General features: G+C 39.4%; 1 protein-coding gene across 5 annotated transcripts; it reads left to right on the forward strand.

The window, feature by feature from the left end:
* Positions 1–3,710: 3,710 nt before the first annotated feature.
* LOC136871621 (RNA-binding protein 1) lies at positions 3,711–101,785 on the forward strand. Of its 5 annotated transcripts, none has more exons than XR_010859774.2 (7): positions 3,711–3,863; positions 8,740–8,812; positions 23,237–23,453; positions 41,191–41,310; positions 65,773–66,231; positions 66,996–67,085; positions 101,267–101,785. XR_010859774.2 is itself a non-coding variant. In XM_067145088.2 (6 exons), the coding sequence occupies exons 3-6, from the start codon at positions 23,245–23,247 to the stop codon at positions 77,745–77,747; spliced, it is 423 nt and encodes a 140-aa protein (XP_067001189.1). In that variant the 5' UTR covers positions 3,711–3,863; positions 8,740–8,812; positions 23,237–23,244; the 3' UTR covers positions 77,748–78,008. The 5 variants fall into 5 exon arrangements, 3 of the variants coding, with proteins under 3 accessions (XP_067001189.1, XP_067001187.1, XP_067001188.1); XR_010859773.2 differs by lacking the exon at positions 101,267–101,785 and adding an exon at positions 77,744–78,008; XM_067145088.2 differs by lacking the exons at positions 65,773–66,231; positions 101,267–101,785 and adding an exon at positions 77,744–78,008.
* The last annotated feature ends 42,394 nt before the right edge of the window (positions 101,786–144,179 follow it).

Below are 144,179 nucleotides of genomic sequence, written 5' to 3' on the forward strand. Positions count from 1 at the left end.
ATTTCTACGAGTGTGTGTGCTAGGACATTGCATGTACTCATTGCTAACAGTGCAGAGACTATGTCCAAAGAACTTAATTGATGATGATGATGATGCTTGTTGTTTAAAGGGGCCTAACATCGAAGGTCATCGGCCCCAAGAGCTTAATTCATTTTCTTTTGAGATTGAGTGAGGTGCTAAACTATCGCATCTCAGAAAGTTCCAGATTATTTTCATTGCTTATTATTTCAAGTTCGATAGTGCCTATTGCATTATTCTCACAGAACTGTGACTTTGAATTCACCTTTTTTAAAAAGTGCGTCCAACACCATTTACAGTGGAACCTATCGACTAGTTAGCAGTGTCTCGTCTTAATTCGCAGTGCAGTGCGGTAGAGAAGCGTCGTATCAGATTTCATTGACATTCTGTGCGAGTTCTACATTTCTCTGCTCCTTTCATAGGACTTTGTGGAATACAAAACTTAACAACTATTCCACGTTGCACTATCATCAGACGACCGCCCCAGGTTCGAGTCTCCGTCAACGTCAAGTGCTGACATCAGCCGTGGGTCAACTCCGACAACGTGGGACGACGGCGGCGCCGACGACGTGAGACGACGCCGACGCCGCAGGATGACGTCTCCTTCACATCTTCAAGGGCATTCTAACTATTCGTCTGTAAAAGGTGATATAATTTTTATGCATTCCTTTTGAATAACCTGCAAGTTCCACTTTACATATGAACTTATTTCACTACCCTTCTCTCATACTCTCTAAAGCATGAACCGTACACGCCTTGGCGTTATCCATGCTCCCCGCAAAAGTGAAGTACAGGCGTTCCTGTTTCAGTATGAATGCTATAACTTGGAGAGTAGTGAGAAGAGGATTAGTTAAGAAAGCATTGGCTTGCACTGCATATGAAAATTCAATCTGAAGACGATTACGTCCTTTGCGAGTAATGGTTTTGGCACTGAAATAATTTTCATGAAATTTGCACCCCAAAGCCATATGGTGCAAATGACTGATATTTTGTGGACTGTTAGATTCCACGTATACAATATATGGTCCATAGTGATTATGAGGATACGTTTCAGTTACAAGAGGCGGAGTAGAATCAGATTGGGGTGGATCATTAGACCCTACATATTTTGAGAAGAAGAATTGTGTAATTGAGCGGAATTAAGTAGTGAGTTATCATCTTCCATACGGAGTTCTGTTTCCCGTTCAATTTGTAGCTGTGACGGTTCAGGTGATTCGTAACCCCCACTATGCTCTGCCATATCACACACACTACACGAAGAGTAAAAGATGGTAATACGCTATGTAGCACACACTGCACTACACTACACTCGACCGTATACTATACTATACAAGGCAACCGTTCAGGAAAAGCCCGGATATGAACTAGGACAAGTAATAACGCAATTTACTGTTCACTGATTTCCTATTCCAGACACAACTTCGATTCAAACCACCAAATCCGAATAGCTTTAATAGCACGTTGGAGTTTCTTATGACAACTGAAATGGCCCTCGCTAATCACCGCTCACCGGAAACCGCGAGGCCTTATGTCTAGGAGGTGTGGGCTCAAGCCCATTCCTACTTCTTTATTTATTTACGATATGGCTTTACAGACACAACACACAATGATTTTGAAGAACAAACTATATATTTATATCCAGGTTATTTATATAGCTAACCGTCTCTGGAAGCGCATGAGCAAAGTCACTGATATCGCCGCTGTACTTTCTTTTTTGACATTCGCTGATAATGTGCAGGATGGTCTGCTTGGAGGCACCAGAGTCGCAGTTAGGCGTAGGAATTCTGGTCCACTTGTAGTGGAAATCTGCGCAGTTTCCATGGCCCAATCGTATCCTGTTAGGAGTAGACCGGGTTTTACGAGGAAGCTCAAATCCAGGTGGCAGTGACTGTCCTATGTGTGGCAAAGTTGACTCAGACCTTGTATCTTGTCTTCCCTGCCATTCCTTAGTAATAATGAAGTTGGTATTCTTCAGTTCTATTGCAGTTCTTATTGGTGGATTTCGGGACCTTAGACGATTCAGATGAACATCGGCGATGTTGTCATGTATTGGTAACTGGGGATTATTTATTAATTTCTTAAATTCCCTGAGGAGAGAGTTTTTACGTGACTATCTGGTGGGGAGATATGGCTGAGAATAGGTAGACTGTATGTGGGTGTAGACCTTATTGTGCCAGTTACTACTATCAAATACAGTAGATACAACACGCGACACTTACGGATTTTGCCTTGTTAAAATAGAAGACAATTCGATGGTGGCGCTCCTAGTGACTTGACCTGAAATGTCGCGCTAAATTGAAATATCAATGGAAATGCATGTACGAAAATGGATAAATAAATTACGTCTAGAAAGGAAGTATTATTGAGATATTAACTTCGAAGTTGCTAAAGCAATTCTGGATAAATGAATGAAGAATTATTTAAAAGGTTATTGTTTAAAGACTGAAATACATATAAACAAGATGTGAAATGGACTGCTGTGAAATGGCTTGATCTTTCATTTATGCATTTCTTTTCTTGCTTTAGCATTCCTGCCTGAACGTTTACGGTCAGATTTGTCTTTTTCTCATTTAAAAAACATTGTATCATCTCATTATGTCACTTGTCAATAAACATATCCGCACATTCCTTACCACTTGATCCAATGAATTAACATTTAAAAGCTGGTCAATTTTCCTCTTAACATGAAGCCTACTAACAGAAAGAAAATCTATAAAATCCCGGCTTTATTCTGAGAAGAGGGATAAAAGAAAGAAAAGTATGAAAATGTTGTCGACAGTGATGCTTTGAGGAATATTTACGTACAATTAGAGTAAAAATGTAACATACCCTTGGCTGTATAGTCGAGGATTTCTAAAGTCGCTGGGCTGGAAATGATCTGAACAGATCTCATAATTCTTATATAAGCGTAACGTCCCTCCTTTCTTGTACACCTTATCCAAATCACTTCTGTGACATTTCCAAACCCACAGATCACACCTGCAACAACACATCGGTATTGAAGGTTAACTGCTGCACTATACTATACAATAAAATGTGCGTATTATATTTTAAACCAGTTAAATATGGGTTGAGCAGTTCAGAAGATTATGAAGTACTATAATAATCTCTTTGTCCCTGGAAGACTATATATGCCAACACAATATTACTTACATTTTCTTGTCACGAGAGAGGCGAAAGAAAGACCGCGCATTCTTCTCTACTTCATAGTTACTGAGAGGAGATATCAAGGAATGACGCACGCTACTATTGAAAACACATAAATAACACCAAAAACTTCACATACAAATACACGTACTCTTATTACAGAATCAGTAGTTCTCAGGTCTACCCGCTGGGAGAGCTCTAATAGCTGTCCCTCGATAGTTCGCTGAGTGTCGCGTATTGTCTCTACGATATTTGCTACTATACTACTTCGGCGTTGTCAACTAATCAAGTATAACTACTTTCTCTTTGCTTCTGATTTTATCTTGTATGTTTACCAGTTTGATAATACAATCATATTTTAAATATTTACTTAAATTCAGTAGTTTTTCATCCTCCCTAATGTTCATATTAACATTTTATTTTTGGACTCGCGGGATTTTTAGCGCTTGAGATGATATCGATCTTACGCTTAACTGTTATGTCCGTTATCCAATCATATTATATCTTACAAAGATAGTAGGAAAGGGTACGTCCACACCAATCGCCTTGGAATTTCTGTATGTTGACCAATAGGAGTGGCGCTACTTTACAACAGCTTAACGCCGTGCCGAGCCGAACCAGAACCAAGCGTACTTGTTAGCCGGTGACCTGTGAGGTGTTAGAATATCGGTATAACAGTATTTTGGAACTCTTACAAGGTAAACAAAGTATTTAGAATACATTTTCCTGCTCAGTTATCGTTAGTGATAATCTTTCGTTAATTTCCATTGTGTATGGTTTTCTTTGGACGCGTTCTATGTTGGTAAAAGCTTGCTACTTTTTCAAGGACGCTGTGGTTTGAGAATTTGTGCGATCGGTCGCAGAGTTTATTGTATGCAAGTGAAAGCTTTTTGAAAATGTATATTGTGAGATATGCATTGGGTGGAGGTCAGAAAGAATTACTTGAGGGGAGAAGCCACATTCCTTGTATTCGCCATTTTGCTTTATAGGTATCCAATGTAGGAATGTGGCAGTGTTACTATTGACGTACTTGTGTTAAATCGCCATTTTGCTGTATAGGAATGTGGCAGTGTTTCTGTTGACATCAGACAGGATTCTTTTTTCGGGCCAAGACCGTGTATGTTAATGTAATTTTTGCAAGTTTTACTGTAAAGAGTTCTTCTGTTCTGTAGACATTTTGTTCTTGTGTTCTTGCCATTAAGGGGACTGAATTTTAAAACTTCTACAATTTACATGCTACTACCAGTTTACCGCTGGCTCCGTCCGCATGGTACAACGTATGGTGATGTATTTGCAAAATTTCGAGTTAATGAAATAAAGCTCACGATCTGCTATGGTAATAGAATGTAATATTATGTCAACAAAACACTTGAAAATACATCACACAAAGAAATTGAAGTAAACGTTCCTTGGAACAACACTACGCGCCGAACTGTTAAAAAGTCCTTCCAAGATCTTCGTCATGGAGACAAATGTACTCATAACTTTTCTCAGAATCTACCAATCTAAGAAGTTATTACCTCAAAAGAAAGCACTTGAACAACTGAGTGATTTTTGACCAAAACGAACTGCACACCTCAATTAGAATTCAATGCAGGACGATGAAATATCCTATTTTGAAGAGCTTCAAATTAGACCCTTCGAAGAAAGTTTCCTTGCACTCACAAACCATCCACACCTCACACCCCCTTCCAATCGAGGACATGAAAAAGTATACGAATGCCGTTCACACTCAGTCAATTTAACTTCATGACCTGACTTTTCACACACTCGGTGATTAGAATGTAAGCCGTGACTTATATGCAACTGCACTATATCATACACCTTCGCCTCATAATCACGTACAAAACCTCATATTAATTACACATACACCGCAGGCAAGACATTTTCCAACATTTTCCCTACAGAATACCTCAGGGCTTCCTCTCCTAACCAGTCCAGACCAATTGTGCTTCCACATGAAACTAGGGGCCTAGGGCGGCTTCACGGCTTTTAACTGTCTACACCAATAGTCTTGTGCAGATCCTATTCCAACTGTCCGCGTGGCAAGAACCAGTCTAGACCAGTGGTCTTGTCCAGGTTCTATCCTAACCGTCCGCACAGCAAGAACCAGTCCAGACCAGTCTTGTTTCCACATAAAACTGGAGGTCTAGGGCCGTTTCGCGGCTTCTAACCGTCCAGATCCTATCCTAACCATCCGCACGGCAAGAACTAGTCCAGATCCCATCCTAACATAATCACCACCACCAGCTACTCATTAGTTCCTAAGTACGGACGTTGGCAGCACTAGCGCCGCTTGACAACATTCTTCCCGAGCGTTTAAAGAAACGACGGTCGTTCCACACGTAGCTTAATGTAGCGAGTACTGGGCTGTGGAAGGTAAAATTATAATAAATTCGCTGAAATATAGCTCTTGCATACAGAAACAAAAGTTGTCCATGGTTTTGTTATCAGAGTTATAGTATTCCTTCCAGAATTTCTGAAATCTTCATTTTAATATTTTTTTTTTTTACGTTCACATCATGACCCAAATTCTACATCATGAAACCAATAGAAAAAAACCAGTCCATGTCAAAACCTATGATAACTTCATATTCTATGACCTGGTTACGTGAACGATGTTGATCCACGAAATATCATTGAGAAAAAACAAATGTGAGAATAATGCATACGAAAATCAACTCACTTCAGAGCTGCCCTGCAGCATACGTTGCACCTTCAGACCTTAATCTTTCTTCTGTTGATATATTTACCAGTTTGTGATGTTTTCTCTCCTCTTTGTGTTGTGCACTGCTCTTCTTGCCCCGAGTCACATGACGATTGTCTTGTGATTTACACAATGACAGGGTGGTTGAAGAAAGAAATGAACTCCTGATGGAATGAAGGGTCTCAATTGTCTTGTAGTGTCCCACGTTGAACTCTGAAACTGCCCTGAGTACACCTAATTCAAGCTTTTACTTGGAAATGAATACTTCCTTCGGACACTTACAAACAATACGAAGTGACTCGTTGGCATTCTGGGTCTTGCCAGCACAACGACGTCGCAGCATTTAATCCGAAGCCAGTCGCTGATATACTGGTGCAATCTTGGTTACAACAGAAGGCCTAAGCTTAAAAGTCATTCGACACTGACTGTCAACTGGTTTCCCCTTTGCCTGCTGTCTATTATAAAAGCACCAAGAATAGACACCTGTTGATCTGTTGACATGCAATGTCTTAAGGGTAGAATAAATTGCCCTTTTCATTTTAGCAACATCTGGGATGTTGTTGACTATGGCATGTCTGAAATAATGGCTAAGCTTGGTCATGGTGGTTTCCGTCAAGGTGCCCTCTTTCCACCCACCTAGCGTTTCACCCTTTGCGTTCCAATCTCTAACAATATTGCGAAGAGCAGTGCCAAGGCGTTTTGACACATGATTAATGCACTCTTCCTTTACTATAGTGATACCTGGTCCATGTACCCCAGTCGGATTTAAATGAGCACGAGTCTTAGCATCCCCATCTGACAACACGGTAGTTTAGCGGAACCCCTTGCCAAGTGATTCCACAGAATCTCTCCAATGTCTTCCATAGCATTGGAGGACACACAGTAATTTTTTTGCAAACTCACTAGAATTACCTTCATAACATATAAAATTCTGAACTATGTTTCATCGTCGCCATAAGACCTATCTGTGTCGGTGCGACGTAAAGCCCCTAGCAAAAAAAAAAAAAAAAACTATGTTTCCCCAAGTCCCTTTCAGCTACCACACACTTCTGACAGTACTCTGACACTACATGGTAATCTAGCACAATACCAGTCTGAATGTCAATAGCAAACCCAACTTCATAGTTGGATGTTTGACCACGTTTATGCCAGCTGGCATCATATGATACACAAATATCTAATGTTTCATTGTCAATAGCTCCATGAGCAGTGCATACAACTTGTGCAGCATTATCAAGTACTTTTTTCCTCATTAATTTTCCCTCATCAATCAACAGTTTCAGATGGGCTGGAAAAGGCCTAGGTCCTAAAGTGTTCGTACCCATACCAACTGAGAATTTTTCCAACCCTCGTTGACCCTTACCTAGTGCTAAATGTCTCAACCATAGCATTGTTCACATGGAAAGCAGGCCTCTGTGAATTATTTTTCACTCTTGGAGAACTATATACATTTGCAGAAACATAATCGCATGTTCTGCATTTAACAATAATTTTAGAGGAAAAACCATGGTATTCTCTAAATTGAATGAAAATTGATTTGGTTCGACACTCACCACATAGTAGTTCTTTCACAAGTTCACTCCACTCTTCACTATGTACTAAGGTGTAATTTCCAGGCTCAATATTAGAACATTTAGAGGTAGGGTAAGAATCAGAAAATGAGTTGATTTTTCTTTCTGAAACAGTAATAATTGGAGGTGGTAAGACACTAGAATCGGGAACCTCCTCACTAGGCCTAATTCGAGCTATACCTGGCTTTACCTCCTGACATTTCCTTGCTGAATAATTTTGCAGCAAGACTTCTCCTAGGAGGGCGTTTTTTTCCTGACCTATAAGAATATCTGGGCCCCCTTAGCCATCGTAACGCAGAATGTATGCCTAACCTAACAATGTAACTACCAATATACTGGAAACAAAGCACTATCCCATTATATACACTGAATGTAAAATATTCACTCTATATACGCACAGTAAAATGAACTTAGGTTACTGCTTTTCAGTGGATAAATAATTTTCAAACTCGTGCAAAAGATTTCTTGTGTAAAATGTATACAAATTCAAACAGGAGCATGCTTCCACAACACGACGTAAATAAATACCAAGTAATAAATGTAAACAGGCAAAAGATTTCTCGTGTAAAATGTATACAAATTCAAACAGGAACATGCTTCCACAACGCGGCGGAAATAAACACTAAGTACTAAATATAAACAAAGATAGAAGAGAAAATATGCAACCTTGAAAATATACTTGTGTGGATAAAATCAATTTACTCTTGTTTTGCAAAATATTTTTAGTTCCCTCTGTTGCACTAGTAGATTATTTGTCTTATTTTAGTATTTATTTTGACTACATAGTAAACAAGTGAAAGGAGACTGCATAGCCGAGCGTCTGTCGTCCTCGCAGGAAAACGTTTCACGCAATATTCAAAACTCCGAACAAACAACTCAACAACATTGAAGACTGTGCCGTCTCATTAGAAAGAGGGTGAGAACCCGACATTAAATCCCATTCGCTCTCCCTTTAAATAGCTGCTGGGAGCTTTAAAAATGGTGCTGGAAGGAAATTTATAACATTTTCTGATAGAGAAAACGTGGAGCTATTTTTTAAATACAAAACTCAAAAAGTGATTTTTTGGCCCAAATTCCACAAATTTGTCATAACCCTCTTAACGATGCACTTCATTATTTACTGTCGTAGTGGCTGTTAATGTGTGTTAAAATGTTCATGTACTTTATTGGCGAAGATTCGTTTGTTATATATTTTTGGTATCAACTCACATTCTGGTCATATCTATAAAGTTTATCCTATCTGAACTACAGTAATCAAAGTGTGCAATCAATGGTTTTTGCTTTGTGTCATTGCAGATAATTTGCATGTAGAATACGTAGTTACAGCCCTGACACTTTGGTAATTTCTACAGCATTTAGGACAAACCAGGTAAGTCTATAAAGTAATTTTTTACAGGAAAGCTATGTTCACTGCTAGCCCTAAATTCAGCATATTGAAGCACAGAAATACAATTTATAAAATATGGTTATCTTGATGCATTCTCTGAATGGGATACTATGAAAATAAATATATGTATACCATCGGGGCACAAACTGACTTACACGTTTTTTTTCCTGACTAATGACTGGCAAAAAAAACTTACTCTGTTTTGAACTTCCACTTTTAAGACTACCAAAAATTAATTTATTCAAACACATTTATTACGAAACGTGAAAATAGTATATTTACAATAAACAGCTTGTACTGATGGAAACATCCAAGTCATTGTACTTCTGAAAGTTCCGTTCATGCATCAGCATCAACTTCTTCGAGATCTGGATAGGAATGGCAGCAACTTACAGATTCTTATAAAAATCATGAAATACGCTCTCAGTGAGAGGAAGGATGCCCGGAAGATCTTTCTTCTCTCTGCTTATTGGTACTGGGCCTGCTTGGATCAGTGGTAGAGAAGTTGGTAAAGATATTCTTCCTCGTCTTCGAAGGGACACTTCTCAGAAATTTAAGTCCTCGTTTCTGAAGAAAATGGTACTTACTGGTTTCTTAACATACTTCAGCCAATGTGTTGAGTGCCAGATAAATTTATTTCCCTCAGTATCAACCTTCTTCATTTGAAATGAGCCCGTTGTCTTGAGGAGGGTTGAGAAATCCAGAAAATGTCTTCGTTCCATAAGAAACACATCAAGGGGATTTTTGCGTCTGCATGGCCTCACTAACTGGTACCAGTCATTCGGGTGGTTGATCTTCATCCCACTGTTCTTTTCCTTCTCAATTATTGCACGATCTGCATCACTTTCCATGTGGGTATGTCCACTTACCAGGAATTTGTGGTGTATTTCTTGTATGCGGTCATTAGTCGGCATAACATATGCAAACATTGCAGCTACAAATCAGTTTCTATTTTGTCCACCACAGCAGTTTGAATAAAATACTACAGATTGAATATTGTCAGGAAATTGGGAAATGAACTGATATATACAGGAAGCAATTTGATTTCAGCCCCTGCCAGAAACACTTTCATCCCACATGAAACACGTTGCTTTGTTTTTTTAAAGTCGTGTACGGTCAGGTTAAATGTCCATAATTGCCGTTTGTAGAATGATACTGAAGTAGTTACAAACGGCGTGGGAAGACATTACTGAAAGTCAAAGGCAAAAAGTCCTTTCCTTTCATCCAATAGGGCTGCCTCTTTGTCCTGGCGTTTTGCATTATAAGCCGTAGGGGGCATCACATCCTTTGATACTCTCGTTTGGCGTCCCCAGACAATGTGTTCATTTTCATGTTAATTAAATCACACTTGTCATGTGTGTCTTGTTTAGGCTTCTTAAGTCAGATCCAACTCATGGAAGCATTTAGTATAGATACTCAAGGACATTCAATTATCTGTACAATCTTTATACAAATCGTACATCTCACTAATGCTCATGTCTGGGAATAGAAACTTTTTTGTTGTCCTCTGTCAACAATAATGACTTTCATATCTTGGAAAAGACATAATGTGATTTTTCCCAATTTCTATTTCACTGTCTGATCTTTTATTAGGAGAAGCTGTCTTTTCTCTTCCATCTCCAGGCACCATTCCCGTCGATGAGGTCCTTCTTTTCTTTGTGACCCCATTCTATGAAACCTGTAGTCTCCTAATGTTCGCCGAAAGCATTCTCTACACATTTGATAACTTTTGCCTTCCAAGATGATATTGTACGTACAAGCACACTCTAGATTTCCCTTGACTCTCTTGCCAAACTCAGCGTGTTTTGGGTGTCTGAATTGTGATGAGAGAAGATAGGTACCGGACTCTGTTATCATGATCACCAATAGCCCAATAGTTTTTAAAACAGTCTTGCCGGTCTAACTCTGAGATTCGTTCATTGCATTTCATACAACATGGTTTTAAAGGCAACATCTTTCTTTAACTATTTTCCATCCATTTGTTTTATAAGCTAATCGCTTATTTCAGAGTTCTTTGTTGAGTCTCCTTTGATATCTTAATGTATTAGTCTTTCGTGGAACAAGTTTAACCAGATGATTTTCTGCTTTATGTAGGCTTAAACTGCTGTTACTTACGGTCAGGGTTACTGGAAACATCTTCAGTGGTACTCTCAGGGACAAAATCTGGATCCTTCGCACTCTCATCAAAATTAAAGGCAGTATCTCTGCCCTCAGTTTCAAAACTTTCAAGTTCTAATAGCACTGTTGACCCCAAAACTGGCAAATCTGTAAAAGAATATCACGGCAGTCACAAATATGTTTGGCATTTTGTTTCTTTTCTAAAAATAACTTTCTATTTATAAAATCCTAGCAAAAAACTTGTGAGGAATTATGATAGATCGGTAGAGCAGGAATTCGGTATTACAATACCTTAACTTGGCTATCAATGATATTAACATTTTATTAACAATTTAATGCTAAGTTGAGTTGGTGGATGTGAGCAATTTCTAGAATATTGCATTAATAATAACAATAATCATACCTTGGTCAATCAGCACATCATTTTTTTGATGCTCTTCACTCATTCTTGCATTGGTATTATTGGGTTCAGTCTGTGGTACTGAGGCTAGTGTAGAAGAATCTAAAATTAAATGTAAAATAAATATTAATAATGTGATTTGAAATATGATTAATACATTAACACCGATCGAGTTGGCAGTGCGGTTAGGAGCGTGCTGCTGTGAGCTCGCATCTGGGAGATAGTGGGTTCGAACCCGACTGTCGGCAGCGCTGAAGATGGTTTTCCATGGTTTCCATGGGGCTGTACCTTAATTAAGGCCATGGCTGCTTCCTTCCTATCCCTAGGCCTTCTCTGTCCCATCGTCGCCATAGACCTATCTGTGTCGGTGCGACGTACAGCAACTAGCAAAAATTACATTAACAATAGTTATACTATAATAGTATAGTACCGTTTTGGTTTCCACCACCAATTTCTTCTGGGTTCTCAATCCGTACTTCCATATTCACTCCATCAGAACATGAATTTAATGTTCTTTTAGCCAAATAAACTAATTGTTCACGACTAAGCATTTTTACACACCCTGTTAACAAGGGAATTACAAATACCTACACATAAGCCATTGTCATCATTAAAATGAGAGGGAAATTGACAATGCATGTTATTAAAGCGAGTATTATAATGGAATTCTTTTAAGAACTAGCGTGCATATATATATATATATATATATATAAAATGAGTTATGTCTGTACATTGCATAGAATTTGAAAACAATGGTATTTCTGTATCGGTGATGTCCGTAGTAACAAGGAAATGAACTTTTTATTTTTCCGAAATTTCTGTCTTTCTGTCTGTATGTATGTACACGCATCACAAGAAAACGGCTGAAGAGAATTTAATGAAAATCAGTATGTGAAGTCGAGGGATGGGCCACTACAATCTAGGCTATAAATCGTTTTACTCATGCTGAGTGAATGGTAGTTTACGGAAAGGTCTAAAATTAAATTCTCAAATATTTATATTATTAGTGGTCCTATTAATACTACATAACTAGTTGTATAGAATTAAATATCCGATCATTTATGTCATACATTGTTACCGTACCTACTTTGATAACACATATATACATGAATTTGTATTTTTGTTGCCAGGTCCATATCAACGCCGAGCCATGAGAAAATGGGTTAACAGAATTTAATGAAAGTCGGTATATAGAGTCTGGAATTATGAAACTACTAAGTTATCAACAATTGTATTTGCCCTGTATGAATTTGTAGTTTAGGGGAAGGCACCTACAATTTCATTTTTAAATACCTATGTTATTGGTCCTATTGAAAAGTACTACATAATAAAAGTTATAGAGAATACAATTTCTGGCCGTTTGTTTTATTCAGTTTTACCGTATTGACTGTGATAAGTGATATTTCAGAGTCGGAAGAAAACGAAATGTGAAGGCCTACAACATTAACCCTTCAGCATCGCAGCCATTTTAGGACACTTCCTACCCCACAGCCGGATGAGATTTCGACTACACGCGACTGAAATACATTGATTCACTTAGAGCGTTACTACAAGTATAAGAGTAGCCCGATATTCACAAAATTTTCAATTCCTTATGATAGAACTATGTACATGCAGATAATGACATAATTGTTTCACATTACTTCAGTAATTTAGTTTCATGTGATAGAGTTCGAAGCACTCTTCGAGATAGAGATCCACGTCACACTCTTGGCAGCAGTACACCGACATCGTCTTTTTGCCGTGTTTTGAACACACGGTACAACGTCTGAGGTTTGTTTTTCTCACCCTTGGGTGATAATTTCATGATAAAATGTCTTTCCTGCAACCTTGGAACTGTATTATCTGATGCGCGCTGGCCTTGAATATTTCGTTCCCCAGCCGAGCGAGCTTATTTTGTAAACAAACCTTCCTCTGGTTGAACCCGATAAGTTAGATCTAACTGCTCAGTGTTTGTCCCTGTACTTGTCTGGATATTATTAGAGAATTGAGGAATCCGAATTCACTGTTGAAAACTTCCCTTTGACCTGTATAAGTATCAATATTCTCCTACACTAAATTTCCAAGTACTGGTTCCTCCTCATCATCACTCTCATCATTTACCACTGCATCCGCCACAGCTGCATCATTTATTTCATTATCACTGCTGCTAATACTGTTACTACTAGTTCCGACTAAACTTTCATCTGCATTATACAATATTTCAAGCACATTACTGTCAGTCAAGCCACGGCTGAGTGCGGTGTGTCACACGGACTGATGAAGCTGCAGCGAGACCGTAAGCAGCAGGACGAAACTGAATGAGGGGAATAACATGCATGACGAAACAAATCAACTCTATACATATTTCAGATAAAAGGTCGAGACATCGTCTTTCCAGTGAGATATATATGATGAACAACTGGTTCTCGTATCGTATGACAGAAAGCAGCACTAACTGATGCCTACACACAGCGCTCGTGGAGAGTTACGAAAATACTACAAGCTGAGAAATAAAGACAATATCATAAATAATTCGCACTTTCAATGTATAGAGCAAAGAACATCACGCGAAAAGACAAACTTCTCAGCTCATCATTTCTTTATTTTATTACTTTGGAAAGAATGAAGCAAATAGGATTTTAATAAGCAGAGATTACCAGTGCTCAGACTTACTTGACAAATAATTACCCTTGCAAAAACAACTGCATTTTAACGATCTTCATTCTTACTTTACAACACTGATAAACCCCAACATTTCTTCTTGGAAACAAAGCAATTTGCAAATCCATAACTCCAAAACACTTCGTGCTATAGCCGTAAATGCAAAACCATGTATGGGTCTATACCACGTATAGAGGTCGGCGGCTACGGAAGAAAAGAGGGTCTAATACGACGTATAGAGGTCGGCGCTGAGGGTTAAAAGCGCATAACATTGATCAACAATAACATTACATTGACAATTGTTTGTGATGATGTTTCTTGTCTCTTCTGTTGCTGCTCAACTCCGATAGATGGGATTACTGATGCGTGCCGAGTATAACAGCCAGACTGATTATTGGTGGGAAATAGCTGGGGAGTTAGAAAACTTTCTTCTTTAGCATGTCATCCCTCTGGTTCATACATTTTCTGATTCTGTAATGCTGGTACGTAACTCACTGGCTCATAGTATTCCAGCTATTCGATCCCTTCCCTGATGCGCTGTTTTGAATTTGCAGTGTACACTCTTCAGGCAGAGGCTCACTTCGTAGTAGTAGTAGTAGTAGTAGTATGACCTGGTCTAGAATTACAATTTAGCCATATTCCAAATTATAGCGCCACAATTCACTAAATAACTCAAAATTCAACCCTGAAAAGAGCTTGTTCCTCTTCACTTTTATTAAATTCTACATTCCTTTTCAAAATTAGCAGTGAAGAGGGGGGTTTCTCCTCTGGCTTGGAGGAAAAAATTGCCTCCAAGTCAGATTTATCCGCCCCCAGTGTAGTGAATTGAGATTTTCCGACTCATTGGGTACTACTAGGAAACAGATTAGTAAAGGGGCATAGTTTTCGCCCTGGACTCTCCACTATTCGATCCCCCCCTCACCGAGAAAACTAAGTGTTCACGGATCATGGCTGTCTGCAGCCTGGTCATTCCAGCTCTGGAACTTTGGACTGAGATCGGCAGCGTAGTACTGTTCGTTAAAAATGAGAAAATGTGTGGTTTTACATTTGTTCAAGTATTTCATGTGAAATCATTGCTTTTACTCGTGCCATTCCTACTGATGTTGTAATGACCTATGTTCATTTCAGTTGGAAAAACCACTTAGTCTTTCTGAAGATGTAAAAAGGCAGGTGGAGAGTGGAGTGTTGGTCATTATAATGCAATTCCCCAACCTGATTGTGACTGATAGTAGGCAAGCGGGCCTACCATTACAATAAAAATTCCTTAACACAGTCTTCATATGAGAAAAGACGTTCGGTGATTTCTCCGTTGCATTTCTAGGGTAATATTAAGAGCTGTGCAATTTAATGTAGTGTTGCTCACAACGTGTACTCTACCTAACCTACAATTCTGAATACAATGTAGAATTCCGTAGCGAAGCACGGGTACATCAGCTAGTAGTTCTGTAAAGTCCGTGAATGGATTTAATATGAACATTTATCTGTCTATTCCCTGTACTATTCAGTTATAATATTAATATATTTTGATTTCTGTTTGTTATTAGTCATTCTCATTACTTAATGCTTTGTAGCTTAACAAACCATACGAGCAGACTTGCCCGCTTTTAACAACCACTACAATGATGATTCACAAGGGTGAAAATAATGTAACTAGACTTACCCATTTTTTCCTTCTTTGCAACTTCCTCTGATCAAAATCAAGTAAGTTGACTTGCCCTTACAAATGTGAGTTACAACATACTGACTGACTTACCTCGAAAATTAATAATGGCGCCATTTTTTACAAGATCGCTTACCCGTTTTTACACGATGTGAGAATCATCATAAGTGATCGCTTGGTGCACTTAACTCATTTTCGACCAAAAGTGGACTTATCCGATTTTTCCCAAATGCGGTAGATTTATCCTAGTCTTGTGTATTTTGGAGTTTATTATGTTCATCCTATTTGGGTGACACTTCCGTAAGCGGGCCGGCATTTTTAATCATTAGGGGCTGTAGTAAGGATGTAAAGGAGAGGTTATATAAGTCTGGTAAGGCCCCAACTAGAGTATGGTTCCAGTGTATAGGACCTTCACCAAGATTACATGATTCAAGAAGTGCTACAGATTGAGACATTACCCGACCTGGGCCATGTTGTTTGTGTAACTTCTGTTACATCATCTGAGGCGCGCCATGTCTGGCCCGCTTACAGAAGTTTTACCCCTTTTCCTTTCTTAATCACCACAGATCTGTTGCCCAGGTATCAGGTTTGGATTTTGGGGTAGTAGGAAAATGTTTGAGTATACCCGAAGTACCAGACCTATTCATGCAAGTTTTCTGAAGAGGTGATGAAGTAGAAAGCATGCAAAACTTGTATGGAATTCCTTTTAGAGAAGAGATGTGTTCACTGCAATGTCCAGGGACCCACCGACCCACTCCCAGAAGTGCATTTACTTTTATAACCTAAGAGTAGTGCACGCGATGTTCCATTGCTGGAATGGCTACTTGCATTCCTATTGGCTGATTTGATGATGCTTGTTGTTTTAAGGGACCTAACATCAAAGGTCATCGGCCCACATTGGCTGATTTAAAATACATGTGACATTCCCATCAATGATCAGAAGTACATAGCGTTACCAACCTGCGGAGTAAAAAAGCACAGCTAATAAAGCCTGTAAGTGAAGCAATGTATAATACAGAAGAGCATATCAATAGAATAACGTAGGTATTGTATCAACAATGGAGAGATGCACTGCTGTTTCGATCTTGAGGTGCTATCTGTTGAGTAAAGTGTACTAGGCTTTGCTACTATCTGGCATTCTTAATTTTTTCACAACTAGCAAGAAAAAGGTATTTCATCTTCTCATCAGTTACCCACATAGAATGCGCTGCTGTAGCACGGTAACAAAAAGTTTAGTCCAGGGCCCCACTACCCTAACAAATCCAGACCAATGGTTTTGTCCAGGCCCTACTCTAACCAGTGCAGACCAGTGGTGTTTGCCCATGCATCTAGAGGCCTAAGGCCGCTTTGCGGCTCTTACCTGGAGGCTTGCGTCCCCCTTTGCTTGTCCAGGCTCTATTCTAACCAACCCAGACCAGTGGCCTTGTCTAGGCCCTACCCTTCATTGCACAGAAAACTTAGAGGCCTAAGACTGCTTCGTGGCTCTAACCTGAGGGCTTATGCCCCCCAGGCCTTTTTTGCTTGACCTCATATCACTGGTCTTGTCCAGGCCCTACCCTAACCAACCCAGACCAATGGTCTAGTTCCTAAGTAGAGAGGTTGCAGCCTTGTGCAGTGTGAGATCACGTCGTCTGTGAGAAATAAACATCGGGCAGTCATACCGCTCGTAGGTATTGGCGATGCAAGGGGTAACCCATGGTACTAATGTTGCGTGAACGGGATTGGACTTAAAATTCGACACTTGCCAGGCACCCACCAAGCTGCCCCTAGAAATATATTTTTGTTATACAGGAGAATTAAAATGGAGACTTTAAATCTGATATTTGTGCCCATTACCAAAGCTGATGCCTGGTAGTACAGTGTTAGACAATGCTACTTATCAAGTGTGAAGTTAGAACGTATCCCAAACAAATCCTGGAAGAAAGCTGAAATAATTTCATGGCTGAGAAGTAAAAATATAACCTGTGACAGAGGACTTGTTAAAACCGAATTGCTGGAATTTGTGAAGATTCGCAGGCCTCGATTTGAGAAATACGTAATAGAAGACGTAGCCGAACTACCGGGCTGATCGGTAACGTTCCTATATCCAGCATGTGGTGCGCAACGAGAAAATGATGTGGGATCTGGTAAATGCCATGTATAGTTAAGTTGAAAAAATGGAATCAATTTAGGAGAGGATTCTAGTCATGCAAGTGACAGTGAATCATCTGATCTACAGGGAATCGAGCCTCTTGCAAGTTCGAATCAATGAAATAATGAAATGTTGCGTAAGTAGGCATTACTAATTTTCATGGCAAATATATTTTATAGCAATGATGTATTTTCGTTACCGTATCTCAATTATGTTTATGTCCACATCTGTCAATTTTCATTCATGTTCATACTGACTTTGAACAGGCAGCGAGCCATGTGGAACTCGCGGAGTGATATAAAATGTTTGTCTACTTTATTCTTTTGTTGGAAATAGTTTAGTTGAGTTACCTACTTCAAAATACGGTGAATCCTTGTACGTGTCTGCTGGAGGACAGTATTATTGTTTCGACTCAAGTATTTTAATTTCGTTTTCATTCATTAATGAGAGGATGGTTGCCTAGTTGTACTTTCTCTTAAAACAATAATCACCACCACCGCAATTCATTAATGTTCTAACATTTTTTCTTCTAAATCTCTAGTTTCTCATCAGAACTCTGAATACACGAACCCATAGGCACATTAGGGTGAGGGCTGAGTAGCTTGGGTAGTAGAGCGCTGGCCTTCTGAGCTTAATGTGTCAGGTTTGACCCCAGCCCAGTTCGATGGTTGAAGATTCTCCAATACATCAGCCTCATCCTGGTTATTGAACTGTTCATCATCATCATCATCTCTGGTGACACATTTGGTGTTTACCCGACAAAATTCATTAAATCTCAGCCATAGACGCCCAAGAGTGTTTCGGTTTACTCGGTCTGTCTGGGCTTAGAGTAAAACAGAACTTTGAAATTGACGAGCAGTCAGCCAGATGGCGTCAAATTGAAATGTCTGCACATGGTAGCTGAGGCCATACGATTATTATTACTACTTCCTCTTTAAACAACCTCACTTGTACTTCCTCTTTAAACAATAATCACCACCTCACTTGGCTTCTGTTTTTCTCTTTTCCACAGTGCATGACTACAGTTTTCTTTTTACTAATTACCATTCCAAACTCCTTCAGATTTTCATTCCAGATGTCCAGTCTCTTTTGTACTTCCTTTTTTCTCCCCTTCCCCAAATCACCACATCTCCACATACCGAAGCATTCACTTCATCACTACTGATACTGTTTTACACGTTTTATGATTTCATCCATCAATATAATAAACAATATTGACGACAGTACACTTCCTTGCTTGAGACCTTTTTTTTTGTATAAAATGTTTGAGTCACCATTCCCCACTTGTACACTGCTTTTACTCTCTTGATACAGCATTTTTATCTTGTTAATGATTTTGAACTGTTGTGGGGCAAAATTCCAGCACCTTGGTGTCTCCGAAAATTGTAGAAGTAGTGAGTGGGTCATAACACAAATGTTATTACTAAGGGATGTTTTCCCCAAATGAGTTTAAAGTACGTTAATTTTAATCTGGTTTAAGTCTGAGTTTAAACTAACATATTCACTTTCTCCACATTGGTTCAAACTTTGTATCAAGTTTAAACTTTGTTCACCGGGCGAGTTGGCCGTGCGGTTAGGGGTGCGCAGCTGTGAGCTCGCATCTGGGAGGCAGTGGGTTCTAATCCCACTGTCAGCAGCCCTGAAAATGGTTTTCAGTGGTTTCCCATTTTCACACCAGGCAAATGCTGGGGCCGTACCTTAAGTCCATGGCCACCTTTATCCCATTCTTAGGCCTTTCCTGTCCTATCGTTGCCATAAGACCTATCTGTGTCGATGCGACTTAAAGCAAATAGCAAAAAAAAACACCTTGGTCAGAGTTGAACCTTCTATATTGTAGGTTTAAACTGCTGTTTATATTCAACCTTGACATTTTGTTAACGTATGTATGATTTTCCTAGTTAGAAGGGTTAGTTTTGACTACCATTATTGCGGTACTTGAATAGGAAACGTACTAAAATTAGAACGTAGTATTAGCATTAGAAAAATGGAAGAATTTATTGAAGTCTTTGGTTAAATTGGAAATAATTTTGATGTGCAAGTGAGGTTAAGAAGGCGCATTCCAACAAAAGTTTACAATTCTGGTAAATTGGATGTAAGAGTTTGTTGATTTATTTATAATTCATAAGCGAACAGCAAAGATTATCAAAGGAGGATTCATTTAAAATGTCAACTGCACGAAATAATGCTATTTCGCTAGAAGCAATGATATTGGTTGCTTTAAGATATTATGCAGCAGGCATTTTTCTCATCGGGGACCACAGGCCTTAAATTGCTGTCTCCTTATAATATTATATAAAATACTGTTGGTGGTATGAATACTGTAATGTGAGGCATAAAAATATTCCTATATAAATGTTGTAATACATCCATACGTTCGTGTCCGGTCTGATGGCTGTGATCGTTAAAGCATCGTATTTGCATCGTCTGAAAGCGTGAATAGGCGGTTCAAATCCATTTAGTCGAATTTTTTTTTCCACATACAATTTCTAATCACTAGATTATATATTTATGTTATCAGAAAAATAGTGTTTTATGCTTGCAAGTAAACTAGTAATAAATTATAGTTAAGAATGTTTCATCGTAACTATTGCCAGCACACCCAGCAATAGAAATATTATAGGGAGATGAGTATTATACATACCGTAAACTAGGTTATGTTATAAACGAATATAGGATCAAACTCCAAATAATACATCCTTAGTAGTCTATCTGTTGGATCTGAGGTTTGTGAGATGGATCCTGGCTGAGGGCGATAGATTTTAATAGGAGATAGATCCTGAGCCCGCTTGGAATTTGTTTCCTTGAAATTTACATAAATGTTGATTTTCTGAGGAAAGAATTATTGCTAAAAGACCAGGATTTTAATATTTCAACGTTCCCATGTGTTCCGTATGACAATATAGATATTTTAAAAGAAACACATATTAGGCCAGCAGTACTTGTTTATGGTAAAGTATATTAGAGAAAAATAAGAAATAAAAGTGCATCCCAAGAAATTGTAAACAATGGGTAACAACACTTTGCAAAAATGTGAACAATTTATTTATCAGTAAAGCGAATATTCCTCCTAATTTCTTCTTTATTCACTATGTGCCAAAGAGAATAAGTACGATAGCATTAATTTGCCACAAACAGCTGATGTTAATACAAAAATGTCAGCCATTGAATTACTTGGCTCTCATTGGCCAATTCCAATCGACCATGCCTTTGACTTTTCTTTCAGTGCAGCCATCGCTAGCGCTGACTTGACATTAGTTTAAACGGGTGAGCTGTCCTTTAAATTAAACGAGTGTCAGAAATTGGTGGAGAAAATTGATGCAGGTTTAAACTAGGTACTAAAATTAAACTGGTTTAATTTATACAAGGTTTAACTCGATTGGGAGAAAATGGCCCTTAAAGCTTACAGCATTAGCAAAATAGACGAGCTTCAAGGTTGAGCTGCTTATCTTGTCTCCGAAGTTAAGTAACATGGGGCATGGTTAAGATTTGAAGGGGTTGCCACACGCTGTGTGTCATTGGAGGAGCGGAAAGGAACTGTCCACTCTACCGCACATAAACTCTGGCTCAGGCACACCTGCGGAGGTTCAGACCTGCTTTCGGGCAGAAAACACCTTTGAGATAGAATAAACAACCTTATTGAAGAAACAGGAGTTCTTTTGTAAGGGATCTAAAGAAGAGGGATCAGATTTGAGAGTGTAATGCATTACTGACATGATTAAAACAAACTGAGTGATGTTTTATTGTTGAATTTAGTTCTATCGTGAGTGCAGTGTAAACTATAAAGGAAGTTTCCTCGTAGTACTGAGTGTAGATTGATAGGGTGTAATGTGATAAATCCTCTGGAGTGTTTAATTTATTAGTGAATATAGTCATGCTGATAAGAGAAGTTTGATGTACTAGTGATTTTTCTTATAGCGTTATATTCACAATTTTTTCTCATTTATTGTTTTTATAAATGAGTTGTTAGGTAAAATATTAGATTTTCTCACTGAATGGTACAAAACTTGTCTTATCCAAAATGCAAATTTAATTTATTGGTGTTCTGATAATTGTATGTATAATTCCTCAGTAAGACAACACTCTGACCTTAGACTTAAATGCATGGCAATACAATTAAATAAGGACTATTAAAAAAATGACAAGTTTCACGCTTTTTCTGAAAAATCACCATGTTGGATAAGACTAGTTTTGAAACTGACCACTTCATATTTATTTTTATGAGGGTAGATCAACAGCCACTGCCTTTGTAGTATTGTGTATGGCATCCCTTTCATTTGTCAATTGTGACAAAGGCTTTTATTAAAAAGTTGCACGTCCCACCTCTCAATTGCCAGAGAAGCTTATTATGCACTCCTGTCTGTAGATAAAGTGTTGGTACAAACCAAATCTATCCAGACCAATCTAGTGTGTCTTAATGAACATCTTGTCAACTCTTGCGAACAGTTAAAACTGCTAGCATCGGAAGAGCATTGAGCTGTGGGAGCCTGCAGACGACCGGCAGGCGTACTTCACTTTTTAGGACTTTGTGTTTATGCGGATATTTTTGATTTAAAAAGTGCTTTATGTTATGGTGGGTTGCATGTTATGTTTATTGGTAAATTCATCTCATAATTGAAGACTAGTATTCATCTCATTGAAGACTAGTTAATGTGGTGTAACATTTTACATGAGCTGCAGTCAGCATACATGCATTAGAGAGTTTGAGAGAGTATGTGGTTATTTAATTATTTAATTTAATTTCCGGGTTGAACCGTGTAGTACTTGTACGCATATCACGTACAGTTTGCCGACGTTTCGAATACATGTGGTTTTTTAAGGTCAATTGATCTGTTATTTATAAGTTCTGATGAGTTATCCCCCTGTGGGTGGGGGCGGTTGAATAACACCCACGGTATCCCCTGCCTGTCGTAAGAGGCGACTAAAAGGCGCCTCAGGGGCTCTGAACTTTGGAGCGTGGGTTGGCGACCATGGGGCTCTTAGCTGAGTGCTGGCATTGCTTCCACTTACTTGGGCCAGGCTCCTCATTTTCGTCTATCCCATCCGACCTCGCTTGGTCAACTCTTGTTCTTTTCCGACCCTGGCGGTATTACGTATGGAGGCCTAGGGAGTCTTTCATTTTCATGCCCTTCGTGGCCCTTGTCTTCCTTTGGCCGATATCTTCATTTTTCGAAGTGTCGGTTCCCTTTCATTTTTCCCCTCTGCTAAGTGTTACGTAGAGGATGGTTGCCTAGTTGTACTTCCTCTTAAAACAATAATCACCACCACCATCTGATGAGTTACATACGGGGGTTAGGCTTTGTTTCTGTGTGTATATTATGTTTTCACTTGTTGAACTTTAGCTTCTATGACTGATTGCCAAGCACCATGTTTCGTCAGTGACACCGGCATAGAATTTTGTTCAAATATATTCTATGCTTTTTATTATATTATTAATAAACATATTTTCTCTTACAGGTGATATCATGTCTCGTTACCGTGAGTGGGATCTCTCGTGCAAGGTTTATGTTGGCAACTTGGGCAGCAGTGCTTCAAAGCATGAGATAGAATCAGCATTCAGCAAGTATGGTCCCCTGAGGAATGTGTGGGTGGCAAGAAACCCACCTGGATTTGCATTTGTTGAGTTTGAAGACCCCCGTGACGCCGAAGATGCTGTGAGAGGGCTGGATGGAACGTAAGTATGCTGCATTTAGTTTCTACTGTATTTTAGAGGCTGCTGTTCTTATCTTAAACATTCTTCCGTCCTGCCTTAGTCCCGACCGAAGTGAATCCCGACTTAAGTGGGACAAGCTACGGATCAAAAACATGTTGTAATCATTGTTCATTATTGTGTTTTTGAATTCTAGTTGGCGGATGGATTTTGGAATTGTTTTAACTCTAAATATTGTCATGTGTCAGCAAACTCCTGATTATCCGGTTTGCCGGTTACCCGTGCACCACCAAGGTTTATTATATTCTTTTATTTTTGTCATTGCATTTTGAATACATGTGAACTGTGCACTTGAAATTCGAGCACTCGTCTGCAAGTGTGCTGGCATGCTTTGTTTGAGGTCTATACACTAAACAGTGCATAGCAGTTTTTTCGGAAGAGGGAGTGGCCGGTAAGAGGAGAAGCTAAATGAAAAAGGATAATGCTAGTTTACGACATGCTTTAGTATTGGAATGTGTTGAAACTCCCTTAGATTATGTTGAGCAGGGAGTTTGTAATTATAGTGATGTTATTGCACTTCTGAACATTCAGATTATTCTTTGCCAAATGACAAAAACAGATGTTTTTTTGTATACTTTTTCTACCTCGACAGTGTTACTAATAAAGGGTGTATAAATTTCTTACCAGTTTATACACCGTGTATGTACACTTGGTTACTAATAAACAGTGTGTAAGCCTCTTATGAACACATCTGTTACTCACTGAATTGATACAGACCAGGATCCTTGTATAAGCATTGTATGGCTGTGACGAAAAAAGAAAGTGCGGTGTATAATTATTTTAGTGGCATTTACTGTTGGCAGTAATATTATTTTGGTGAAATATCAGACATCCATTAAGCACACTTTGAAAGAATGGAAAACGATCTCCATGATATTTTTAACATAGAAGACTTAAGACTTTTAGAGATTAGAGGCTGGAAATGTTTGCAAAATAAAATACGCGGCAAGAGTTGGTGACCCATTTCTCGTGGATGATGAAAGTTTTAAAATGAAATATCAATTTACGAAAGAATGCCTGAATTGTCAGTAACAAAGACCAACTACAGTTCCTCACACTGTAGCTGACCTATCAACACTCATTAACACAGTCGAAAAGACTTGGGAGGCTTTACTGAAATTTGGCCAATTTATCACCAAGTGGATTTTTCAATTTTGGGCTTAAACAATTCTGCAGTCCTTCCGCTTCCAAACTATTACTTTCACCGTACCACCGTTTTTAAAATTCCGAGCGCAATTTTTAAAGGGAAGTGCTGAGCACAGGAAGAGCACGTCTACGCCCCCTTCTTTAACGATGACAGGCTAAGGATGTTTTTTAGTTGCATTGTGCATCTTCGTAAAATACTGCCCCAAGGAAACATTTGTTTCCAAAAATAAACTGGAGCTAGCGGTAATTAAATTTGTGATGGAGTTCAATATGAGGCGTGTGAAGGCCCTCCAAGTTGTGACCAGAGGGATGTACCTATTACTTTATTGGCATTGACCATTGGTGAGCAACGGGACCAAAGACGGTGCACAAACAGCGAGAAAAGGAACAGTTCTACACGAAAGCAAGAAAGGAAGTCAGTGAAATGGGGGGAAAACACCTGAGGAAGAGAGGAAAACTATGTCTAAGGGGGAAACGTATGGTGCAGGACAGTTTTAAAGTATGTTTGTATGAATTTTCAATTACTGTTTTCTCTCATTTATATTTTTCAGCATTTCTTCCCATACAAAAGGCTCCTTGCGACAGTTATTATCGAAGTCGAGTGAAAATTTCATGAAATCTTCCAGTATACTGTACATAAGGGTTAAGTGAAACTATTGCATTTTAAGGTCAAATGAATATTACTACCATTTTTTGCCCTTTAAATTTGCAATATATTTCTTTAAATTTTCAAAGTCAGAAATTTGACAATTTGTATCTCCCACATACCTTGTCTAACAACAGAAATGCAAAGTATCAATTCTATGAGTGTTTAGGACTAAATCTGCAAATTTCAGTTTGAAAAAGAAAAGTGACAGTTTTTTCACGTTACATGGGTATTTTCTATAAAAAGACGCACAACTCAAACTGATTAACCAGTCGTCTCAAATCTTTGTGTGATTCTCTTAAGGGCATGTATAAGTGGTTAAAATTTGGAACCGATTGGTTGAAAAATGTTCAGAATTTCAGTGAAAAGTTGTTTTTAGGAAAGCATGTTCTCTTGATTATCTTGTCAAAGTACCAGTACATTGGTATTTCCCTTGTGTGCTTGAATTCCAGCAATCCTGTTGGGTATTGTACTTCACTCAGTTGCTTATTACAGTAGAAGTCCGTTATAGTGAGAATTCATGACGGTGAAAAGTTTACTCGGTAAAACGGATTGTCGTTATATTCAATTTATTGTAAAAGTCTGGAAAAACCCCATCTATATATATAAAATAAGAGTTTTGTCTTACATTGTTTAGAATATGAAAATAATGGTATTTCTGTATCGGTCATGTCCACAGTAACAAGGAAATGCACTTTTTACTTTTCCGTAATGTATGTATGTATGTATGTACACGCATCACAAGAAAACTGCCGAAGAGAATTTAATGAAAACTGGTATGTAAAGTCGGGGGATGAGCCACAACAATCTGGGCTATGAAATAATCTTATTCACGCTTTAGGGGAAGGCCTGAAATTTAATTCCTAAATATTTATATTATTAGTGGTCGTAATAAGTAGTACATCACTAAATCATCATCGGTTTTCCACTCCAGTTGCCCGGGTGTGGTTTACGAGCACTCTCCACTTCTGTCTGTCCATGTACCACTCTTCTCTCAAGACGACATCCCAGCTGATTCCTCTTGTTCCTATGTCCTCTTTCACTTGGTCCAGCCACCTCTTCCTAGGTCTTACTACCGGTCGTTTTCCGGCCACGACTGTGTAGCCATTGTTTTGCTGTCCTTCCATCGTCCATTCGTTTGACATGGCCAAACCATTTCAAACGGGCCCTTGTCACTTTTTCATTCAGGGATGGGTACAAACCAGCTTGCTCCCTTATTCTTTCATTACTTACCCTGTCCCTTTTTGTCTTCTGTACCATAGTTCGTAGGAACTTCATTTCTGCGGCTTGTAGTTTGCTGTCCACTTGTTGGGTTGTTGTGCAGGTTTCTAGGCCATATGTTATTATGGGGGTGAAGTATGATTGGAATAGAATCTGCTTTGATCTTAAGGGAACTTGTTCGTTCCAGAGGTGGTTTTGAACTTGATGGTAAAACTGAGCTGATTTTTGAATGCGGTTGTTAATCTCATGCTGTATTCTGTTATCACTTGAAATGATGCACCCAAGATATTTATATTGGTCTACTGTTTCCAGTTGTGTACCTTCCAGCATTATTTTTCCTTTCTTCTTCTGCCTGTCGACAGACATAGTAACAGTTTTCGATTTATTTATTGTTAATCCGTGTGCTTTCAAATGTTCATTCCAGGTGTTCAGCCTCTCTTGGACTTCCTTCTCTGTATTTCCCCAAATTACTACATCATATGCAAATGCATTGATGTCCATATTGTTCTTCTGCTTAATTTCTTTCATGACTTCACCCATGACAGTGATAAAAAGTAATGGTGAAAGGGTACTGCCTTGTTGCACTCCTCTAGTGGTTTGGAACCAATCAGAATTACAGTTTCCTATCTGTACGCAACTGCAGCAGTCTTCGTAAAGCATTTTAACTTTCTGGATAAGCCCTTTGGGTACATTCTTCTTTCTTAAACATTCCCATATAGTCTTCCTTGGAACACTATCAAATGCTTTTTCGAGATCCAAAAACACTAGTGTTAAGTCTTTGCCCTTCTCCCAATGCTTTTCTAACAGTATTCTAAGTGCAAATATGAGATCGGTAGTTGATCGGTGTTCTCTGAATCCATATTGTTCTTCCTGTAGTTGTGGTTCTATTATTTTCCTTAGCCTTTTTTCAAGTATTTTCTCAAATATTTTCAAACCATGAGACAATAAAGTGATCCCTCTATAATTGCTACATTTCTTCCGGCTTCCTTTTTTGAAGAGAGGTATTATTATTCCCTTTTTCCAATCATCTGGGACTTTCCTATCCTTCCATATTGCATTAATTACTCTATGAAGTCACTGTATTCCTATTGCACCAGTTGCTTTGATCATATCTGCACTGACTTCATCAAATCCTGTAGATCTTTCTTTGGGCATACTATTAAGGGCTGTCTCTACTTCCTTCCATGTTGGCGGACTCTCTTGGTCAGGCTCATCATTGCAGCTTAAACTGACCTGCGTGGTTACATCATTGGAGTCTTTCCCAGTACTGTTGTATAAATTATCAAAATAGGATTTCATGATCTTCCATATTTCTGTCTCCTCCCTAACTATGTTATATAGAATTAAATATCTGAACACTTTTGTCATACATTTTTACTGTTCTGGCTACAACACAGATATTAATGTATTTGTATTTTTGTTGCCAAGTCCATATCAACGCTGAGCCACAAGAAAATGGGTTAGCAGAATTTAGAAACTACAGTCTAAGCTATAAACAATCTTATTCACCCTGTATGAAATTGTAGTTCAGGGGATGGCACCTAAAATTTAATTTACAAATACATACGTTATTGGTCCTATCTAAAAGTACTACATAAAAGTTATACAGAGTACAATTTCCGGTCATTTATGTTTTGTTCAGTTTTACTATACAGACTACGGTAAGAGTGGTCAAATACATACGTTATTGGTCGTATCTAAAAGTACTACATAAAAGTTATACAAAGTACAATTTCCGGTCATTTATGTTTTGTTCAGTTTTACTATACAGACTACGGTAAGAGTGGTATTTCACAGTCGGAAGAAAACTAAATGTGAAGGCCTACAATATCGAGGGCACATAACATTAACAATAACATTACACTGACCATTGTTTGTTATGATGTTCGTTGTCTCTTATGCTGTCACTCAACTCCGATAGATAGGATTACTGTTGCGAACAGAATATAACAGCCTGACTGAATATTGGCGGGAAATAGCTGGGGAGTTAGAAACTTTCTTCTTTAGCATGCCATTTCTCTGGTTCATACATTTCCTGATAGTGCTGGTGTGTAACACACCGGTTTATCATAGTATTCTGGCTATTTGTTCCCTACTCTGGAGGGCTGTGATGAATGAGCAGTGTGCACACTTAAGGCAGAGGCTCACTTAGTAGTTGCAGTACTGGTAGTAGTATGACCTGGTCTAGGATTACAATTTAGGCCTATTCCAAATTATAGCACCACAATTCACTAAATAACTCAAAATTCAACCCTGAAAAGAGCCGTTTCTTAAGTGAAACTTGCTTCCTCTTCACTTTTATTAAATTCTACATTCAGGGTGGCGTGCACCAACCAAGAGTAAGTTCTACTTCCGTAGTAAAGTACTCTTGAAGTCAGCATTCGGCGACTTCCATACGAGAGTAAATTACTTCCGAAGTATTTTAGTCCTCTCAGATACTCCTGGAGTAAATTACTACAAGAGTAAAATGTTGAAGACCACCATCTTGTAGTATATTACTAAAGAAGTAAATAACGTACGAATATAGGTTAGAATTTACTCTCACGTCGTGCATGGAGTAAGCTAAGTTTAGACTTGTTGACTAATGATAATATCGTGCCGTGTATGAGAGGAAAGACGTTTCAAACGTGTTTATGGATTACTTAGATTATATTGACGATCTCGACGCAGTAAACGATGGGAAATGTAATAGTGCGTAGGCCTACAGTGCGTGAAAGGCGAGAGCCGTGTAATGTGAACACGGCGAGTTTCAGGAACGTTTTTGGTCTTAGGAAGGAATCCTTTACTTTCCTTCTAAATCTACTTGGAGATCACTTACAGCTGAATTCTTGTCTTAATTTTGTTGTATCTGTAAAATTACAGTTGCTGTGTGCCCTACGAGTGTTTCGTACCGGAACATTTCAGTACCGGTACGGTACAGTTGCCGGTGATCTAATTAACGTTTACCGCACAACTGCTAGCCGTATCTTTCATCGCGTGGTTAAAGCACTAGTTGAGGCTAAGAGGGAGGTACGCCTGCAAATGATGATGATCGTTCGGAAAATAAAATGATACTTTTTACGTTGGCAGGTTTCCACACGTCGTGGGTGCAATTGACTGTGACTGCGCGCATATTCCCATTTATTGCCCTCTCGGTGACAACGGTGAACTTTTCAGAAATCTGAAGAGGTTCTTTTTTTTTTTATTTGCTTAACGTCGCACTGGCACAGATAGGTCTTATGGCAACGATAGGGCAGGAAAGGCCTAGGGTTTGGGAAGCGACCATGGCCTTAAGGTAGGGCCTACAGACCCAGCATTTGCCTGGTGTGAAAATGGGAAAATTTCGCTGTGGATGTAGGCCATCTGTATGAAGAAACCGCCATCAGTTTTAATTTTTCCCGCGTGTCCATGACTTTCTGCTTTGCTTTTAAGTCCTTCTACAGAATCTTAACTTGCTTTCACTGCGTTTTCCGTCACTCGAAGCATTGAATTCTTTCGCCACGACTTTCCATAAATTTCCTTTCTTATCCAGCATCTTTATGTCGTGTTTCTTACACCTTATATCCTTTGCATAGATCGTCATTATCTCTATTAACAAGCATTTATCTTTTTCGCTTACGTTTTTCCCCCGTTTCCTAACGCACATAACCTTATCTATTTGGATTTCTTTAAAGAAGATACACGAACACAGCACTACTCCGCGAGTAACGAACGCTACTTCTGTAGTAGTAACTAAAAGAGTAAATTGTACTTCAACTCTCCGATGTTACTTCCGGAGTAAATAACTCCCGTAGTAATTTACTTCTGTAGTATGGACTTCTTTAGTAAACGCTACTTCCGTAGTAATTTACTCCAAGATGGTGCACGCCACCCTCACTTTATTCCAAATTAGTGGTGAAAAGGGGGTTTCTCCTTCGGCTTTGGGCTCCAAGTCACATATTTTTCCGCCGCCAGTGTAGTGAATTGAGATTTTCCAACTCATCGGGTACTCCTAGGAAACAGATTAGTAAACAGGCGTAGTTTTAGCCCTGGGACTCTCCACTATTCCTCCTCCCCTCGCCCTCCCCGCTGGAAGAATTACGAAGAGTGTTCACGGATCATGGCTGTCTGCGCCTTGGTCATTCCAGCTCTGGAACTTTGGACTGTTAGATAGGCAGCGTAGAACTGTTCGTTAAAAGTGAGAAAATGTGTGGTTTTTCATTTGATCAAGTATTTCATATGAAAGCATTACTTTTAATCGCGCCATTCCTACTGACGTCATTGTAATGACCTGTGTTGATTTCAGTTGGGAAAACTACTGAAACAGTCTTTCTGAGGATGTAAAAGGGCAGGTGGAGATTGAGTGCCTGCCATTTTAATAAATTAAGATAGAATTTGGAGCTCTACAAAACAGTAGAAAGAATCACGACTGTGATGAGAAAAAGGAGACTGACGTTTTATGGACATATCAAAAGAATGAACCCTGAGAGATTGGCCAACAGGATACTACTTCTGCAGGAAAGGTGGAAAAAACAACTGGGATGGCTTACATAGGTGCACAATGACTTGGCAGAAATAGGTATCAAGGAGGAGGATATAAAAGAAAGGACATCATTTAGGAAGAAGGTTGCGGGATTGAGGGATGCGTCTGAAGAGCAACACGCGAAGCCACGGAACATCTCGCTGGAAGAACGAGCAAAAAGAAGTCAAAGACTCATGAATCTTTGGCGAGAGTGTAAAGAGAAGGGTATCAGTCTGCGTGACAGGAGGATGATTGTGTAAACGTGGCCCACAGGTGGCCCTATCGATAAATAATAATAAAAAAGGGTAACGTTAAGAGCTATGCAATTTAATACAATCTTGCTGACGTGTACACTACCTAACCTAGAATTCTGTATACAATGTAGAATTCCATAGTGAAGCACGGGTACATCAGCTAATACGCGTTAAAATAGGAATGAAACGGCAGTAAGTTTGTTCAAAAGTTGCGTTTTCGCGGATGACACCCCCACTGGCTTACTCGTTTGTGATTTTTCAAAATGCGATACTACTTGAAAGGGTGTGTTTAAATTCATTCTGAAAAATTATAGTATCATTCCAGAGACCTGGCAAACTTCCCAGTTTTTCAAACAGTGTGCGTCTCAACGCCGAGTGTTGGGCGGCGGGAAATAACCTGACACCCTAAAGGGGCCATCATCTTAGGGTGGATGAGCTCCTTTTGTGTGTAATGGTCCCTCAGTGGAGGAAATGCCACTGTATCCCATTCGGTGGCGGCTGTATCCTATGTTAGGGGCGATTACCAACATCGTCTGTTTCCAGGTTAGGGTCAGCTGAATAGTAACTAAAGGCAACGGGATACCACTCTGGTATATTTTTTCCCCCCGGATATCATTATGGAAAGAGTTAATGAAATAATAGCCCCTAGTCCCAGGCAGCGCTTTAGTGAGCAGGGTTTGCGAAGAATCTCCTGGCTCAAAGTAATGAAGTCCAACACAAGATTAGCAACATGGAATGTAAGGTGTTTGTTCATGGCTGGCAAACTTGGTAACATGGTTAAAGAAATGACTAGGTTAAAAATTTCTGTCCTTGGGATAAGTGAACTGAGATGGCCAGGTAAAGGTACCTGTCAAAAAGATGGAAATCTATACTATTCTGTCAGTCCTGATACTGATGGAAGTCACAAATGGTGTAGCAATATTTGTAAAATCAGAATTCGGGAAATGTCACCAATTTTGTCCCAATATCACAACTGTCACAACTACATGGACAACCCTTCAAGATCAATATAATACAAGTATATGCTCCCAACAGCAGATAAAAAGTATGACGCTGGGGTGGAAAGATTCTATGAAAGCTTGCAAAACATTCTGGAATCAAAAAAAAATGATAGCATAACCATAATGGTAGATTCAGCAAAGGCCGACGAGGAAATTTGGTAGGAAATTGAGGGCTCGGAGAATCCAATGAACGCGGGGCTAGGTTTTTACGAATTTTGTCAAGAAAATGAAATGGTTATTACAAACACATGGTTTCAACTTCCTGATCGTCGATTATACACTTGGGTTTCACCTAGTGACAGTGAACACCATGTTCCTATCAGGAATCAAATTGATTACATCCTCATATAAATAAGAGGTTCAGAAGCTTCATTAAAAGAGTTGCTACATACCCAGGAGCAGATATAGTTTCTGATCATAATCCACTAGTTGCTGATGTACAACTCAAATTGAAAATTTTACAGAAAATAATATTCCAACCAAATTGACCAAAGAAAATGGGTAAACAGTGAAATAAAACAAGAAGTTGCACAAGTAATTAATGAAGAGCTAAGACAAGTATCATGGAATAGTCAACAGGTGGAAAACCATTGGGAGGAATAAAAGAAGCTATAAAGAAAGTAAACAAGGAATGCCTACCTACTGTCTGCTAAAAAGACAAAGTGGAAGACTGATGATATCTTGGACTTAATGGAAGAACACAGAAAAGCTAAGAACAATAAGGCTCAATACCGTCAGATACAGGATCAAATTAGAAGAGGAATTAGGAAGGCAAAACAAAATTGGATGATTGAAAAATGCAGAAACATTGAAAATTTGGAAGAAAAACATACCTTCAGTGTGCACAAAATTATAAAAGAAGTAACTGGAACTTTCAGAAAAAAGATGCCTCTTGTTCTAGAAGATTATCTTCACAAAATTAAGATATGGGAAGAATATATAGAAGAACTCTTCTACGATAATCGACCAACATTAAATGAAAATCGTGAATGCTCAAATGGACCGAGCATTTTCAAATCGGAAGCAATTCATGTGATCGCCAGTTAAAAGATAGGAAAGCTTAGGCCCAGATGAAATACCAGCTGAAGTTATGGAACTTATCAATGAAGAACAAATTAATAAGATAGTGGACCTTTTTAACATCTATAACTCCAGAAAATTACCTCAAGATTGGCTAACCTCTACTGTCATTCCCCTTCGTAAGAAAACAACCTCAAAAAAATGTGGTGAATATCGTTTCATTAGCTTAACGAGCCATTTGTTAAAATCTTTCTTAAAAGTTATCCATGCTCGAATAAGAACGAAATGTGAGGAAAACCTGGATTTTCCCAGTTTGGATTTCGGAATGGATATGGAACTCGTGAGGCTATTTTCAGTTTAACGACTCTTCAAGAATGTTGGGATCAACAAAATGATGTCTTTGCCTATTTCATAGATTATGAAATGCCTTTTGATAAAGTAAAACATACTGAACTCATCAGACTACTGCAGCAAACTGGAATTGATGATAAAGATGAAAGAATGATTGAAAACCTGTATTAGCATCAGAAGGGTGTTGAAGGTTGATGATACAATGGACTACATAGAAATCAGACGCGTTCGTCAAGGCGTTATTGTTTAACATCTATTCAGGTGCAATATTTAAGGCAGCATCAAGCGATTTGGAAGTGGGAATTAAAGTAAATGGAGAACTAATAAGTAATTTGCAACGTGCAGATGACACAGTAACTCTTGTTAATAGTGTTGAAAGTTTGCAACTATTCCTGGACAAAATTAATATAGTTGAGGAAGAGATGGGTCTAAACATCAACATAAAAAAAAAAACCTACTGGTTTTCAGCAGAGGAAGAAATAATGCTACTCTGAAACTTAAAGACCTCCATATTCAACAAGTAAATAAACTTAAATATCTTGGTTGTTGGATAATGGACGATTTGAATCCAGACCAAGAAATTAAGAGCCGAATAGAAATTGCTAAATCAACATTCAGGAAGATGTAAACGTTGTGTGATGATACATTAAATTTAAAACTTTGGCAGCATATTCTGAAATGTTATACAGTAAAACCTTGTTAATTCAAAGTCGTTGGAACGCAAAAATCGGACTTTGAATTACGTGATTTTGAATTAACCGCCAACACGTACTTCGGAAATGCCAACCCTTGCGGCCTAACAATATATTCTAAGACCAGTTACTGAATGCAGTTAACCTTGATTCACAGTTTAAAGCTCTCAAATATCATGGAAAAAAAATATTTCCAAATGTATACAACAAGGTGCATTTACAGTAATCAAATAATGCACTTGGATAACTCGCCGGCAAACATAACCTCACTCAATCATATCAAAAGAAAGAAAACATGATTGAAAGACGAGGATAAATCTATAATGGCTCCCCTGTGCAAGTGCTTTATTAATTGGATTACTGTACTGTATGCATTTTTGATGCCTTGTGCTTGCACGGAATGTACCCGATATCCTTAAAACATCTCAGCTTATCGAACTTTCCTATGACGAGGGGAGAAAGTCTCTCGCTTCCGTCCACATTACAACAGTACAGTGACTATACTTGTACGATTTCCCGCCATGGCATTTCTAAGACCCATTAATGTATGCTATCACCTTGGTTCTCAATTAAAATTTTTCAAATGCCATGGCAAACACTATTTCAGAAATTTATCCAACAAGGTGCATTTACATTATTCAGATAATGCTCTTGTATAAAACAATGACAAACATATCCTCGCACAACGAAAGGAAGAAAACACGATTCAAAGACGAGGAAAAATTATGCTGGCTACCCTGTGCAAATACTATACTTTTTGGATTAGGCCTACTGTATTGTCTGCATTTTTAGATGCCTTGTACTGGCATGGAAAGTGCCTGACACCCGTCAACATCGTGGCTTTTAGAACTTTCCTATGACAGGGGAAGGAAATCTCTTGCTTCCGTGTGCACTGTGCACTGCATAGCAACGAAGTACACTTGCCGGCTGGCAATTCTCTCCTTTAAAACCATAAGTCCATTTGGCCTCAGCATTTAAAGAAATAAAACAAACAAACAATGTAGTTTCATCGGCATTGACAATATTGGTGCGTACTAATTGATTATAGGCTATATAAGCCACGCTTTTTCGCCAACTGTCTGCATCGCCAGAGTTCGCGGATTCTACCTCTCCGCACACTGCCTGCTACGTGATATTGTGAATTGTCGTTCCTAAAAACTCCGAATACAAAATAATTACGATTCCGCTCGACCATAGCAGATATGAAGCACACTGTAGACACGCCGAAGTAGGTGAAAGTGCGCAGTTACCCCTTCACATTCCGGAAGACGCGTTCTTTCATGAAAAAGGAAACCTACAACCTGTTTTCCAGTCATTGACCGGGTCAGGGATGTAATGAATTATATATGGGCTATTTTTACAATGGGGTCGCCACTCCCAAAGTGATGTATATTAATGACTGATAGATGCTGCGAAATGAGAATGGAGAGTGTTGCTGGAATGAAAGATGACAGGGAAAACCGGAGTACCCGGAGAAAAACCTGTTCCGCCTCCGCTTTGTCCAGCACAAATCTCACATGGAATGACCGGGATTTGAACCACGGTATCCAGCGGTGAGAGACCGACGCTCTGCCGTCTGAGCCACGGAGGCTCCGCGTTCTTTCATGTCGCGGAGAAATTTTGAGTTTAAATTACTTCGTAAAATACTAATTTTTTTTTTCAAAATGTAAAGGCAGTTTCGAATTAAAAGTCTGAATTTCGGTAACGGGGCTGACATTGTTCTTCGAATTACGAATTATGCGTATTTCGAATTAAACGATTTAAATAACATACAAAACCGTGCCTCATATTTCCGGGAACGAGAGCTGCTTCGAATTAGGCGAGATTTCGAATTATCGAGGTTCTACTGTATTTGGTCTACTCTCCTTTACGGGGTTGAAGCTTGGACGTTAAGAGGCCACCATCAAAAGACTGGAAGCCTTAGAACTTTGGCTTCATAGAAGAATGCTTAGTCTTGTGGATTGACCATGCCACCAATTAACAAGTACTACAGAGAGCAAAATGCAAAAAGAACTGGTAACCACTATCAAATGCAGAAAAATTGGATACCTAGGGCATGTTTTGCGTGGTGAAAAGTACGCCGCTTCACATCTAATTTTGAAAGGCAAAATTGAAGGGCGCCGAGCAGTGGGCAGAAGAACAACATGCCTTAAGAGTATTAAAGATTGGACAGGCATAAAAAGTACCGAAGAACTGTACCGTGTTGCTGAAGACAGAAAAGCACTCTCCACATTGATCGCCAACGTCTGGGAGACTGGGCAGGGCACATAGAAGAAGTAGAGAAATGATAAATTTCTCACTGCAAATTTACCTCGAAACAGCCTTTCCGAAATTTAAACGCGAGAAAATATAAACTATCCTCTGAAATCAGTGATGTACTTTGCCATATTTTAAGGTGGTATAACATTCTTACTTAATTTCAGAATATATAACAATAAAATTAAGTGATAGTTTATCTCAGCCTTTATTTCTAACGAGTCAGCACCTGCTGCTGACCACGTTATTTATGCATTTATTACGGAAACGTGTTATCCTATTTTAATTTTCTTTTAGAGAACAGCAATCGACGGGTATTATTACTAATAGACTCCGACATCGCTTTCGAATGTCGACATGAGTGCTCGCATTGTACATAGAGAGAAAATTATGCCAAAGGCCGTATTTTGTGGCAAGTGTTTGTTCTCTTATTCAAGCAGTGTCACCTAACCTAGCTTAACCGTATTATATGAATCATGACGTGTTCCAAGGGCCAGCAGAGAAATACCTTTCTCGCTATAAATTTACATTGGGAATAGCCCCTCCGAAATTTAACGAGACATGAAAAAATATAAAACTAACCTCTGAAATCAATGATGCACTCTGCCATATCATGAGATGTTATAACATTCTTATTTAATTGCAGTATTTAGCATTAAAATTAAGCGATCGTTTCAGCAGAGGAAGAAATAATGCTACTCTGAAACTTAAGCTTTTATTTGTGTATTCAGTACGGCGAAACTTCGTTGGTACGTTTCTGCAGGGGACGACGTAAAAATCATGTTAAGCGGGAAAAACTTACTATCGAAAGTGTTTCACTTATTGTATCTTCATTACAGACCAAAATGAGATTAGTTACTTGTAACATGTTACAATTTTGCGGGTGTTTTCAAAGCAGCTGCTTACTCATTAGCACGAATTTTCTAATTCCAATAGTCTGAACACTCATATTTAGTTTCATTATTAAAAATTGTAATGGCATGCATGGGCTTGTGGCAAACATTTCATTTTCTTACTTCAAACGGTGTAGTAAGTAGGTGTAGTAGGTTTATCACGCACATATTATGAAAACATATTTCAAGCTCCCTGTAGAATAACATTTTCATTATAAATTTACACGGGAACGGCCTTTCTGAAATTCAACAAGATGTGAAAATACATAATCTAACCTCTGACATTAGTTATGCACACCCCTGTATCTTGAAATATCGCATTCTTATTTTATTTCAGTACATAGTATTAAATTTAAGCAATCGTTTACTTCAGTCTGTTTTAGTGAGTCTATCAACTGGTGACATTGCACTTATTGCCAAAACATATTATCCCGACGTTTAACACGAGTCGGTGTTATGAAGACACCTCAGGCTCGCTCAAGGTCGACCCGTTTGCGCGTAGTGAGGAATCTGTATGGAAGATGGTCGGTTACATTCAAAATAAACACTAGAGTAGTGTGTATGAATATTGAAAACGCATAAAAACTAACACTCCCGAATTTGACCGTAATAACGGATGAATCATTAAAAGGGTTCTCACTGTAACCGAAGGATATTACACAGATAATATAGGAATTTTCGAAGGTAATAATATTGTCATTAAAGTGGGGGTTCTCTTCTACTAGAGAGGCCACGGCTGGACGTGTATCAGAGTCCGACATCTCAGTTTTGCCCAAAGTGTCCACACTAAATTCCTTGTCTGCCTTGAATCATCCTTAGCAAGCTTATGACGTTTTTTCCACAGGTTCTTAATGCCCTATAACCAAAAGAACAGAAATGAATATTTGGTATTTTTAAAATTACCTTAGCCCTATTGTGAATTACATTAAATCCAATGTAAAACTGAATTGCTCTTAAGGAATAATTTCTGGGACTGGAAATTTCTTCCGTTAAATGCAGGTTTACGTTAAATCGAGGACACACAAAATCGGGGTTATAATGTGTTTCGCATTCCATTCGAAAATTGGAAATCAATTCTCTGGTGAATGATACAGTGAAAGGTAGTGAATATTTTTTGCATGATAGGTTATCTATAGATTAGGAACATACTTGTGTGAAGATGATTGACGTGGTGCATATTTGTCTTATGGTAGCCCGGTTAGGGTATACCGAAGGGGTCATGAAATACACTAAGAACTGTAAGAAGTCAGAAATTCAAGACATTTACACTTCGATGATTTATGGTCGAAATGTGTGACCAGAAAACAATGTTTAATAATCCACTGGTCCGAAATATAACGCTTCAGCTAACGTCTGTTTCAGAAAGAATGATCTGCAATAATACGTTGATAATTTAATGGGCACCAGTGAAATGTTTTCATGTGTGTTTGGTGTTTTACACCCCTTTTGAAACACTTTCTAATAAGCCCGAGTGGAAAAGGTTTTTTTTGTATTATCTTGTCTTTATCATGCCTTTTAATACTCTCATCTCATCTTTTGAAATGGTAGATTACCGGCATAACTTTCACTGTATCCGTAGATACATGGCGTAAAATGCTTGTGTGTCGTATAAATTAGGGTCTGAGGGATGTTCCACCTTTCTACACATTGTAAAATATATTAAATTTATTGGGCGAAGACCGGTTTCGACTCCCTTGGTGTCATCAGTTCTTGTTGAATATCAAATCAAGGGGAATGTGATAACGATCATTATGGTTGCCTACATACACCTCGATTGGTTGACGTAATAATAATAAATAAATAAACATAATAATAATAATAATAATAATAAAAATGATTCATATAATGGTGATTGCTTAAAAACACATTAATGGGTTGCAAAATATACTCCTTGAATTGTAACGTACACATGGTATGCAATACTTGGCACTTAAATGTTCTTGGTTCTGGTTTAAAAAATTGTGCGTTTTCATATCCTTGTTGGGTAGCTTTTATTCGTGTATTCAGTACAGTGAAACTTCGTTGGTACGTTTCTGCAGGGGACAGCGTAAAAATCGTGTTAAGCGGGTAAAACTTGCTATCAAATATCCCATAAAAAACTTTCCAACAGGGAGATGGAATCAAGCACACTGGGTTATTCAACAATCTCACTGACAACAAAGACTTTTCCATAGAACAAAAAATAAACCACTTTTCCCTTTGAGAAAATCAAATGACCTCGCGAGAAATTTATGCTCGAGCAAAGTGACCAGAAAACTGTTTAATTACCCACTGGTCAGAAACCTAAGGCTTCAACTACCAATTCATTATACAGTTGTTTTAGGAAGGAAGTGATGTGCTATAATATGTAGGTACTGTAACTACTATTATGAACCCAAGGGCAAAAGAATGTCGTATTTGTTCTTCCGCATTTTTCACGTCTCGTGGGAACTGCCACAGCAGTTACGACGCAATATATTGCATGTCAAACTTCTGAGCATCATATTTTGTTTCTCTATGTTTTTTAGCAATTATTCAATACCATACACTATCTGCCATCTATTGGCTACTTTACTGAAGCTTGTGGTTGTTCGTATCCTCGCGGGAAGTTCTATAAATTTAGTTTTTGTATGTGAATGTGTGCAGCTTTTGGGGATCAACTGCCAGCTGTAGAACATGACCACTCACAGTTGTACTGAACTATTACTAGATAGTGAGAAAGTGTCAAAAACATATCAGATGTAAGGCTTTTCAGGCGTTTGCTCTATTAACCAGCGTTTTGTCTGAAAAGCCTTACATGTGATACGTTTTTTGGCATGCTATGTTGGTGAATTCCCGCCATGGGAATTTAGAATTATCCAGTGAGAAAGTGTTCAAAATGTTGACGAATGATATAAGGATTCTGATTTTTCATATAGTGATGGAGAATTTTATGAAGATTTCCTTCCTCGAAATATCATCGAGGGTGAAGGAATAAGCGATAGCGACTAAGGAGACTTACAACCACCATCTGCAGAGAGGCACCAAACTTGTATTGTGCACAGTCTGTGCAAAACAATTATCTGGGAACTCCTCTTTCAGCCTGATGTAATTGTGAAAGGACTGTTGATTTTTAGGAATTATGCTGAGGGTCATGTACACAAATATACCACAGAAATATAAGAACACTGGTCTACTTATCCATTCATCCACAATTCTATATTTTCTCTGCTTGTGCTTTGTAATCATTACAAATCAATTCTACAATTTTCTTTTCAATGATAACAGTTCCCTACCTCAAAAAGACAAAATCAGCCCAAAAGGAGAACCAAAGGACCATAAAGACTGTAACATCATCTGTGTCCACCACCACATTTTGTGAAATGTCATGCGAAAAAACATGGTTAATCATGAAGATTGTGAGATTTCGTGATTTTTCACTTTTTCATGTATGACTTAGCCATTCTTAAAAATATAATTTATTATGTGCCTCTACATTAATTTATAATGGGGTTTATTACTGAGTGTGCAAAAACTTAAATTGGGGGGTGTCAGTGCTTCGAAGACCTGACCATCAAAGGGTTAATAAGGAACGTACTAATGAGGTTTCACTGTAGTAAGTTTTCTCGTTTAATACGTTCTTTCCTTGTCCCCTGCAGAAACATCTTAATGAGGTTTTACTGCATTTATTTTCTTTTTGGTTTGTCAAGTTGTGGAATCATAAAATTTAAATGTAGTTTAAAAAAAAACCATTTGTTATACTGAACATTTTCTATTCTCCAGGAGAATGTGTGGGACCAGAGTCAGAGTGGAAATGTCATCTGGCAGAAGCCGTCGTGGGGGAGGTGGTGGTGGTGGCGGCGGTGGTGGTCGCAGAGGTTCTGCACCTACTCGTTACTCGAGGTATGTCTGCTCCTTTTTGTTTGGTGAATTCTATTTTGTTGTATCTTTCATGACACTGTATTTGAAACTGTTTGAGACATAACAAAACAATTTCTTGTTTTTAAAATTGTTCCCTAATATGTCCTCCTTTTGGGTCAGCAATACCCATCCTTGTGATTCAGATTTTTTCCCCAAATTATTTATTTTTTAACCACGATTTTGTGATTCTATTATTTTCAAAGAATATAATATGATTTAGCTCTATGCTATCTATACATTCTTACCACTTGAGATTAATGAATTGAAATATCTCTATTGTGTCTGCAGGTTATCAAATTCTTGGTATGTATATTTTTTGCCTTATAAGTCCTTTGAATGTGGTGAGGATGATGTTGCAGACTCTTGGGGAGTAATTTTTTTTATTGATTACTTATATCCGGTTTCTGGAACGTGAGATATCGAACCTATAGCTGAATCGAATGGTTAACTTGTGTTTTGGCATTGCACGAACGTAAAATACATCTATTGGTTCGATAAATTGTCTGCTAACTTTGAGGGCCCCGAGCTGGAGATATCTACTTGTTAACTTGGATGACGTGTGTGCAGGACTTCAGTATCGGCAGCTAATATTGGGTTCGTTAACATTTTCAATGGTTTTCTCATCTTCTTCCAACAAAGACATTGCGCAAATGGTCAACATTCCGTAACGACCATGATTGTCATCGTCGGCCTAATGTTCTAATGAAGTATAGTTAGTGATTTCTAAGCCAGATTCACAAATTTGCTTGAGGTTATAGGCAATAATTTGCATCCTGTGACAATTTTCCATTGTTCCCTGTTGATCAAATATTAAGATACCCTTTAATACTACTGAGTTATCATATTCGTATCTGCGACTGTATTCGTCTCCATAAAAGCACTGGTACCAGTAACTTGAGTATAACGTATAATTACACATTTATAGTAGTAGGCCTACTGCATATACTTTTATCGTGGGATTGTTTTTAATCAATGATATTACATTACAAGGAAATTTTTTTTTTACAACTTGCTTTAAGTCATGCCGACACAGATAGGTTTTATGGCGATGGTGGGATAGGAAAAGCCTAGGAGTGGGGAGGAATTAGCCATGGCTTTAATTAAGGTAGAGCCTCAGCATTTGCCTGGTGTGAACATGGGAAACCACGGAAAACCATCTTAAGGGCTGCCGACACTAGAACTCTAAGCCACTATCTCCTGGATGCAAGCTCACAGCTGCACGTCCCTAACTGCATGGCCAACTCGCCCGGCACAAGGAACTAACAAGTTATATAATTATGTTAATTGCCCGATATTTATCGTTATACTGTGGTCAAACGATATTCATGTTTTGGAATAACAGTGAATAGATGCGGTACATTTATAAGGTTCAGTGCAAACTGGATAATGCGTGATGTGCTGCTGGTGTGCATATTTCATTAGAAATCCTCAAAACAATGTTGAGTTTTTCTGACTGTTCTTAAACACTACAAAACTGTTACCCACGTCTGCAAAAACTATCCAAATACCAATTTCTTGCTGCATGGCAAGGTAAAATCCGATGCATTACTTGTGCGTGTATGCCTAACAGTCTAGGGAACGCATCTAATGCATAAAAACAAAGCAGTGCAAGGGGTGGTATCTAGTGTGTATTATGAAAATTGATCAATGAGCCAATAGTTAACAGATCGATATGTCGGCTGCTAATCCACTGTGCAACACAGCGAAGACTTATAGAGTCGACAGCTGTAACAAATAAACAGCTATCCGACAGATATCTCACCATTCCAGAAACCGGGCATTAGTCCCATACGACTTTGCTTTTCTTAAGTTATTGCAGTTTCACAATATTACTGTAATTGTGCAAAATGAAATGTTACATGTGCAAATTTGTCATCTAATTTTTAAACTTTGTTCATTTTGAAAAGTAAATTGTGTGTACTACGTGTAGAGTTGTTTTCTGTATGTTATAACAGCTCTGAAAATAAATTACCTTGTGAAAAAATGTGTGCAGAATATCTCTTGACAAAAGTGGAAAAGCCTGCCACTTAAGATGGTTACCTATCAGTCTCGAATGTTGAAATAATGAGGGTATAAAATTTATTCTCGAAATCTTTTGATTGACATTTATCACTGACTTCGGGGTTTGCTAATCAGTGCTGAGAGGTTGAGTGACCAAATATGAACAGCTGATAACTAAGATATCTGCAGGGCATAAACTTAATGCACACGCATTAAAATTGACATATTTTCCTGCCTGGAAACACATCTGCAGGGCTTTCAAAAGCAATAAGAAAGAATAATTGTGATATACTCACCATTGGTATATATAGGATAGGCATCTGTTTTTACAGTGTAGACAGCTGCTGTATAAGGTAAAAACATAGCATAAGTTTAAATACATCAGGAAACAATTTTTTTAAATGTTTACCTATCCTGTACCTTCTTTTTCCTAAACTTCATGGTTACTCCAAGCCTGTTCCACTCCTTTTTTCAATCTTGAGCACTTAAGAATTCCACTATTTTTCTAAGAAGTCTTCCTCCCCATAAATTGGGGAAAATGCCTTAGGAGTAAGTTTCAGTGGTCTGTTGAATGTACGTGCATACATACATGAAATGACAGTCCAAATTAAATGAAGAGCATGAACACCATTATAATGAAATGTTCGGAATAGGGAAATTATTTTTATGACCCTTCCATTTTCCCTATTTAATGCGTGTTAAAACATTTCATTTTAACAAATTTCAAACTTTCTGTGTAATGAATTCATATTTTTCCCTTTTCTTATACAGTAAAACCGGGCTTCGGACTTCTTATTACGTGATTTTGAATTAACCATCGACACGTACTTCGGAAATGCCTACCCTTGCGGCGTCACAATATATTCTAAGACCCGTTACTGCATGCAGTTAACCGTGATTCACTGTTTAAAGCTCTCAAATGTCATGGGGAAAAAACAATTTCCAAAATGTACCCAACAAGGTGCATTTACAGTATTCAAATAATGCACTTGGATAACTCACCAGCAAACATAACTTCGCGCAATGTAATCAAAAGAAAGACATGATTCAAAGACGAGGAGAAATCTGTTCTGGCTCCCCTGTGCAAGTGCTTTATTCATTGGATTACTGTACTGTGTGCATGTTCGATGTCTGGTGCTTGCACGGAATGTGCCCGATGCCCTTAAAAACATCACGGCTTATCGAACTTTCTTATGACGAGGGGAGAAAGTCTCTCGCTTCCGTCCACATTACAACAGTACAGTGACTATTCTGTACTTGTATGATTTCCTGCCTATACGCAAGGGACAAAATTTACCTCAAACATGAACCTCTACAAACTACGAACAGCTTCAAATATCTGGGCGTAACGATCCAGACAACAGCACACTCATTCAGAATTAACACAACACAACGAGCAGCTGCCGCAACCAAAGCCATCTACGACATCATGCCATTAAGCAAACTTTCCCTGGAAACAGCTATAGCCCTCTTTGAAGCCAAAATCGTTCCTATTCTAACATACGGAATAGAGATAACACAGGAAAAGTTAAGCTATAAAGACCTAATGCGAATGGAAAAAAGTGAAAGCCAGATTCTTGAAAGCAGTCATCGGAATTTCAAAGTACACCAAGTCAAGACTAGTGTACGAACTCGCGAGAGAAACATTTCTAATAGAGGACCTGAGATGGAAATTCAATCTGCCCTGTACAGAGAACTGGAAGAAACTGCAGTTAGAGAGGGAGAAGAAAAAGGAGATATGGCCAGAGTTCTACTCTTCAGAGGCCATGATGAACAGAGCATGGACCGGCACAAACCAGGAGCTGAGACATTTTGTAAATTCCATGGCAGTCCTTGGCTACTATCACAAAATCTGTAGGTCGAAGACATACCACGACCCGGACTCGATGTGCATATGTGAACTCTGCGATAAACATTGTGACCGATATCACGTACTGTCGTGTAAAAATCGTGTGAAATCAATCATAGACCTCTGTATTGATCAATTATCCTAATACTGCACAACTTGTGCGCAATAAAGTTTATATATATTAATGCATGCAATCACCTTGATTCTCAGTTTGAAGTTTTCAAATGCCATGGAAAACATTGTTTGAGAAATTATCCAGCAAGGTGCATTTACATTATTCGAATAATGCTCTTGTATAAAACAATGACAAACATAACCTCACTCAACGAAAAGAAAAAAACATGATTCAAAGACGAGGAAAAATTATGCTGGCTCCCCTGTGCAAATGCTTTATCTTTTGGTTTACTGTACTGTCTGCATTTTTAGATGCCTTGTACTGGCATGGAAAGTGCCCAATGCCCTTGAAAGATCGTGGCTTTTCGAACTTTCCTATGCTGGGGGAAGGAAGTCTCTCGCTTCATTGTGCAGTGCACTCATTCTCTTTGGTGAAGTGTGCACTGCATAGCAGCTGAGTACATTTGCCGACTGGCAATTCTCTCCTTTAAAACCGTAAGTCCGTTTAGCCTCAGCATTTAAAAAAACAATGCAGTTTCATCGGCATTGACAATATTGTTTGGTGCGTACAAATTGATTATAGGCTATAAGCCGCACTTTTTTGCCAACTACTGTCGGCATCGCCAGAGTTCGCGGATTCTACCTCTCCACACACCACCCAATATGGTAATCATTTTCTAAACACGTACACAATTGGTCAAGCAGGATTATCAATTTGAAAGTAACCAATAACCTTTGTGCATCTTCAAATGCAAGATGCCACACTGTTGGCTGGATAGAAGGACAGGGTTTTCAATAAACCAATGAGTATATTTTTCATATCTGTCCTACTACAGTGACACCCCTGGTGCATCGTTTTTCAAGCGGGAGTGGGAAAGTGACAATGGATGTGGGGAAAACTAGAAATGCAGGTATATAAAAAAAGGGAAAGCAATATAATAAAATACAGGTTCTCTTTCTTTATGTAAACCTCTTCCTGTATATAGAGGCATCAGAATATTGCAGCTATGATATATGCAATGTAAATAAAACAGCATGCTTTTGTTTGCAGTCTCTTTTCATTTTTCTTTAGATCTCATATTGGTGAAATAATTGAAAGCTTTAAGGGCAGGTTTTTTTTTTTTTTTTTTTTTTTTTTTTTTTTTTTTTTTTTTTTTTTTGGCGCTATTTGCTTTACGTCGCACTGACACAGATAGGTCTTACGGCGACGATAAGGATGATTGCAAATTAATGCTATAAGGCATTGTGAAAATTGGTAGTCAAAGCCTTGAAATTATTGACTGTTTCAAATACTTAAGGATTCAATTAATGCTGAATACAAGGCTGGACATGGAGATTAGCAAGAGGGTGCAACAGGGCAGTGCATTCTACTAGTGTGTAAGAAACCTTGTCTGTAATAAGTACCAAGGACTTGTAAAGGGATAATGTACAGAATGTATCATGCACCCATGTTGACATATGCGGCTGAGATCTGGACAGTGACAAGTTGGAAGGAGAGTAGAATTCAAGCCAGCGGATGAAATACGTAAAAATATGATAAGAAAGACAAAGGAAGACAGAGTGAGAAACGATGATGTGAGAAAAGATGTTGTAATTGAAAAACAAATGAGAGAATTGATAGGAGTAAACTAAGGTGGTTTGGACATATAAAGAAGGGAATACCAAATCAGATAAAAAGGATGAAGTTCGAGGGAGAGTGTGCGAGAGACCTAGAATAAGATGGATCGATTCATTGAAGAGGAGTGCAAGAACAAGAGAGAACATGCACGGACAAAATGTTGGAAGATGAATGGTAGGAGAGAGGAAGGTGGAAAAGTGCCATCAATGCCCCAACATTCCAGGAGCTAAATAGGGGGAAAGGAGGAGATTGATAAAGTGAATATTATGGCGATAACCCTGCATTTTCAGCAAAATACAATTTCAATGAATGTGTAATTTTTAATTTAGAATTGAAAAAGGAAGTTTTTAAGACTTTGTTTCATACTTCACTGTGGACCCTGCGCAGACGATGGGTTTATTGTCAACAAGTTTTGTGTATATATCGATGTATTTTTATCAAGGAGGTTATCATTTCTCTACAGGCTTTTTAAATGTTTTTGTGATAAATCGATGGTTAGGTTAGAAGAATAAAACTGAAATGTTTGCCACAGAAGCCTCTGGAGTGATACCGTATTTTCTCCAAATCCAAAACAACGTGTCGATGATTTTCAGTTAATGGTTATTAAACACTCGGAAATGTAGAATAATTGTGCAGCCGCAAGAAGATATACTGAAACCAGTATTCAGCGTTAGCATGAAGACAAAGATACGGTAGCTAAAAAGGACTGCCTCTATTATACAGTGCTAACCGCGGCAACTGGTTGTACACTTTCTCTGGGTAATGTCACTGGATCTCGGGAAATAGTGAAGAATGACGTTCTATTAGCCTCTACAAAAACATATGATGAAAACATACTTTCAGCGCTACTAGAGAAATAACCTTCTCGCTATAAATTTACGTAAGTCTTTCCATAATTTAACCAAATGCGAAAAAATATAAACTAATCTCTGAAATCAATGATACACTCTGCCATATCTTGAGGTGTATCCCATTCTGACTTAATTGCAGTATTAATCATTAAAATTGATTGTTTATTCAGCCTTTATTTTAGCTAGTTAACAACAGTTATCGGACACGTTATTTGCACATTTATGAAAACATGTTCTCTTTCATTTCAAATTTTCTACAGAACAGCAGTCGACGGGTATTATAGACTCAGACATCACCTTTGAATGTAGACGAGAGAGCTCACTAGTGGACATAGTGATGAAACTATTCCGAAGGTGGTAGATCACATGAAACATAGTCTCTGAGGTGCAAAAATATTGGTAATGGAAAAAATTTGTGTGCACTTAATGGCTCGTAATAACGGATGCGTCATTGATAGGGCTCTTGTTGTAACCGAATGATAATACTCAGTTTAATACAGGAATTTTGAAGGGGCAGAGACAAACTGTCGTAACGGGGTACTTGTTATATGCCTTACTCGCTATAGCGGACTTCTACTGTACTGTTGTACTACACTAATTGGCATTGTATTTTATTGAGGGAAACTTCAAAAATTGCACTACTACCAAATTGATGATTAGAAAACATAGCTCAAATTTGCCATAAAAGTATATGGTAATTTAAATAGAGCAGTTACGAATATAAAAGTTTTTCAATTTGTGATCTGTGGTGCGAATGATGAGTTTCATTTACCTGGTAATTCCCTTTATTGATGCTGAAATGCATAGTTGCAAAGTTTAGTCTGAACTTTGGCCGACTATTTATGGAGAATTTGAAGGATATGCCATATTTGGGAACAATCGATTTAAAAAAATTTCATAGCTATGGAATTTTTTGTGATTAGGTTGTCATAAGAGTTCCTAAAATTACTTCAAAACAAATAGTAGCATTGCAGATGTGTATTCAAATTCATCAAAATATTGAACCTTATATTATGTTTCAGCCTTTTGTATTATGTTTGAGCTCTGTATTTGTTTGAGAATTCTGCTAAATTGGATGACAGTTTTGAACATGTAATAGTACATTATGTTTATGGAAGTTGCCACTTACCAGTAATTTTCTTTTAAATTTTTATGGTTATTGCTTATGATCAGATGACTTGCTACTTTTTATGTCTCATGGAAGATGTCCCTTGATTAATGTTGTGCTATTTAAGTAATGCCAGGACTACAAAGAAAAATTATTTATTGTCCGAGGTATATTAAGTTACTCCTGGATAGGAGAGATCTTTCTGAGCTATCCAAGAAATCGACTGTACCTTTGAAGTGGCAGATTTGAACACAGAAATATATATTCCTCGGTTTTCATTTAAGAACTTGGTAATATCAGTTTATTCCAGTAGACAAGAGTGTTGTGAAGTGCTGATTTAGTCATGTCTGTTCAGTATATAGACTTCTTGAACTTTAGTTTTTGAGTCCATTGCATGGGTTCTTGTGATATCCATTGCCTTCGCTCTGCCAAATTTTTCAATATAACACAGTAACTTGAATGAAAATATATTCAGGAGAATATTTTTTTGTAATGGATAAGTGAGAAGTCTTGGTGAGTGTTGGCTTGGTTCAGGTAAATCGCAGGATGTGATCACTGGAAGCTTTCCCAGCATACAGATATGATGATAGATCCTTTCTCTGTGATCCAGATTTTCTTCTAAATCCATGACAGTTCGTTTTGAAACTATGAATCCTGTCTACTATGACCTAGTCTGTACATTGCATCAGCAATTCAAAAACATACTTGTTCAGAAATTAATCACATTCTAATGAACTGCATTGGAAATCAGCCCAGCAATGGCATTGCTTGTGAATCTTCGAAATCATCTTTCAGCAGTGGTTTTGACAAATCGTTTAGGATTGTTATTGTCTCTGCCATTGAAAGAAAATAGCGGTAATATTTGTATTTCTTTTTTAAAGAAAAGAACCAGTATTTAGGGAAATATTAAAAGTACATTGAAACCTCGTTACTGCGTTCTTCATGAATATGTTTTCCCGCTTAACACATCGTAAATTCTAAGTCCTGCTTCTCATCGTATTAAAATACCTCACTTGTCGCGTCATATTTTTTCTATTTACCGCTTAGTACGATCACTTTTTTCCTAGCCCTGAAAATGTCATCCCTTGTGAAAAAATTTTATTTCTTGGGTAAGAGCCGTCGCCACAGTCGTGATTATGGGAAAAGACCTTTAATACCTGAGCTTAACATTACAAGTTGCACCTTCAGGGAGTAAGCCGTTAGCCTCAGCAATGTTCAGTTTTGCTTACTGGTTAGCAGCGAGATTACCGAATAACACAAGTGAGCCTATTTGTGCTTGTATTTCGCATTCCATTCAGAAATTTATTTTGTGTTGATTGATATAGTGAAGTGTAGACAACATTTATCGCGTGATAAGATAGCCTACATCTGGATTAGGAACATAATCATGTGAAACTGACTAATGTGATGCATATTTGTCTCATTATAGCCAGGGCCCTGTTTCATAAAACTAACTAATAATATTAGCTAATACAGTAAAACCTTGTTAATTCGAAGTCGTTGGGACTCAAAAATCGGACTTCGAATTACGTGATTTCGAATTAACCGCCAATTAGCAACTCAGAAGTACCAACCCTTGCCGCGTTACAAAATATTCTAAGGCCCGTTACTGCATGCAGTTAACCTTGATTCACAGTTTATACCTTTCAAATGCTATGAAAAAAGAACTATTTCCAAAATGTATCCAAGAAGGTGAATTTACAGTATTCAAATAATGCACTCGGATATCTGACTGCTAAGCATAACCTCAGGCAACGAAAGAATGGAAAAAAAGCGCGATTCGAAGATGAGGAGAAATCTATGCTGTCTCCCATGTGCAAGTGCTTTATTAATTGGATTACTATACTGTATGCATTTAGGTGCCTTGTATTTACACAGAAAGTAACCGATGCCCTTAAAATCGAACTTTTCTATGACACTATTCTTGTACGATTTCCCGCCATGGCACTTTTCTCGTACTTCAGAAATGTAAACACTTGCCGCATCACAAAGTATTGTAAGATCCATTAATACATGCAATCACCTCGATTCACAGTTTAGACCTTCCAAATGCCATGGAAAAAACTATTTCCGAAATGTATCCAACAAGGTGCATTTACAATGTTCAAATAATGCACTTCGATGAATCACTGACAAACATAACCTCACACAACGAAAGAAAAAATCTCACAATTCAAAGACGAGGATAAATTATGCCGGTTCCCCTGTGCAAATGCATTATTTTTTTGGATTTCTGTACTGCATTTTTATTATAGATGCTTTGTACTGGCATGGAAAGTGCCCGACGCTCTTAAAACATTGTGGCTTATCAAACTTTCCTATGACGAGGGGATAAAGTATCTCGCTTCCATGTGTATTGCAACGCACTACTATGACCCCCATACCTCACACTTGTACGATTTCCCGGCTGGCAATTTCTTCTTTAAAACCATAAGACCGTTTGTGCTCACATTAAAATAAAGCAATGCAGTTTCACCGGCAATGACAATATTGTTTGGTGCCTACGAATTTATTATATGAGCCACGTTTGTTCGTCAACTGTCGGCATTGCCAGTATTCGCGGATTCTTTTTTTCCCGCACACTGCCTGTTGCGTGATATTACGGCGTTCCTTAAAAGGTTGAATTCCGATTTCATTCAACTTAGCAATCCTGAAGCGCACTGTAGACCCACCGAAGTGAGTGTAAGTGCGGAAAGCTACCCCTCCACGTTCCGCAACGCATTCTATTATGACGCGGATAAATTTAGAGTTGAAATTACTCTTAACATACTATTGTTTTAAAATGTAAACGCAGTTTCGAATTAAAAGTCTGAATTTCGGTAATGGGGCCGACATTGTACTTCGAATTACGAATTATCTATATTTTGAATTAATTAAAATAACATGCAAAACTATCTCATGTTTCCGGGAACGAGAGTTTTTTCGAAGTAGGCAGGATTTTGAATTAACCGATTTCGAATTATCGAGGTTCTACTGTAATATTAGAACTCATAAAAATAATTATTAGTTAACCAAATTCTGTTTCATAAAGATTTACACATGACTAATAAAATATCTTCACTAATAATATTAGTTCATTAGTCAGCTGATGCAAATGGAGGTTAGAATAGATCTGTTGCATATGTTCTTGGTTTGGGTTTGTTCCTAGCAGTAGACTAATGCCTGACTACAACCGACTATTAATCCACATGCTCAAAAGGCTCAGTTGATATTTTCGTTGTTGTGTATTTGATACGTATGAAAATGGATAAAAGAAGTGAAAATAATGTGAGAGAAGAAAGTTTCTTTGTGGAAAGTGATTGAGTTAAAACGTCAATTATTCGCAGCCTTTTGCACTCTATAACCCTCCTTGTTCCTTTTACTTTTTTTATTACACGAGCTCTTAAAAATCTCTGAGATGGACTAGCAAAATCTTTGTTTACTCTCTTTTGTTGGGGGCAGCAGGATAACGGCCACACCGTGCGAGTTGGCCGTGCGCGTAGAGGCGCGCGGCTGTGAGCTTGCATCCGGGAGATAGTAGGTTCGAATCCCACTATCGGCAGCCCTGAAGATGGTTTTCCGTGGTTTCCCATTTTCACACCAGGCAAATGCTGGGGCTGTACCTTAAGGCCACGGCCGCTTCCTTCCAACTCCTAGGCCTTTCCTATCCCATCGTCGCCATAAGACCTATCTGTGTCGGTGCGACGTAAAGCCCCTAGCAAAAAAAAAAAAAAACAGCCACGGTATCCCCTGCCTGCCGTAAGAGGTGATTAAAGGGGGTCCAAGGGCTCTCAACTTGGTAGCGTGTGTTTGCGAACATGGGGCACTGAGATGATTCCTGCCATTGCTTCAACTTACTTCTGCCAGGCTCATTTTCATCTACCCTTCTGACCTCCCTTGTTCAACTCTTGTTCTTTTCAGACCCTTACAGTATTAGGTTGCGAGGCCGAAAGAGTCATTTTCACGCCCTTTCTCTTTCTTTAGCCGATACCTTCAATTTTCAAAATGTCGGATCCTTTCCATTTTTCTATCTGATTAGTGTTATTATAGATGATTGTTGCCTAGGTTGTAGCCTACTTCCTCTTAAAACAATAATCATCACCAGCATCATCTTGGTTTACTTGTGATATAAGCCAAGATTTTAAAGGATACTTGGAGTGCCCAAGCAGAACTGCATTAGAGAAACACAATGATACTGTGTATCACTACCAGCCAGTGGAGTGCAATGCAAAGCTGCTATTTTAAGGTTATGCTTCATTCCTTGCAGTGGAACGTTCTATTACCAATCCTATCAAGCAAATACTCAGTAGTTCTGTAATCTAACCTAAATCTCCCATTGTATTCATATGTTTGTTATATGCCAGGACAGGCTGTTTTTGACGTACCACTTATTGAACGGTGAATACCTACACTCGTTCCTTATCACGGTTTGAATCAGTCGACCATTTGAGTGATCTTCACAATTTTATGCCAAAATATTAAAATGCCGCTTACTTTGGTTTCACTAATAATATGAATTATGAGTCAAAATACACTCATGGAAATAATCCTAATAATATGAGTAACTTTTATTAGTCATGTTGTCTATGAAACATAATACTAATATTATTAGTTAATATTATTGGTTTCTTACTATAATATTAGTGAAATATGTTTTATGAAACAGGGCCCTGGTTATGGATATGGAAAAAGTCATGAAATTCCTTACTAATAAAGACAAAACTAAAATGTCAGTGGCATCCGCATCTAAAAGCGTGCAGAGGTTGCAAATGTTGAACTTGCACCTTCGTGTTTCGACTCTTATCATTCAAGTTGGTCGAAGTTTTGTTTGATTCAAAATGGCTGCCCAAGTCATCCCTGCCAGTTGCATATGGTCGAATGTAACCTCCAGTTCATTGTCAAAGAGTATGACCAGAGATTAATGTTTAAAAACCCACTGCTCCAAAATAAAAGGCTTTAATAACATTTGTTTTAGAAAGTGTGAGCTGCAAAAATACTTGTATATTTTTATTGGCACCTGTGCATGTTTTCATATTTCTTGTTTACTGTTTTTCAGAACTTTTACTGCACTTGTTATTTTATAACCTCCAGCGGAAAAGGTTTTCATATTCTCTCGTGTTTTTCACACCTTTCAATACTTTCCTCCATCTTTAGGTATGGTAGATATAGTTTACACTGTACCTACCCGCGGGTACACGACTTAAAATGCCGTTATGTCGGTAAAAAATCTTATTTAGTGTTTCAATAACCCTGTTGAGAAGTTTTATTCGTATATTCAGTAGTAAGTTTTCTAACGCGTTCTTTTTGTTGTCCCCTGCAGAAATGTCTTAACGAGGTTTTACTGTATAGGGAAGGAACAAACTAGTCTCATCAAGCCAGAGAAAAAGAGAACACACATAATAGATCACATATAATACCGTATTCGCTCTCATATCAGCTGCACCTCTAATTTTTGATCGAATATTCGCATATTTTTTTTTGCAGTGGTAAGAGTCTCGCGTCCAATTCTTGGGCTTGTTGCAAGGTTGCACATCTACAGTAACAACTGGAAAGGGCCACTGTCCCACAGTCTCAATTCAACCATTAAGGAGCTTGTTGGTAAATACTTGTCATGGGGAAAGTTACGTTACACGGCTTTGTTCAAGCTAAAAGCCGAGGAATTCACCGAGAAAGAAAAATATAACAGCAGCAGGCCGTGAGTTTCCTGTGGCCCAAAACAGGGCAAGTTCCCAGGTGTTGAAGCCTTGCTGGAATGGGTGAGAGATGTGGACCAACGGTTGCAGTGTTTCTAACGAAATCTTACAACTAAGAGCACAGGAAATTGAGCATTCTGCGATATTCGGGGAAACTTGCACACGGCAAGTTGTGGATGAGCTACTCTGTTTATGCGGTGCAATAACTTGTCATTGCGGCGGAAAATGTCTTTGTGCCTAAGGCTGTTCCGATAAAATTACAGTTTCTCCGGATGTGTTCAGGTTAATGTGGCAGAACTTGTATCTCTTCTCGCAGATCAGCAATACTGACCAAACCCCTGTGTGTTCTAACACGCCAAGGAACACTACCGTTTCTGAGAAGGGAGCGGGAAGTGATCTGATTAAAACCACCAACGAAAAGTGATGTTGGCTTATGTTGCTCATCATCATCATTTCCCTTTATCCATCTGTAGCCGGGTAGGGGCAAATATGGTTCCTATCCACTTTCTTCGGTCTTTCCACCACCACTCCTCCTCCAACACTGTGTCCCAGTCCAGGTTTTTTCTTTAATACTGCATTGGATTGTGTCCTTTCATTTCAATTGTGGTCGTCCAAGGCCTCTCTTTCCTTGCATTTCCATCACCTTTTTTTTTTTGCATTCTTTCATCACTCATTCGCTTTATGTGCCCAAACCATCTTAGTTGGCTCTTGTCTATTCTATCATTCATTTCTCCACTCCAATTTCTTTCTGGATTTTCTCATTCCTTATTTTGTCTCTTCTACTCGTCAAGAACGTATAACTGCCTGTATTAGTCTCTCATCCTTCATCATTGTCCAAGTTTCTGCTCCGTAAGTTATGGGTATGTAATACATCTTGTACATAGTTTCCTTTGCTTCCATTGGCACATCTTTGTCCCATAACATGTTCCTTACACTCTGATAGAAACAGCTTCCAGCTTGAATCCTCCTGCTAATCTTAGCATCCAGGCCTGCATTCACCATTATTTCATAACAACAGTTTTACTCTTTTCTACACTTATTTTCAATTCACGTTCTTCGATCTTCCCATTCACCACATCCAACTGTTCTTGAACATTCATGTCCTCCCCAAATCACGATATCAACTGCAAATAATGATATTCATTTCTTTTCCTCCATATGTTGCTTTTGCTGTTCTCATGATGTCATCCAATACCAGTGTTGCCAACTTATATTTTCAGGATCCACTAAATACTACTAAAAGTCCGCTATAATTCTGCCAAGAAATCCGATCTCAAATAATGGGCAATAATAATAATAATCTGAGCAAAATTCTCGGCCCCTGAAAAACAGAAGATATAGATTGAGGTCATGCAAAGTGACAGAAGATCTTTCCAACATTGCAGCAGACATCCGAAAAAAGACGTCTGAAATTTTATGAACACGTCTGCAGACTGCCGGCAAGTAGACTAACACACAAGATTCTCACCTACATAGATCTAAAAATTATTCCATGGTGGGTACTAGAAGTGAAGAAGGATCTGGAAAAAAACCCCCAGATGAATTCAAATGACACCGCTGACAGAAACCTCTATAGGAAAAGAATTAATGGATGGAAAGTGCAACCAGAGAACGAAGTGAAAAAGAAGACTGGAGCAAAGTGGACAGAAGAACGAAAAAGGATCCATGGAGAAAGGATGAGAGCTGTTTGGCAACTCAGAAAACAGAATAGTTAGAGCTTTGCGTGATCCATTGAGTCCATACGCACATAATAATAAATGTCTGTACTCACCTAATCTGTGAGTTTCACTAGTATTAACCCACTGCCTGCGAGCCAGCGAGCTAAAACTTGTATTACATAAAATCAGCTTCATGGTCCGTATCGCACTTCAATAGATTCACAATTAAGTATTTATTTATTTTCCACCTAGTCGATATCATGTCAATAATATCATTGTATCGACTAGGTGGAAAATAAATAAATAAATACTTAATTGTGAATCTAAAACTTGTAGGCGTTTTAGTGCCGGGTGAAAACTAGGCGAATCTCCTACCTCAAGGGCTACACACAGAAAAGGCCAATTCATTAAACGGTCTTCCTTCATAGCATAAATATAAATGCTACTCTCTCTCAGTTTCATTATCTGTCGTTATTCGTCAACTAAGAGATAAGTACCTTCCCCCACGCATTACAAATTTGATACCATGATCTCATAACATCAAATCAAAATAACATGTTTTCCTCATGTGACTGCTAGCTCCGGACAAGAAATACGGAATAGCTCAGAGACAGACTGGAGTACACATTTTTTTTTTTAGAAAAGTAATATAGATAAAACGCTAAATTCCGCTATAATAAATCTAGAATTCCGCCAAAAAATCCGCTGTCCGCTAAATGGCTATATTTCTCCGCAGACAGTCTTCTAATTCCGCCAAATCTAGTGGAAAATCTGCAGAGTTGGCAACACTGTCCATTACTATTGTAAACAGGATTGGCGATAGAACACTTCCTTGTCTCAGCCCATTAGTGATTTTGAACCAATTTGTCCTGCCAATTTGTGTTTGCACACAAAAACATCATTCCTTGCACATTGCCATGATCATTTTTATTAATCCCTGTCCAATTCCTTTTTGCACCAGACTGTCCCAAACTTTAGTCCTGGGGGCACTGCCTTTTCTATGTCAATGAATGTCATCACAATATCATTTCCATACGCCCATTGCTTTTCCATTAGTTGTCTCATAGTGAAAATGGGCTCTATTGTTGACATTCTTCTTCTGAAACCAAACTGATTTTCCTGTATCTGATTTTCGACCCTCAACCTTATCCTACTTGCCAGTATCCTCCATTATCTTAGCAACATGGGATATCTGAGTAATTCCCCTATAGTTCTTCAATACTTTCATATCGTTCTTGAAAATTGGGATGATTATTCCTTTTTGCCAATCCTCAGGGACATCCTTATTCTCCCAGATACTCCTGAGAATTTGATATGTCCACTGCAGGCCTACAGCTCCAGTTGCCTTTATCATCTCCACTGAAATTTCATCTATTCCAGCAGTTTTCCATTCTTCATCTTTCGTACTGCCATTGCAATTTCATTCATTGTAATTTCTTTATCCATTTCTTCATGAACTAATTGCCTTTCCTGGTTGTCCATTGACTGTCATCAGTTCTAATGTTCAGCATCTTCTGAAAATACTCTTTCCATCTATTTCTTATTTCTTCTGGCTTTGTTAATATTATGCTGCCTTCATCCTTCACAAATCTGGTGTTTACTTGATCTCTCTTTTTGTTTCTTAAAATATTAAACAATAATTTCTTGCTGCCCTGCATATCATCTTTCAATTTCTGTGTGAATAAGGCCCAGCTTTTCCTCTTTTCTTTCTCCACTACTTTCTTGGTGAAATTCAATGCCTGCACATATTTTCTGCTACTTCAGTCCTAGATGTTTTCCATGCTTTCCATGCCATTTTCTTTTCCTTCACTTCAATCTTTACCCTATCATTCCACCAGTGTGTCTCTTTGTCTTTCACATTTCCTGACGTTCTACCGCATACCTTTTCTGGACAGTAGCCGAGAACGTCTGAAATTTTGTCTCAGTTTCAGTAGTGACTGCAAACTGTATTGTCTGTATTGTATTGTGCAACTATTGGTAAAACACAACTTGACTATAATTTTATTGCTATTATTAACACACAGACTTAACCTCATCAGACTCATGTAAAAAAAGGAGCAATTATGATTTGTTTTTTATACGTTGTTTTAAACCTTGAATTTGAACAAGACTACTGCCCTTCATTTTTTGTCATTGACAATAAATGTTCCAAAGAATTTCAAGGGAATGATAGGAGTGGGTACATTATGCAGTGGCGTCCATTATGCAAATATAGTATACTATTGAAAATTACCGCATTTTTGGTCACAGATCCTTTGTGGGACACGTGATTTGATGTTGCGGGAAAATTTGCTACAAGAGACTAAGGCTCATTTTAGCCTGTGTGCACTAGAGAATCTCTTCTTGGAGACCATTTTGTGTAGCAGTGACCACGATTTGTAATCTTCTAAATATTAAGATCTTAACTGCCAGATCACCAGTGTGCAGCGGAAATGAAGTCTGGAACAATTGCTTGCAAGCATTGTGGAGTGGTCGTAGCCTTGTACGCTGGACAAGAATCCTAATGAACACTCCATTTCTGCCACACAAAGGGTTGATTTTGTAGCTTTTTAACTGAACTGAGGATTTTCATTTACGATTGAACTAAGCATCATGTATTGTCACACACAAATACAGTCGTAAGAAATTACCCTGCATGCCATTAGCGATACCGAGTGATTTCTCTAGTTTTTCGGATCCACCTGATAGACTGCATCATTGTCATGGACACGATTATTTTACTGTTAAAAGTGCTATTTACTTCAGAACATTCATAATTTTCTAATGACCATTTTTTGTGTAACATTTAGGTAGAACTTGTCTTTTGACCAGCCTCTGCTTCATTAGAATTTTTTTCGCCATACTTGTCTCTTAAGGCAGTGTATGTGTGATACTCGATAGCCTGTATGCTCTTCCACTGTCGCATTTGTCTCGCATCTTATTTGTATGGTGTATTCACATTTTGGGGTTTTCAAACCAAAACTTATTGATAGAAAATTGAGTTGTGATTTTCTGCTGATGCTGCAAGAGGAAAAATAGGCATATGACAAGTCGTAGATTTGGAAGTAGAACTGAAGAAAAGAGGCAGAAAAATTAACTGAAAATATTGGAAAAAATAATAGAGATCAGAATCAGAGATATTGTTGAACCAATTTTGGAAGATGAGCATGCTGGGAGAAGAACAAGCCTTTATTTCTAATATTTTGGGATGTTGAGAAAGCCTACGACAGTGTACCAAAGGAAGGAATTTGGCAATGGATGAAAGAACTTCTGGTGCGAGACAGCCTCATAGACAAAATGAAAATGTTGTATAGTTTGAATAGAAGTTGTATTCAGGTAGGACGTGGTTTGTGAGACTGGTGTGAAACAAAGAGATGAGGGCAGCAGGGCAGCTCATTGTCACCAATTCTATTTATTATTGTGATTGATGTAGTAATGAAATCTATTAAAAGGATAGAACCTGGAGATATCAAAGCCTTCACATTTGCAGATGTTGCGATCTGTAGTGACTCGGAAGAGGAATTGGGAGAGAGAATGCAAAGCTGGAATGAGGAGTTAAAGAAATATGGTTTAAACATCAGTAAGACCAAGACGGTGGTGATGAAAGTGCATGGGGAAGGAACTGAACCAATAGTCATGTTAAATGAAGCCCAACTGGACAGCGTTCCAGTTTCAAATACTTGGGTAGCGTTCTATCGAATGACAACCTAGCAAAACATGACGTGAACAATCGAATCAGTAAGGCAACGCAATTTTACCGCCGGGTGAAACACCTGCTGTGGGATGAGCAGATACCTATGAAAACAAAAATGGCATTGTACAAGACCTATTATACAAGAGTTCTTACATATAGTCTTGAAACCACAACACTGACCAATAGAGATAATTCCAAACTCCAGGCAGCTGAAATGAAATTCCTACGCACTATGATCCAGAAAACCAGGAAAGACAAGATTAGGAATGAGAAAATTAGAAAAGAAGTAAGAATAGATTATTCTCTCAATAAGATGCAGATATCAAGACTGAAGTGGTTTGGTCACACGAAGAGGATGCCACTTAACAGAACTGCAAGGAAGGAATTTGACTAAAAAGTAGAGAGAAGATGACCTGTGGAAAGGCCATGAAGGAAATGGATAGATTTAGTTAAGAACGATGTACTGCTGAGAGGTCATGATTGGGTCAAGTTAATAATAATAATAATTTCGTGTGGCTATTACTAGCCGATTGCAGCCCTTGTAAGGCAGACCCTCCGATGAGGGTGGGCGGCATCTGCCATATTTAGGTAACTGCGTGTTATTGTGATGGAGGATAGTGTTATGTGTGGTGTGTGAGTTGCAGGGATGTTGGGGACAGCACAAACACCCAGCCCCCGGGCCAATGGAATTAACCAATTAAGGTTAAAATCCCCGACCCGGCCGGGAATCGAAACCGGGACCCTCTGAACCGAAGGCCAGTACGCTGACCATTCAGCCAATGAGTCGGACGGGTCAAGTTCATGGAGGAGGTATGGTACAAGGACAGGATGAGGTGGAGGAGGCTCATATACCACACCCGGGAAACTGGAGATGGTTTAGGATGATGAGAATGTGAAGTATAAAATATAGCAGCCTTTTAAAAAATAAGTGATTTTGTTCAATGTTACATTTCTTAAGTGCAATTACTTTCATTTCTGTAGTTTATTTTTTGGGTTAAAGTATACCTAAAACACACTATTGGTAGGATTACAGTATCAGTAGCTACTATTCTGTCTAAATGCCATTTTCCTTCAGCTGTCTTTATGGGTTTAAACATCTTGTTTCAGCTGATCAGACAGAAGTATACATTTCAAACTTGGAATTGAATTGTTTCATGTTTAGGAAATCTGAAATTCATCATTGCAATTTGGGATACAGAAGTTTGAGTTGTGAAGAGTTCAGCAAAACCCAAAGCTGTATTTTTATTGGACAAGTCATGTTTGAGCTGTCATTGTTATTGCAGGGTCACACTCTCCAAGTTGTTCTGTGAATTTTAGGCAACCACTGTTTCACTTAGCGAACTGTGTTATGAATAAGCACAATAGTTGACCATTGAAGTGTTCACATCATTTAAAATGTGCACCCTTACACACGAATGCTGCAGCAGTATTTTCTAACACTTACAGTTCCGTTTGTTTATTTCTGTTCCCAATAGAAAAGAGCATTCTTCACAGCAGTGGTGTTGCAATTTTTCAAAACAAAACTTTTTGTCTGAATTAAAATGTCATACTGGGACTGGATATTCATTGAACTTCTTTTGAGATGGTTAGAAGGGAACAAGAACTCTGAATTAGACCCATCATGGTATCCACACGAGTTTGCATGTGCAGATTTAATATTGTCTGAAAAGCAGGCCTGTGTGTGACTTCTACATCTTAGTTAAGTGGTCCAACAAGATCTTGTAGCAGCAGGATAGAAAAGGAATTGTTCTGCACAAAGTGCAAAATTTTCTTCATAGTTTTCAAGCTATTGTGAATAAACAAATACAGTAGATATTTGCATTCATCAAGGTTTTATTGACTAACTGGCAGATCTACTCAAAGTAACTTAGACTTCATTGCTTTACCACAGCTGTTTTCTGTTCTACATTGTATTGCTGTTGTTTTTGGAGTTGAAAGTTTGAAATGTTGGTTATCAGCCTTAGTAGAATTTTATCAGAGACTAATTTTATTATAATAATACCATAAGGAATAAGTAGCCTTCATATTTGATAGATTCACTGATGTCTGTGCCAACTGTATGAAAAAAATAACACACACAAACAGTAATATTGAAACAGATCAGCACTCTTCATTAGGTCAACAGTGTTGGCAAGATTACAAGCAGAATACATCACTGTTTCACCAGTATTAAAAGGATGCTCCATGTGTCTTGGATGGTGTAACAACTGTTTGTCAGGTATTAAAAGTTTGGCCAAATGAAAAAAATTTGATTGTTCACTAACGTCATGAGTATTGTCTGAACAGAGAAAGTACTTGTTTTCTTAGGCCCTTCGGAAGAGTAGTATAACAATTTTAAAGCTGGAGTTATAATTCACCTTCATAAATACATAATTCAGTATAAATAAAACGAGTTAATATTTTTCTTTGCTTCCATGAAAAGATTTTCCACTCCCTTAAGGTTGGTAAAATTTTTGTTCCTTGGTCTCTCTTCTGCCCATAAAAATGTTTTGTTGCCTTCTTGCCATAGATCAACCAAAATCACCTTACTTGTAATAAGATTTTATATGATTTGCATAAGAAAATTTGGTAAGTGGCAAGTTTCGTATTCTTTTTTTCAACAGATTATTTGACTTGTGTGATATTTTTTTATTTTTTTGTGAGTGATGTACATTGAAACCTTGTTGATATTTCATGGAAGTGGTATTGCTTATGTGATGCAATGTTTGTTGTATGTGGGATGTTTTTGCACTTTTTGTTTTTAGGATTCTTTGGATTGCCCTTGGAAGTCTTTGGTAACTGTGTTCAAAGGAATACAGGAGAAATGACTGTTCCTAAATTTCCTAACCTGTAGGTGATGTTTCTGAGCTCCCTCCTTGGATTGAAAATGCAGTGGAGAATCTTGCAGTGAAATACTTTCCTCCCATTTAAGCTAAGCCACTAATTTATGTTCATCAAAGTTGGAGAATATGAAAAATTCAGTCATTGCATAACATAGTCCTAGTTCAGTTTTACAGATTTCACTTTAATGAAAAGTCAGTTAATCAGATGGGAATGTGGAAATTGATTTAGTGATTCAGTCCTGTTTTCAGCCTTTCACTGGCGAGTTGGTTTTGTTAGGTGCGACAGAATGAACTTAACATTTCAGCTTTATGTAGAAACTGTGTCAGAGTCGTAGTGCACTGTATCTTATATATCTTAATGCTTCCTGAATTCAAAATTTAATCTCTCGTTATTCTGTCAACATGACACGGTGTGTTCTTGGTTGAATGACAGGGTTACTTTTTAAGTTGCTACTAAATAAGCTCTTCATTTTTCCTTGACGTGCCCTTGGTTTAAATAGCTCTGTGTAAATGAACCTGTCAGTTGCTTTTATTGATCAGTGTTTCCATGCTTGTAAATTCTGATAGATTGAAAATATAAGTATAATATCTGAATATTTCTGTATGTATTTTGTTCCAATTGGATGAATGAGTTTGTGTAGAAGTGGGAGATACTCTATTTTGAAACTTATTTTAATTTTACTTACCCTAGCCCCATGTTTTGAAACCTCCTGTGCTGCTTTAAGACATGCTCCAGTCTGTTGGTCACGTGGCAAAATATGTCAAGAAATTAAATGTCTAATATTTTAACGAAATTTGGAGGAAGCAATTAAAACCTGTTCTGTGACTAATTGGTTAAACCGATTATGAATCGTTCATTTTCTCACCATCTTGTTAATCGTTTCTTGCATTACTTCATCATTGAGTGGAAATATTCCAGCTGAGCAGTAGTCAATATCTTTTTTCCTGTGATATGAGATTGGGCACGTACGAATATTCGAACAATTTTGAGCTTCAGTCTTTTGTTTAGAATAATACTGTTTCCAAACTACCCTTTGTATTTTGATCACTCATGTTTTGGGTCTGTTGGGGCCTTTTTTTTTTTTCGTCAATAATTCATTGCTTTCACCATTGGAAGTAGTTGATTATGATTTTGGCAGGATATGTTATATCAGGCTCCCTTGTATTTTTAAATTCTGGCTTGATATGGCAATAGTCAGTTTGTCAAAGCATCAAATTTGTTGAAGTAAATACTCACTTCCAGCGTATCTGAAGAAAGGGGAATCAGAGCAATTTGGACATTTGCTCTAAACAGTAGGTCAAAATTTCAGGGATTAAAGCGTGCCTAGCCTCTTTATCAGCAAACAAGGTAAGGAGTCTGGAAAAAGCCTAATAAGCCACACAGTACGCATCTAAAACTTCTTTTATTACGTTAGTAATTACATTTTCTTAATATAGAGCTTCATGTCTATACTTCAGGTTAACAATAAAGATACTTTACTAAAGAGGTCCTTGCTTTTTGGGCAGATTTAAGTTTCCTTTTGAGATGTTCCACTTCTGTAGATGTCACTATTGTTGCATATCCTGCTTGCTGGCTCATTAAATTTAGTGTTTGATGAGAAAGTGAACCAAGGAAATGTCATAATTAAAAATATGATAGAAATGACTATAATATCAATCAGCATGTTAACACTTTGAAGACGATGTCACCCCATGTGGGGTGACGGACCCTTATACAAAATATAGTATGTCACCCCTCATGGGGTGACACGGCAGTGTGTCCAGGTCTTTCAACTTTAGGCTGTCGCACGAAACTAGCGCTACCATTCGCTGTTGTATTGCATTGCTTGTTCACGTAAGGTGTCCATAGAGTGCAGCGCAGTGCCCATTCCTTTCTCAGCACGCTGGGCATTGCGCAACAAACAGTGGAATTTCTCTGACATTAGTCACCCCATATGGGGTGACATACGCAACCATCAGAATTCAATTATTAATGGCAAGGAAAATAATGTGGATTGGAGTCTATTATTGCTTTATTCTTACATACTGGTTGAGATTTAGCACTCAGATGAAATTGTAAACCGGGGCTACGTGTGAATTAAAAAAATGTTTCTGCAAACCTGGGAATGTTCCCCAGTAATTGTCACTGGCTGATGATTTGGTTGAATCATTGCCCGATGCAGCGCTGGAATCTTTGCTAGTGTCCTCACTACACAAACTACTGTTGAATTCTGACTCGGAAAAGGTGGCATCACATTGCAAATCCTAAATGTCAACATCTCTTGATTCAACACTCGAACCCTTTTCAGGTTGTTCTTCTATCTCTCTATCGGTAATCATGGCTTACTCAACACAGAAACGCATAACATGAATTAATTTCTTGTCACAAAACTGTATATTACAAGGAACTCGTTGAAAGGCGCATAATTCAACAGCTCACAGTACAGAGCACTGTGTTCCACAACAACAAAGGTAAAAAGGCCGTCACCCCTGTAGGGGTGACATGCGCTTTCTCTGTTGCATATTCAACCTAATAACCATATGTCACCCCAATGGGGGGACACAAAAATAGTAACTTTGAACATAAAATATGTCTTTGATTATCATCTACGAATGAATTTTCGAACATCCGTAGCCCACAACAACCTGAAAAATGCATACGGCATTTCAGCAGTTTACCGCGGAAAAAGCAAATGTACACGTCGACGCTAAAGTGTTAAGGGATTTAGTTAACGTTGCAGGCGAGCAAGAGATTGCATTTTTATGGCAGGGCTAGTGTGAGATGTCTTGGAAGTGACCTTATAAATCCATTAATTTATGTAAATTATTATGCATCAAAGTATTTTCTCCAGAATGATACTTATATGTTCGATCTGAAGTTACTAAAATAATATTTCTTGATGTTATTTCCTAACTTTATTATGCATGTTCATAGTTTTGTCAAGGTTTCAATGTACATATTAATAAATACTTTTATTCAGCATACAATGTTTATGTATACTTGGTTGTTTGCGTGAATGCCAACCAAGTGTAGTTAGGAATGCAAAGTCTGGACAAGAGGTGGTGAGGAGTGTTTGATTATATTGACACAATTTTCAGGGCTTATTCTTCTCCTACCGATCTACCACCTCTGGTTCCAGACACCTGATCATCATGTTTTTGCTACCAACATGACTGGGGAACAACCCAACAACTTCCCATATGAATACTTGGTGCTACTCATCGCAACGCAACGGGTTCCGCGTGCTACTACCCTTCTCAGCTAATTAGGCTCAAAAAATAAGTGTGCTGCTGTGTAAACACCGGTTATAAAAAACCAACAACCTTCCACCATCACCACTACCACCAATCCATCGGTAACCTGCCCAACCAGCGCTGGCTGGGATGCATCAGCCCGGCCCGTCCAACCCTCAACACAACATTCCACCATCACTTGCCATCGGCTGGCACAACAAATGCAGCTCTCATCCAACTCGTCTGCCCTGCCATTCTCTTCTGTCTTCATGTCAACGCGTTCGCCCGCCCAACTACAGTCTGGTATTCTACTCATAAATTAAAGTTAGTTAAATGAACATTTTTGAAACCTATTCAGTGGTGAATTGAGAATCGTAGGAATAAATTGTATATGAAGGTTCAAAACAAAGGGATAGTAATGTGCCCAGTTTGGAGGATTGATTATTTACTTACTTGTTTTTTAACTCTATCAATGCTCCAGTAAAGTTGGGTGTTCTTACTTCCCTTTTATGTTTTAATCCTTTATATGGATCAATTATAGGATGGGAAAATATTGGGTTCAATTTATAAATTAGTTAACACACATTTTTGCAGAAAGTAGGGAGTTAATTTAAATTTAGGTCCTTTCTCCTTCTTGGAGAGTTGCAAAGAAGTAGTGAGATTGCATGGTTACACCATCAAGTTCCAGTTTTACTTTTCTATTTTTTAATGCTTTAAAATTTTCTTTTAAATATTATTCCATTCTTAAAATAACTGTTTAGAACTTAGCTTTTCTGGTTAATCTTTTGTTTTGGGTCGGTTATATATTGTTCATTTTCTTTAAAACATTTGAATTATTTCTTTGTAACTCGTAAAGGATTAGGTAATACATTTGTGTAGAGCTTGGAGTTTTAACATTTACCTCTTTGCGCTTTTTGATTAGTGTTCGGGTAAATTTTAAAGTTAGTTTTTATTATAAATGTGGAACAGGTGTTCTAGTTCACAGGCTGGATTTTCTGTCCGCATTATTGGAAGAGGTGCTGCTATGGCTGCTGCCGAAGATTATTTTCTGTTGTGATTATTTTTAGACACCACTTCTTTCTTTATAGGTCACGCTCTCCACGACGGCGCTCTCACAGCAGATCAAGGTCTAGGAGCCGATCTCCAAGACGCTCTCGTTCGGATTCCAGGGAAAGGCGGTATGTATCATGCCTGGTTTGTTGCTATGGAAGTTGTGTTGGCTGTTTAGCCCCTCAAGCTTTGTGTAGTAAGAAAGTGACTGTTGGTTGGTTGATTCTCATAGTTATTCTACTGTACCTGGAGATTAGTAATGTAGTACCTCTTAAACCAAAATTCTACATTGGGGCCAGAATTGTAATTACGTTTGGACTGCAAAAGTACGTTGAAATGTAATTGGTGTGTACTGTATTTCATTCTTAAAAAATCCATTATACTAAACATATCACTATTTTTTCCTCATTCTAGGAAATCTGTTAGTTGCTAAGTACATAAAAAATTGACTTCATCTGCTCTGAATGAAGCTTTTTATTCACTTTGTTGTAACTGTACATACATGATGATGAGAAATTGGTCAGTTACACCTTTGTGCATGAACTTCTAGGGTAGGTTAAGGGAAAAATGTAGTGCTGAATCAGCAGTGGTTTCAAGCTAAGAATTTGCAGCACAACTTAATAGTTATTTTATGCAATCTATTAATAAGATTGGAGGTTACAGAAAGAAGATATGTGTTTTTATATAACGTAAGCTTTACGTGAACATAAATTGGTTTCCTGAATTGGTGGAGGGAAATGGGCTGTGAAGGCACAACTCTAATACTTTTGTCTCTGCAACATTTTATTGCAGCAGTTTTTGCTTTTCTTGCACGTCTTGTTTCACTAGTACGGCGTGATTAGACTCCGTGATGAGTGTTAGCCCGTGGTATTTAAAGGTGTTCAAATATGACAGCCCCGTTTCAGTAGATACTGGAACCTACAACAATTCCTGCAATACAAAATTCTGGTATCTCAAAGGCTGTAAAGTCAGTTGGTGGAATGTAAACGGGAATGACACCCTCATACTCAAGATGACCTTGGATTTTTGGAATATATTTACAAGAAACGTTTGAAGATATTTTTTTTTCTTTTTCCCATTGGGTGAATATTGGCTTTGTTGTGAAGTATGATGTTTTTTCCTTTAGGTTGGAATAATTTATTTCTGGTGTAATAATACATGACTTGTGGTTTACTTTTCTCCCATAACAATGCAATTGTATATATTTGTTCAAGTAATTTGCATGGAGTATGCATGTGAGTGTGCCTGTGTGTTGTATGTCTGTAGAAACTTTCAGTGGGAGTTAACAGTACTAGAAACTAGCAGTAAAAATGCCTGATTCATTCATTTAGTGCATACTAGAGACAGTATAACTTTTTTACGTATACTTAATACGGGGTGGTTATAATTAAACTTTTGCCACTTGAGCCAGTGTAGAGTGAAAACTATCTACCGTGTGGGCACCCAACTTTATAGGAACGATCTTTAGACTGTGCACTGCAGGATTTGCGTTGTTAGTATTGTTAGTGTCATGACTTGCTGTTCGGCATCAGTACTGGTGCGGTGACGTAGAAAAACACAAACTGTCAGTATGCATTGCCGTTGCAGACAGTAAACATGGGTCTGGACAAGTTGAGCAGGGCTTTACTCGTAAAGCTGTTTCATCAAAACAACAGCAATAGTGCTGCTGGTCTTCGCGAGTATTGGCGCATTAAGGGAATGTGGGGAGGTCCTCTTTCTGCACCAGGGTTAAAGAGCACGATTCAGAACTAGCGATTTGGCAGTTGTTCCTGGGAGATGCTGCGAATGCTGGACGCACTTGTGATCTGCAAGCAATGCATGAGCTGTGTCATGACAGCTGAACATTCCGTGGTCCACCGTGCTGCGAACAATTGTGAAATGGTATCTGTACAGACTTCACCCTACTCACCTACTGATGCAGGTATTTGCGTGGACTTTGCTACGTTTCTTGCAAGGGTTCAAGTTGACATCTGGCCATGGAAGATTTTCTGGAGTGATGAAGCACACTTTATGCTCACTGGGGCAGAGAACACTCACAATTGTAGCATTTGGTGATCATCACGGCCAGCGAATGTTCGTGAAGTTCCCCTACATAGTGAACGTGTCGCTGTATGGCATGGCTCCGGGGCACAGTTCATAACTGGTCCATTTTTCTTTGAGGAACTCGTGAACATCAAGGACATGCAGCATTAATGGAACATGTTATTGTGATCTGTTTCGTCAACATCTGATCCCTGCTGTACGGGAGATAGGCACTTTGGACTCAACTGTTTTGATGCACGATGGAACTCCACCTCACATTGCTTGTGAGGTCACTCGGTTGCTCTGTAACACATTTGGAGAAGACTAGATAATTGGCCGATCGTTCCAGACTGCTTGGCCACCAAGATCACCAGGTTTGAAACCATTTGCTTTTGGGCTGAAGGACAGGGTTTATTAACAGGACTCTGACACGCGTTGGAGGTTGAAGATGAGAAGTTTCGGGCGGCAGTAGAGGAATGACCTTTGCGGTCTAGGCTGTTGTGGATGCAGATAGTCGCATTGAGCAACGTTTGTAACTTGGAACGTAAACATAGCATTCAATTAACAAATGTTACCCTCTCATGTGGAAGTTAAAATGTTTCTTTCAATTGTTTATTTGTTATTTGTCTTCTGCGTATCCTTTCAGATATTTCCACAAACTTTCATTGTCCTACAATGGGGCCCTGTCAGGTAGTGAAAGTTAATTATAACCCACCTGTATATTCTATACATCATTTTCCAGCTCCAGTTTCCTGGGGTTAGTGTACAAGCGCTCACCACTTCTTCCTGTCAAAGTATAGTTTCTGTTCCTCTATGTCCTCCCGCTTGGCATTCCTCGTGCTGATCTCCGACTTCACTGTCTCTATCCATTGATTCCTTGGCCTCCCAACTGGCCTCTCCCCTTTCACTTCTCTGTCAAAGTAATTCCTTGCTGTTCTTGTTCTGTCCACCCCATAAAATGTCCAAACCATTATAGCCTGTATCTTCCTAAAAGCTCGGTAACAGGTATTTTGATGCCAGCCTCCTTTGTGTTTGCTTCATTTCTAATCTTGTCCTTCCTGGGGCCTGTTCCACGAACAAACTTTGCACTTTTCAATTCTTGCAAAGTGCAAAGTCTTTGTGTTCCACCATGATCTAGGTTTTACTTTTCAATTTCTTCGCACAGTGAAGTCAATTTAAGATATTACTAAAATTTATTAGGTTCAAGCTATTTTAGCTATATCTTAAATTGACGTACATTTCAGTACGGACCAAATATGAAATTTGTAACATGTAAGTGAAAAGTCTTCGCAAATGAGTGATTTGATCAAGTTTATTCCGTGGGCAAACTATAATACCCTGTGATTTTAATGCTTCATTTTTTTGCGGTGAACTTGACAGTATAATTGTGGTACCGGTAGTTTTGAAGTTTTAATAATGGGGAAGAAAGATGATTACAAGAAACTGGGTGTGCTAAAAGTTGTCAAGAAGAAACGGGACATCCTTTTTGGCAACTTTAAGAATAACCTCTCAAATGATGACAAGCATCAATATCAGCAAAAGTACCATCAACGCATCCACACAGAAGGAAATTCACCCCTCATTAGAATTTCCGTCACTATATTAAATGTGGAATATCAGGCCAACGTACTATGTAAGGAAATATCAGATTCACTATAACATCTACGACTTTGGTAAGTTTTGCAAATATTGATTTTGATGTCCCAAGCATTGCTGCTACACCGTGCAGCTGGGCACCATTTCCTAACCAATGTAAGCATATAAGAATTCGTTCTTTTTCAGAAAGGGTTTGACTTCTTTTTGTTGCATGTTTCAATAAATGACCGATAATACGAAAACACTCGCGAAATTCCGTCGAAGTGAGGTTATGAAAAAAATCCTGTCTTTGTACGTTCTCTTGTTGGATTCTTCATCCCTGTCCTCACTTGATAACAAAAGCTCCCGTCATAACATGTTTATATCACTAAACCAAATTCTACACCGAGAAACTAGTGTACATACTTGTTAATTAACAGATGAAAAGGGAATAATCTTTTTGCAAGATTTATGAAACTTTTCACATCATTTCTTTGCTCTTTGCATTGTACCAATGGTGGAACATAACAGGATTGAAATGTGAAAAGTTTCCTCATTTTTCACTTTGCAAGCTAAAGCAGAAGTGATGGTGGAACAAAATCTGAACTGAAAAGTGCAAAGTGAAAAGTTGCAAATTTGGTTCGTGGAACAGGCTCCTGGTCTTCTGGTTCATTGTTCTGATGAATTTTTCTGTTTGGATTTTACTATTTGCCTTGTTATGCAGGGTACATGTTTATATGTGAGAGTTGGAATGAAGTAGCCACCACAAACAAAATACCTTCGACTCTGGTAAAACTCGCACACAAATTACAAGTCACTAATACATATAGTGATCGTACACAAATAACTTATACAATTAAAATTTATAACCTGAAAACAATCGTAACAGACCGACAGAGGAGCACCAATAGGCGCACTGGCATCGGTACCTCACTACCTCTCTCTGGAGATAGGTGGTTCATACGGATAACCAGAGGAGGTATAAAACAGTCAGTTTTGCTTTCTGTGGTGTTTTATCATCTCAGAGTAGATTTCTCACTTGAAAATGAAATTGAGAAGCTTTCTGAGTCCTATCAAGTATTTCTTGGTTTACTGTGTTATCTTTTGAAATAATACTTCCAAGGTTTTTGAAGTTAGAAACAGACTGTAACAGAGTTCCCTCCAGAAAAATGTTTGAATCTGTGCCTTTCCTGTTGGTAGTCATTTCAACAGTTTTTGTTTTACAGATCAGTCCATATCCTTTAAACTTGCCATTCCAGAGACTTAGTTTCTCCTATGCTTCTGCTTCATTTTCTCCCCAGATAGAAATATTTTTACTTTTGAATGGGGGGGGAGAATGTTTTCTTATATGTTAATGTTTTCATTAAGTTATTTGGGAATGTGAAAGAGTAAAACAGTTGCATTAGTTCCCCTTTTGCAGGAAGAGAATGAGAGGTAAGTTGAAATTTGCAGTCTAAAAATTGAAATTGGTTTGCTGTGAACAGTTGAAGCAGACACACAAAAATGAAGTGTCATGGGAAGTCAAAATGGCAGAAGAACCTATATATCTACACATTTATATGGGCAGTACTTCACTATAAAGAACAATATAGATATCTCTTTATTGTAGTTGTGATATATTTCACATTACTGTAATTACTTGCATATTAGACATTTCTCTATATTTTTATCCTTCCAGTTTTTACTGCTGCAAAAAGTAAAGCTGTTATGTTGACAAACAATGTTTATTCAGTTAATAGGAATAATTCTGAATGTTAAGACTTAAACAGCAAGTTAGTAATATTTAGTTTTACCAGTAATTACTGCTATACTTGTATTTCCAGTTTTAAGTTGCGTTACACTGTATACCATCTGTCTTTCTGTTGCATAATGGCTACATAGGTAGTGTTCGTTGTTGTTAGTTGGATTGATCACGGATTCATTTGTAGTGTAGGGAGACTATCCGTACAACATTTGTAGTCGCTAGTCGTTTGCTTACACTGTGTGATCAAAAGTATCCGGACACCCCCAAATATACGTTTTTCATCTTAGGTGCATTGTGCTGCCACCTACTGCCAGGTACTCCATAGCGGCGACCTCAGTAGTAATTCGACATCGTGAGAAAGCAGAATGGGGTGCTCCGCGGAACTCATGGACTTCGAACGTGGTCAGGTGATTGGGTGTCACTTGTGTCAGAAGTCGGTATGCGAGATTTCCACACTCCTAAATATCCCTAAGTCCACTGTTTCTGATGTGATAGTGAAGTGGAAACGTGAAGGGACACGTGCAACATGAAAGCGTACAGGCCTACGTCTGTTGACTGACAGAGACCGCCGACAGTTGAAGAGGGTCATCAAGTGTAATAGGCAGGCATCTATCCAGACCATCACACGGGAATTCCAAACTGCATTAGGATCCACTCCAGGTACTATGACAGTTCGGCGGGAGGTGAGAAAACTTGGATTTCATGGTCGAGTGGCTGCCCATAAGCTACACATCACGCAGGTCAGTGCCAGACGGCGCCTCGCTTGGTGTAAGGAGCGTAAACATTGTACGATTGAACAGTGGGAAAACGTTGTGTGGAGTGACGAATCACGGTACACAATGTGGCGATCCGATGGCAGGGTGTGGGTATGGTGAATGCCCAGTGAACGTCATCTGCCAGCGTGTGTAGTGCCAGCAGTAAAATTCGGAGGCAGTGGTGTTATTGTGTGGTCGTGCTTTTAATGGGGCTTGCACCCCTTGTTTTGTGTGGCACTATCACAGCACAGGCCTACATTTATGTTTTAAGCACCTTCTTGTTTCCCACTGTTGAAGAGCACTTCGGGGATGGCGATTGCATCTTTCAACACGATCCAGCACCTGCTCATAATGCACGACCTGTGTCGGAGCGGTTGAACGACAATAACATCCCTGTAATGGACTGGCCTGCACAGAGTCCCGATCTGAATCCTATAGAACACTTTTGGGATGTTTTGGAACGCAGGCTTCGTGCCAGGCCTCACTGACCGACATCGCTACCTCTCCTCAGTGCAGCGCTCCGTGAAGAACGGGCTGCCATTCCCCAAGCAACCTTCCAGCACCAGATTGAACGTATGCCTGCGAGAGTGGAAGCTGTCATCAAGGCTAAGGGTGGGCCAACACCATATTGAATTCCAGCATTACCGATGGAGGGCGCCATAAACTTCTACGTCATGTTCATCCGGGTGTCCGGATACTTTTGATCGCATAGTGTATATTGCTATTCATGTTGAAGATTATTTCACATTTGAGATGGTGGTTGTTTTGCTGTTGAATCTTCCTCCCATAAAAGAGATTCCCTTGATTTTAGTAACAAAAATTGAAAAGTGCATCTTTTTGCTCACAGATTCGACTTGTTTTGTAGATTCAACTTTTTTTGTGCTGCTTGCAATACGTTTAGTGGAGCCATATCACATGAATTATGGCAAGGCAAGCACTTTCATTTGCCTCTTTCAGTTTCTTTTTGGTTGTGTGCGCTGTTATAGTGCTGTGAAATACTTTGCTTGCAAGTGGAATTTTCATATTTTGACAAATTGTTGGGCAAGGCAGATCTTACGTTTTAAATATGTTCCTTGTTCTCAAAAAGCCATGAAAGTCTAATAAAGGGGGGTCTAATTTGTGAGTAAATGTGGTATTCAGTATACTGAAGTGATCAGAAGAAATATCTTGGCAGAATGACTTTAAGGTACTCTGGAAAAACTGGGATTGACAAGGAGAAATGCTACCCTAAGATTTTAGTGCATGAAGATTGTTCTGTGCTTCTGTGTTCTCAGGTTTGTGCTCTTGTATGCTCCTTTTCTTGTTCCACCCAACCCACCTCTTTCTGGAAATTAATGTAATTTGTTTCAACAATGGTGATTTATCTCCCATTTATACCAGCATTGGCAGAATGAAGGGGAAGAATTATTGGTTGTATTTGACTGTGGAACTCAATATTAAACAAAGTTCGTAAAAGTTTGATACAAGGATGAACATGATACTCGAATAGGAAGAGATGTTTATCCTTGGCATGTGCTCCTATCGTATTTTCATGCATCATTTCCTTGATATGTATTTGCACAGTGGTTTGTTCTCTTATAGTACTCTGGTGAAAATATATTGCATATAAGAGTTACTGGATTGGGGGCAGATGTGTACGCATACTGGCACAACCCAGTCGTAAAGGTATTCTTTCCAGCATTGAAGTTAAAACTTGATCTTTCCTGCTGCATCCAGCTGAGTTCCTTACATGTAGTAACTGTAAATAGGATTGTCTCGAGTGGCCTTAATCTTGCTTGATTACCAGAAAATCATTCATTACGTAGTACACATTCTATGCCCTCAATCTGAAATAATACATAATTTTATTGGTATCGTAATTACTGGTTCTTAACAAGCTGGCTTATACTGTATATTGATAAGACATCCTGTAGGATATTTTCAAGTTGGTTAGATTTTCTTAACTTTCAATATACCGTATAATCCTGAATACCACCCACCTCTGAATAAGACCTGCACATCTGAATTCCTAACGACAAAATTTGGAGAAAAAGTAAATCACATGTTTACTTACCAATTTTTAAAAAAATTTCTGCAAGTGTCACAAAATAGTTAATTTAAAACACTTTACAAGCAATACAAACATTAAGAACACCACGATGAGAAAAGAGTTCAATCTACAAATAGGTCACGATTCAACATCATCAGAACTTCCACTATCGGAACTTAGATCACGTTACCTTCCCATGCATAGTGGTCCTCACTACCATCCATAGAACTTGAGTTTCCATATTTCTCAAAACTTATCCTTGCCAAGTTGAAGATGCGATCCCATGCAGTCTTTATTTGCATAAAAGTTTCACTCGTCCCGTTGATTTTGGTGCATGATTGCTGGCAGATGCCATCCATCTGGTGTAGAGCTGTTTCAATGCAGCTCGGAAAGGTCGGTTCACGCAAACATTTAGTGGCTGTAGCATAGAGGTGAGCCTTCCTGGAATTATTGCCAGATCAGTTTTTCCTTTACTTGTAAACTATTTTATAGCGTCGGTAGTATGCCTGTGTTCACTGTCTAGCACAAGCAGGCTCCTGTTCTGTAATAAAGCTCCTGGGTGACATTGCCAAACACACTTCACCCAGTCCTCAATTATCTCACTGTCCATCCAGCCAAATTTTCTTTCAGAAGTGTTTCTTTTCAGAACCACATACGGAGGAAGTTTGGTTCCATCAGCTAACATGCATAATATTGCCGTACAGCATTGCTTTTCTTTACCTGTTCTGATAGTAACGCTTTTAAAACCCTTGATGAAAACCATATTGCATACCTGCCAACTTCCCCGATTTAGGCAGGAGACTACCAATTTTTGGGTTTTTCCAGACTCCCGATTGTTCTATTATTTCTTCCGATTTTAGCTTATTTTTTGGTGAACTCGTTTCTTTTCAAATCCTGCCATTTCAGCTATGTATGCCAGTGGCCGGAAGTACTTCGCTCATTGAAATATCGACGTTTCTTAATACGAGAAATGCGTGAGAATGTGCGATAGTTATTGAAACCTGTACATTGTGACGCGTATATCGATTGTCAATCTCTTGTTCTCACCTGCTGTGTTCGTATTCGTTTACATCAGTGTAGTCGATTGTCAAGACTAGTCGCTAGATTTGGAATATATTTTAGTAATTTAGTGACAGAATTTAAGAAATAGCGATTAGTGACTTTTCTAGGGAGTTTAGGAGCCATTTGGAGACAATTCTGGCGAATTTTAATTTATTACTTGATAAAAATAGCATTGCGGGAACGTGATGCAATGTATTAATCTCTGCATTTGCTAAGTAATGGTGTCTAAGTGCATGAATGATTCACACATAAGTTCATACTATTTTCGGAAGGCTTATCAGAGACCGATTATCTCACGCACTGCGTGTGAGAGAATAGAGATGTGTATTTTTCAGCCTTGTAGGCTCGTATAGCAGCAGTCGGGTTTGAGACATTAAGAGTTATAATATACCAATTGATTTTTGTTTTTGTTGGCAGGTATGGTATTGTGTAGTGGCATTACAAAATAGACTTGTGTCTGGCGAGCATTTCCAGGTTGAGAAAGGAAATAAAAATTGTGCTTCCACAAACTAATAATGTGGTGATCAAAGGCCGGCATCTTTTCTTTGTGGGCAGGAGGGAGACTTGAATAGATGTGTCTTCGCATACACAATCTGTTTCTTCGATAAAAGTACCTTGCACACCCACGGCTTGCACTGAAACCCTCCTTTTTAAGTTCCTTTGTGTTCTCTTAATGATTTTAGTTAACACATTTCAGTCAGTGCACCCTAACCTAGTTCATGTCTTTCAGGAAAGTGCACTTTGATCTCGGAAAGCTCTACAATCAATGTTACTTTTTAATAAGATTTCCTTATTCCTTCAATCACGAATACATGATTTATCAATATCATATTTACTGCCAGTGGCACGATTTCCTATGGTTTCAACTTCTGTTACAACTTTTTTCTCACTTAAAGTAAATAACTGCAAACGCTTTTTTGAATTCATGTGCTTCTTCACACAGAACACTAAGTATTAAACTACTGCCGCACACCATGTGGTTCTGGTACCACGGAAGTTAGTGGTGGAGTGAGGTTTTAGCCGTTGCCAAGTTGTGTGCCATGAAACTGCTGTTGACCCGTCTTCAGAACAATGTATTAGGAGACCACAATGCGAAAAACTTAAATATGACCCGCACCCAAATTTAAGGAGCAACATTTCTGTAAAAAAAGTTACGGTTGTATTCAGGATTATACGGTACTTGTCACCAAAGAATGAAGATATTTAGAACAACCATTCAATCTTGGAATTCGGTATTGACATCTTTAGAAGGAACAATTTATGAGCAGGAAGGGAAGGAAACTTTTTAACAAGCCATGTATTTTCAGAATTAACATTTGTGAATGCATAAAAATCATGCTGGGAATGAAATTGTGATTGTTAGTTTTTGGGAAAAGCAAATGGGTTGTATTTCATAGATATGACAAAAGAAGATCTTCGGAATATACAGTTTCGATCTGCGGAATATCTTGGAGCAGTTGCCTATTATTTCAACCTCTCTGCTTGCACGTTTGAATAAGTGCTTTTACTGTTGGAGTATTTATCTGTTATGGCTGCTAGCGTTGCGTATTCTGAGTTATATTAATAGGGGTAACTAGATGTTTCGAATTTTCTTTTCAGATGAATCGAGAATGTACCTGGAAAAGTAATCATGTTGTGTGTCTACTAGAAAGTTGCATATAACACTTTCTTCATGAAGATTCATCAGTCTTTTCAGTGATGTTCTCTTTTAAAAATGTGAAATGAGTGTGTGGTTTCATCCTGTCGCATCTACATTTTTGTGTACTCGTACCATTATTTATATATACAGTATAGCTCATTATTGTCTAAACTCTGATATTGTGTTAATGTGCTTCTCATCTCTTGCAATAAAGCTAAAAATCCATACTTTTATAAGTCATTTTCTGATTATCATGTCATTTTCACAAATTTTCCAGTTGCATGCTTCCCGAGTTGAGAGTTCATCTCCGCTTTAAAACACCACCTGACATTCCGAATGGTCTAAGGATCAATTTCTATTAGCCCTATGGATTTGTAATTCTAATTAGAGAAAAAATTTCTTATACATCTTTTTAAAAGTAGTTTTATCATTCTTTTATGAAAGGTTAGTAATGCTGTAACGTCCACGACTCGGTTTATAATGTAAGGCAATTGATCTTGGTCAGTAATTTTTTTTTATTGTCTTACGATACATATAATTGTTGACCTGTATAAAAAATTTGAGTTACAACTGATTATTTAAAAATCTTTACCTCTCTGGTAAACTGTTGGACAGAACTTTCCACAATTTGTTTTGGGCTTATTATATATTGCTGACATTCTTTAAACTATCTTGTTTCCTTTTCATTTCAGAACAGTTCATTACTACATTTACTTCGGAAAAGTTCGTGCATTTGGAACCTTGGTTTTTCACTTTCATTGGGTCTGCAAATTGAAAGTGGGTTAACAGTAGACTTAGTCTACATATTAGATCTCTCTCCCCGTCTCATAAATCGTCTATACTTTCTGAATAATTACTTAATACTTGACGATTCTACTGATTGAGCGAGGCCAGTTTTGGTTGAAGGGTTCTCTTACAGCATTTCAGGAAAAACTGTGGAGTGAAATTTCATGAAACTTTGTGTAAGTTGAAGATGAGGGTAGTTGGGATTTCGAGATTTCTGTTGAAGGGGAAGCAGGTTGAGAGGAAGGCTTTGATCAGACATTTAAAAAGATCACTTAATTTTCTGTTATTATTGAAATATCTATTACTAAGGCTGTAGTAAATGTTATTCTCAACCAATCATACTACAGTTATTGAAATAGTCGTAGCACTGGGAAAAAATGTTGTGGTAAGGGAAAATGAGAGAGGGGCCCGACACATCCATTCCTGCCCAAGCCAGTCGGTGATTTTGTTGCATACTTTGCATCCAACTGAGCAAGCCTGTTGAAGGTTTTTTGTTTTGTTTCAATTAATATGTGTAATTGTTTACTGAATTGATCTGGCTGTGTGGGGCTCAACGTTTGCCATAGTCTGTTCATGTTTCAGTTTTTGGATGAAATTAAAGGATTGATTTTAAAAGGTTTTAATATCTATTTAGTATATTATTTGGTTTATCAAAACTGAGCCCAGTAACTAGGAAAATGTCAAAGATCACATCACTTATTTAAACTTGGAAAATCCAGTGAACTACTGAATCTAAGCAATAAATACACAGGAATATTATACATTTGGGAAATAATTTTAGAGGTTCTGTTTAGTCTTGTAATTAACATAGTTGTATTAATACTGCAGCCCGTTGTGCAGACTATATCATAAAGCTTATTTCAATAATTTTATGCTGCCCGTGGCTGATGGCAACAATGGAAGAACAATGGTATTGGTTTCACATCCATCGAAACGGTTTTGCAGTTTATGGAGTTGCCAAGATGATTGAATTTTGTCCTGCCATATTAACTGCCTGTAAATCCACAGGAGGCAGTATATATAACTACAGCAATTACACAGCCTAATTTATTAGGAATTGATCAAAGAATTGCATATGTGAAGAGAAAATATTCTGGTTGAATGTGAACTGAAGGATTTGCTGGCGTGACATCAGTCTCCTAGTATGGAATGTTCTAGTGTTAAAAGTAGTAAGATTGCAGCTATAATGATAAAACAACAATATCCTTATATGAGAAATGAGCACATTTTTAAGCAGCTTCAAATCCCATTTGATAAAGCCGGGTCGAACCCGCTATGCTCGAGTCTGATAGCAAAGTGTCTTACTGTGTGATCCTGTTTGCCTGGCAATAGTAATACAATCCTGTTCTTAAAATAGGATTTGTTTGGAACGCAAAACTAAATGTCGCGTGCAAGAAAATATTTGTTTCAATTTTATTGATGTTGGGTTTTTTGGTTAATGTTCATTAGAGATAGAAAGCTAAAAAGTTTATTAGGAACTGCCACAAAAACCAATAAATGGGTATATGGGTTTGTTGATTCCTTTCTGGCACATATGCTTCGTTAAAAAGAAAGCCATACTTTTCAGTGTCAACTCGGTTAATGTTTAGTAGCTTCTTTACAGCTATTTTGTTGCGTTGTGTTACAGTTAGTGTTCGTTAGACTGTAAAGCTTTTTTAATGTTACGTGTATACCTTACCAATCCAGTGAAACCTCGTTAAGAAATTTTCTTGCTTAGCACGCCGTAAATTCAAAATTCCGATTCCCATCGTATTAAATATACATGAAAATACCTATGTTACCGCATCGCAAATTCTCACTGTTACCGCCCGGCTCCATAGCTAAATTGTTGGCGCGCTGGTCTTTGGTCACAGGGGTCCCGGGTTCGATTCCCGGCAGAGTCGGGAATTTTAACCATCATCGGTTAATTTCTCTGGTATTGGGGTGGGTGTGTATGTAGTCTTCATCATTTCATCACGACGCGCAAGTCGCCTATGGACGTCAAATCACTTCCTTAACATCCAGACCTTACTTATGATGTCTACAATTACGGGCTGTGAAAGCGTCAATCTAGATATCATTGATGTAGAATGAACTTCAGCAGCCCAGTTGCTTTATACGAATGACTACATTTGTTGCTTAGTTCGTGCAGAAGTGGTTTTTTTTTGTCCTGTACCTATCATTATTGATCACTCTTCGACTTTTTTATTAACACTTTCGAGGTATCAGTGGATAGTTGTGAAAACTGTTGGCCATATTTACTAAAAAATACACTCCTATTGTGTTTCAAAAATATCATGGAGACATCGTGATTTACAGATTTGAATGAAAACAATTCGTCATCACTCTAATAATGATGGACATATTTGTCATTATCAGCTAAACACACACATTTTGCCCTCCTGTACAAGTTACATATAGCCTGCTTACCTAGCTACAAACTGCAATATACTAAAAGTAACACTGCACCTAATAGTGCACACTACTTAGCTACTGAATGAAGTAAATGCATTGTTTAACATTTTCATTCCATTTCCGACCTAGGTCAGAGAAGCTTTTGCTGCCACTAACGAAATTTAAACTTTTCTCCAGTTGTGTGTTTTGATGCACTTATGCCTCTAACCTGGAGATGGAGATTATTGAAGTATACTGTAGAGCAGGGATGGCGAACCTTTTCTAACTAATGTGTCATTTTAACTGTGGTTAATTATTCTCATCTGTTGACTGTGCCACTTTTTTTTTTAATTTCCATTACAAGATGTCTACAACATACAATCCCCCCGCGACTTCCTTACTAAATTCCCGATTATGTTTCATAATATTTATTCATTTACTGATTTATTTATTTATTTATTTATTTATTTATTTATTTATTATATATATCTTGTAAATACATTTGATTGCATGTTCCGTGGGGCTGTACCTCATTTATGGCCACGGTGGTTTCCCCACTCCTAAGCCTCTCCTATCCCATTGTCGTCACAAGACCTATCTGTGTTGGTGCACGTAAAACAAATTGTAAAAAAAAAAAATTTAAAAAATTAGAAGATATAAAAATCTTCACTTCCTCCATTAGCTTCATTATCTTTCCATGTTGTAGTTTGTTCGCTCAACAATTGAACTAATTTCTCCATCACATTTCCATAATGAAATTAAAACAGCCATCCTTGTTTGTAAGGTCACATTCATGCTTTCATCAAAACATTCTTCATACATGTGGGAGTTATCCAAATTAGCTTTCAACTGCTCCGAAACTTCTTCACTCATTTTTAATATTCTATCCTTGACAGCAGTTCAGCTGGGTGGCATTCTTTAATTCTGTTAATTATTAGTTGTTTGTTAGGAAAATTTTCAAATAATGTGTCAAACGTCAATAAGAAACTTTCTTTCAACAACTCACCGTCAGAAATTTTTCCCATGCATGCTGTAATATGCAGTGAGACAGATAGGAACAGCCGCACTGATATTATTCCTTGGCCGGAAAGGTGATACAAAAGAACTACCGTATTTCACGGCATAATCGTCGCACTTTTTATACCAAAATTTTCGAAAAAAAAATTGTAGGGTGCGACCATTATACGATGAATATTTAATACCAGTATTTGTATTACTCAAAAAATGTATTTATAACTAAATTGTATTTGATACAAATTTAAGATGCATGTAATACTCGCGTTTATACATCAAAATAATTAAAATAGTCTAAAACAAAATTCATAATTTTTTGCAACAATTCGGCGAACTTTTTTCCAACCTGAAAATAAAAATGAACGTATTAAGTTAATTTGTCATTAATTTGAGTATTAAAGTTAAAATATTACACTTGCCAAAAATTATTGCTTTGTTGTGAAATGCGGACTTACCGGTACGCAATTTATTCCAAATCTTCGGTGTCGCTATCGCAGGTTTCGCTATCTGATGCGCCGTCCTCGCCGCTGTTAATACCAGTATCAGATTCTTCGTCTCCCTGCCACACTGCGTCATCTTCGGAACCGTCTAGTGCATTCGAAATCCCAGTCCTTTTGAAGCTCTTGGAGACTAGTTCAGGTGGTATAAGATCCCAACTCTTCTTCACCCACGAGCATAACAAGTCCAAGGGTGGACGCCTGATATTTCCGGCGGGCGTCAATTGCTGATCGCCGCTCATCATCCACTCGTAAAATCGACGTAAGTGGTCTTTAAAGGGTTTATTAACACATACGTCTAGTGGCTGCAAAGCAGATGTTAGGCCACCAGGAATGACTATCTGTCGTGTCTTATTTGTAGTGAGAATTTGCTTCACTTCGTTCACGAGGTGACCTCGGAAACTATCTAAAACAAGCAGCGTTGGTTGTTTTAGTAGTGCACCAGGTCTTCTATTCCACACAGTTTTAACCCAGTCCAGCATGAGTTCTAAGTCTATCCAACCCTTTGGTTGCACTCGTACATGAATTCCACGGGGAAACTGTATATTCTTAGGCATCGTTTTCCTCTTGAAAATGATGTAAGGCGGCAACTTTCTCCCGTCAGCTGTAATGGCTAGCATTGCCGTGCATCGCAACTTCTCACTACCGCTGGTTTTCATTAATACACTCAGTGATCCTTTTAGTGCAATAGTGCTGTTGCGAGGCATATCAAAAAAAAAGATTGGAGTCTGGTCGGCATTACCGATTTGAGAAAGCAAGTACGAAGTTTCCTTGCGCAAACGTATGACAAATCGGTGAAAATTTACAATCTTGTCCGTGTAATCAGCAGGCAACTTTTGGCTTAGTGTTCTCCTTCGCACTGACAGATTGTGTCGTCGCATGAACCCCTTAATCCACCCACGAGTCGCCTTAAACTGAGTTACCGGTATGTTGTGTTTGCGCGCTACATCCTGTCCCTTAATTTGTAACATTTCATATGATACACTGCAGCCATTGTTACGTATTTCACTGACGTACCTAAACACTTCTTCGTCAGTTATAGGAAACTTCCCTGTTTTAGGACCTCTATACGCGCGTCTAGAAGGGTTTGTGCTTCTTAGCTTGTTTTTTACTTTCCGCCAGTCACGCACCAACTTTTCACTCACAGAACATTTTCTTTCTGCAGCTCTGTTCCCGTGCTGTTCAGCGAAGGCAATTAAGCTTAGCTTGAAGCCCGCAGAATAGTTTCTATATTTACCCATAATCGCTTATAAATGCTTCACACGTTAATGTTTTGCGATATAAATGACTTTCCGTAATTGTTCACTATTAAAACAAATTATTTCTGCAAACACCCAAAACACAAATTAAAAACTTAAATTCTCATGCACACATGTCTACAGTAATCACGTAAATCTGAAACAAATAAATACATCTGTGATCTGTCCATTCCAGAGCAGCCAATACTGTTAGCAAGGAAGCATGCAACAATTTATCAGTTTAGCTCGTTGGTTGCGACACACTACTGCGCTTGCGCAAAGCTCGCAAACCGGAGCTCTAGCTAGCGCGGTGTAGATCTACTGTATAGTTGACTGTATTCCGAGACGTCAGTAACAAACATTCATGTTTTTCAATTTCTTTTAAACATACGGTAATTAGGTTAATATTTCTTCCCAGTTATTGATGATTTTACATTACATTACTGACGAGTTTATAAAATAAAACTTTAATAGCATTGGATAATAATTATCTTGACTGCTTGGATAAAAGTTTTCATCCCATGCCCGGACACTTATGACGTAGTAGTAAGATAAGAGTCTAGCGATGACAACTGAGACATCGTAAATAATTCGGCTGAATAATTCCGTGGAAATCTGCGTTATCGTCTTGGATTTCACTTCGTGCGCAATAACACAGGAGCCGGCCCCATGGTGTAGGGGTAGCGTGCTTGCCTCTTACACGGAGGCCTCGGGTTCAATTCACGGCCGGGTCAGGGAATTTTACCTGTATCTGAGGGCTGGTTCGAGGTCCATTCAACCTACCTAGCCGGTATTTCCTGGCGACGTTACCGATAAGCATACCTGCCAACCCTTCCGATTTACCCGGAAACTTTCCGGTTTTTAACTCGTCTTCCGATTTTCCGATTTATTTTTACTTCTTCCTATTTTTGACCAATATAACTTCTAGTACGGCCAATACTCTTCCCCTATGATAAATTCTTATGTGTTTGTGTAATTTACGAAACCTCATTTTCAAGAGTATTTATTTGATGCTTTATTTCGTGAGTATTTCGTCCTGCGCCGTCGTGTATCGTGTTTCCCGCTCACCACAGCAGCGTGTCCGCTTTATACAGTTGGGGATTCGGGGCGGCAATTGTCCTGCAAGCAAGACAGGCTGGCGCGCGCTGGCGACTCAGTTAATCGGGATGAAAGAATGAGTTTATTATTGTTGTTCGCGCGCTGTTAACATCGTTTCTGTGCGTAGTTTCGTCGGAGTTTTAGGCCCCTTTTTTTCTTGCATTTGTATGCTTTCCCCCACTGCCAAAGTCGTATGTTAATAATGTATGGAACATATAGAATTGTTTTGTATGTGGTAGTTTCGCGTATTTAAGTGCATCATTTTAATGAGTTGAATGTTTTTAAGGGGGTTGTGTCGGTGACAGTTTCAGGTAGTTTATTTTCTCGTTAAGGCCAAAAATATAACAAACGTTATCTCCAAGTGTTCAGAGATACCTATAAATTTCCGTTCATTTTACCGTCTGATAAAGAAACTACCATATTCTTTCGCGTAATTAACGCCCTTGCATAATTTACGCATCCCAATATTTTTGGGTCCAAAGTGGACAAAAAACAAATGTTCACGTATTTGACGCTCCCACAACTTCGAACATCCATCACGCAGGTCCGGATGCGTTTCGAAATAACGATGTCAACTACTCAAGTAGCAGGCTTCCTATTGCGAAAGTGGGCATTCCAGATATAGGGCAACGTGCTGTTATTAGCCGGCACTAGTTTTAAGAGTGTTTCGGGTACGGGACATTCTGTGATCTCAAAATTGTCAGTCCACATTATTCGAGTAATACTGCATCATACTAACTCACGGTGATCAATTACGCCGAAACATACGGGAAGAGGGCAGCGAGTATTCAATGCCCAAATGAAACGTGCGCTACCGCGGTAACAGAAGTGCACGTCAAGCGGCCAACATGTCTCGCAAAGCATTTCGCGGACCAAAAGGCGGCAAGTTTCCGCAGGTAGAGAAGGATCTGCTTAAATATATGATTTTGTGACGCAACGTTGGATAAGCAATTTCTCACGAAATGCAGTACCGTATTTTAAAGAATGTGAAATAACCGCTGCACATGGAATCAGTGTCTCGGATTTGAAGGTTAGCCGAGTCTTGATTAATTTTATGAAGAGAAATGGACTTCCTCTTCGGCGAAGAACATCATCATGCCAAAAAATGACGAATGATTTAAACCATTTTCATCGTTTTGTGATTGAGAAGCGTAAAGTAAGGAATATTTGATCTCCCTTATAGGAACCGCAGATCAGACGCCAATCAGTTTCCATATGCCACAAAGTCGAACAATCGATAAGAAAGGATCATACAGTGGTATCGTACGCGCTACCGGAAGCAAAAAACAACGATGTACTGCAATGCTTGCTATCACAGCTGATCTCAGAAAGCTTACACCTTACATTGATCTAAAACGAAAAACAATGCCCAAAGCAAAATTTCCGCGAGTGATCCACGTTCGTATTCAAGAAGAAGGATGGATGGACACGTCACTTGTACAAGATTGGATACGAACGGTTTGGGGTAATGTAGCAGGGTCCCTCCTTCGATGCCCGGCCCTTCTCGTGTTGGACATTTTTTTTGCCGGTATGTCATTGTTATGGCATTACATGAATTGTACTTTTATTAGTTCATGTTTTCACTCCAGGTCGTATTGTCAGCTCGTAATGGGAAGAATATTTTCCAGTCGGTACTTCAATCCCCTGTGTCTAACTTACCCGATGTACCCTATTTGAATTTTCAGGAAAAATCTCACTCCGGAATTTTACGCCAAATGACGATAACCGCAAACGAGTTGAACCAGTTGTGTTCTTATATTATATTTGATGTATCTTTTAAATGTAAATGAATTGTAAATATCTTAATTCCTTGAATAATTTACGCATCCGAAGTTTTCGCCTGTATTTTTCGTCAAAAAGTGCGTTAATTACGCGAGAAAATACGATATTATGCATTTTGTTGCGTGTGTCGGTGTGACATAAATATTATTATTCGTTTAAGTGTCATAAATGATAATGATAAGGTACATTTTCTTGTAACCATTTTTATGTTTTGGTAGTTTTAGATTTGAAATTTAACGGTCAATTCGCATTGTAACTGTAGATATGTATGCCTTTTATCTCGACCTTTTTTCACCTAGACCGTGGTGGAATATATGTAATGAAATTCAGGAATAAAAAAATCTTCCTATTTTTGGTTTCTAAAAGTTGGCAGGTATGGATAAGCGATAAATTGCAGCCTTACGTATTTCAAATGGGAACTCATAATATGTAGGTGGTGAATAAATAGTACACTGTCTCGCGACCACGTTGTCAAACTGCCGATAGCCTACCGGTAAGCATAATATGTAGGTGGTGAATAAATAGTACACTGCCTCGCGACCACGTTGTCAAACTGCCGATAGTCTACCGGTAAGCCATGCGTCGTACATATACCGGTATTATTTATTTATACGTTGTGCAACATGTCGCAAACGTGACTGTGTTGCCAAATTGCCCATAAACCATACACGTATTTAAATTGCGCATTCATGTGCAACTTACGTTGCAGTTCCATTTACCTTTTAACCAGATTAGTGAACAAAATTTGGACGTGCGACGATTATGTAATTAAAGGTTTAAAGTCCGATTTTTGTATTGAAAATAAAGGATGCGACGATTACGCGGTGGCGACGATTATGCCGTGAAATACGGTAGTTTGTTTTGTGTAATGTTTGATATTTTGTGAAACAAACTCTCTTCTTTCTTCATATGAAATGGAACCAACATTTGAATGACGAGTCTCGAAATTGCGCTTTACATTAAATGTGGGGGATAAAATTGTTTTCGAACACAGGCAACACATTTTTTTATCAGTCCGAATTCCCTTGGCCGGAGTTCTTGAAAAAATACGGTCACCACCTTTGTTAAGTTTCTGTTCATTTTGGCACCGAAAACATGTTTGCGATGGCCATATACAAAACCACCAGAAGACACTATCTCACTTGACTTCCGGACCTATGAGTGTAGCAGTTGCCATATTGCACGTCCGAATGGAACTTGTATTGAGATTTTCGATATTTATTTCTTACACGTGAAACACTATAGTACAAGACTAGTACAAGACGTATAAATAAAATATTCATGTGGCGTACCACTGAAATCATGTGTCACCTATATGATTTTTCACGAGAGTTTAATCCTGATGTAAACAAATAGGCGGAGCATCTTGGCTTTGCACGTGGACATATACGTAGTTGATTGGAGAATCAACCGTCGCACTCACTGGACTGTATGCGAGCTTGAAGAAAATTAGTACGTCACATTAATTTAATTTTATCTTAGTTTATTACATTTAGATAGTCGGAAGGAGTACGTAATCAAATTAAAATATGGTTGTCATATATGCCAGTATATATAAATTTTTTATTTTTTAAATAAAACAGTGATTAAATAACGAGATATGAATGCAGAAGGCGTGGTGTAATGCAGGAAGTCTTCTCATAGTCAGGGAAAGTCCCAAGCTGTACAGCGTGGAGATAAGGTGTTGCATCTTGCAGCAGCTGTCAGTGTCAGTATTCATAGTGAGAGAAATGGAGCAAGAGGTAGGACCATCGCCTGTAGTGAAGCACAAAAGAGAAAAACCGCTCAGAAGTGACCATAGACAGTGAGTTGTGAATGTTTTTAATAAAATAAGTGAACGGAATCCAGAATCTCCCTTCAGACCCCTCTGTTTAGTTTCACACACCTCAAAAACTGTTCCTCGTCTATTTTAGGTCATATGTGCAGCACTGTATGTCCGAACACGAGACGTTGACGGGGCGGAGGTTGATACTACACTCTCAGCGAATCACAACTCTTTCTTTGGCTGAGGCGTGGACATGCCTTGTTTACATCAGGATTAAACTCTCGTGAAAAATCATATAGTGACACGTGTGGCATAGGTTCGCCATCCCTGCTATAGAGGGTATTCATTTTACCCTGCTTAACTGCAGGGTGACCCTTCGCCTACTTGTTATTTGAACAAAGGTCGAGATGGAGCATTTGGAACTATTGAAACAGCGTAGCATTTAAATAATTGGGCTTGTCTTTTAAATCACTATATGTTTATATTCTACTACAGTTCAGTACAGAAATCAAGATATCAAGAATACACGTGAGTTTGCTGCCATTCGCAATGTTAAAAATCGATCAATTTTAATGTGTCTCTTAAGTTAATGAATATAAGTGTAAATATAGGTTTACGTCTTTGCTTAGTGAAGAAATAGTGAGCTGGAACTGCTAATACGCATTTCCTGCAAATTGCAGCCATTTAGTCAATAACTAATGAATTCTTTAATCTTTGTTGAGTATGCTGAAATTTTTCTTAAGAGCTGTGGGTACTAATAATTTGGTTCAAAGTCTGAGGGTTAAACACTAGGATGTTATTAATGTACCATACATTACATCCTGCCGCATGGTGTTTCATGTCAGAAATTTGTATTTTCTGGTGCTAGTGGTGTAAATGTGGATTTTGATGATGAATCCTATGTGTTGGAATATTTTGAACGGTTCATAGGTGATATGTTTCAACTTATTGCCGAACAGACCAATGTGTATGCTAAACAGTTTTTAGAAGCCCATCTGAAATTTAAAGCGAGAGATTGGGTGGATACAAATCCAACTGTGATAAAAGCTCTAATTGGACTTCTAATGCTGCAGGGGATAGTTTATAATCCAGAAAACAGCATGTACTTCTCAAAACAGGAAAGTATCGCAACTCCTTACTTTTCAAAAATTCTCTGAGGAAAGATTTGAAGTTCCTTAATTTCTCCGACAATTCCAAATTTGATCCTAACCTGCACAACAAAAAGCTGTACAAAATTCAGCCGGTACTTGATTACCTACAATCAAGATTTTCTTCTGTATACACTCCTGAGCAAAACGTGTAGATGGAGTCCCTCCTATGAAAAGGACGATTGGGCCGGGTGCAATTTATTCCATCTAAAAGACAGATTTGGCATGAAATTCTATAAACTTCATGAAAGTGGGTCTGGTTATCTGTGGAATCTTGTAATTTATACTGGCAAGGACACAGTGTATGGTCAAAGATATCCTGGTGAGAACATTTCGTCCAGAGTTGTACTAGAACTCACTCACAACCTTTTTGATAAAGGGTATTGCCTCTATCTTGACAGCTGGTATACCAGTCCAAGACTAGTTCACACATTGTGTTGCAGAAATACTGATGATGTGGGGACTATGAGAATCAACAGAAAGAAATACCCAGACACAGTGAAGAGGGCCAGACTGCAGAAGGGGGAAACAATTGCAGCCTTTCGTAAAAAGCAAATGATCATGAAATGGAAAGACAAAAGGGATGTTACCTTAGCACAATCGCTGATCACAGTATGAGCGATATTCAAACGAGGAGTAATCCATAAACCATCCATTGTTGATTCTAACACGATTATGGGAGGAGTGGATAAAAATGATGGCCAAGTTCCCAGCTACACACTTGCCAAAGAACGTCTAAGGAAATATTACCAGATGATGTTTGGTTACCTGATGGATCTGGTGTTTTGAATGCGTTTATAATTTATCATAAAAAAGGGCGACGCCTATGTAGACTGGACTTTCAACTGACCTTAGCAGAGGACTTATCTTCAAATGGAGGAGTAGTAGAACAGCAGCCACCCCCTGTGGGTGGGGGGCACAGATGAAGAATTCACCCAGGGTATCCGCTGCGTGTCGTAAGAGGCAACTAAAAAGGATGATCAAATTAGAACCATGAAACTACTTGTGATTAATACGGGGAGCACGATTGGTCGTTTTTACTTGTGCGTTGTACCACTATTTTGGGTACCAAATAGGTTTGTAATTCATAGCAAACGAGAACACGACGGCTTTTACAGTACCTGTGATTAGTAGCAGTATATGAGCGACACCATGGGATGAGGGAACCCATGGTTCTGGCTTGCCTGTGGTTAGTACGCACTACATGAAGAACACCACGGGATAGTACGAGTCCCTGTGGTTAGTACCCTTATGTGATGAACACCATGTTTTGCATTGCCTGTAAATGGTGCCACAATGTGCGAAACACATTAGGTCTGTATTACATGTGCGAATTTCATTACCTGTGAGTAGCGCCGTAATGTGAGGAAAACCGCGAGACTACACTACTCTTGATTAGTACCGCAACAGGACAAATACCATGGTTCTACTTTCCTAGCGATAAGTACCACTGTGAGGGGCCGCTGACTTGGATTTTGGACCCCTTTCGCTCACAAGTATCATCGACTCAGTATTGTGCTGTAGAAGCAGTCCCTTGGTCAGTAATACTATTGTTCTACGCCAGCTTCTGTCCATGTGAGGCACCGTGGGTCGGTTCCACTGATCGTTTTAAATTCATATCCATCCATTCATTTTTCGTCCTCACGTTTTGAATTATGGTCAGTGGATGTTTTTGGGCTTTCAATTTGTCTTTGCATTTTGTCTCCTTTTGTAGCATTAGGGGCCGATGACCTAGGTGTTAGGCCCCTTTAAACAAGCATCAGCATCAGAACAGGAGCCAAAAGGACGTCCTTAAAAATCACCAACACCTTCTCGACTACTGGGGAAAGACAAAAGGGATGTTACATACCTGCCATTTTTGCCCGATTGAGGCGGAAGACTCCAGATTTTCGACAGTTTTCCCCGCCTTCCGATTATTCTATTACTCCCGATTTTGGCTTATTTTTTTTTGTGAAAAACATTTGTTTTCAAATACCGCCATTTCAGCTTTGTACGCCAGTAGCCGGAAGTTTATTGTAACCTGTGTATCACGACACTATAGCGATTGTCAATCTCTCGTTCTCGCGTGCTATGTTCGTGTTCGTTCACAACTTATGATTTGATAGTACACATCAGTCTAGTCGATTCTAGAGACTAGTCACGAAATTTGGAGTCCTTTTTTAGTAATTTAGTAACAGAATTTCAAAATTAGCGACTAGTGACTTTTATAGAAATTTTAGGAGCCATTTTTAGACAATTTTGGTGAATTTTAATTTATTACTTGACAAAAAGAGCATTGCGCTTCGCATAATCACACGGGAGCGTGGTGCAATATATCCATATTTGCCATTTGCTAAGTAATGGCATCGAATTGCATGACTGATTCGCACGTGTGAAACATTAGTTCATACTATTTTCTGAAGTCTTATCAGGGACTGATGATCTCGCTCACATGCTTCCTGTGAGGGAATACAGAAGAGTAATTTTTAGCCCTGTAATCTTGTACAGAAACAGTTGGGTTTTGAGACAATAAGTGTTGTAATATACCCTAGTTTAAGAGATTTCTTGTGTACTGTGCAGGACATGTAGAATAAGCAGTTTTGACCAGTTGTATCTCCTGATTTATCGTGACTTTTATATAAAAATCTCCTGATTTTTGGTTTTGTAAAGTTGGCAGGTATTGATGTTACCTTAGTCAGCACAATCCATGATGACAGCATGAGCAATGTTCAGACAAGGAGTAATCTATAAACCATCCCTTGTTCTAGATTACAACAAGAATATTGAGGAGTGGATAAAAATGTTGGCCAAGTCCCCAGCTACAAACTTGCCAAAGAACGCCTAAAGAAATATTACCAGAAGATGTTCCGTTACCTGATGGATCTGGCGTGTTTGAATGCGTTTATAATTTATCAAAAAACGGGCGCCTACATAGACTGGACTTTCAACTGACCTTAGCAGAGGACTTATCTTCAACTGGAGGAGTGTTAAAACAGCAGCCAAAAGGTCGTTAAAAATCACCAACACTTTTCGACCACTAGGGCGCTGCTTGTCCGCCCAAAGGTGTAAAAGTTGCGAGGTGTCGTGTGGTCAGCACGACAAATCCTCTTTTGGTATTTGGAGACTTGGGCCACTATCTCACTGTCAGAGCTCCTCAATTGTAATCACGTAGGCTGAATCAGTTCTCAGATGCAGTTAAAAAATCTAACGTGCACTCCTTCATATAAACGTTTCTTTACATAAGTTAACTTCACTCAGTATGATGTAGTGCTTTAAGAGATTTCTTGTGAATGTTGAAGAGCAGAAAATTATTTGGCAGCACTGATGCTTGTTCTGATGTCCAGTGATCTCACGATCAGTTGCCACGTAGGAGATAGGTACTTAAAAAATTCCGACACCTTTGGGCTGGGGATGCCATAGATATGTTGCATGTCTTGGTACTTTCCATGAGGTGAAACATCATATTTAAATGTTTGCTATGTCTGTAAGGAAGGCTAATGCACTCTTCCTTTCACAATAAACAGGGTACCTGTTTTCTGGCAAAATAGGGAAATAAAAATGAAGGAAATATACCTGGAAAACGCTTGTCACGTCAAAATTAAGCTTTTGATCTAAGACTGGACCCAAACAGAATGATGAGAGAGACTGATATGTAGACATGACACGATTCATAGTAGCGATTAGTACTTTGAGAGAGAGATAGGGACCGATAGTGATTGTGGATGGGAGTGGAGTGTGAATTTAAGATATACTTGTGCTAACCACTCTAAGATGGCCTACGCAAGGTGTGAGACGTACCTAGTATTGCATTTGTTCAAGTGTTGTGTAGTTAACAATTCAATCTTACTGATAGCATAATTCCAGGTATTTACTTTCATAGCAATGTTGCCAGATGTAGGAAGTTTCCCCTACTTGTAGGTACTTTTTCACCTGAATTTTGTGTAGGGAATTTTCAGCAAAACAAAATTTTTAAAATCATAGATACTTTCTGCATTAAAACCTTTTTTGAATGGATACATTAGCATTACAGCATAAATGCAGTTTTTAAATTAAGTTCCAGAAGCTTGTTATCCAATACATACCCTACGTACAGAAAATATGTGAAAAAGTTGTCATGCTGGGTGTGAATGCCCCAAATTTGATCCATGATGGTGACTTGGCGCTTCACTGGTCTGCTGTTGGCTGGTAGTATCTTCTGCCATTAGTACTGTAGTTTTGTGTTTTACAGTTCATTTTGGTGAGTTGAGAGTGTATTTCTTTGTTAATTTAGTTTAGTACAGTCTGTGTCACCCGAAGAACAGTAAGGCCCGTCTACACTTCAAAGGGTTCGTGAAAATAGGGGACATCTTTTAAAGATTGGAAAAGTGTGGAGAGGATAAATGGTGAGAAGAAAATGAGTTTTGGGGTTGGCTGACTCCTCAAGGAGATAAATTTAAAGCTGATTTCTTGCATGCTTTGTAACAGAATATTAAATGCCAGTAAAATTCAACAGTTGAAGCACAGAAATAGTGTAGGGCGTAATAAAAGTGAACAGAAACTGAAATGTTTGGCTGAATTAACTCATTCCTCTTTAATATGATTTGTCAGTCGTTGCTTAATTAAGATTAACCCTGTCAACTGTGGGACATACCGTATTTTCGCGAATAATCCCCGCACCCTTACTTTAGGTAGGCTTATTTTGAAAAAAAGAAATGCCAACTTTGATGCAAAAAACTGCATCCCAATTTCGTGCCTCAAATTTTTTAAAAAAACGTGCGGGTTTTATTCACAGAAATACGTGTATTTACGCGAATAATCCCCGCTGCCCGATTTACGCGATTACCCGCCACCGAATAATCCCGCACCCTATATTTAGGAAGGCTGATTTTGAAAAAAAAAAATGCCAACATTGACGCAAATAAAAACCTGCACCCCAATTTCGTGCCCCAATTAAAAAAAAATTGTGCGGGTATTATTCGCGTAAATACGGTAATTTGTTTCAATTTCATGGAAATGGCTCACACTTATTCTTAATTCAAAAGTTTGCAATGGTAGGAAATGTAACGCATTAAAGTAACATAGTCAAGATCATTCTGAGTAGGCTAAAATATTTACTAGTAACTGTAGGTGAAAGGCATGTCAGGCTCCAGGATTTGTGCATTTCAGTCAGATTGTCATATTAAATATGTTTGCTGTGGATTGTTAAAATAGATGCTGATGGCATGACCAAATAATTTGCATGAAGTATTAAGAATTGTTTGTATAGCAACAGTGTGCAAATTTTTGGGTGTGTGGCATCATTAAGTGGGTAAATAAAGGCCAATTCTACATTCACAGCAGTTTGATCCTCGTGTATGGACGTGGGCGTAATTTTATGTAGGCTTAGGCTATGGTAATTATTTCTGTTTAGTAATTTTAAACAGTTAATTGATAAGACGGAAATCTTAATGCACGATTTATTTGATTTTGAACCCCAGCCTTACGAGAGGGAAGCCAGCTGCTAAGCCACTGAGCTAATCAGCCCCCTCCCCCTGCCTTCTTTTTTAAACAGCTCATGATGTGCATTAATCTTAACAGTGTTAATATATCCTAACACACGGGGCCAAAACGGTGGTAACCAGGAATGAGTTCGCTGGAAAATTTATAATGTACAATAACGGACCATTTATATTGGTAATAAATTTACTCATTCGGGACAAGTATTTCAGATTCCCTATGGGAATTAACATCTATATCATTATTGGGGTTATGTTATTTCAAGTTAGTGTAAGGTTATATTTTAGAGTTTACCAATTGCCAAAAAAAAAAAAAAAAATATTCAAAGTGGGGGGGAATATGATATTGTAGGGAAGACGTAGGGACATTTCGGCGGTTCTGTACGTACAACTTTTACTTTCTATCCGGCAACATTGTTTGAGAGTAAAATTAAATGTTTGTAGATAATACCTCCCCCCCTTGTTCTTGTTAATCAGAACTTCAGTTATTATAATGAACTTAAAAAGCAATAACTCTATCTTCTTAATATTCCTTTTAAAATGTCCTGTGTTTTAAAACCTACCCGTGTAATTTGCATAACATAGAGGTGCTAATTATTATGGATTGCCCGTATTTATTATGGATTTTGCCGCACTATTAAGGAAAAATTATTACAGAAAAGCTAAAAGTATCTCAGAAAAATTCTACAAAGAAAGGAATATATCAATGGTGCTTCTTTCTATGCATACTAGTTGATCAGCATAAATATTCGAATGACACTTCAGTTTTGCTACAGTACTTGGGATCTTATTCCTGAGTTTCAGCACACTAAACTCATATGCTTCTGTTTAGAAACTGGCATGCTCACTCACGCCACTTTCAAGAATAACGTCGCTGATAACCACAGGCGTTAGTTTGAAGGGTGATTGGCTGATGGCTTGCTGTGATTAATGTAGTTCATTTTTCTTCGTTGTAGTGTTTCTGGGATTACTGCTAGCCCACTTTACAGACTGACACTTGATGGTAAGCTGTAGCTTGTTTGACTTATAAAGAACTTGAAAACCTTTTTTTTGACATTTAGGTGTTTGTTCGAAATATGTTTCAAGATGATTGCAGTGTATGAAAAACATACTCGAGCCATGTTCCTCTAAATTTAATGCAGGTAAAAAGGGAATATCCCAGGGAAAAGACGGAAAACAGATTTAGGTTACTAGCAGGCCCCCCAATAAAATATACCTTGCAGAGAAGTTTGCAGTGTACTGTACAGAATAAAGATGGAAATGGTCTCTTTCAGTGTAGTGACACACCCAACATGTTGGAACTGTTGTTGCTGTGCTAAATACAAAAAGTAGGAAGTTTATTTTTCTGAAAGTCTTATTTTCAAGTGCTTTTTTACATAGCAAATTATTAGTTATATGTACTTAAAAACAAGTTACTAGTTGTATTGGCTGTTGAAATGTCACTGGTGGGAGTTAACATAGAATCACTCTGATATGCTCCCCTGTCCCTCCCATCCTTTCAACATGAATGTGTACTACAACCCTAACTTCATTAGTTCTGTATTCGTCAGTACGTTGAGAAATTGTCGCATGTTGGATATGTTGTAAAACATCCGAGGAGCTCTGGTTTGTCAAGGTAAGTTAAGCTAAATTATTTTTTTAATAACATTGTTAATGTATGAAATACATTGTTTATTCACCTATCCATTATTTGTAGATGTGGGTTTTGCAATTGAAAAATTGATGTACCAACTTACAGGAAGTATTATGAGAGTGCCAGAACCATCACAGCCTTGTGCCACATACTACTGTGATCATCATCCAAGCCATATCATTTTCATTAATTTTGTCCATTAACTTTGCGTAATGGGAAGACTATCTTCTGGATATTGGGTGCAGCGAAAGTGTGACAAAGCCGTAAAAGTAGCAGTTGCAGTACTGTCTTCCACGGTTGTCATGAAATTTGTCTAGTGGAAACAGCTCAACAGTTATGCTGTATGTTCTTCACAGGCAAAATACCGGGTATTGGTTTAAATTTGTTGTCTTCCAATAGTTGCATAACAGTGACTTCCATTTTTTTGTTTAGGATAGGGCTTACTTCTGGCAGGTTCTGCAGCAAGGCTATGATTTTGTATGTGACTGTACTATTTGCCAATGAAGCAACTTCCTAATCACAGGACCATACGTGCATTTCAGGGTGAAAGAAAAACTTGCACTGATTTCTTCAGGTTGGAACAGCAATATGCAGTGATCTCTTTGAACATTATCTCACATGCTCTCGCTTGTAGAAATGTGATCCCTCTGCGTGACTTTCATGTTTGTTCAGAGTAATAGTTTATTTCTTTAACTGGAATGCATAGCTTCAGTGTAACTGCTAGATCAGGACTCTTGCATTTCATCTCCTTCACTGCCACATAGCCATACTTCATTTCCATCTAAAACTACTTTTACTTACAAATGTGAAAAGTTACGTACGTGTAAGTCGTTATTTATGTTGGTCGTTGGTATATATTTCTATTTGTCGTATTAAAAAAAATACATTATCAGATATGTAAAAGTGAAGTGAGCCACTTGAGTATTTTATTTAGAAATCAATTTAACTTTCCCTTTATGTTCATATAAGTTTGACATTGATCATTGTGCATCTGGTGAACTTGTGCCTCACTGGATTTGAGGTGAAGTTTTTGACTTGTGATCTTAAGATCACAGATTCAAATAAGCTTTTTAGAGAGTGAGGAATTTTTTTGGCAGTTTGTCTTAATTGTTGGTATGTTAACCCTTTAAGGTGCAAAACTATTTTTTTTTTTGCTTTATTATTTTATAAGTACTATTATTATGTATATTGACTGTTTGTACCAATAATTTAAACACAAAAATATTTTGCAATATAAATATTATGAATTTTGGGTGGTTCCCTGAGGTACCACTATCCATGTACCTGTCTTGATAGTGGTCACTTAATGAACCACTTATTTTTAGTAATGATATTTACATATTCGGATTAATTTTGAATTTATTCACTAATTATGAAAGGGTTCATAATGACCTAAATTGACATTTGTATTGATAAAATGTCTGAACACAATCTTGCATACAGATTCACAAGAAAAATTAAAATTATCCCATCTCCAATTAAAATTGCTATTGTCAATTACAGCAGTCACTATCAAAACTGTAATAACTTTTTGGAATCGAAAGGAGTAAATCAGTCTCTGCAGAGTGCTACTTTACATGCTTTGCATAGCATACAGCTTAGTGTTGGTTTAGCTTTCGTGCTGCGGTAAGCACATCGACGCTTAGTATCTTTCACAGGCAAATGCGATCCAGCGTTTACAAGTTGCAAAGTATCCTGAGGGCACACAGTATTTTTCTTCAATTTAGATTTGCTTACAGTGGCATTCACTCCCTTTGGACCTTGAGTCTTTCTACTCCTGAACCTTCCAATAAGTTCATTTGCTTATGTGCTGCGGAATATCAGATGTGTTATAGGCTTTTCTTTGTTATTTTCGAGTTTCATCGTTTCATGGTGTAATATATATGCATTGACAATGCAAGCATCAATTAGATAATACAACATTCACCACCTCCTGGACTTCCATGAAATTGAGTATGCCTCAAGCAGTTGATCAAATCTATCCACTCCCCCCCCCCCCGCCATGTACTTATTGTAATCACTGATAGAACGTGGACAAGGAACAGTTTCTTTCTCACCTTTCTTGTTTCTTCTCTGTACTGTAGTATGATCATCAGCATTATGCATGTTGCTAATGATAACCACTGATTTGGAAGTTTAGTCAGAGGAAACATAGACTGACCCATCTGAAGTTCTCTATCCAGTTTTAGGAAAATATTTTAGACTTTGTAATATTGTCCCACAGCCAAATAGTCCTCCATCTAATAGCTTCCAAAAAAGAGGAATGTCGCTAAAGAAACTATAAAAAAAAAAATACAATATCCCAAAGTCTGAAACGATGTAGCAAGTTTAAGGACTACTCTTTCACCTTTCACCAGAAACTGCACCTGCAGTTGTCCAGATTTTGAACCCACGCTTTATGGGTTTCATTGGTAGGTACTGCTTCAGTGAAGATCTACCTTTGAAACCGACCATGCTTTCATCAGCTGATAAGTATCGACTTGAAGGCTTTTCTAAAATACAGTTCAGTTCACTCAACAAAGGTCTCAGTTTGTAAAGTTTATAAAAGCCTGTTTCTCTTCTCTTCGGCATTGTAGTATTGTGTTCAAGTGCAGGAAACAAATTATTTTCAAAAATCTCTTCAGGGGCATGATGTTTGCAATTCTCGGTACGTGAAAGTTGGGTTAGATGACCAGTAAAGCTTCATACCAGGAAGAGCATGAAATCACATGATGATCAGGACACCAAGAGTAGCTTTCAGTTCCTCAACTGTAATGTTCAAGTTCACACCTTCTTGTAAAGCATATAAATTACTCATATCCACAATATGCTGCATGAAAGATACAGTAAGAAGAGAAAAAATACTGAACGGAGATAATAAATTTATCTCTACATTAGGCCCGTAGGGCTGTGTAAATGGCATTTGTTTGTATGATTTATGTTTGCAAGGTTTTTTTTGGTTAAATTTTATGTTTACTTCATCCACTGCGTCGGGAATTTCAAGCTCCACGTCGCTGTTATTGCTATCAGCTATCACGAATGTTTCTGCATGGAGATCCTGGTCGAATATCCTGCATTTCAACATCACCATCCCCTACATGTGAAGTCGAGTGGGATCCACCAGGTGTTGCACTTCTTGTGGAACTGTGGCGGTGATACTTTCTGGCAAGATTCTGCAATCTTCTGCATCAGTCCCCACCAATATCAGAATCCTCCACCTATTCTTCTGATATAGCATCAGCTACACGACTTCTGATGGGACATTCCTCTCAAGTCATCTAAGTCTTCAATTCCAGCCATTTTGTTATATATTGTGTATATATTCCTGTATATTACTAATATTCAAAACACTTGTTAACTTATTTTTGAACAGTCATTCCTGCAGTACAATTGAGCCTAATCCTGTCAAACATTTACACTACTAACCTCAATTCAGCTTGCTTGTATTTCACACGCAGTGCACTTATCTGCCTAATAGCATATTTATGCCAAATGCAAATATGTTTTCTAGGTAAGAAAATTAATTGTAGAAGATAAACGGGATTAAGCTATTAGAATTACTGCATTAAAAAACAGTCGTGATTTACAAATGTAGTGTAGTGCATACAAGTACACTTGCCTCAATTCATTTGCAATTTGCAGTCTCCTAGGCCACTACTTGACAGCTGTTTCATGCCAAAAACTTGCCACAGGCACACTAGTGAATAATGAAGATGGCAGACAGAGCCTCGCTAACAAAACAACTGATAAACCATGCATCTGTTCACAAGTTCACTGCGCAGAGCGCTAGTGGTCCCTTGAGTAACCACGTAGAACAAATGCACAGCGATTTCTTGGCTGCCAACCTCTACAACGTGAAGTGGCTCCATGAGTAACCACTGAGCATTCCAGGAACCCTATCAAAGACATAAGGGTCATCTTCAATATAGACTGAGTACGAATATGACCTTAAGAACCAGTGGTTCCTTATAAAGGGTTACTCTGCACTTGGCATCTACCCAGTCAAATTATTTTTGGACTGGAGGTTCAGTGTAAAATGCGCCCTCTTGTTTAGAAGGTTTGAACACTAATCCTATCTTAACAGCTGTTACACATTTTTTTAAATTTTGTGACCATAAATAGGTAGTTTTGTTATTATTGCTTTGTGTGTTGCAAAAGGGTGGAACATAATGATTAATAGACCTTTACACTCGATGCATGCAAGTCCATTAACTTCTGTATTTCTTATTGAATGGGGCTAGAATTGAGAGGGAAATTGTTGAATATTGGTGTTAACTTGAAGTGAAGTGGGAAAACCTCTTCTACTGTGACTGAGACTAAAAATTTAAACCACTGTATCTTGTTTGCATTTTTTTTCAATTGTAATTGGACCCTATCTTCGACTTCTTGGATCAATATTGGCCAGGAAATTGATATGTTAGGCTCAATAGTTCATGAGATAGTAATAATTATGAGGCTTCAGATTTCTTAAAATACTTCATCTGCTTCTGTGCAGGTTAAACCCTTTGAAATAATGAGTTCTGAAATTGATTTTGAATTAGAATTTTATATTGTGGTGTCTGATATGCTGGCCACTGTTGTGGTGGATGATTTTTCTGATGGAATGCCTTACCTCCTGATCTTTAACCCCCCCTCCTCTTCTCTGTAGGTTTTATTTATTTTTGTTTTGTTTTGTTTCTTTCATTAGCTTTGGTAACATTATTTGGTACGATTGCAGGTTCTATTAACTCCCCTGTTGCTGTTCTTGTGTGGTCCTTCTGGTAGTCCATACTATCTCCTGCAGAGATGAATCGGATGCTGTGGAGCTCCTCTTTCCTAATCTTCGAACAGCTTCAGTTAGGTTAAGGTAGATGAGAATGAGAGATTAAGTGCTCGTGTTAATGAAACTTACTTGGGTAAATGAGAACTTTATTGGACCAGATCTGGAAGAATTATAATATAAAAATATATTTTGATTTTACTGTCTGTAATAAGCCATGTTCTCTCTTGTGCATAAATTTGAAAATGTATTTTTAACCTTGGCTATATTTTACATGCAGCAACAATGATACATGGAATGCTTTTTTGAATTGTTTGTTGTCTGTATTAAGTGTAATAAATGACAAATCCATTTTCACTACTTACACCATGTGATACTCTTGTACTGTTGACTAATGGATGAAATATATTCATCTTTGTATGACCATTTGTAACTAGAAGTGATAACTTTTCGTTAGTAAAATCCTATTTTAAGTAATATCAATTTTGTATTTTTCTAGACCATGAAGTTTCTGTTGGGGTAGTAACATTATTGTCCGTAGAATAACATTCGCTGTCACAGGTTTGCCAGTTTTTAACTAATGGTTTCTGATCCAGTCTCGTATTTTCATGACCAATTTCAAAATCCCAATATCCTTTCATGATTGCTGAAAAGCTTATTGGTGATCGTTGTGGTTTTTTTAAATACTGCTCCGGAAATTATTTTAAAGAGGAAAGCAGTAAAACATACGTTACTAATAACAATTGTTCCATTGATTTCTAATATATGTAGTGAAAATGTGCTTTATATATATATACACACACACACATATTGTATCGCATGGTGTACCCTAGTCAAAATATGTACTCCAGGCATTCAAAATGTGTAGAATTACAGCACTACAATGTGACAGGCATTTCAGTAGTTCTTGTTTTAATAATCCTGAAAATTCTGGCTGAAGATAGTTTGCTTGTGCAGATGTCCTGGGGCAGCAATATATGTCACAGCTTCCTCTCTCTCTCTCTCTCTCTCCTAGGTTTATGGATATTTTTCTTTAGAGCCAGCAGAAATAAAATTTTCTTGAAAATTACTGTATTTCACAAGGCATACTTCCTCCACATCTTGTTAATGACTTAAGATTGAGGAAAACCCATTTACTGATTGCCAGTGTGCCAGTTTTCACTGTGAGTCTTCACCTCTGTTTTGCCAGTCACTGCAGACCAATTTGTTCAACTGGTTTGACTGCCATATGCTATTGTTTTGCAACCAGTGTCCTGCTTAATCATCTAACATCCTTGTGTCCACTTGTTCAGTAGTTTTACAGTGTGTTCCTCCAAGCTACCTTCTTCCTATTATCACACACAAAATCTTCCTGAATGTGCCACAGTGAAGTTCAGGCACCAGGCGAAGTAGTTCATATGGTGGAATGGTGGCATCCTGAACTCAAGCTGGTGGGCTTGATCCTGGCTGAGTCTAGCATTGTTTGAAGGTACTCATATACATCGGCCTCATTTAGATTTACCAGCATGTAAAGGAAATTCGGCATGACAAAATATTCAGCCTCTCCTATAACCATAAAAAAAGTTAGTGGATGTATTATTAAATTTCAGTTGCAAACAAAACAACAACAAGGAGAACGACTGCTACTTTGCTGAGCCCGTAATATTACAAGCGAGATCTGCATCCAATACTAACTGCGCAATACTCGCAATGTTGACATGAGAACTCGTTCAAACTCTGTGGGTGTATACAGCTGTAGTGTCTGCAGTAGATAGAAAGATATGTAATGATGATATGTTCGTTAATGAATTATTACTACAAATAAGATGCACTGCTGTATCAGCTGTGGGATGTCCAATGTGCAAGCTGGCAGAGGCCCACGTCAAATATGAGAAAGCTATGTTGTCCGCCAGCAAAGATTACAGTCTTGCCGAATTCAAGGTTTTAGGGGTTTTATCCACATTAGAATCTGAAGATGAATGTTCTGCATTTAGTAATTTAGAGAATAACAGCATTGATACTGATTACTGTATAATAAAAGTGCAGAAGTTGACCAACGAATTGTGCAAAACCTGAGAAAGAAAGAAGTCATACCTATCTTCTGATGTTCCAGTAGCAAGGTAATGTCTTCAGTCCAATTGTGTGCAATTTGATGACGCCAATAGTGTTATCTCGAAGTCTGTTGCAGAACAAAACAATATTCTAGGAATTTTTTCAGTTATTTTCGCCTGTTTTTGTGCAAGAAATAGTTAATGAAACAAACAGATATTGGGGCCAATAACCTAGATCATCGGCCCCTTTAAACAAGCATAATCATCAGATATAGGTTTGTCGTGGAGAAAACTGCCGAGTTCAAAATCACGTTTAAAACCGTGGAGAGATGTGAATCAAACACTTCCAAAGAAGACATGGAATTTTGAAACATAAACTACTTGCTTTTTTGGAATTAGCATTTTAGACAACCCTTGATTAACGGGTCTGGGCAATTTTTGATTAAGTGATTGCGTAGCAAGATGCATAGGAATTTCTAATTAATTTCCAGGGTTAATCTGGAATAATACTTTTTCAGCTGTAAAATTTAGATATATTTTAACTCAAAGTAGGCTACTGTTAGGGGCGCGCAGCTATGAGCTTGCATCTGGGAGATGGTGGGTTCGAACCCCATCATCGGCAGCCCTGAAAATGGTCTTCAGTGGTTTCCCATTTTCAGGTCAGGCAAATGTTGGGGCTGTACCTAAAGGCCACAGCTGCTTCCTTCCCCTTCCTAAGCCTTCCCTATCCCATCGTCGCTGTAAGACCTATCTGTGTCAGTGCAACATAAAGCAAATAGCAAAAATAAAAGTTGGTAACCTTAAATTTTCTCGACATAGTTCAGTTAGATTTTATGTCAGAAAGCGATCAGTGTAGGGCCTGCATCAATTTAAGACAAGAAATTACGATCTCTGGTATTCGCATGTTATTTTTGACTTGTATGTATCCCATGTCAGTTATTAAAAGTAATTCAGCACAAGGCTTTTTATTTTGGCAATGAAAAGGTTAACTGGTGTTTGGTAAGAGTGAAAAGTCGCTGTTGATACATGCGGTGTGGATTTGTACTTCAGTATGAATTCCATGGGACGTGAAACAGATGTCGTTTATTTCTTCATGAGTAATTCTCCCACATGTAGAGAAGAGGTCTGTTCAGCTGAAGATAACAAGTTGCGTTCATTAATCTATCTATAAATATGGACTAGTACACGCACGCACATTAATGGTGTCCCGACATAAACAATCAACACTGCCCCACTCCAGTACTGAAAAGGAGGGGAGAGAGTAAAGGGATAGTGTTGAAGGCCACTCCAGTACTGAAAGGGGGGGGGGGGAGGGAAGTGAACAGGTAGTGCTGAATACAGTGTGTGTATTCCAGCGTTATACTGTAACATTGTAATAAGATGGCTCCTATCCTATCACAGGTGAATCGAGGACGTATTATAGGCATGTGGGAGGCTCGCATGGTCCCCCAAGCAATACCGTGCAGTCTTAAGACAGTTTGGAGATGGATTGAAATATGGCAAGAACGAGGTGAAGGATTGGTAGACCCGATATAACGCAGCTACAAAATATTTCTAACTAGTATAAAATACTTTTTGGTTAAAAACCTCCTTTACCTCTTAATACTGTAATTATCAGAGTAGGTTACTTTTTAATTATTTTTTTATGTTAAAATGCTATTTGTTCGGGGCATCGACCTATAGAGTTCTTTTGCCCCTACTTGCACAATATATGAACCTCCATGTAATTGGAATTGCGGAAGTGTTGAATGTGAGAAACCTTAAGGACGACACAAACACGCAGTCCCCAGGCCAGGGATATAATCATTTACAATTAAAACCCCCTGACCCGGCAGAGAATCGAACCCGGGGCGGCCGGACGCGTTGCCCCGTACACCGCGGGGCCGGACGAGTAGGTAAACTAATGCTGTACTTAAATACATCCGCCACTGTGCCCATTTCGATCACAACGAAGTCTTGTAGCGGGCTGTCTGCATGCAGCAATGCGTTAAGCGAGAAGGTGAGTCATTGTGCCTTCGACACTACCCCTTCATTCCCTTCCCCCATGTTTTGTACTGGATTGGCCTTCAACACTACCCCTTCACTCTCTCCCCTTCTTTTCAGTACTGGAGTGGGGCAGTGTTGATTGTTTATGTCGGGACACCATTAATGTGCACGTCTGTACAAAGATAAGAACCGGGCGAATTGGCCGTGCGGTTAGCAAAGATGTCAACTATTACGGATTGTTCGTAATAATTATTACGGATTTCACCTCACGATTACGGTCAAAAGGGAAATTATTACGGAAAAGCTTAACCTTATCAAGAAAAAATCATTTTCTCCAGAAAAAAGGACAAATGCTCCAAGGGATTGAACATTTCGCCTAAGTCATCCTAGTTTCAGTGCTTGTGAGTTGGCAACGATACTTATTCGATCATGACTTCGTTTTGCTACCAATAAGCGTTTTAAAATTCATTGTGAATAAAGGAGCTCGGGTGCAACTCTTCTCACTATAAATCCTTCAATAATATTGTATTTGCTGTGTTAAGTGTACATGAGAGTTGACAAAGAGAATGAGAAAGAAGTGAAGCCTACATTAAGCATGTCTGCACTGGAATCGCTTATGGTTCAGAAGACGAAAATGGCATCACAGTGGGAAGCATGCTTCAAGAATAACTACACTGAAAAGCAGCTCCTACATGAAACAAGCTACAAGGAATGTTTTATCACAGAACTAACAGGCTGTGTACAAATGTTATTGTGTAATATGATATACTTTCGAATAGATTGCTAGAGGAAAGGACAAAAGGGGTGTCATTGTCCAGAAGGAAGGACTTGACTCGAAATCTTTCTCGGGGGAGGAGGTCGATTACTGATAATCCACTTCACCGGGCGAGTTGGCCGTGCGCGTAGAGGCGCGCGGCTGTGAGCTTGCATCCGGGAGATAGTAGGTTCGAATCCCACTATCGGCAGCCCTGAAAATGGTTTTCCGTGGTTTCCCATTTTCACACCAGGCAAATGCTGGGGCTGTACCTTAATTAAGGACACGGCCGCTTCCTTCCAACTCCTAGGCCTTTCCTATCCCATCGTCCCATAAGACCTATCTGTGTCGGTGCGACGTAAAGCCCCTAGCAAAAAAAAGATAATCCACTTCAAAGGTTGGCACCTCTGGGTTAGGGGCGCGCAGCTATGAGCTCGCATCCGGGAGATAGTGGGTTCAAATCCCACTGTCGGCTTTCCTGTAGATGGTTTTCCGTGGCTTCCCATTTTCACACCAGGCAAATGCTGGGGCTGTACCTTAAGGCCACGGCCGCTTCCTTCCCATTCCTAGGCCTTTACTCTCCCATCGTCGCCATAAGACCTATCTGTGTCGGTGCGACGTAAAGCAACTATCAAACAAGTAAAAATAGCCTAAATAGTCTTCATTTTTCGCTTACGAACGTCCGCTAGAGGTCTCGACATCGTGCAATCATTTAAGAAAAGGCTAGGAAAACAACAGATAGGGAATCTGTCACCTGGGCGACTGCCCTAAAAGCAGATCAGTGATGATAGATTGATAATCCTATCAATTGTTTGTCTTGACTTTTCTTAAATGATTTTCAAGAACTTGGATCTCCCAAAACCCGTCAAAAGGTAGGTACAGGGACGTAAACAAGAATAACATTATAAAAAGAACTTGTAAAATCTGGCATCGCTTGACGAGGGTGATATGGAAGTCAAGCGAGAGGCCGCATAGCCGAGGCGATAAAGTCGTGTTCGGTTCACCCGGAAGGACGTGGGTTAGATTCTTTGTCAGGAAGTCGAAGAATTTAAGTGCTCCCTTCTGGAGCAACACATGGTCTTGAGGTTCACTCAGCTTACACCAAAAAAATGAGTCCCAGGTGAATTTCTGGGGAGCCATAAAATCTATCTGTGCGACTTAAAGCAACTTGAAAAAAAAAAAGATTATGGCAAGATTGTAGAGGTGGTTAGGTAATTCTAAAAGACTCGCAGACTGAACACTGAAAGCCATACCAGTATGCATGTGTGCAGTGGCATGCGGTGAACATTTCAAAAACCTAACTGTAAAAAAAAAAAAAAAAAAAAAGCAGTCGCAGCCCCACCACATTACTATTTAAACTCACTTGATAACTAAGTGAAAATATAACAAGCAAACTGATCAGACAATAAATAAATACAATTTATTAAATAACTTATGATATAACTCATTTTAATAAGAAAGTATTCAACCACGTACTCGCTCATATTTCCAAATTGGTACGGCAGTGTTGACGCCATCATAACTTAAGGTACAGCAGATTTCAAACAATGTACTTAGAGTTTCACCTGGTGATGCTTCGTGATAGTTCAGTCATAGTTTTCACAGAAATATACTGGGACTAACTTTTTTGTTTTCTAACTTAAAAAGCCTAACCTAAACTGAATGGGCAAAGTTTAGCAAATATTTTTCCATCGCCGAAGTTTTACAGTTTCACTCGCTTACTGAGTGTGGGTACAGTAACGTCAAACGAGGGAAAATATTCCTCATGACGTATACAACTGTTATATACACAAAAACAGCCACAGTACTCGCGAAAACTTCACCTATAATCCAAGTGGAACGCTACAAAAATTTACAATTTCAGGCAAATCCACTCGTACAGATCAAATACAAAATTCATTTACTTCGCGCTTGGTCCCGTGTACTTGCTAGGCAACCTAAATAAGTTTACGCGTATATCGAAAAACATACTCTACACGTGCCATCAATGAATGGCTTCCAAAAGCGTCATACATGCCGAGTTTCTTGGAGATTCAACGGGAATGTTCTGCCTCTAGCCACCTCGCGAAAATTCTTGTTCCCATCATGCGAACTGTAAAAAGGGAGGCCGACTGTCAGTCTGTGTTGGGCTTCGCGGTGAAGTCAGCGAGAGACATGTGTTAGGGTTCGGTGGCTGGACTGAGAGCGACAGATGTGTTGGCTGCCGCTAGTGTCCCACCGAGGTCTGAACCAGGAGCTGTTGTTGAGGTGTCGGAGAATCCAGTGAGTAGGTGGGCTGGAGACGACGGAACGGAAGAATGTGTACTATCTGAGAGTATTGCGTTTTTTAGTGTGCTTGAGTATTTCTGCGGACTGAGGAGCGCCGTGAGTCAGCTAGGGAAGCCGCTATCGTGAGTGTGAGGGTAAATGGACTTGTGTTAATATTCGCTGTTGTGATTATCGTCCTGCTGTTGAATATTGTTGAGCTGTTTAGTTGTTCACTGCATGTGACTGTGTGAATTACTGAACAGTCTCTAGAGTCGAAACAGTCATCGCGTGTCGAATGGCTCGCAGCCCTGTGTTCAGATCCAGCGGTCTACACACAGATGCTGTATGAGGTGACTGGACTTGGGGAAGTGAAAGTAAGGATTAACCGTCCACAAGTACACCGACGGGCAGGACCGCCTGCTGTGCCGTAAGGAAAGGAGACTTGTAAATAGGCAGCAATTAGTAAGTGTGACCATTTATGGTTCAATTATAATTGTGTGTGTGTATTTGTGTCTGCATTTATTGGGTTATCCTGAAATAAATGAAACATGAATGATGAAACAGACGGAGTTTCATTCGTAACAGTATTTTTCCTATAGCTCCTGGTGTGTGATGCTGAACACTTCGAGTGTTAACTAGTGATGGGCAGTCTGAGACTAGGTCTCGAGATTTCTTGAGACTAGTGCAGGCACTATTTCTCGCGAGAAATTTCGAGAGATCTCGAGAGCGTTGTCCGCTCATTGTGCGGCGAGCAACGTGTCGTAGGCCTACAGGTAGTCGGAACTGAATGTTGTTTGTGCCGAGTATGCGAACAGCGAACCACGAGCCTTCTCCATTTCGTAAATTCGTGTCAACAAGCGACTAGGGCGTTCATTTCTACCGAGGTCTATTTTGACACAGTATAACATCATTATAAAGGATACGTACTCTGGCATTGTATGCACTGGTAGGTACACGAATGAGTGGTTTAAGCACAAAATATACCGGGCGAGTTGGCCGTGCGCCTAGAGGCGCGCGGCTGTGAGCTTGCATCCGGGAGATAGTAGGTTCTAATCACACTATCGGCAGCCCTGAAGATGGTTTTCCGTGGTTTCCCATTTTCACACCAGGCAAATGCTGGGGCTGTACCTTACTTAAGGCCACGGCCGCTTCCTTCCAACTCCCAGGCCTTGCCTATCCCATCGTCGCCATAAGACCTATCTGTGTCGGTGCGACGTAAAGCCCCTAGCAAAAAAAAAAAAAAAAAAAAGCACAAAATATCACGGCTACTGTAGGTACACGTACCTGGATACTAGAGGCGTGCATTATTCGAACTCGAAACGAGGCAAGATGAGCCTTGCTGCATATGAAACCACCATTACGCATGAGTGGAATGTGTGATCTGAAATGCTTCAGTTTGCTCCGATTCTTTCGACTGGTAGGTGTAGAGCGTTATCAGACCCCACATTCATTAACATATGACCATTGGTTGTCTTTGTCGATATTTTAGTGACGAAGGAAACAATTCCTTACAATGTCATAGAGTATTCTCGTCATAATTAGGTACTTCGGTATATGACAGTGCAATGTGTAATTGCGTCTAGTTGTACGCGACAACTTGAAGACGATGTCCGAAATACAACGTAAGTCTTGGTTGTCGGTTATATTGAAGAGATGCCACATAGCACAACCACGTAATATAAATGAAGAGGAATAGTCACAGAACACCTCCGGCCCGGTCTGAATCACCAGAAGCTACCCTGCCGACAACGATTTTGAGGCATCCAGGTTTGTTTACATCCTAATAAACCTAGCTCGATAGCTACAGTCGCTTAAGAGCGGCCAGTATACGGGAGACAGTAGGTTCGAACCCCACTGTCGGCAGCCCTGAAGATGGTTTTCCGTGGTTTCCCATTTTCACACCAGGAAAATGCTGGGGATGTACCTTAACTAAGGCCACGGCCGCTTCATTCCCACTCCTAGCCTTTTCCTGGCCCATCGTCGCCATTAGACCTATCTATGTCAGTGCGACGTAAAAACATCCTAATAACAGTTATTAACCAATTATACGGGTTATTCAGCTAAGAAGTTCACCTGAAATAAATCGTGTACAGTTTAAGATACTGGCATTATGTCTTCACTTTCGTTAATAGTATTAAGGAGCTCATAGTTCAACATGCAGTACTATTTTTCCAGGCTTTTGACAAAATGTATTGGCTCACACGTTTTCATAGGAGAACGATATTTCACGCAATAACTGCCAATGATATACTATACTATATTATACTATCAAGTTTATAGTCGTAGTTACTGGCACGTCGCACAGCTTGCACTACAGGAGGATCGGTCTCGAGAGTCTCGAGATCTGTGATGTCAGTCTCGAGGGAGAGCGTTGCCCATCACTAGTGTTAACTATTACAACTAACATGTGGCGTGACCCCTAATTACGCAAGCTAGCTACCCTGTCGTCGTAAAACGCTGTGAATCTCGAGGGAGGCCAACAGCTCACACCCCACCTGCCAAGGAGAAGGAGGCTTAAAGCGCATGCGTCAACATAGCAACTTGAATTTCGCTGTGGTTGCTCTCTTTCGCACCGGCAAAGAAACCCAGCTCGCTGGAGAGACTGGGACTAAGGTAGGGCGAGTGGATTGTCGAGACAGCTGTACTCGGCTTGATTTAGTTGTTTGCAGTTTTTAAACTTGATAAAAAAAAAAGTGTTCTAAGGAATTTAAAAAAAGTAAATACAAAATTCTATGCCCCAGCAGCGCTGGGGGTAGATGGGGTTCATTATACGCCACTGCAATGCATGTATGTATATATGTTTTCAACCAGAAGGTTGCATGCTTAGATCACACCGAAGTCGCCAAATATATTTTTTTTGCTAGTTGCTTTACGTCGCACCGACACAGATAGGTTTTATGGCAACGATGGGATAGAAAAGGCTTAGGAGTTGGAAGGAAGCGGCCGCGGCCTTAATTAAGGTACAGCCCCAGCATTTGCCTGGTGTGAAAATGGGAAACCACGGAAAACCATCTTCAGGGCTGCCGACAGTGGGATTCGAACCCACTACCTCCCGGATGCAAGCTCACAGCCGCGTGCCCCTGACCGCACGGCCAACTCGCCCGGTGAAATCACCAAATAAAGAAATATTCTATTAGAATTAGAAAACAAATCAATCCCTTGGCACTAGAACCCATTAGCACCTTCGTCTCAAATTAGTTTCTACCCAGCCATATCTTCTGCAGGTACTGGAGTGATACGTGGTCATTGCGTCAACATTTTCAGCCGTATTACTTGCTCTTCTTGACCGGGCCAGTCTTATTTCTAATCAGAACAAAAAGTAATCGTAAAGAGTAGATACATCCAAAGAGGTTATTACAGAAACTCCGAGAGACCCCTAGTGAACAGTGGACTGCGGAGTGATCTACTGAACGACGACTGATTTCCTGTGAATATTCGTAGATTATGCACCAGTGTGCCTGCTATTTACCAGAATCCTCTTCAGGTTACTCATGCTTTCAGACGATACCTTGTTTTCAAGTCGTGACCTAAGCCAAAAAAGAAATTTGTATCATATATTGTTACGGGAAGGGAGCCTCCGTGGCTCAGACGGCAGCGCGTCGGCCTCTCACCGCTGGATACCGTGGTTCAAATCCCGGTCACTCCGTATGAGATTTGTGCTGGACAAAGCGGAGGCGGGACAGGTTTTTGTCCGGGTACTCCGGTTTTCCCTGTCATCTTTCATTCCAGCAACACTCTCCATTCTCATTTCATAGCATCTATCATTCATTACTAAATCACTGTGGGAGTGGCGACCCCATTGTACTATTAGCCTATATATGATTCATTCATTACATTCCTGACCCGGTCAGTGACTGGAGAACAGGTTGTAGGTTTTCATTTTCATTGTTACGGGAAACGAGCTTACAACTTAGCCTATGGAACTATCTGACATCGTGAGAATTACACTGACAGAGCAAATGCAACACCAAGAAGGAGTGGTCAGAACTTTATGCCAATTGCAGGGTAGACTGACGTCACTGAGGTATGCTCATGATGTGAAATGCGGCGCTGTGCTGCGCACGTAGCGAACGATAAATGGGACACGGCGTTGGCGAATGGCCCACTTCGTACCGTGATTTCTCAGCCGACAGTCATTGTAGAACGTGTTGTCGTGTGCCACAGGACACGTGTATAGCTAAGAATGCCAGGCCGCCGTCAACGGAGGCATTTCCAGCAGACAGACGACTTTACGAGGGGTATGGTGATCGGGCTGAGAAGGGCAGGTTGGTCGCTTCGTCAAATCGCAGCCGATATCCATAGGGATGTGCCCACGGTGCAGCGCCTGTGGCGAAGATGGTTGGCGCAGGGACATGTGGCACGTGCGAGGGGTCCAGGCGCAGCCCGAGTGACGTCAGCACGCGAGGATCGGCGCATCCGCCGCCAAGCGGTGGCAGCCTCGCACGCCAAGTCAACCGCCATTCTTCAGCATGTGCAAGACACCCTGGCTGTTCCAATATCGACCAGAACAATTTCCCGTCGATTGGTTGAAGGAGGCCTGCACTCCCGGCGTCCGCTCAGAAGACTACCATTGACTCCACAGCATAGACGTGCACGCCTGGCATGGTGCCGGGCTAGAGCGACTTGGATGAGGGAATGGCGGAATGTAGTGTTCTCCGATGAGTCACGCTTCTGTTCTGTCAGTGATAGTCACCGCAGACGAGTGTGGCGTCGGCGTGGAGAAAGGTCAAATCCGGCAGTAACTGTGGAGCGCCCTACCGCTAGACAACGCGGCATCATGGTTTGGGGCGCTATTGCGTATGATTCCACGTCACCTCTAGTGCGTATTCAAGGCACGTTAAATGCCCACCGCTACGTGCAGCATGTGCTGCGGCCGGTGGCACTCCCGTACCTTCAGGGGCTGCCCAATGCTCTGTTTCAGCAGGATAATGCCCGCCCACACACTGCTCGCATCTCCCAACAGGCTCTACGAGGTGTACAGATGCTTCCGTGGCCAGCGTACTCTCCGGAGCTCTCACCAATCGAACACGTGTGGGATCTCATTGGACGCCGTTTGCAAACTCTGCCCCAGCCTCGTACGGACGACCAACTGTGGCAAATGGTTGACAGAGAATGGAGAACCATCCCTCAGGACACCATCCGCAGTCTTATTGACTCTGTACCTCGACGTGTTTCTGCGTGCATCGCCGCTCGCGGTGGTCCTACATCCTACTGAGTCGATGCCGTGCGCATTGTGTAACCTGCATATCGGTTTGAAATAAACATCAATTATTCGTCCGTGCCGTCTCTGTTTTTTTCCCAACTTTCATCCCTTTCGAACCACTCCTCCTTGGTGTTGCATTTGCTCTGTCAGTCAGTGTATATGACAGGCCCGATTCTGGCATATTGAGAACACAAGTCATCGTGTGTTGCAAGAGTCGGGTGAGTTCATTCTTCCTAAAAATGTTCAGTCACTTTAAACATTTGATTTTGAAAGTTCTGCTGAGGCAGTAAACGAGGACTGTTAATACTGTAGTGGCAATGTAGTCCAGACACTCGCAGTACATGGGCAAATAGAATATGGGAACGTTCAGGTGGCTAGATGTGTATGCATTTGACGGGCATCGAGTTGGAGTGTTGTTGCCGTGTGGCGTTGTAGTGAAGGGTATCGATTTCACCGCTCTAAATCATATTTTCAAAAGGTTATCCAGTGGGGAGTCCGGTGCCTTGGGGTCTACCTGAGACTTGATCTCATACAAAACTGTCGCCCCGGTGACATCAATCATTATGATGGAATGCGAAAGCACATGAAGAAACCCACTTAAGTGGCAAATACAGCGCATCAATGCGGACTCATTAGGAGGAAAAGGTTATCCAGTGTTCGTGAATTAAAATCGAGGTTGCTCGTGGCAAAACTGCATCAGAATTTTATTGAGGGTTACGTGAAGCCTTTGACGAGAATGCATTATCGTATAGGACGGTTGCACGTTGGGTCAAAGGGTTTCGTGTGGGTCGAAATGAGATCTTGGAACACCTTGCGTACTTACAAGACATGAGCCCTTGTGACTTCGACCTGTTCTCGTTGAAGGAACCCCTCTGAAGCCGCCGATTTCCTGACGATGCATCTGTACTCCGCGCAGTAGGGCGCTCCGCCGCTGTCATCAACAGTGAACGCCTTGTCAACGGTCCCCAACGACTTCCCTACATTTGGCAAAAGGTAACAGACTTTGCGGGTGACTACATTGAAGGAATGTTATGCAATTGTACTTGTTAGTTAATTAAATATTGCGTTCTGTCAATATCGCCACAACTGTATTTACAGCAGGTCTTAAGCTGAACAGTTTTAAGATATAAACAAGAGGAAATCTCTTTTATAAATGTACCAGGGGTACACCTCTTCCGGCCAGTTAAACTGCGCGCCTTCTATAAGGCCATCTATGTAATCGAATTTGAACTGATGTTATACAAGATACTTGGGTTTTCAACCGTTAGATGTCTCTATCATCGGTTGACTTGCTCCCACTTAGCGGTCTGAACTCTAATTAATTTATAAAGAAATGTGTATTTTCACATTTGGCTAACTTTAGTTTTTGAAGATTGTTTTGTTCAGTTATAAAAGTTGTGAACACTTCTGCTGGTTCCAGTGTCGGCGCGTGGATGAAACGTGTGGGGGTTCACTGCTGTGGAAAATAACGTGTTGAAAGTTATTGCTACTTGATGTTTACATAAGTGTAAAATAGTGACATTGCTTGATTGGCAGCGCGACTTTCATTTGAAGGCACACAGCTACAGCTCGAAGAAGTTACCAAACAGTGAAGAATGAAAGACAGAGAATATGAGGTGCAATTACTTTAAGCTGATCCAATTTCCTCTGATTTTGAAGGAATAACTGCTTCAAGGATGTGTTAGGCAGACTACTGTTATTTATGTGTTGACGTATTTTGGTGTTTACTTTTCGTAAAACGCGTATTACTAATGACAAGTTTCACTAATTATACAAACTTAGCCTACGTACGCCTATTGATACTATACAAACCGTAGTTACCAAAATACTCTGGCTCATTGTGGTTAATTACCTCAGAATTGTAAAATCATGAAATTAAGAACCCTTCAAAACCTACCATTTACAGCAAATTTTAACCACACGCTGTGACCGTGCTTCGGCTAATTTCGGGGCTGCTCGTGTCTATCGTTGGTCCAGTTGCCAGCGATTCCAGGGCTATATTTTCCTTCTTATCACAGCCCCTCGCCATGTGCACCCTCCTTACGTCCCAGAGCCCCGCGCCGGCAGTCCTGAAATTGAACCTCTTCACTGGTTACAGAGAGCAACCAGTGTTGGTGTCAAAATCATCGCTACGTGCGCGAATATAATGAGCTAATTAAAGGAATAGGCGTCCGCCTCTGTGGTGTTGTGGTTAGTGTGATTAGCTGCCACCCCCGGAGGCCTAGGTTGGATTCCCGGTTCTGCCACGAAATTTGAAAAGTGGTACGAGGGCTGGAACGGGATCCACTCAGTCTCGGGAGGTCAACAGAGTAGAGGTGGGTTCTATTTCCACCTCAGCCATCCTGGAGGTGGTTTTCCGTAGTTTTCCCACTTCTCCAGGCAAATGCTGGGATGGTACCTAACTTAAGGCTACGGCCGCTTCCTTCCCTCTTCCTTGTCTATCCCTTCCAATCTTCCCATCCCCGACCCAGAGTCTGAAGCTCCAGGACGATGCCCTTGAGGCGGTAGAGGTGAGATCCTCCGCTGAGTCCGAGGGAAAAACCGACCCTGGAAGGTAACTAGATAAAGAAGAAGAAGAAGAAGAAAGGAATAGGCTCTTGATAAACCATTTTACTAAAAGTGATCTACCTACCGCATTTCTAGGGGGTTCACTGAACATATAGAACGCGCCGCCACTGGCTGGTTCCTTCTCAAATACACTGACTGACAGAGCAAATGCAACACCAAGAAGGAGTGGTCAGAACTTTATGCCAATTGCAGGGTAGACTGACGTCACTGAAGTATGCTCATGATGTGAAATGTGCCGCTGTGCTGCGCACGTAGCGAACGATAAATGGGACACGGCGTTGGCGAATGGCCCACTTCGTACCGTGATTTCTCAGCCGACAGTCATTGTAGAACGTGTTGTCGTGTGCCACAGGACACGTGTATAGCTAAGAATGCCAGGCCGCCGTCAACGGAGGCATTTCCAGCAGACAGACGACTTTACGAGGGGTATGGTGATCGGGCTGAGAAGGGCAGGTTGGTCGCTTCGTCAAATCGCAGCCGATGCCCATAGGGATGTGTCCACGGTGCAGCGCCTGTGGAGAAGATGGTTGGCGCAGGGACATGTGGCACGTGCGAGGGGTCCAGGCGCAGCCCGAGTGACGTCAGCACGCGAGGATCGGCGCATCCGCCGCCAAGCGGTGGCAGCCCCGCACGCCAAGTCAACCGCCATTCTTCAGCATGTGCAAGACACCCTGGCTGTTCCAGTATCGACCAGAACAATTTCCCGTCGATTGGTTGAAGGAGGCCTGCACTCCCGGCGTCCGCTCAGAAGACTACCATTGACTCCACAGCATAGACGTGCACGCCTGGCATGGTGCCGGGCTAGAGCGACTTGGATGAGGGAATGGCGGAACGTCGTGTTCTCCGATGAGTCACGCTTCTGTTCTGTCAGTGATAGTCACCGCAGACGAGTGTGGCGTCGGCGTGAAGAAAGGTCAAATCCGGCAGTAACTGTGGAGCGCCCTACCGCTAGACAACGCGGCATCATGGTTTGGGGCGCTATTGCGTATGATTCCACGTCACCTCTAGTGCGTATTCAAGGCACGTTAAATGCCCACCGCTACGTGCAGCATGTGCTGCGGCCGGTGGCACTCCCGTACCTTCAGGGGCTGCCCAATGCTCTGTTTCAGCTGGATAATGCCCGCGCACACACTGCTCGCATCTCCCAACAGGCTCTACGAGGTGTACAGATGCTTCCGTGGCCAGCGTACTCTCCGGATCTCTCACCAATCGAACACGTGTGGGATCTCATTGGACGCCGTTTGCAAACTCTGCCCCAGCCTTGTACGGACGACCAACTGTGGCAAATGGTTGACAGAGAATGGAGAACCATCCCTCAGGACACCATCCGCACTCTTATTGACTCTGTACCTCGACGTGTTTCTGCGTGCATCGCCGCTCGCTGTGGTCCTACATCCTACTGAGTCGATGCCGTGCGCATTTTGTAACCTGCATATCGGTTTGAAATAAACATCAATTATTCGTCCGTGCCGTCTCTGTTTTTTTCCCAACTTTCATCCCTTTCGAACCACTCCTTCTTGGTGTTGCATTTGCTCTGTCAGTCAGTGTATCAATCAACCCATCAGAATTTTGTAAATATTTTCTCTAGCCAATTAAAATCGGGTGTGGGTACAGGAATTCAGCCTATCAGTAAAGAGTTCTGGAATCTTCCCCTCAAAAATACCATAAAAGCTGAGCGCTTCAGGGCCGTATTGTCTTCTTCATTGCTCCAGTTACTTGATACCTAACTTAAGGCCACGGCCCCTTCCTTCCCTCTTCCTTGTCTATCCCTTCCAGTCTTCCCATCCCCCGCAAGGCCCCTGTTCAGCATAGCAGGTGAGCCTGGGCGAGGTACTATCCTGATAGCTCCTACAGATAGCTTGAGGGGAAAGTTTCAACCTCTTTCATTTTATGTAAATTTCTTAATCTGGTGGTTTATATGTAGAAGTTTCAGCCAGTCCGAGGATCCTGTTCTGTTCCCTACTGGGAAATATGTAGTGTAAAGGAACGAAGAGTGATTAACCTCTGTTGATTCCCATTCACCTTGGTATAGGGTGACTAAGGTTTCTAAAATTCTTAACACTATTTTTGTATTTAATGTTTCTCATTTAGTCACCCCGCTGTAGAATAGGCTTAGCATCTGTATCATTGGGCCAGTGTTTCGCCTTTTTTGCATATTGTCTATGGCCGGTTACAATCAACCTTTTCAACAACAACAATTGGCTTTATGTTGCGTCGACACAGATAGGTGTTATGGCGACGATAGTATAGGAAAGGGTTAGGAGTGGGAAGGAAGCGGCCGTGGCTTTAATTAAGGTATAGTCCCAGGGGTGAAAATAGAAAACCACGGAAAACCATCTTCAGGACCGCCGACATTGGGGTCAATCAACCGTTTCTTTTGTAATTAAGGACATTTAGTATGGACAAATATGCACCTGTAAATCTATTACGGTGTGTAGATTTGTAGTCTGGTGTGAAGTCCCTTGACGGATAGAAAGTTATAAACTGTTGAGCAATAGACAAGCCCACCTTGGGGCTACCTTTTGTAAAGTTTTTAGTTAACAGCAACCGATAGATTGGAAGTGCGCAATTATAAACCGATGCCTCTGAGAGGCTAGACGATGACATAGTTGGAGCACAGACTCCTACGAAGAGTATTTTCTTGGAACTTTCTAGCTCTTATAAAATTATGTACCTGCTAAGAGCAATCCAGCTCTTTTCTGTCGAAATTAGTATTTGTAATTCTCTCAAGTTGTATCTGATTTTTGGACTTTAAGTCATTGTTGTTGAAGATGACGAGCACATTATAATATTGTTATTATTTATTCAGATCTTATATTTATCAGATTTTAAAATAAAAAAGGGAAAGACCACGAACCTGCTACGCAGGCGTAGCAGGGGGAGAGGTGATACTCCCACGTGGCGCGTCCCAGGTGGCGGATGGGGGGGTCCTAACCGGCTTGCCGGCGGACTTGAGGGAAATAAAATACCTCTCGCGGACCAAACACACACCCACTGTGGGTGGGGGAGGCTGACGAATAATACACCCACGGTATCCCCTGCCTGTCTAAGAGGCGACTAAAAGAGGCGACCGAGGGTTGATTTATTAGAACCATGAAACTACTTGTGATTAGTACCACCACGCGGAGAATACCAAGGGTTGCTTTTACTTGTGCGTAGTACCACTACATTGGGTACGAAATTGGTTTGTGATTAGTAGCACACAGGAGCACCGTGCGGTCGGCTTTTGCAGTACCTGTGATTAGTACCACCATATGAGCAGGACCATGGGATGATAGCTACCATGGTTCTGCCTTGCCTATGATTAGTACCCACTATATGAGGAACACCACGGGATAGGGAGAGGTCCCTGTGGTTAGTACTCTTATGTGATGAACATCATAGGTTTGCGTTGCCTGTAAATGGCGCCGCAAAGTGAGAAAAACATAGGTCTGTATACTATGTCGGATTTCATAAGCTCTGAGCAGTACAATAGTGTGTGGAATACCGCATGTCTCTGCTACTTTTGATTAGTACCGCAACAGAGCAAATACCATGGTTCTACTTTGCTAGCGATCAGTACAGTTATGAGGGGCCGATAACTTCGATTTAGGGCGCCCTGTTGACTGCACGCATAATCGATTGTGTTATGCTATAGCAGTAGTCCCTTGGTCAGTAATACTATTTTATCACGTCAGTTTCTGTGAATGTGAGACCTTGCGGGTCGCATCCACTGATTGTTTTAAATTCATGTCCATCCATTCATTCTTCGTTCTCACGCTTTTGAATTCTGGTCAGTGGAGAATTTTAGACTTTTAATATGCCATTCCATTTCGTCTCATTTCGTACCATTAGGGGCCGATGACGTAGATGTTAGGCCCCTTTAAACAACAATCATCAATCAATCAAAAAGGGAAAGATATAAAATTTGAAAATTTGTTGTGTTAAGTTACGCTCTAGTTAATTTCTCGTCCACCCATTCACCCCAGCCGCTTCTTACACCTCTGTAAACCACGGAAATTCCGTAACAATGTGTCATATCCTGGCCACCTCTATCTCTGTCTGGTTCGTTTTTCGGACGAACTGCTTGCCCTCTGTTACTTATGTGTACTCGTTGACTTCGGTATCATGGCCGACTCATTGAGTTGTATTATACACGCAAACTTAGCCCAAGGAGATCACAGATGTTGCCTTTGTCGTTCTGTGACCTTACGACGTTTGTTCCCGATCTTGTCTATCTAGTTTTCTCCATGACGCTTCTCCTAAGCTTTTTATCTTGATGAAGGGTTATGGCGAGCTACATAATGTTTACACACGCTTGTCTTTACAAGCGTTATTGTAAATGTTTTAAGAGATTGTGCATTTTGTCTCAGAGGTTTCCAGCGTGCTTTTTTGCACACACATATATATATATGGCTTGATTAAGGTAATGTATCTACCTTTTACTTTTCGTTTTCTTTCTGTTATTTGAAGTTGGCCTCGTGGATCATGTCAGTTTTATTTCGCCTCGTGGCGTTGTGGTTGACCACTGTTTCTTTGTGTCACAATTCGGTATATTGATTTGCGTCTTATTGTAATTGAGTGTCTGTATTGCGTGAATGAGCTCTGTTGCACCTTGGATGTGTGTTACGTCGATTTTATTCTACGGTTCGTGTGTGGAAGTCTCTTTGTTATTATTCATTTGCCAAATTGCTCTCTGATGTCGTCACTATCTTGTTGTGTATCGAAAGGTCCTGGACATGGATGATTTGGGCTGTTTTGGCATTTGAATTGTGTATGAGAGACATATTGGTGATGCGATTTGGGCCTCCGATCTTGTGTGAGTTTTGGCCTCGAATCCACGTGAGACGTTATTTATGAATCGTGTTCTACATTTTTGGGGTCCTTCTGACCATTGTTATCTTTTTATGCGTTCCCTGTTTCTTGGACCCCTTTTAAATCTATTGTGTGTGTGTTCGAATGTGAGATTTGTTGGACCCATATCATATTGCCTAGTTGTGTCGTTCGTTCTTATTTTTGCTTTTATGGGCTCTGGCATTCCTTTCTGGGTGTGTATATGCACCCTTAGCAACGCCTTGTTTATCCCTGATCCTGGACGCCATGCCTGCGCGTGCCTTCTTTCCCTTGATCTTTGGTTCGGCCATATTTTATCTTTCGTCTTTTTTTAGTTCGTTGGAAACCATAGTTGTGTGGCATCTCATTGAATGGCCGTGTATCGCGATCTGTAAAGACTCGTCCTGTTGATATGGACATCTAATAATTTATTACCTTGGGCTGAGTTCTGCGTCACGGATTAATTCTATTTTGTTCTCAGGTAACAATTTCTTTTGTTATTTTCATAAATTAATTGTAATTTATGTATTGTTGAACCTATTGGCTGAATCACGTTATGAGGAGGCGCGATGCTATGAGGATAGTGAATAGTTTATTAAGCTCATATATTGTTTCCATCTGGATCTGATTTTCCTTTTCCCTCTTTTATCTCTTCCTGATATTTGCGTGTGGCCATTTACTATTTTGATTTAATAATTATTTAATAAACTCTTTGTTTTTATAATTGGCGTTATTATTGTAGGAGTAGGAGGAATAGGCTCGAGTTCAGTTCATGACTTCGTCTCTAGTCATTTTCGACCGAGTCCACGTGAACATGATAGGTAAGTATTTATGTATTGCCCCATTACCTCTGGTTGATTTGAGCTTCCACTGTTTTTTTATTTTTGTTTTCATTTTTCGTTATCTTTCTGCCTGTGTATGTGTTGTGTTTTCCGGCTATTTATTCCTCGGTGTTCATCGTGCCCAGACCTGCTGTGGACATGCGAGAAGAATAACATGGAGCTGGTCTAACACAACAACATGTATTCGTCGTAGGAAACTACAGAATCACATCGCTTAGCGGAAGTGCAAAAATAAACTTTGAAATTTGCTAATCATGCACTTAAATGGTATACAACTGAATGAAACTAGGAGAGGAATGGATTAGGAGACTCCTCCAAACTAATTCAAAAAGTACCTAGGCAGCTTCGAGATCTCTAATAATGCATATTGCACCAAATGAGTCGCAGGAACATAAAAAATAGACCTACGCCGTTATACTGGGTTTATTTGCTAGCCGTCAAAAAATAGTAGATTGTGAATCTTCATCCGAGATCTTTCTCTCTCTTCGAAACATCACCACTCCTTGTGAGGGCAGGGGGGGGGGGCGACAGAATACATCCTAGGAATCTCTTGCCTGTTTTAACATGTGACTGAAGGGGACAACCCTCAAAGGTTCTCAACACTGGGAGCATGGGTTAACGACCATAGATCCCCTAGCTGAGTTTTGATTTTTTCACTTACCTTCCCTTTCGGGCCTTTACGACACTATTAAGTTGTCTTCAATTTTTGCAACCTTTGGGGCCCTTCATTTTCCTTTTCTGATACCTTAATTCTTCAAAAAGTCTCTTCTATTTGAGACTTCTACGAACCATTTGGTCTTGTAGTAAACTTGATCACCACAATTACATTTTCTGTGCTGGTGGACTTCCACTGAATAGGGGAAAAGCAACCACAGTCGATGAAAATTGGGCTAGAAAACAGGTGCTGGAAAAAGTCAAAATCCTTAAAAAGTCAGACATCGTATTTAATTTAAATAACGACAATGAAACTATTACAATTGTTCGCTTTATTCTGTGGGTCATAAGTGCAGTAGGTTTGACTCAGTAAATGTAATCTTTACCACAAGGGTCTTAGTTCCGTAGGCTGTGTGTAGTAATAAATATGATACGAATGATCTAACAACTTAATAAACCACAATTTGTACATAAGGATAGAAGGGAATTCAAAATCAAGAACTCAGTTTAAAACATCACATTACACTTGAAGCAAAAACAAGATATGTATTAAATGCATTAAAGTGACGATACATTAAGACATAATTGGAGATCACAAATATTGGAGTAGAAATTTTGTACACCGATGACTAAAAGTTCGATTTAATACTTCCCTTGCAAACAGTTTATCAATCTTTTCTTTTCACACAGTTTTCGATCACAGTAAACATAAGTAAAGGAAGAAGAAAATACACAGTTACTTCGTGGAATTTGATTAACGCCATTTTTTTTTTACTCCCATACATGAAAGAACACACTGAATGCAGTTATGCCACATTCACATGCGAACTTTGGTTTTAATTTTCTTCGTAATATAGCCAGAATTCCGTAGTACAGCAGGGATGGCCAATGCATTATGTAGCAGTTAAATGTTACACCTTTGTAATTGCTCCTGGAACAAACTTGTTTATTTTAGTATACTATATTAGCAGCACCTGCGGTTCCGCCCGCATTGAAATCGGAATTAGGAATCGGGTGTGAACAGTATTGGTAACAATAATGAACAGTCCAGTAATAACTTACAATACATCTGATCAACTTCTCTGTCACGTTACATCTCGCCCCTCACATCAATATTAGCGTGTCAGTTCCTGTAGTCAAGGAACTTGTACACCTACTTCTAATAGATAAGGTTGTGTGTTCTTTTCGAAGGTCCAGAAATTCAGTTCCTTTGGCTTTCTTCGTATTTTATTTCCCTCACAGAGTGAAAAAGTTTATGGATAATACTACGGTACCAATGGATATCAATAACAATTTTCATCCTAAACCTCTCAACGTGTGAGGGCTTCGGGCCCCATGCTCCAAAGAGCGTAATTATCGGGCGGATTAATTCTAAATCCTGTTTTGACACGACTAACAGTTAACCCGTTATTTTGGTTTTTATTGGATAAGGCATGAGACATAGTTTTTTTCGTTTCTGTAAAGCAGTTAAAAATAGGAAGTGAATGCATATTGATCCTTTTTTGAACAAATTTGCTTTCTAACTGGGCTCTCTTCTTAATAGGAGTAACAGTTCAGGCCGAGTATTCATTTTTAAGGACCCCATATTCTCAATATTTCCGATGTGCTCGATTTTTGAAAACTACCTGCTGCCCATGTACCGGTACGCTTTCTTTTCTTCATATTATCCGTGTTAGTTCTGGGCTCACTGGAGCCATCCAGACAGATTTTGGTGTTAGCCGAAGGTTTAAGGCCGGATGTCCTTCCTGACACCACGTGATTTTTGAGATGAAAATCTCAACCCAGGATTTACCGGCATTCGAACCTCAGCCTTTCGGGTGGAAAGCTAGCAATAAGCTACTGAGCTAATCACGCCTCCCGTATACAGCCTACAACAGTCTGGAAGAAAGGCTTTCCAATGGTGAAAGTTTTACTGAAATCAGTGGAGTGGTTTCACAAACTTTCTCTTTTTATAATATTGATACATGTTAATGTGTCTGCTAGCTCTATTGAAACCCCCTTCGGTTGTTCCTGGAAGGGATGAGTGAGTCAGACTGGGGAATATTCTGGATACCGAAATTAGAACACCGGCATTCTGACCGTACCCTGAAAATACTAGAGCGGCATCACCAGGTACATAACAGCAGGCTCGCCTCGATCAGTGTTGTGTTGTGTTGTGTTGTGTTGTGTAATCAGTTACGACTCGTGAGATCAGAGTTCAGAGAGAGGAGCGGTCATGTGGTTTGAGTGTGCGAGTTATCGGTCTTGTCCGAAGTCGAGCCAAGTGTACAGTCGTCGTACATTGTGATGGCCAACCTGACTACACAGAACCGCTGTGTGAAGAAATTGTAAATCGTAGTTTGCACGCTTCAACCCCGTATATTTGTACATTGTAACACGAAACTTCTAACGTGTCAGTTTTCTTTGAATGTATAAATATCCCAAAATAACGCCTTGTCTATTAACATCGAGCGCAGTATAAATAAAACCCGAATATTTTAAAAGGTAGGTTTTCCTTGTAATTATAGTGTTTTGTTTTTAATCCTGTACTCCAGTCAACACTTCGTTGAGTGGTGCGAGGAGAGATTCGTGTTCACAATCGAAGGTCACTCCTGTACCGTATCGAATGTGTTCGCTCTCTCGCTTGACTGTGACATACGCTTGGCACGTAAGCTCCCCATGTTTCAGACAAGTGAGCCCGACCGCACTGGGGTAGCTTCAACGAGAACTTTTGATGTAGAATATTGTTTATAATTACGTGAACTCGAATTTGTACGGTATATACCGTATACCAACAAAACAATCCATTCCGAAGACACGAGATGAAGAGTCATTGAATGCGAAGTCCAACGATAGATTGATTTTGAAATAAGACCAAGTGGAATAAAAAAATATCTTGAAAAAAAAAACGGGCGAAATAAGAGAAGAGTGGCTGCTCCACCCGGGACTATCTGCCATTTCTGCAGCAAATTGCGTGCCTCCCGTATTGGGCTGTACTACAGTCAGCAAAGGATTCATAGATGAGGAGGAGTTCCGTTTGGAAGACCAACCTACTCGTTTTCGAGTGTTTGCTACTGTATTATATTAGAAAGATTCTGCAACGAATTTCTTCAGTAAGTTGAGAAATACTGTATGTCATGATTTGACGCGCTATCAATTTGTTATGCAACTAAATGGGCGCGGAGAGTTGACATAATTTGGTCTAGCATCAGTGTAAATATATTAAAAAGTGCAAACACCCAACTTCATAAACCCAGCTGTAACAGTTTAAATGGTTTGGAGTCATTGTAAAGAAGGATGGAAAGAAAAGAGCCTGGTTCAAGCAATTGGAGGCAATTCAGGACTAGGATTTCTGTTTGTGGACCCTGCAAGTGTCAAATCTGTCAAAACAATCGTTAGAGAGGTGTGTGTCTCCTTTATCTTTTGTGCGGTGAGTTTTACTTCTTATGTTTAGCAGTCACTTTGGGAGCAGTCTGTATCCCGGCGGTTGCTCGCTGTGATGAGCAGCAGAGCTCGCTCACTATAGGGAGTTCTCCGTAGTCGATGAACTTGTTTAATGAAATATCTCTCGTTAGGAACCAGACCGGCTACTGAACAATAACTGGATGGCACATCCCTATTGTACATGGATACCTGACAGAATTTTGGACAGTCTGGAAGCTTCATGCTTCACTTCTGTCTTGAGATCGGATACAATTCAAGAGCGCATTGCGCACGGATAGATGAAACTGCGCTCTACACGACGGAGACGACAGCAGCCACGGCTGTGCCTCTGACGACGGCGGCGTCCAGGTGGGGATGTGGCTTCCGTCGCCTTGTTGACCAGCGAAGAGCAGGTTCGTCGTCATCACGAGACGACTGGTGGGAGGGGCAGCACTGCCGTATTCCTGCGGCTGCCCAGCTGAACGGCGGGATCTTCCTGAAACACGAGCAAGCAATCGGGCTACTCAACAGTTCATCTGGTTCTTGTGTGCAGTCGTTCAGTTAAAAAAAAAAAAAGTATGCAAGGTACTTATTAGCCAGTTTACTATATTTTCCCAAACAATGCACCAACATGGAGATAGAGCCAAAAAATGCTTCTTGCGAAGTGAATTACATTTATAATATTTTTAAAAAAATAAATGTCTATATTTGAAAATTAAAACGATCATTTTTAAGACATGGGTCGCCAAGCAAAGAGAAATGTTGTTACCATAAGCAACATCACCGTGTTAGCGTGACGTAAACCAGATATAGAAAGTCACATACCGGAGTGTTTTACCCAATGTTGTGACGGAAGAAGTTATTAAATAAACTATTTGAGAGGATCGTTTACACGTAGCGGGCTCTCTAATTCAGAGGATAAACATACTCCAGTAAACCACACAAATACTCCATTCAACATATAGTGAAGTACTTTTTTAAAATTGACTGTACATACGAGGGCTGTAAATACACTAGTGACAATATTGATAGAAAGCAATATTTAATGAACTAACGAGTGCAATTGCGTTATATTCCTTCAATGTTGTCACCGGCAAAGTCTCCCTTTTGCTAAATGTCGGAAAGCCGTTGGGGACTGTTGGCAAGGCGTTCTCTGTTGATGACAGCGAAGGAACTCCCTACTGCGCGGAGTACAGATGCCACGTCAGGAAGTCGGTGGCTCGGAGGAGTTCCTTCAACTCCGGAAACAGGTCGAAGTCACAAGGACTTACGTCTGGTGAGTACGGAGGCTGTTCCAAGACCTCATTCTGACCCGCACGAAACGCCTTGACCCATCGTGCAACTGTCCTATACGGCAATGCATTCTCGCCACAGGCTTCCCGTAATCCTCTTTAACATTTTGATGTATTTTTGTCACGGGCAACCTCGATTTTAATCCAAGAACGCTGATTACCTTCTGAAAACACACTATAGAGCGGTGAAATCGACATCATTCACTTCAACCCCACATAGCAACATCACTACCTATTTGGTGCCTGTCAAATGCACACTACACATTGACAACAGCGCCACCTGACCGCTCCCATATTCTATTTGTGCATGCCCGATCTACTGCGAATGTCTGGACTACGTTGCCATTACTTTATTTACAGACCTCGTACTTTCCTCGCCGAATTACAAACTAGGAGAAAAATTATGGGTAACAGAATTTGCTCCAGGTCCAACACCAAATGCTTCTAGAAATATTACAGATGGAAATATCAGTAGAATGTGTCACTAGTGTTACGTACACAAACGTCACCAAACGCCAAGAAATTGTATCGTTATCTGAAAATAAATGACATAGTAGATCTTTTTATATTCTGGATTTAAATATAAATTTAGTACCGAACCGCGTGGAACACGTAAATGGTACAAAAATGAGTATATTTTGGCAAATCGTATCGAAGGTGTAGTACAGTAAATTGATTGAATACTAATTATTGCGCACATAACAAAATAAAAATCTCATCGTAATGTACATTAAACATGGCTGGATATGTTAGAATTATTAGCCGTATTGTACTAGCACGGATATCACTTATTGCAGCAGGAGAAATGAACAACCTTGAGCAGTGCACTGTGTATCTTCACTACTTACGTACACGTCCCAGACCATGTTCTCACTGGCAACACAAATATGTCCCAAAGTACTGAAGATAATCACGTGAAACAAAGTCTGTTATTCGTAAATCTCCGTCTAGTTTGTAGTTTGGTAAGGAAAATATGTACTATTTAAAACATAACGTTGTCTTGAAAATGTTATTTTCTGAGTTCACTGGAATACGTTTATCTTATCAATTTGTGAGCCCCTACGTAGAAACTATCCAATGAATACTGGCTTCACGTCGCACCGACACAGATAGGTCTTATGGCGACGATGGGATAGGAAAGGCCTAGGAGTTGGAAGGAAGCGGCCGTGACCTTAATTAAGGTACAGCCCCCGCATTTGCCTGGTGTGAAAATGGGAAACCACGGGAAACCACCTTCTGGGCTGCCGACAGTGGGATTTGAACCCACTATCTCCCGGATGCAAGCTCACAGCCTCTAACCGCACGGCCAACTTAGAATTGTTTCAAGTCACAATGTTAAGCGAAACATCTTACATACATACATACATACATACATACATACATACTGAAACCATTCCTTACAGTCTCAAAGTGAGGGCGCCATCTTGTCATACCTGGGTGGTTAAGTCTCGTGAAAAAGAACGACAAGAGATCGATATGAGATTCGTCTTCTCCTAAATCAAGTAAGATAATCTTGACATGTATGGTATGAGCAAATTCAGGCGGGCCCCGGCGGGACTATTTTCGGTTATTTAGCCCTTATCTGAACTCCAAAATTCAATGGCGTGCAGAGGACAATCTGGACCCATTTCAATGAGGTCAGAAATTGAGTGACCGGCATAGAAAGAGGAGGAGGAGAAGAATGAGAAGAATAAATAGAAGGGTTGTTTAGGACAGTCTTATACTACTAACGTAGAATCCATTGGACGTAGATATCATACGGAACTCTCCATATAAAGTGCACCGACCAAATTTACACTTAGATCAATTTGTCTTCTCAGTTTCCTTACAGCATGTCTCCCTATAATATTAAAATATCACTGTGAAGTTGCCCATCTTTCTCAAAGAGATGAGTAGTTGAACCTTGATTATAATTGTGTTAACATTAGTTTATAATACATATCCTATGCAAGACGACGTTTGAATGTCAACTCAGAAGGGTAAAATGTAATTTTCGAAAGTTGTGCAGAGAATTATAGCTGACAATCTAATTTCTCATTCCCGTGAGTTCATGAATAAATCAAATTATCTTTGGCAGGTGCATGTGAAGTTGGTTGTACTATCTTAAGCCGTAAGCACTCCACGAAATACAGTAGAAGTATTTGCATACACTGTATCAATTACAAACAGGGAATGTTGTGAAATTGTTCCTTAACGCAATAAGTTTCATGTGCCCTTATCCATCCAGTTTAGTAAAACTTTCAGTATCTGTCTTCGTAAAGCAAGTTTGTCGTCTATATCTATACTCATATATAAAGAGGTAAAGTTTGTTTGTATGTAATGGCTAATCTCAGGAACTACTGGTCCGATTCTAAAAAAAAAAAAAAGGTTACTAATGTATTCGTTATCCATGAGAGACATGGGTTGTATTTTATTTTCAAATCAATTCGAGGGGGGGGGGGGCGCACTGGTTGAGATATAAAAATACTAGGCTAATATAAGGGAAATATCGAATTTGTCGTGCAAGCACGAGACAAAGCTCCATTTAAGCCAATTGACGCAAAGAACAAAACTCGGTAATCCCTATGGGACAGAAAACCATGTTTTAAGACCCTAAAACCAACCGTTATGGAGACATGGGCACCACACTACCCCTGCTCTCGGAATCGGATAAAGAAACGAACTGCCGTAGCCATGGCAACGCCAGATCCAAGATTCTACAGCAACGAGATTATCTACAATATATCACAAAAACCTAACATGTTACAGACATGGAATCTGGTATTTAGAATCTCATTTAAAAGTAAAAGAACACAAATTTTGTTTTCAGAAAATCCACCTAAGGGTTGGGGGGGGGGGGGTGAAGAAGTGAGGAAGGATTTGAATTATTTACATGAGGATACATCTCAGAAACTGAAGATTTTACAGACAATGAAATTGGTACTTGGAATTTCCTTTAAAAATAAATGAACACACTTTTTTTTGGAAAGTCCACCTAAGGGGATGAAATAATAAAAAATGAGGGCGGATTTTTCAAATGAGTATCTTCTCTTTCTACTACCGCTTTTCCCACACTTGTGGGGTCGCGGGTGCGAACTGTGTCGAACATTTTTAAATGGGAATTTAACCCTGTTTTACGGCTGGATGCCCTTCCTGACGCCAACCCTATGTATAGGAATATTATTACTATTGCGTGTTCCTTCCGTGGTTGGTGAAGTGATGTGTTGAGTGAATATGAAGAGGAGAGTGTTGGGACAAACACAAACAACCTGTCCCCGAGCCAGAAGAATTAATCACACGCGATTAAATTCCCCAACTCAGCCCGGAATCGAACTCGGAACTCTGTGAACTGAAGGCCTCAACGCTGACCACTCAGCCAAGGAGTGAGGCGGTTTTTAAAATGAGTATATCTACAGTATATATCACAAACTTAACTTGTTGCAGACGTGAAAATTGGTATTTGTAATCTTCTTTAAAAATAAAGAAGCACGTACTTTTTATTTTCAGAAAATCAACTTAAGCTGGAGATTGAAAATAAGTGAAGAAGGGGTTGAATTCTCTTTACGAGGATATTTATATCTCAAAAACTAAAATGTAACAGACGTGAAAATTGGTCTTTGGAATCTCCTTTAGAAATAAAGAAACCCTTTCTTTTTTCCGACTTAAAAGAGGAATGTTTCTCACATGTAGAGTTCCATATCACATGTTTCAGATTTAGCTCTGTCAGTAGCTTGGTCATCTTAGCACCAAAAGGCAATGCCACAAACGTGGTTTACAAAGACGTTCTGGGGTAAATGAAATGCAATTTTTCGGCGAGTTTTTGTTAGGGATTTTTAGATAATGTCTTAGTGCAGTACTGAGGAACAATTAATTTTTGTAAATTTACGAAATCATCGCGAGCGAAGCCGTGGGTAACAGCTAGTACTGAATAAACTTTGTCTCTAATAGGCATATAACATTCTTTAAATAAACTACTCTCAGAGCAGCCCTTGTACTGGAATATCACTTGAGACAAACAAGCAGAGCATTGAAAAACAAAGACTTCTTGAAAAAAAAACGACAGAAAAGCTGACAAACTGCACCAATATTCGCACTATGTTTCTTCAAAATATTACTACCGGTACTTGTTTATGCCATCTAAATAGTGAAGTTTGTGTGTTTTTATCTGACAATTCGATGTTTGCATTTTAATAGCGTTAATAATAATTAAAGTCCCACATTTTAACCATACCTGTAAACTGCGAGGTTTTTTATTTTAGTAGTAATGATCAGAAAGCCACACATTTTTAACGCAGAATACGTTTATGGCTGGCGTCACGAAATGTGTGACGCGATGTTACCTAGCAACCGTGCAGACTGTGATTTGAAGTATTGATGGATGGCCATGGCTGAGAGACATACAGAATGCTCTTTCATCAAAGAGGCCTCATCTCATCATACTCTAGATAACTGATTACAGTAATATCCCGTTATGACGCTATCCCGTTTATTACACTCTTTTTGTAATGTCCGTGGACGGCTCATGTATAATACTGCATAATTTTTACTCTACAATGATGCTTCTTAATTCTGCTTACAGCGGTTTATTCCTTGTCAAAAAACGAGGGAAAATTCCGTATAAATGGGTAAAAAAAAGCACTGCAATCTATTTGAGACATTTTAAGTGGCGTGGTGAAAAACGTATTGGTCCCCCTGTACTGGGGGGCGTTATCATTCGAATAACTGAATGGAATTCCACACCCTAAGTGGAGAAACCCTCCGGGCAACAGTGTTGAAATTTTACCTAACGGTAATTCCTTTTCCTGGAAAGGGATTAAACATCCAAGTCTTCTTGTCAATGCAGCTCATTTCTGTCGTGTCTTATCCATCCATCCATCCATCCATCCATCCATCCATCCATCCATCCATCCATCCATCCATCCATCCATCCATCCATCCATCCATCCATCCGTCCGTCCGTCCGTCCGTCCATCCACACTTATCTGCATTTAGGGCAGTCGCCCAGGTGACAGATTCCCTACCTGTTGTTTTCCTAGCCCTTGCTTAAATGATTGCAAAGAAATTGGACATTTATTGAACATCACCCTCGGTAAGTTATTCCAATTTCTAACCCCCCTTCCTATAAACGAATATTTGCCCCAATTTGTCCTCTTGAATTCCAACTTTATCCTTATCTTCTGACTTCTTGTCAGAACAGTTGCGAATAGTGCAAAATGGCAAAGCGTAAATCTGAAAATGTTCCCACATGAAATAAAGGTCTCGGAGCTATCAATCTGCTCCGAAATTACATGATCACTGTTATTCCTAGCGGCGTATCGAGTGATGTGAACAGGTGCATAGACCATGTAACATTCACAGCAGTAGTACACACACTCGACAAGTATCAATCAAATATTTTTAATAGGAAATGAAATAAAATATGCCTTTTGTATTGGAGCTACAGTAATGAACGATAACGTGCTAAGCGGTAATAATAATAATAATAATAATAATAATAATAATAATAATAATAATAATAATAATAATAAAAAATTCGTGTCAGTAGTACAAAATACGAAACATAAAAACATAAAAGAAGCATGAATTGGACGCAAGTACGTGTTCATCAAGTGACTTCAAAAGTTCCCGCCCAAAACTTAGCCACTTCGAGAGCAGTTGAATTAACTTCAGTCAAATCATTCATTGTGCATCTGGATAGGCACAACGGACAACCTAAGAGATGTTGTGTTGTTTGAAATTCGTCGTAAGCACGTAGAAAGTGCCACTTATATAATTTGTCCCTTGTTCTTGCAACTTCAGCTCGCAGTCTGTTCAGGGACTTCCTGATTGGCCAGTTCTCTATGTGACCAGGAGGTAGAGATTCCTTCGATCCCATCGTTTTAGACAAATTACTAGTTCTCTCCTTCCACATGACAACTCGTGCTTTTGAAAGTATTACTTGTAACGGTTGAGTAATTGTTAGGAAGCTCTTTCTCTAGTTTGATCTCCTTTCAGCAGGATGATATCCTTAGAGTGGGCGTGAGTTTCTAATAGAAGATTTCTTCTTTCATTCTTGGCAGACACTTATCTTCTGATAACAGCTGGGACAATCTCAGCCAAATAGTTCACTTTATCGTTGGGAGTTGGTCTCAGACAACCTGAAATAATCCTGCAACTCTCGTTGAAGGCAACATCAACCTGTTTTGGATGGGCTGACTTATACCACACGGGACAGGCATATTCTCGTGCTGAATAGCATAAGGCCAGTGGTGTTGTTCTTTTGGGATGGGTGCACCAGTTTGTCCCTCCCGGTTTACGGAGGAGGCAGTTCCTCGAAGAGATCTGCTTCAGCTTAAGGCACTGCTCTTTGTATGTAAGTGTACGTTTAAAGGTAACCCCTAGATATATAGGATAGAAGCAGTGAACCATTAACGTACCATTCCAGAATACTTCAAGTTTCCGATTAGCTTGCATATGTTTCAGGTGGAAGGCACATACCTGAGTCTTACTAGGGATGGGTATGAGTTGGTTCCTTTCATAGTAAGTACCAAGATGTTCTATAGCACAACTGAGCGTATGCTCTACGACCTCAATCTGTTCTGATTGAGCAACAAGAGAAAGTTTGTTAGCGTAAATGAAGCTTTTGCACCCTTCAGACTCTGGTTGATCATTGGTGTACACATTTAACTGGGAGACAAGATAATTCCCTGGGGCAATCCAGTCTTCTGAGTTCTCCATCGACTACGATGCCCTTGCAAGTCTAAGAAGAGCCGATGATCCTGTAAAATTGTAGCTATCATCATAATGAATCCATAGTTGTTAGAAAGATTATAGAGTTTATGTAACAGCATTCTGTGGTGTACGGTGTCGTATACAGCAGAGAGACCAACAAAAGCTACACCTGTGATCTCTTACCTTTCAAAACCATCTTCAGTGAAGAGTAAGGTGTAGGACTTGAGAAGTACAGATTTTCCCTGGCCGGAATCCAGCTTGTTGAGGAATAAGAAGAGGATTAACTGTAATAGTTAAACGATTAATCCTCTCTAGGATCTTATAGAGGTAGCAAAGAAGTGATATTGGTCTAAAACTTTTGGGGTCATTTGGTTAATTACCAGGCTTCAAAATAGCAATTACTCGAGCCTTGCGCCATAATTTTGGGATCTTGGTGAATGAAAGGCAGTGATTGTAAAGAGTTAGAAGCCCAATTTTCGTGAGATTACCAAAATGTTTAATTTGTTCAACACAGATATCATCCAATCCTGCTGCCTTGCCATTCTTACATGTACGGACGGCTGCTTCTCATTCATAAAGGTCGAATGGTCGAGTGAGTTCACCGTTCTGATTGTGAGCCTAATCTTCAAGACTGAAGTCTGATTTTCTAAATGAAGATCTTAGTGCATTGTTATTTGTTAGCTGTGAGGTAATTTTATTGTCAGTGATGTTTGCATATGTAGCGCTCTTAGTAGGATCATTATTTAGTTTCTTTAGCATTCTCCAAGCTTTCTGACTACTGACAGAAAAGTCGGCTTCCTCCATCAGTTTTAACCATTTTTTATCTCTTGTTCTGTGCTATCGTTGATATTAGCTCTTTGCCTACTGAAATGGTTTCATCACTAAATGGATTGTCTTCAAAGAGTGAAAGATAATTACTCATAAGATGAACTGTATTAGGTGTTAAGCCATGAAAATATCGTGTCCTGCATCCTCGGGCGTAGATAACCGAGATGCCTTCTTCTCTGCATCCATAAATTTGTCATATTCTTCTGGTGACAAATAATAGTACAGTAAAATAAAATACACCACTGAAATATTGTTTCCCAATTGTTTTCCCACCTCACAAATCATTTCCCATCTATAGCGCTGTTCCGCTTATTACGCGTTTAAACCACAGTCCCTTGAAGAGCGTATAACGGGGTTTTACTGTATTTCATTCGTGGTAGTTTCATAGCCCCTGAATCATTTTCCCCCTTTTCATCCACTGAATCGTACACTTGTCGAGTTCAAATTCCATACAGAAGTCGCTCGAAAACGATTGGTTAGATGCAAATATATTAATAGTTATCAATTTGATAAAGACATATTTATGATAATTTGATTTTCCCAAAGGGAAATTTGAAGCCATTTTTGGAGACCTTGGTCAAGAATGACACATGGACAGTAGACAGCTTTATCAAGCCGTATACCGAATGTGTGTACTGTGCCATGTTCATTGTTAAGTGTAACTTTGGAGTGTGAAAAATAAGCCTATTTATACATTACCTGTTTAGGTTAGTTATTTGTGCATTGTAAATTCTGTTAGGACAACTGATAATTGTATTTAGAATAAAATAGCAATAATAATTGTACCGGGCGGTACACCTCCACTCCGCTAATTTAAAATGTGCGCCAGTTGAAACTCCTCTGCTGGAGGAAGTCTGAACTTTATCTACGCTATTAATTCTCTACTTTCTCAGAAGATGTCACCACGTGGAAAATTTTGAGTTTTTGAACTGTGTCATTTTTGATGTGGTTTTGTTTCGCTTGAAGTAAGAAGTGTGAACTTTCTCTTCTAGAGGACACTACTGAAGATCAACAATAGTGCAACCTAGTGCGGAGTCAAAGAACTATTTTGTTGGAGAAATTTTTATTTCAAATGTTTGTTCTTTGCTAAATTTTTTTTAGTCTTTGGTTAAGTTGGCAATATTAACCCCTTCTTTCCCCTTGTTTTAAATCTAGCCTATCCCGAATTTCTTGAATTAATTTTACACCAATTATGTGTTTCTTCTTAGTATTGTGTAGGGGGTTTATTGATCTACCAATAAAATCATCGCGGGAGGGTGTTTTCATTCCCCTAACGCCTAGAACCTTCTGCGAGAGTATTTAAACTGCTGATTTTAGGGTCTCCGGGCCACTTCTGTTCCATCTTTCAGTGTATAAAGTACATAGCAGGAGGCGGGAAGCGCCTCTTTCCTCGGCAGCGGTCATCAATAAGGTAATGGCCGATTAATAAATTCTTTCTTTGCTAACTCAGCAGTTTAACTCTCGGGGCGGGTGCGAAGCGTTCCTCCATGTAACCTTTTCCTAAAATGTAACGATCTTTTCTTCTATTCTCTTTTAAGCTGCATATTGGGATAGAGAGTGCTAACCCTCTCGAGCTCCCACTCACATTGTCTTGAGGTGAACTTATTTTCTCAACCTATTCTTCGTTAATGTAAAACAAATTGCTCTTTTCTAAAGTCACCTCGGTAGTATGGGATTAGCCCTTGCATTAGTGGCCTAGAGCCAGATTAGGTTTTTAGAAACAAGTGTATTAGGAGTGCAAGATCGCCTCCTCTCAAATTGTTATTTTAGAGGTCATGTAATTGCCCATTTTTATTTAATAGACCTCAGTAGGTTGGGTATTTTACCCCTGTGTCTATGACCAGTGAGGACAACTTGAAGGTGGAGTTTGGTGTGGCCTGGGAGAGGCTTAAATTTTGAGAGCGAGTGGCTCTTTTGAAAATTGAGTGTTGTATGCCTCGTGGAGGCTTTTCTGTGTAATTTGGAGCAAGGGCTCCTAGGTATGAATGGGGTTTTCTGCCCCTCTGTTAAAACTCGTGTTTGGGGTAAAACTGAGCTGATTGCCCAAGCAGTGTAAAATCAGGGCGCGAAGCCCAATTCCTGTAAATATTGTAACTACCCTTTTTGATTTGCTACTTTGTACCTGCCATGCTTGTTATTTCTTTGTTTTTGAAAAGAAAATATAACCTTGTTAAATTTTAAATTAATTTTGCTTTCGTAGCTGGAGACCTATTCACACCCGCACCTTCTTTCACCTCTACCTACCACGGAAAACTCCGTAACAATAATAATAATAATAATAATAATAATAATAATAATAATAATAATAATAATAATCTTCTACGATCAACGGGTGCGCGCGCTCATTCTGTCGTCACGTGGTGTGCACCATATCCCTTCAGCGGCGAGTTTAGGACCTCGACGCTGTTATAGGGACCACACCTACTTCCACAGGAATTACTTTACGATCCTTCCAGCGGTTTTCACTTTATAGCTTCCGGATCGTTTCTTTTTGAATGGCCCTCATATTTATAACGAATACTGGGGAGCAACGCAGGTCTGCTAATATACATTAAAACCGATTGCTGTTCATCGTTATAATCTTTAAGAAGGAAAATTATATACATTATTTGTACGAATTACTTGGGTATTTCTTATTTAGCTTTAATGAGAACATCTATCAATTTACTTCCTATGATTGGTCAAATTTCTTCTGTCGGTTTACCTCACATTTAATTAATGAAGTCCGTACGTGCGCGCAGATACACACTTACCTGCCCTTTCATTAGGTAAATTGTGCCTCGTTAACAGCACGCAAAGGCATAACTTAATGATTTTCCTCAATATAGCTGTTTCATATTCATCAGAGTTGTCTTAGGCAAATGACGAGCATCCACCGTAGACGATGTTATTATTGTTATTACCTCGTATACTGTACGTTGAGGTGGTTGATTTATAGAGGAGATCGTATTCCGTCCCTTTCACTGAGCCACGCATCTTCTCTACTTATTATGTTCGCCTGATTTTGATTGCTTTTTTTTACCTAAAAAACGAATTAATGTAATTATGCTCCAGCGCGCCATCCGTTTGGCTTTCGTTGTTCTGCTAAACCTAGTGATGGGTTGCGACTGGAATCGCGAAGAGTCGGGTGACCGATTCCGGTATCGATTCTGAGGAACTAGGTGGACCATCTATGATGCAGATACCTAGACATGTCCAATACGAAATGAAATGATTTTTGTTTTGTTACGTCGCACCGACACAGATATGTCTTATGGCGACGATAGGAGAGGAAAGGCCTAGGAAGTGGAAGGACGCGGCCGTGGCCTTAATTAAGGTACAGCCCCAGCAGTTTCCTGGAGTGAAAATGGGAAACCCCATCTTTTGGGCTGCCGACAGTCGGGTTCGAACCCACTACCTCCCGATTACTGGATACTGGCTGCACTTAAACGACTCCAGCTATCGAGCTCGGTGAAATGAAATGAAATGGCGTATTGCTTTCAGTGCCGGGAGTGTTCGAGGACAAGTTCGGCTCGTCAGATGCAGGCCTTTTGATTTGACGCTCGTAGGCGACCTGCACGTCGAGATGAGCATGAAATGATGATGAAGACGACACATACACCCAGCCGGGAATCGAACCCACCAGCACGCTAACCATTTAGCCATGGAGCCGGACAGTAAAGCACGAATATGTTCTGTAATGTGAGTTCGTTTTGTTTTATAACCAGGTCACTTTACAAGCCGTGCCTGCTCTCATTGTAGTGTCCTAGAGTTATACACTCTAATGTGACTAATTTTATCAGAAAATATGATTCTCTGCTTGAAACTAATCAGATTGTATGGATTGTCAATAAATCAAAACGTGTAACGGGGTTATTACATAATACTCCTTTTTCATCAAAATACTATTGTACTAAACTACTAAAGAGACAACATTAGCTGTTATTAAGCAGTGATTGAAACAAAACTAGTAATTCTAACAATTTCTCATAATGTTTAGCAGTAGTATGAAATGTTCATTGCAAATTAAATGTAACGGAAGACCGGTATGCTACGAAACTGTATACAGAATACAGTACGTACAAGCATAAACAACAATGTCAATTGTTACACCGAGTGTCGAAGTGTGTAGTGTGATTTCCAGACTACCAGCTTAAATGATTATTTCGTTATTATGTGACATAATTCATTCATGACAACCAATAAGACATTTAATTTAAATGGGTGGTATATCATACTATACTGTACACAAAAGAAATAGTAAATATTGCACGTTCGAATTTGCTACACTTATATAAGCATGATTCACCATAGTCTGGTGACGTCATCGCGGAACCGATTCCTCGCTTTCGACATTGAGTGCGACCTCGGAGTCGTAGAAACCGATTCTCGCTATTCCAGGCGTCATTCTCGCACATCACTAGTCATAACGTTACGATGGTAATTTTTTAATAGGTCACGTGAAATAACTCAAATTCAAATCATGGTATGGGTCATGTGCTATTCTCGGTTAATGTCTGCAAGCAAAAGGTGAGAATATTGAATATTTCTAGTAGCTTGGACATACCGTACTCGGTGTCCATTCGGAAGTGTCCCCACCATTTCCACCATTGTGTGTCATGTTGTCTATGTGAAGGTCAACGTACGCAGAATGTAATTTGATGTTTAAAAACACTCGATGTGTTTCACAGGCACAGACGCTATTCTCCTGGCCACCTTTTGAGCAGACTAAAGCGGAAGAGAGGGTTTAGGCCTGGGGAAGCTGCGGGTGATAGGGGCTTCGCCTACGGTGTTGTCACATGGTAGGAGAGGGGCAAGGTGGTACGCGTTTCATGACTTCTGTCAGCTCGAGTTACGACAGTAGTGTGCCCAATGCGGAGCTGCCATACTTCCTCAAACAGATGTCTTGACCACGTGGATGCAGTTACTATCATATTACCGGTACATTTAAAACAGCAGTGGCGGTACGGGTCTCCACTAATACGTTAATGCTTTCAAATGTGCTCTAGTCACAATCGGTGAGCTGCGTTGTGTTATAGTGTTGGAGTACAACTTTCAATCACGCGCTGACTCATTTGGCAACCGAAGCGAGTGTGACGAGGCAATGACGTTAATTCCGCTTTAGTCTGTTCAAAAGGTGGCCCGGAATATAGTGCCATGGATATTTGATGGTCATTCGTGTGCAATGAGTACGTATGTCTTTATGAACACTCGCATGTTGTGCGACGTAAAGCTAATTTGAAAACACAACATTTGATTTATTTTGACTTTCCCCAACTGGAGCTTACCCCTGAGAAAAAGTATACAAAAAGATAATATGCATATTAAAAGTAATTGTTAGTTGGTTAGCACATTTGATATACTGCATGTTGCATTAAATGTTTGGGAGATATGGTTCTTCAGGATTTAGAGGAATATTTCAAGGTGATCAGTGCAGTTTCTTTTGTTAATGCCTGATTGAGGTTAAAAGAATTGCAAAATTGGACGATAAAGAGAGGAATGGTCCTTCAGGTCAATAACAGGACATTGACAACTGTACTATATCGTAACAAATGCACTTTCTGTACACCCGTCACGTTTCCGGTATAACTTTCCCTTTCACTCTGTATATAATTTTAAATCAGTAGTAAAGGCTGGGTAGTGTCCGGATTCCTTGGATGAATGGTCAGCTTCGATTCCCGGCCGGGTCGGGGATTTTAAACTCGTCTGATTAATTCTTCTGGCTCGGAGTCTGAGTCTTTGTGTCTGTCCCAACACTCACCTCTTCATATTCAGACAACAAACCACACTACCAACCACCACAGAAATACGAAATAGTGATTACGTACCTTCACATAGGGTTGCAGCCAGGAAGGGCATCCGATCGTAAAACAGGGACAAATCCACATGTGTGACACAGTTCACACCCGCAAAAATCGGTAGTAGAAGAAGTAGTTAAAGGTCGGGTAGTAACCAGTAAAACCGCAATCCCTAAGATCTTTTCGAATTTGTGAACTATGGAAATATTTATTTATGGAAATATATTTTTCTCCAAACAAACCATCATTTTCCGAACGATCTAATAATAATAATAATAATAATAATAATAATAATAATAATAATAATAATAATAATAATAATAATAATAATAATAATAATAATAATAATTTTTGCTAGTTAATTTACGTCGCATCGACACAGACAGGTCTTATGGCGACGATGGGAGAGGAAGGAACTAGGTGTGGGAAGGAAGCGGCCGTGGCATTAATTAGGTACAGACCCAGCATTTGCCTGGTGTGAAAATGGGAAACCACGGAAAACCATTTTCATGACTGCCGACAGTGGGGTTCGAAATAATAATAATAATAATAATAATAATAATAATAATAATAATAATAATAATAATAATAATAATAATAATAATAATAATAATAATAATAAGGCCACACAACAAATCAGTCAACTATAGATGCAAACATTAAATGCAGGGCTTCAGATTTCGTTTGAGAAGACACAGTTCATAACGAACATCGAGTCAGCACCCAGTGAATTTAAGGTGAACGAAGGAAGAATAAAGAAAGCAGGGAAATTCAAATACCTGGGTGAGTCGATAGAGCCCTACATTCGTGAAAAGGAAGCTTTCGTGTCAACAAAATGGAAATGGCCTACCATCAGGGTGCGAAATGAGAAAGAAGTGGTGGTGGGGGGGAGAAGGAACATGGGGCTTAACTACTAATGTTTACTTCAGGCAGTACCCGGCGGGGCGAGGGGTACACAATTTCCCTGTAATTTAATTACCCTCTCCCACCAGAAAAATGTAAATTTGAGATCTTTTTCTTTGAATTTTATTGTTATAACGTGAATGATAAACATTAGAACGTTATTCCAATCAGCTGAGAATTTTATGAGAGACTGTCGCTTTCTTAAGAAAAGCCAGACGAGGCGCGATTTGTCATGATTTATTGCTTTGTTAGTGGGACCTTCCTCTACCAGGGCTATGTGCTGACTGAACAAATTTGTCGGTTTTTACCCTGCTTAAGTGAATATTGTCCTATTGATACCTATAGGAAACACACCCTCTCCAAGAAGTACAGGAGTGGTATAAACATTTTTACCCGGGTTTTAGATTGACTTGCCAGAGTGAAACATGAGCAATAGGCTGCAGGTGCGGAGTTGCCACTGCTGCGTTGTTTTATTGTTCAAGGTCTCGCAGTTATTTGAATTATTGCTAATGTTTTTATGAAAATATGCCCAGTAAAAATTATTAATTTCAGTAAAAAATTATATGTGTTCTACATTTTCCTGTTTATTTTATAACGAAAGAATCCCCCCCGGGCAATTTTAGTGGGTGGGGGACCTTTGAGATAAAATCGGCGGGGGGGGGATCCCTCTCTTCCCCCCCGCGATTTCGCACCCTGCCTACCATCTAACCAAAGACACCTACAACAAACGATCAGTGTCCTTGAAGACTAAACTCAGGTACTACTGTACCGTTATTCTACCGGAGGCGCTATATGCATCAGAATGCCCTGCGATGAATAAGAAAGGCCTGGCGGAACAACTGGAAGCCAAAGAGAGGATGATTTTAAGAAAGATCTTGGGCCCGGTCAAATAACAAGGAGAGTACAGAAGACGACCCAACGATGAACCATATTTACACGTGGAGAAGATAACGGACACCATACGCAGAAGGAGAATCTCTTTCTATGGCCAACTGACACGAATAAGCTCCGGAAGATTGTCCAATCGAATTCGCGGGAAAGAAAACCAAAGAGATCTGTTTTAAAGAGGTGGAAAAAGACCTACAAGAACTGGAAATCTCACTTGAGAACATCTTGGAACGTGATTCTTTAAAGAACAAACTTGGGGAAGTACAGAGTTTTCAGCCAAAACCAAAATGAAAACCGGCAAGAAGTGGACCGAAGAACGGAGGGATGCTCACCGAAACGATAATAATAATAATAATAATAATAATAATAATAATAATAAGAAGAAGAAGAAGAAGAAGAAGAAGAAGAATACATACATACATACATACATACATAATCATTATAGACTGTTATGCCTTTCAGCGTTCAGTCTGCAAGCCTCTGAAAATTCACTAAACGTCGCCACAATCCTCTATTTGCAACTAGTGTTGTGGCCTCATTTAGTTCTATACCTCTTAAATCGTTAGAAACCGAGTCTAACCATCGTCGTCTTGGTCTCCCTCTACTCCTCTTACCCTCCATAGAAGAGTCCATTATTCTCCTAGGTAACCTATCGTCCTCCATTCGCCTCACATGACCCCACGACCGAAGCCAGTTTATGCGTACAGCTTCACCCATCGAGTTCAATCCTAAATTAGCCTTTACCTCCTCATTCCGAGTACCCACCTGTCATTGTTCCTACCTGATTGTACCAGCAATCATTCTTGCTACTTTCATGTCTGTTACTTCTAACTTATGAATAAGATATCCTGAGTCCACCCAGCTTTCGCTCCCGTAAAGCAAAGTTGGTCTGAAAACAGACCGATGTAAAGATAGTTTCGTCTGGGAGCTGACTTCCTTCTTACAGAATACTGTTGATCGCAACTGCGAGCTCACTGAATTAGCTTTACTACACCTTGATTCAATCTCCCTTACTATATTACCATCCTGGGAGAACACACAACCTAAATACTTGAAATTATCGACCTGTTCTAGCTCTATATCACCAATCTGACATTCAATTCTGTTGAATTTCTTACCTACTGACATCAATTTAGTCTTCGAGAGGCTAATTTTCATACCATACACATTGCACCTATTTTCAAGTTCCAAGGCTTTCGGGACAGTCTGCCATTAAGACCAAGTCGTCAGCATAGGCCAAACTGCTTACTACATTTCCACCTAACTGAATCCCTCCCTGCCATTTTATACCTTTCAGCAGATGATCCATGTAAACTACAAACAGCAAAGGTGAAAGATTACAGCCTTGTCTAACCCCTGTAAGTACCCTGAACCAATAACTCATTCTGCCATCAATTCTCACTGAAGCCCAATTGTCAACATAAATGCCTTTGATTTTAATAATCTACATTTAATTCCATAGTCCCCCAGTATAGTGAACATCTTTTCCCTCGGTACCTGTCATATGCTTTCTCTAGATCTACGAAACATAAACACAACTGCCTATTCCTCTCATAGCATTTTTCAATTACCTGGCGCATACTGAAAATCTGATCCTGACAGCCTCTCTGTGGTCTGAAACCACACTGGTTTTCATCCAACTTCCTCTCAACGACTGATCGCACCCTCCCTTCCAAGATGCCAGTGAATACTTTGCCTGGTATACTAATCAATGAAATAATAATAATAATAATAATAATAATAATAATAATAATAATAATCACTCTGGTTTGACTGTTAGTAAAACCCAATACCACACTGTAATTGCTAACTCGAAGTTTGAACTGCGCTATGCTACTTTAAAAAGCCAGTGACTGAAGATAAAAGATCTGGGCCATGGAGCGAGGTGGGGTTTGAGGACGAAGTGGGTAAGAAGCGTTGAGCCATTGACTTCCATTCATAACGTGTGATTGATTACGACATCACGACGGAGAGTGATGGTATAGTGGTGAGAAG

This window comes from Anabrus simplex, chromosome 4 (assembly GCF_040414725.1).
Source record: "Anabrus simplex isolate iqAnaSimp1 chromosome 4, ASM4041472v1, whole genome shotgun sequence".
NCBI classification, from domain to species: Eukaryota; Metazoa; Arthropoda; class Insecta; order Orthoptera; family Tettigoniidae; genus Anabrus; species Anabrus simplex.

Bases quoted from the DNA above. Each gene is read 5' to 3' on its own strand.
- LOC136871621 (XM_067145086.2), top strand. From the start codon at position 23,245: ATGTCTCGTTACCGTGAGTGGGATCTCTCGTGCAAGGTTTATGTTGGC. The intron at 23,454-41,190 runs GTAAGTATGCTG...TCTATTCTCCAG, and splicing joins GTGAGAGGGCTGGATGGAAC to GAGAATGTGTGGGACCAGAG. The intron at 41,311-66,995 runs GTATGTCTGCTC...CTTTCTTTATAG, and splicing joins GCACCTACTCGTTACTCGAG to GTCACGCTCTCCACGACGGC.